Here is a 124,757-nt window from a genome sequence, read left to right as displayed (position 1 = left end):
TGGAAAACCTGCTTCATTTCTGAGTCAAAACTCAGTTTACATATTATCTCTTTTGTGCTGTCTTCTCTTTAGTGTTGTGATCACTTTCCTTTTTGCTTCCATTACACTTTTGCATACCTGATTGTTGCACTTGTTTACACAAAGTTGGATTTTTTACATATCTCGGGCTTCTTCTGGGCAACATTCCTTGGGGCCGGGACTACCTTTTCTTCATCTGTTGATGCAGCCTTAGCATGTTACTTGGCATGCAGTAGTTAATATAAAAATGAGATTTGAACAAATTTGAAAAGGTAGGTACATATGATTTATTATGACTTTCCAGACATTACAGGAAAAAACATTACTGTTGGTGCTGAATGTTCACTTCTACTGTAGTGAATGGTGGTGGTACTTGACTCCACTTATAATGTTTTACCCACTATTTTATGTATTTGTACCTGATATCTCTTCTTTATTTCCATCTATATATTTTTTGCTTATCCAAGTAAAGCAGGAATGAGGTTAGGGCTAGGCTACACTTGGCTGGAATAGTAAAGACATTGTGTGATTTTTGGTGAGAAAATCTTGACACATAAGAGGTCTACATCTTTCCTTTGAGGCATATGGAGACTCTGCCTCTAAAGAGTTTTATTAGCAACTAATCAAGATGTTTTTGCACAAGACTCCTGATTAGGTATTAGTAATACTAAGAGTGAATCAGAACTAAAGAAGTTTCTGATTTGTTTTACATTGTAAGTGTAGGTTATTATTTTTTAATGCTGGGGGTGATGGTGGTGGGGAGTGAGGGAATGGTCTTTTTCCCATCTTGATGTTTCAATCCTGTCAAGAGAGATCTTAGGGTAATTTCAGCCCTGCTTCTTTACTTACTCCACCCCAGGGTGATCAAGTGACTTATATAGGAAGCTTGAAAAGAATTAAGCGGGCATGTTTGTCTTAACTAACTCTGTTCTCTCCCTTGAGAGTGAGAGTTGGTATCTTCTGTTTCTGTCATCCTGTGTATTACTAGTTCAGTTATGGACTAGTAATTTCTGGGGTTCAGTTATGGGATCATTTCATTCAAACTGGAGTCGAAGCCAGGGTTAGATCAGTACCAGGAATATTTGGACTTCCATCTTCGCTCTTTCATCTTGTTTCTTAATTAACTCCATTCAGTTCAGTTCAGTCACTCAGTCGTGTCCGACTCTTTGCGACCCCATGAATCACAGCACGCCAGGCCTCCCTGTCCATCACCAACTCCCAGAGTTCACTCAAACTCATGTCCATCGAGTCGGTGATGCCATCCAGCCATCTCATTCTCTGTCGTCCCCGTCTCCTCCCACCCCCAATCCTTCCTAGCCTCAGACTCTTTTCCAGTGAGTCACCTCGTCGCATGAGGTGGCCAAAGAATTGGAGTTTCAGCTTTAGCATCAGTCCTTCCAATGAACACCCAGGATTGATCTCCACCTAGATGTCATTAAGGTGTTGTATCTGTTGTACTTGCACAAATGCATCATTTGGTGTGTTACCTGGAAACACTGAGAAATAAAAAGAAAGGAGCAGACTTTTTGGAGAGGAAAATGTCCACATGGGAATGTTTCGGTGCTTCCATGCAAGGTAGTCTTGTGCCTTGGTCTTTAATGTGTGGTGGGATGTTGGGACCTTTGGCTATTTGAAAATACTTAGGCTTCTGCAGTTAACTGCAGAAGTCGAGAAAAGGTTTAATGTGTGCTGTGTTAATTTCCGGTACCTGCTGTAACAAATCAGCATAAACTTGGAGGCTTAACATGATAAAAATGTACCATCCCACAGTTCTAGAGGTCAAAAGTCTGATTTCAAGGTGTCAGTAGGGCTGCACTCCCTAACGGCGTCTCCTGGTCTCTTGAGACGAGGTGCACTCCTTGTCTCTCTGAGCTTCCGTGGTTAGCAGCTTCCTGGGCTTGAGGCCCCATCACTCAGTCTCTGTTTTCACTCCCGGTGTATGTCTGTATTTTTCTTTCATCTGGTCCAAACTGCCCTCTGCCCTTCTTGTTTAATAAGAACAATTGTCATCATATTAAGAACCCATCTGATTAATACAGGATGGGAATCCCATCTCAAGATCCTTAATGAAACTTGCAAAGACCTTTTTTCCAAGTGAGGTAACAGTAGAATTAGAACATGAATATATCCTTTCGGGGGTCATCATCAACCCACTACACCAACAATAAGACTCTGCAGTTGGCTGCAGTTTATTGCATGAGAGAGTGGCTGTTTCTGTCAAGCCACTTAAGTAAAGGTCTGGCATAAAGAAAAGGGGCCCTAGGGAATTGCAGGTGGCTGAGCGAATGCCTGGAGCAGAATGAATAGGGCGCCTGGAGGGTCTGTAGTATACAGAGAACTTTACCCGGCTCTTAACTTTGGGGTGGGCAGAAGTTTACAGGGCAGGAAATACTCAGGCAGCTGCTCACCTTGGCTTACTCTTCAGGTAGTTTTTTCCCAAGCAGGCTTGACTGAGACAAAGACGTAGTTGTAAGGAAAGTATATGTTACAGAACTTCTCAGCATTGACACGTACGGTTACCATAGGCTCAAGTTAATCCCTTTACATGTGGATCCAAGCTGACATGGAATTTGTCAGTTACCGTGGAAAAAGAACTGTTCTCTAAAAGGCAGGCTTCTTTGGTCTATGCAGTTCCATAGCCAGAGGCAGTGAAAATGGCTATCGTGCCATAGGACCATAGAATCTACACATCATAACTGGAGGTAAAATGTTACTGGATAGAACCCATAATCAGGTCAGTACTGCAGGGTGAACAAGACCATCAGAGAGGAAGGATAGCTCAAGAGTCTATGTGTGATAGGTGCTCAGGGCTGTGCACTGCACACGGCAAATTCATAGCGACCAATCAACCTTAGGCCAGAAAAGTCCTCCTGGTTCTAAGTTTGCAGGTCAGGAATTTCAGATAAATGGCACAGACTGATGGACATCCTAGTGAGGCTAAAATCAAAGAGACTTTATCTTTCTTTCCAATGCCATTGAGTTTCTGCTATGTTCTTTGATAATTTCTGTACTGGATTCTGGGAATGAAAATGTGCCCAGTTTCATTATTCTGGGAGTGGGGACTGGCTTGCTTTTGAGATTTTTTAAATTGTGGGCATAATAAACTGATAGAACAGCCAAGATCCTGAGAGACCAGGCCAATGTCAGTGACAGAAATCCAAGCTGTAGATATGGAAGGATCCCTCAGGCCACTGAGACACTGAAAGCCCTACCACTGAGAATGAATTAAAACATACATTTGGGAGGATTATTTCTGGACATTTAAGGACTTCAGATTTTTTACCTAGCATAACAAGGAAACTTGATTTAAGAAAAAAAGTGAGGTCTTCAACTTTGTTTTTCTTTCTCAAGATTGCTTTGGTTATTGAAGGTTCTGTGTGGTTACATATACATTTTAGACTAATTTCTTCTATTTCTGAAAGAATAGGGGATTTTGATAGGTATTGCATTAAAATGTAGATAGCTTTGTGTAATATGGACATGTTAACATATTAAGTCTTCCAATTCGTAAACATGGGATATCGTTCCATTTATGTCTTCCTTAATTTCTTTCAATAACATTTTGTAGTTTTCAGTGTGCAAGTCTTTCATGTCTTTAGTTAAGTTTTTCCATATTTTATTATTTTTGATACTCTTGTAAATGAAATTGTTCTCCTGATTTCTTTTTTAGATTGTTAATTGTTAGTGTACAGAAGTACAAGTAATATGTGTATTCTGGTTTTGTATTCTGCAAATGAACTGCTAAGTTTATTAGTTTTACTAGATATTTTTGTGAAATCTTTAGCATTTTCTGCATGTTTTTTCAGTATGTTCACTTTCAGCCGAAGTGTATCCTTAATTCTAGCTGATATTTTCACTTCCATCTTAGGTTTTCATCTTTTAAAAAATTATTTTCCCATTAATTTTTTAATTTGTATAATCATATTTATATTTTGGCTGTTCTGCGTCTTCATTGCTGGGCACGCTTTTCTCTCGTTGTGGCACAGAAGTTACTCTGTCCGCAGTGCGTGGGCTTGTTGTGGAGCACGAGCTCGAGGGCGTGTGGGCTTCAGTCGTTGTGCTGTGTGGGCTCAGTTGTTGTGGCTCAGGGGCTTAGCTGCTTCGTGGCGTGTGGGATCTTCCCAGACAGGAATCAAACCCAGGTCCCCTGCACTGGCAGGCAGAGTCTTTCCCACCGAGCCACCAGAGAAGCCCCTTAGCCTCTCACCTTCATTCTCAGTGTATTCAGGCTGAGTTGGGGATCTCTCTTGCTCCTCTTCCCTGTACCTGACCATGCCTAGAATAGGAGGTGCCTCTACGAACCTGTGTTGATTTATTTTAAATGACATAAGTGCATGGATATGTTCATTTCCCTCTGGAAAAGGGGGTTCCATTCCATAAGATTCGAACATCAAGTCTTTAAACTTCACTGAACCCATAGATTAATAAATAGTTGCATAATTATCCTCCTCTCGGAGAGTCGGACACGACTGAGCCACTGAACTGAACTGATACCACTCTAAGATAATCATATCGAAGTATGGTTATTAATTAATTGCAAAGAAATAATAGGCAAAGAGAGAGAAATTGCTTCTCAAAAGAAATTCTTCCACCAAAGTAAAGACTAAAGGTCAAAAAGTCAAGTTAATGTGGTATTTGTGACTATTCTAAGTGATACAGAACTCTGACAAGAAATACTGCAGTGCTGATTGCTAGTATCATCTTTTCACTCTCCATTACAGTTGTTTATATTATTCTCATGAGGTTTGACTTCAGTTACCAAGATTTTTATAATCGTCAAATTATAAAAACAAAAACCAAAATATCTTGAAATGCCAATACAAAGAAAAATGAGTCAGAACATGAAACATGTTTTAGACAAGTTGACAACGTATATTCTTTGGTCATTTCTTTTTGAGACAAGTTCCATCTTATTCACACCCACATGTACAATACACTGAATAAAATACAACCAGTCACCCTATGGTGATGAAAAACAAAAGACAGGATGGTTCTAGAAATTTCTTCTGTTTATTCCTAGTATCTCATTGTATCTGGCAAAATAAGCATGTTGAAATGTTCTCCGAATTTTTGTGTTTTATAATAATTTGCTTATTTATCTTAATGTAAATATTAAAAATCTTGAAATATTTTAACAGTTGGCATAAGATTTCCCCCACCTATTTTCTCTAATGTTCCCTTTGCCTCCTATAATGATCTTTTAGGATAGCCTGCATATACCACTCACATACTCCCCAGACTCTACAGCCCCATACATGTGCAAAAATAGCTTCTAGGGATGGATTCGAATACATTGGATTGAATTAGGAAGGCTACAGAATACATAGTTTTTCATCTCAATATTTCAAAAATACCTTTGGAAATTTTGCACTCAAGTTTGAGTGCAAATTTCATCGACTTCCAAGTGCATTTCAGGTATACTTAGGTATGTCCAATAAAATGGTGGGCTCTATTACTGGGGGACTATTTAAATGAGCAAGCGAAACGATATCAGCAAAAGGATATATTATAACCAAAAGGCAGATATCATGGGTCAATCAAGCAATCCCAGAAACATATCCACACATATAGGACAGTTAACTTACAAAGCCAGTTTAGAAGAGAAAGGATAATCTTCTTGACAAATGGTGCTGAAAACATAGTACCTGGGTAATATCCATAGATATCCATATGCAAGACTATGAGTTTTGATCCCTACCTCACACCATATAAAGAATTAACTAAAAATAGATCAAAACATAAATCTGTTAAACTTGGACAAAATCTGTTTGACCTTGGTTAAGCAAAGTTTCCTAGAGATGACACCAAAAACAAGATCCATAAAAAAAAAAAAGTGATAAATTAAGTTTCATCTTTGAAAGACATTATTAATCAAAGAAAAGCTGCAGATTGGAAGAAAACATTTTCAAATTATAAATTTGAAAAAACTTATATCTGTAACACAAATAGAACTCAAAACTCAGTGACTAGAAAATTTAAAACAAAATGAGCAAAAATATTTAAAAAGAGATCTTGCCAAGAAGATGTATGGGTGTCAAACAAGTACATGAAGTTGCTCAATGTAATCAGTTATTAGCTAAAAGAAAAAGCCACAGGACATAGCACTGCACACCTGGTATACGTGCAGTGGCGTGCACACCTGGTATGGCTAAAATTAGAGTCAAGCACACTGAGTACTGGGGAGGCAGTGTAAACATTGGGAGTGTTACACCCTGCTTGTTGCTGCCGTTGTTGTTCAGTCACTAAGTCATGTCCAACTCTTTGTAAACCCATGGACTGTAGCACGACAGGCTACTGTGTCCTCCGCTGTCTCCTGAAATTTGCTCAAATTCATGTCCGTTGAGCCAGTGATGCTGTCTAACCATCTCACTCTCTGCCTCCTTCTCCTTTTGCCCTTAGTCTTTCCCAGCATCACTGGGGGTGGTCTTGATCCCTGTCTCCTGTACAATGCTGCAAACCTCTGTCCATAGTTCTTCAGGCACTCTATCAGATCTAATCCCTTGACTCTGTTTGTCACTTCTACTGTATAATCATAAGGGATTTGATTTAGGTCATCCCTGAATGGTCTGGTGCTTTCCCCTATTTTCTTCAATTTGAGTCTGATTGTGGCAATAAGGAGTCCACGGTCTGAGCGACAGTCGGCTCCCGGTCTTGTTTGTGCTGACGGTATAGAACTTTTCCATCTTTGGCTGCAAAGAATATAATCAATCTGATTTCAGTATTGACCAGCTGGTAATGTCCATGTATAGAGTCCGGAGATGTCAGGTGAGCAGCAAACTAGAAGGGCCATTACTAGGTGACAGTCTCACCAATGGATTCAGGAAGGCTTTTTCAGCTTTGAGCTCAACACAGAAAGTGAAACACATTTGGGGATTGAATTATTTACCGTGCTTGTCCCTGCTGCTCCTGAGAGGCAACCTCCAGGGACAATATTGGGCCAGAAAGCAATGCAAAATAAAAGGAAGAGAGAGTTTCTGGACTCTACTCCATTTTTTAAAAATTATATTTATTTATTTAGCTTTGGCTGTGCTGGGTCTTCATTGCTGCATAGACTTTTGTCTAGTTGCCGCAAGCAGGGACTACGCTCTAGTGCGGGCTTCTCACTGTAGTGGCCTCTCTTGTTGTGGCTCCCACCTTCAAGAGCACAGGCTGAATAGTTGTGGCACATGGACTGAGTTGCTCCAAAGCAGATGAGATCTTCCTGAATCAGGGATCAAACCCATGTCACTGGCAGGTGGATTCCTTACCACTGAGCCACCAGGGAAACCCTCTATCCATTTTTGTATAACAGCTAAAGAGGATCTTCTGTGAAGACCAACCTGTATCAATGCTGCACTAGGAATCCAAAATCTTGGATACCTATGACTATTTAGAAAGTTTAAGTATATGTGAGAGCCCTTTGACTATCCTGATTCACTGTTCACTTTGTTGTAAATGTTGCTAACAAGAGACCATGAATGTTATTATTTTATCTATAAACATTTTTAATTAAAAATAATTTTGTTGTTTTTAATTAAAAATAATTTTATTCACTTTTAATCCCATTATAAATGTTTCTTTTTTAATTAGTTTTTACTGGAGTATAGTTGATATACAATATTGTGTTAGCTTTTGTAAAGTGGATCTGTGATACATAGACATATATCCACTTATAGAAAAAGAAGTATAAACAATAACACGACATTCTTTTACAAATTCACATACAGTTTGCTTGGCCTTCCAAGAGAATACTGGAAATATTTTCTTGAAAGTCATGCCAGAGCCATTTTAGCTACTCTTTGTTTCCTATTATTTTTCAGATAACATGACAAAATTTAGTGAGTTTGGATTGAATCAGAGGATTAGCAACTGAACAACAACAACAAATTAAGATTTTAAATTCCCTGTACCTAAAGAGGAAAACTGAAATTGCATTACCAGATGAAATGCACAACAAGGCAGAAACAGAATGACTTCAGTATTGAGGGCGTGAGGAGAAGGGGACGACAGAGGATGAGATAGTTGGAGGGCATCATCAACTCAATGAATATGAGTTTGAGAAAATTCCAGGAGATAGTGAAGGACAGGAAAGCCTGGCATGATACAGTCCATGGTCGCAAACAGTCAAACACAACTGAGTGACTGAACAACAAAAACTTCAAAATGATAAACTTAAAACAAGTGAGCAAACTGGTTCTCAAATAAAAAGGAGTCTGTTCTTTAATAGGATTTGAAGGAAAGATAATATCCTCAGACATGGGATCATGTTTCATTCCATAGGAAGGAGACCGGATGCCAGAAATGGAAGGTTTTCAGTGTCATCCAAGTCCACTCAGAGGCCCCTCGTCCAGGGTTCAGCATCCCGATCTGTTTTGGTTACTGTCATTGTTCAGTCACTAACTCAGGTCTGACTTTTTGTGACCCCATGGACTGTAGCAAACCAGAGTCCTCTGTCCTCCACTCTCTCCCAGAGCTTGCTCAAATTCATGTCCATTGAATTGGTGATGCTCTCTAACCATCTCTCATCCTCTGCTGCCCCCTTCTCCTTCTGCCTTCAATCTTTCCTAGCATCAGGGTCTTTTCCAAATGAGCTGGCTCTTTGTATCAGGTGGTCAAAACATCAGAGCTTCAGCTTCAGTATCAGTCCTTCCAATGAATATTTAGGGTTGATTTCCTTTAGGATTGACTGGTTTGATCTCCCTGCAGTCCAAGGGACTCTCAAGTCTTCTCCAGTACCACAATTCAAAAGCTTCAGTTATTTGGCACTCGGCCTTCTTTACGGTCCATCTCTCACATCTGTACATAACTACATGATACATTACTGATCCTATGTATATAATAGAAAACCTAGGCTTCTCAGGTGGCTCAGTGGTAAAGAATCTACCTGCCAACACAGGAGACGCAGGAGATGTGTGTTCAATCCCTAGGTCAGGAAGATCCTTTGAAGTAGGAAATGGCAACCCGCTCCTATATTCTTGCCTGGAAAATTCCATAGACAGAAGAGCCTGGTGGGCTACAGTCCATGGGGTCACAAAGAATTGGACATGATTAAGTAACTGAGCATGCACACACAAACGAGAACTTCTATACAGCTCAAGGAACTCTACTCGGTGCTTTCTGGTGACCTAAACAGGAAGGAAATCCTGTTAAGAGGGGATATTTGTACATGTAGAGTTGATTCACTTTGTTGTACAGTAGAAACTAACACAACATTGCAAAGCAACTATACTCCAATAAAAATTTTTCATAAAAGAAAAACAAAATTAAAAAAAAAAAGACAAAAATAAAACATCTGGCACAGAAGATTAATTCAACCACTGTCCTGGATATGATCCTAAAGTAACCTTTCATTTGGCTCCTCCTCCGCCCTGGCACAGTGTGGGAGCAGTTCTGCCTCCCCAGGAGCCTGGTGGGATGTATGCATATAATGTCATCTAATCTAGGACAAGGGCACCAGGAATATATAACGGGAAAAAGATAGTCTCTTCAATGAAAGGAAAAGGAAAGTTAAGTCGCACAGTCGTGTTCGACTCTTTGCGACCCCATGGACTGCAGCCTCCCAGGCTCCTCCATCCATGGGATTTTCCAGGCAAGAGTATTCTTCGATGAATGGGGTTGAAAAACTGAATACCCACATGCAAAAAACTGAACTGGATTCTTTTATTATTCCATGTATAAAAATCAACTTGAAATGGATTTATATATATCAATTCAGATCAGTTCAGTTGCACAGTCATGTCCAATTCTTTGAGACCCCATGGACTGCAGCACGCCAGGCCTCCCTGTCCATCACCAACTCCTGATGATGCCATCCAACCATCCCATCCTCTGTCATCTCCTTCTCCTCCTGTCTTCAATCTTTCCCAGCACCAGGGTCTTTTCAAATGAGTCAGCTCTTCGCATTAGGTGGCCAAAGTATTGAAGTTTCAGCTTCAACATCAGTCCTTCCAATGAACATTCAGGACTGATTTCCTTTAGGATGGACTGGTTGGATCTCCTTGCAGTCCAAGGGACTCTCAAGAGTCTCCTCCAATACCATAGTTCAAAAGCATCAATTTTTCGGAGCTCAGCTTTCTTTATGGTCCAACTCTCACATCCATACATGACTACTGGAAAAATCAAAGCCTTAACTAGATGGACCTTTGTTGACAAAGTAGTGTCTCTGCTTTTTAATATGCTGTCTAGGCTGGTCACATATATATATACACATATGACCTGATATTCCTGAAACTGTAAAACATAGAAGATGACATGGGAAATAAGTTCCTTGGCATTGGTCTGCCAGTGCTGTACAAAGCAGCAAAAGCAAAAATAAACAAGTGGGACTACATCTAAAATAAAAGCTTCTGTACTGTGATGAAAAATTAACAAAATGAAAAGGAAGCCTATGTGATAGAAGAAAATATTTGCCAACCATATACCTGATAATATCTAAAATATAAAAGGAACTCATGTGACTCAAGAAAAAAAGTAACAAATTTTAAATAGATATTTATAGATGTATTTCCAAGAAAGGTATAAAAATGGTCAACTGATACATAAAAAGGTGCTCGACATCACTAATAATCAGGGAAAACACAAACCAAAACCAAGAAATATCATCTCACACCTATTAGAACAGCTATCATCAAAAAGACAAAAGATAACAAGTGTTTGGAAGGATGTGGAGAAAAAAGAATCCCTGTGCACTATTAGTGGAATGCAAAGTGGTACAGCCACTATGGAAAACAGTGTGGAGGTTCCTCAAAAAATTAAAAATACAGCTATCATATGATCCAGCAGCCCCACTTCTGAGTATATATTCAAAGAAAATGAAATCATTATCTCCAAGAGATATCTGAACCTCCACGTTCATTGCAGCAATTTTGACAATAGCCAAGAATGGAAACATCTAATTGTCCATCTACATACCAAGGGATAAAGAAGATATGATATATATATATATATGGTAGAATATCATTCAGCCATGAGAAAGAAAGAAGTCTAGCCATTTGTAGCATCACAGATGGACCTTGAGGGTATTGTGCTTTGTGAAGTAAGTCAAAGACAAATACTGCATTATATCACTTCCATTTAAAATCTTAAAAAGTTAAACTCAAGAATCTAATGTACATCATAGTGATTATTGTCAACAATTTGAATTATATACTTAAATTTGCTGATAGAGAAGATCTTCAATGTTCTGGCCACCAAAGAAAAACAGTAATTATGTGAGTGGATGGAGGTGTTAGCTAATGTTATGGAGGTAATCATTTTGCAGTTTATAAGTGTATCAAATTAATACACTGTATATTAAAAAGCAGAGACATTACTTTGCCAACAAAGGTCCATCTAGTTAAGGCTCTGGTTTTTCCAGTGGTCACGTATGGATGTGAGAGTTGGACTATAAAGAAATCTGAGCACCGAAAAATTGATGCTTTTGAACTGTGGTGTTGGAGAAGACTCTTCAGAGTCCCTTGGACTGCAAGGACATCCAACCAGTCCATCCTAAAGGAGATTAGCCCTGGGTATTCATTGGAAGGACTGATGCTAAAGCTGAAACTCCAATACTTTGGCCACCTCATGCGAAGGGCTGACTCATTTGAAAAGACCCTGATGCTGGGAAAGATTAAGGGCAGGAGGAGAAGCGACAACAGAGGATGAGATGGTTGGATGGCATCACTGACTCGATGGACATGGGTTTGGGTGGACTTCGGGAGTTGGTGATGGACAGGGAGGCCTGGTGTGCTGCAGTTCATGGGGTCGCAAGGAGTTGGACACGGCTGAGTGACTGAACTGACTGACACCTTAAACTCATACATTGTAATATGTCAATTATATCTCAATAAATCTGAAAAAGAATTTAAAGAGTACGTGCATGCTAAGTTGTTTTGGTAGTGTCCAACTCTTTGCAACCCTATGGACTGTAGCCTGCCAGGTTCCTCTATCCATGGGATTCTCTAGGCAAGAAAACAGGAGTGGGTTGCCATGCCCTCATCCAGGGGGGTCTTCCCTGGAGGGAACCCACATTCGTGGGATCGAACCCACGTCTCTTATGTCTCCTTCATTGGCAGGTGGGTTCTTTACCATTATCACCACCTGGGAAGCCCTTAAAGAGTACAGTGAAGTACAGAAGTGCATAAAGATGAAATAGAGACAATAGAACTGGGTGCTAGAAAGTGGTCATCTCTCCAGTTTATGCTACTCCAGCACACTGCCCTCACTGCTCTTCCTCTGACATGCTAAATGTACTCCTTTTCTTCTTCCTGGCATTAGCTGTTTCTTCTGTCTGAAAACTCTCTCAATCTCCTCTTGGATTTTTCCCACATTTTTTTCAAGCTTCTGCTCAAATGTTAAGTTCTCTGATAGGCTTTCTTTTAAACCATATTTAAAATTACAAGTCCTACCCCGCAGGGGTTAATAGTCAACCCACCTGTTGCTCTGGCTAAGCCATGAGAAACTCACCATGGGAAAAGAATAAAAGCTAAATATAGCAATACAGCATAACCCAAATAAAAGTACATTGGGTTGATTAGTTGGGGTCGTCATACCCCGCTAAGCTAAGGAAAAACATAGTGTGGAACTTGGAACGCTGGGTCAGCGCAAGTTCAGAACACTGCTTGTGCACACACTAAGATGTTTTCCTAAGGTATATGCGGGTCTATGACCTCCAGCTAGGTGATAACCCTTGTACAAGAAAATAACAAAGATAGCTTAAAGTAATCAATAAACGGGAAACGTGACTGGGGATACAGGAGAATGACATCGTTGTAACACAACAGATACTTTCTGCTTGCCAAGACACTAAATAAAAGTGATGAGGCCCCAAAGTGCCCCCCAGTCCCATCTTTAAAACTTTAATTCTGTCTCTAGTTTCTTTTTCCCAAACTGCGCGTGGACCACTTTTAATCCCTACCTGTTGTGCTTGCCTCAGCACTACTCCATTTATAATCCGTCCCACTTCCATGTTTCATTTTTCTTGAATGAAAAGAAAAAGTTAATATTTCAGTTATTCACTTACTGATTTTGTTTAGTTTCTGTTGCTCCCCAAGCTCAATTGAATTGTTGTAGGTAGGCAGGAAATTTTTTTTCTGTTTTTAAAAACAGGCTGTATCCTTACTGCCTGTTCAGCACTTAATAAACAATTGCTTACTTGAATAACCCTATACCAGTCTTAGCCCTGAAAATGCAACTTTGCAATGACTATTATAAAATAGCAGCTGAAATGTCTCTAAACAAAAAATTTGAGAATATTAGTGAGGAAAATTTGTTTTTCTCTTTCTTCAAAAGAGAAAGAGAGTCAAATGGTACATCTTTTTATTGTAACTATTACAGCAAACACTGCTATTATTTAATTATTCCCCAGGAAACTTTTGCAAAACCTGATTAGTGGAAGCTCAAGAGAAGATAAGAACTTACTCCGCAAGTGCGCTATTCCTCAAGGAACAGCAGGACTTGGATTTCATTGTAAATAAAGACAATTCAAAACCCATCTTATCTGCTGAACAAATACTTTCAAAATATCAGGGCATGGCTCCCAAATCTCAAAAGGCCATGATGCAAGGAAATGAATTTAGACAACACCTTCATCTGGGCTTTCATCTAAATATGACCCTTGAGGCTGGGGAGGAAAAACTCTTTTAAAATTCACTCTTTGCTTCTCATGACAGGTTACAAACTGGATCGGCCATCTCATCAGAAGTCCCTCACATGCTATGGGAATATTTTATTTCCCCTCTCTGACTTTTCTTCTTGGCACACATCCAAGGAGTGAGTTAAAGTTTTGCATGCCCTATTTCAAATGCTGAGATTTTTGCATACATGGATTTGCTGACAAGTGTTTACTTCTTGTTCTAAATGTAAATATCTGACTACAATAAAATTCAGACAGAGAATTTTAAAATATCAACTTTCTATTATTTTCCTGAGCTTTGGGAAATACACCTAATTTTCTGATTCCTTTAAAATACTAATGGGTATTGTTTACAGAGAGACTTGGGGATTTTATTTTTAAAATGTATAACGGTAAATTACTGGAAGTGGATTTATTACCAATATTATAATGAATTTTGTTTTTTGTTCAGTAGAAATAATATGACAAATCTCTGATTCCACTCTGATATCACAGCTCTCCAACCCACATATTGCCCTCAAGCTCACTAATTTTGTGTATCTTCCTTAAGTGATAAAACACCATTCAGCATCTGTATGCTTCCTGTTTCTTGCATTTGTAGGATATCCTTTGGATTGTGACTTTATACAGTTAGTATTCCCAAGAAATACTGTAACAGGAGACCCAAACAGGGTGAGTATTGACATTGATTTGACTTGCCACTGTTAGGGTGCCATTGCACTGCAGGCTCAGTCACTCAGTCATCTCTGAGTCTTTGCAATACAATAGACTGTAGCCCACCAGGCTCCTCTGTCCTTGGGATTTTCCAGGTGAGAATACTGGAGTGGGTTGGCATTTCCTCCTGCTAGAGATCTTCTCAACCTAGGGATTGAACACACATCTCTTGTGTCTCCTGCATTGCAGACAGATTCCTTACTGCTGAGCCATCGGGGAAGTCCTTGTTAGTAAAAATGAGGAATTTCAATATCATCAAACAGGGTTTCAAGGTATCAAGACACACATTGCAATATAAAAGACAAAAATTAAATGAGTTTTAAAAATTCAGTCAAATGAGTTATGAAGCTACCACTATGATGTGTGTTAGCTGAGCTTTTTCTTCAATAAAAGCAGCAGAATAATTTGTGGACATCTAAGGGTAATTTTGAAGCTTATTCATATGAATTGCCTCTTAATGTTATGATTTTTCTCTTTTTCCTGCGTATTTTTATTCACTGTATGTGTGTAAGTACAATTTATATGTTCTTAAGTGAAAGGCCCTCTCATTTATAGTGACAAGCCAAGATTCACTAGCTCCATAGCTTGAGTTTCTAGACAAGATGACATTTATTCTCTCTCAGCTACTGTACAAAAGCTTCAATTGAGAAAAATCATACAATTATTCATGATAAAAATCTTAAATAATCTTCTTTTACAAATCTTGCTTCACAATTGCAATAGATCAAAGAAGACTGTCTTTGATGACAAAATACACACACACACACAGAAGCACTTGTGTGCCCCCTGATATAATGTGATTGCTATGAGAAACAAACAGATTGGCTACCAGCTTGCATTCAGACCTGATAAAATCTATATAGCCCCATGAGCAATGAGAATACATAAATAGCAGTGCTTTCACTTTAGGTTCCAAATATGATAGCCAACAGTAGGCTTCTAAGAAAGCAAGACATGAAGCTTTGATTCGATAATTACAAACTAGGGGAAGAGGGGAGCAAGAATGGTTAAGAAAGATATTCCATGTCTCAAGATTGTCTCAATAGAAGATGCCTAGAATGAGTATAAAAATGTTTCAGAGGTTATGCATAAAAAAGAGAAAACGAGACCAAACATAGAAAGCAGCTATGAAAATAATGGAAATGCCATGCACACAAATCAAAATCTTTTCTCTATGTCACAACTATTTTGCAGCAAAATGGGCCAAGTCTAGTCACATTCAACAGGGCAGTCACTCCGAGTAGTTGCTCTCCTTAAGGTCCATCAGTCACTCTGAGTCGTTGCTCTCCTTAAGGTCCGTTGCCCCAAGTGGCATATCTAGTTCTCAAGTTCACTAGAGAGTATATCAAAATTTTCAGTATTCAGGTGCCAAAGGTTAGGGCTCTTCTCGTGCTGTGGAGCTGAATCCAACAGGCCGGACAGAGAAAACACATTTCTTATACGCCAAACGTGTTTAGTACAGTCATATAATATACCACCTGTGCTGGTACCAGAGAGGCCCTTTTCATCATTACTTAACAATATCATAAACAAGCACAAAAAGAAATATTCCCTGTATTCTTTCTTTGTTATCTCAGTGAGATAGAACCTTCTGAAATTTCATTTGCTATTATTATCAATATCACTAATTACAAAAAATTAGTTTTACATAATATTTTAGAAATTCCACATATGCTGGTTTGTGTGTACTATTCTTTTTTATGGTAAAACACACAGAAAGTTAAGTGACTTACTCTGAATTACAAATTTTACACTTAAGTGTTATCCAATATCCCAATCTAGTTTAATGATTGTGCCAAACCATGTTCTTATTTATATGATTATTTGCATCCTATCAAAATGAAGGGCTTCCCTGGTGGCTCAGTGGTAAAGAATCCACCTGCCAATGGAGGAAGAACCCCTGGAAAAGGAAATGACAACCCATTCCGGTATTCTTGTCTGGGAAATCCCATGGACAGAGGAGCCTGGTGGGCTACAGTCCATGAGGTAGCAAAAAAGTCAGACATGACTACGTGATTAAACAACATCATCAAATGAAATCATACTCTTGGGCAATAGGTTATGATGATCACCATTTGGGTGCTTTAAAATAAAACTCATTGTTTATTACTTAATCTACCCAAACTGGTAACGAAACTAGGATTTTTCAGGAAGAATCAGTATACTGTGTTAAAGTTAAGTAACTTCTGTCATCCCATGTCTTCCAGACCAATGAATATGTCCAGCAGAGAAACCACCCACTTTGTTATCCACTTAATCCTCCTGGGCTGGGCTTTCCCTCAAGCCCAGAAATGCAGCTCCTCTACTTCGGGCTCTTTTCAGTAGCCTATATCCCGACCCTGATGTGGAACACAGATGTGCGGTGGGATCAGCGCCTTCACACGCCCATGTACATCTTCTTGGGGAATTTCTCTTTCCTGGAAATATGTTATGTCACCACAACCGTCCCTAATATGTTGGCCAACTTTCTATCCTCAAGCAAGTCCATCTCCTTCGTGAGCTGTTTTGCACAGTCCTACTTGTTCTCTTTTGGGTGTGACGAGGGCTTCTACCTTTGCATCATGGCCTTTGACAGGTATCTTGCCATCTGCCATCCTCTGCATTACCCACGCATCATGACTAAAGAGCTCTACACTGCCATCATCATCTTTGGGTGATCCTGTGGGTTCATTCTCTTCCTAACCCCTGTTGTTCTCATTTCACAGTTGCCCTTTTGCAACCCAAATATCATCGACCACTTTATGTGTGATCCTGTCCCATTGATGATGCTGTCCTGTTCTGAAGACAGCACCACACAACTCATGTACTCTACTTTCAATGCTGCTTTCATGACTGGCACCTTTCTCTTCCTCCTTTGCTTCTATGTGCTGGTGATTCTGGCTGTGGTAAGGATGCCCTCAGAAGCCAGCAAACGCAAGGCTTTCTCCACTGGTGCTTCTCATCTGGCTGTGGTAATTCTGTTTTTTGGCTCTGTTATGGTGATATATGTTAGTCCTGGATCAGGACACCCAGTGAAAGTGCAAAAAATTGTGACCTTATTTTATTCTGTAATAACACCCCTCTGCAATCCTCTAATTTATAGCCTCAGGAACAGTGAGATGAAGGCTGCTCTAAGGAAAGTCTTTTGGGCTGAAATATCTGTTCTTAAAACATAAATCAGAAGTCATAGTGAACTAAGTTGCAACACAAGCTATCTGAATAAGACACGAACAGGATGGTTTTCTAGAAAATTTAATAATAATTTTGGTTAAGGAACTATTACAATAAAGCCTACTATTATCATAAAAGTCACCCACTACATGATGGATTAGTCTTTTTTTTTTTTTTTGCTGATTATCAGTGATCTTTATTATCAGTGAATATGTTCAAAATCAGGAGTTTGAGGTTGTTCAAAAAAAAAAAAAAAAAGAACTATTACAAATTTAGGAGAACCAGGTAATGACAAACTCAAAAACAAACAAATAAAACCTAGTTGCTCATAAGGAACCCTGTTTTATAATCTTAAAAATTATCTCACTAGAGCCACTCCAGTACTCTTGCCTAGAAAATCCCATGGATAGAGGAGCCTGGTAGGCTGCAGTCCATGGGGTCGCTAAGGGTCGGACACGACTGAGCGACTTCACTTTCACTTTCACACATTGGAGAAGGAAATGGCAACCCACTCCAGTGTTCTTGCCTGGAGAATCCCAGGGCCGGGTGGGCTTCCGTCTATGGGGTCACACAGAGTCGGATACGACTGAAGTGATTCAGCAGCAGCAGCAGAGACATACAGATAGAATACTATAGGATGTTATTACACGTGGATGGCCATAACATTATAAACTGTCATTTTTAACCCTTGGTTATTTTTTTATCTGTTGATAAACTTAACTACAAAACATCTTTAAAAATATGGTTCTTGAATGATGGTATATACAGCAGGTTAGTAACAACCAACATTCTAAAAAATGTCAAAGAGCTTTCAAATGAACACAATTTCAGTATCACTTTTCATATATTTAAGTTATATCCATTCTAGGACTAGAAACAGCATTCTTTGATGGTGGCTCACTATAAGATATTGTATTGGAAATATGTAGATTAAGCAACTGCTTCTTATGATATGCATCATTTTCCTGGTTGGCGTGTTCATCCAGAGATTTCCTTACACAGTTCTTTAGTTCATCGATTCCTTCTCCAGTAACTGCAGAGATGGGGATGATGTGTTGGAATTCCACAGTCCTCTCTGGAATCATGTGTTTTTCAAATAAATGCAAAAATTCTTTAGGATTCTGGAGTTGGTTCATCAGTACATGGAACTTATCCTGTGCATCTGGCAAGTCCATTTTATTTACTGCTAAGAGTGCAGATTTTGTCTGAAGTTCCTCTTTGTACAACTCTAACTCTTTTGAAAGCAGTATTATGGTTTCAAAAGCAGTTCTGTAATGAGTTTGGGAAGAAAGCTGAAATCCAGAAATATCAACAACAAAAAGCAGTTGTTTAGTTCTTTCTATATGCTTGAGGAATTTGTGGCCCATTCCTTTGTTCATATGTGCTCCTTCTATTAAACCAGGAAGATCAGCTACTGATATCTGTTTGAGATCACTATACATAATTTTTCCGAGTTCAGGCTTTATTGTTGTAAATGCATAATCTGCAATTGTAGGTTTTGCATAAGAAATCTTACTTAGCAAAGAGGATTTTCCAGCATTTGGGAATCTATAACGTTACCACTGTCATCAGTTACTGAAACACCCACAGGGACAGGAATTTCACAGTCTTTCCCTTTGGAGCCTTTCAGTGCACTAACTCGACTGTTTGCTCCTTCTCCAGCCACAAACCGTTTCTGAGGATATTTATCCTTAAGTTGTTTTAAAGTCATTTTGTTATGGGCTACAATCCAGACGTCACCACCTTTTCCACCTTCTCCACCTAAACGAGGGTAGCCCATTCCACCACTTCCTCCCTTGGTGAAGAGTCTCAGGTTATCAATGAAGTTTCCATACTTTCTGAACAGCATGCAACTGCAGCGCACCATGCCTGCAAAGCGGATTAGTCATTTTTAAGAAATAAAATTGTCTTAAGAAAATTGAACTTGTCATCATAACCAAGCTTCTAAAAGGAAGTATAAATCTGCTTTGTGTTTCAGAATTGAAGCAACATATAAGGATTCAAGAGGATTCATAAACTTGTTTTGGTATTTACACTGCAACATCTTCTCCACTGGTAGCCACAGAATGTAAGGATTACCGTATGAAAAAAGTACAGCCGTACAGGTGTGATCTTTTTACTCTCTTCCAAAGAATAATTCCTGTTTCTACTCTAAGGATCGTAAAGAAACAAACAGCCTTAGGTGCATATTAAGTAGTAAGTCAGAAAGTACTCAAAATAAGAATTAGGAACTTAGTGGCTCGTGTTTATTCAATAAAGTTAAGATATATGCTAAATGTAAAGGGCATTAGTCAGGACTTCTCTCTTTGCTGCAAATCCAGTGTCAATTGACATGCTGTAGGACCATATTTTATTTCAGTATTTTTGCCATGTGACATATTAAGTATTATCTAAAATGTGTCTAAAGATCTTTTTAAAATATATAGTTACAAATGTTGGTTTGTTTATGCATTTTATTTTCACCACTAGCACGTATTTTTTAAAGATGATTCTAAGAATATAACAGAGAAATAAAGTGTAATTTAGGGAGCCACATTTATAGCCTTCAGAAAATCATCTATTCCACAAAGTGAAGTACAACTGTAATTGGACTTCCTTTAAGAAAGAACCAAGAATCTGAGGTTGTCTGGACAAGGACGGTCAGAATTTCTGGGGGTTCTATAGCAAGATTTTTCTGTCCTATTTCACAAAGTGGACTGAATGGGTGAACAATTGCCTGGACAAATTATCTACCTAAGTAAAAATGCTTAATTAAGAACATCATCCAAAATATCTTTAACATAAGATGCTGTTTCCCTGATTATTTTAACTATTATTTCCTTCTGGGTGCTTATGGTTTGCTCACCCTACAGTCATCTAGCTTTCTTAAAGCAGATAGGGAAAAGAGATGAGAATGTGTAGTGAATAAAATGTACTGTTGCTTCCAAAGGTGTGTGGTTTCTGCATTTGTAACCGATTTTGCGATAATAATTAACTAGGCTTTTTGCATCTCACACTTTACGTATCAGAAACACCTCGTAATTCAGGCTGCTGACACTTAAAATGGAATGAAATTAATTAAAACGAAATAAAATTCAAGTTTTTTAGTAACTTTTGCTTAATTCAGGACTTTATGAATTAAGGATATAGTGAAATCTAAACTTCAAATTTGTCTAGTTTATTTTAGGAGATTATTTACAAGGATACAAGCAAAGTCTATCTACTCAATAAACAATCTCTTGTTTTACCACTTCCCTCAGATACTTCCCTCAATCTCACCATCTGGACCAGTCTCACCATTTGGACATTCATTCCAAATCATAAAGTAAATTCTTACCTCCTCTCATACAGAGGTCAGCCTTGCAGGCTACTTCCTTTATTTCAATTACATGTCCTACTATTTCTAAGAATTTATCAGTGCTGATCCTGAGCTAAACCACTTATGTAAACTATCTCCAAATTTACCAACATGCTTTTCTAGGAATAATCCATGTGAAGTTAATAGGAAAGGAGAAAAACTGTCTGCTCAGCTTTTTTAAGTGCCATTCTTAAATAAAGCAAGTAAAGGGTTACACCAAAGTAAGCAAATTCATGAAGTCTTCAAAACATTGTAAGTATTATAAATCTCCAAAAATCATGTACTGAAATGGAATTTTATCCAATTTTGACAAAATAACTTTATTTTCTCCCAAATCACCTGATGGAACTGTTATCACACTGAGTAATTTGAGAACAGTCACTTCATTTATTATATACATATAATATGCATTTATTTTATACATATAACAACCTTCTGGAGCAAGTTATTACCAACACTATGTTAAAAAATTAGAAAATTAACAGTTTTAGTGAGGTTCAGGAATTTCCCAAATATCACACTAGTAAATGGTAATGGAGCCAGATGTTTATTGTAGCAGATACTTTTGGTAAGCTTCTTTTTCAGCTACAGTTGTACTGAATAGTTCTACATGAATTTTAACTCATACTGGGAGAAATATCAATAACCTCAGATATGCACATGACACTACCCTTATGGCAGAAAGTGAAGAGGAACTCAAAAGCCTCTTGATGAAAGTGAAAGAGGAGAGTGAAAAGGTTGGCTTGAAGCTCAACATTCAGAAAATAAAGATCGTGGCATCTGGTCCCATCACTTCATGGGAAATAGATGGGAAAACGGTGGAAACAGTGTCAGACTTTATTTTTGGGGGCTCCAAAATCACTGTAGATGCTGACTGCAGCCATGAAATTAAAAGACGCTTACTCCTTGGAAGGAAAGTTATGACCAACCTAGATAGCATATTACAAAGCAGAGACATTCCTTTGCCAACAAAGGTCCGTCTAGTCAAGGCTATGGTTTTTCCCATGGTCATGTATGGATGTGAGAATTGGACTGTGAAGAAAGCTGATCGCCGAAGAATTGATGTTTTTGAACTGTGGTGTTGGAGAAGACTCTTGAGAGTCCCTTGGACTGCAAGGAGATCCAACCAGTCCATTCTAAAGGAGATCAATCCTGGGTGTTCATTGGAAGGACTGATGCTAAAGTTGAAACTGCAATACTTTGGCCACCTCATGCGATGAGTTGACTCACCGGAAAAGACCCTGATGCTGGGAAAGGTTGGGGGCGGGAGGAAGGAGAAGGGGACGACAGAGAATGAGATGGCTGGATGGCATCACCGACTCTGTGGACATGAGTTTGAGTGAACTCCGGGAGTTGGTGATGGACAGAGAGGCCTGGTGTGCTGTGATTCATGGGGTCGCAAAGAGTCGGACACGACTGAGCGACTGAACTGAACTGAATTGAACTGAACAATGTCCCACTTCAAAACCACCACATATCTTTCAAATTTCTGCCTCAGAGTGTCTCAGAAGTCACTAGAGCCAGCCACTTGATGGCAAGTTGATTACACTAACCCCTTCCTTTATGGAGAAGGGGTTTATCCTTCTGAAATTTATCCTTTCTGAAATTGCTACAAGTACTGGAGACTGGTTGTGTTTCCCTGTTGATAATTGCACACATTTTCTGTTCACAAAATCAGACATCTTTCAATTCTACATCATATATGTTATCAATATGTAATCTCAAGATGTGAATATATTCCTAAGCATAAAACCAAAGTATAAACCATTAAGAGAAAGAGTGCATATGTGACTACATAAAAAATAGCTTTGGTTCAAAAAATTGCTATGCACATGTATTGAATAGGTAAAACATCAAAAATGGAAAATATAAATATGTTATAAGAAATTATTTTAAATCAAGAAAAATGAACACATGATTAGAAAAATGTTATATATATAAATGAAAAGGAAAAAAAGGCAAAATGATAAAAAACACTTCTTAGACTCAACCAAATTACTAATTAAATAAATACACATTAAAATAATGACACATTACTTTAAAATATTCATAATGTTAATTTTTAGACAGAATTATAATAAGCTGTATGTGTGTGTGTGTTTCACATGTGAGGAAAATGAGCATTCTCACTATCTGCTGGTTAGACTAAGTTAGGGCAACACTTTTAGAAAGCAATCTAGCAATATGGCAAAGAAAAGTCTTAAAATTATATATACATTTTGATCAGCTAATACACTTATACTAATTCACTGTAAGAGAACATCATCACAGAATAGTTTGTAATAGAAAAAACTTGCAAAGCAATCTAAATGTCCAACAAGAGAGAACTACTTATATTACGCTGTAACCATAAAATGATTATGTTCCTCAGTTCAGTTCAGTCACTCAGTGGTGTCCGACTCTTTGCGATCCCATACATCACAGCACGCCAGGCCTCCCTGTCCATCACCAACTCCCGGAGTTTACCTAAACTCATGTCCATCAACTGGTTAAATCAATCAGCATTTGGGAAGAAACCAAGAGGAGAAAAAGAAAATCACAAAACAGTGCTCTAAAGACAATATGAAGTGGGTGGAACAGTGGAGGGAGTGAGGAAAGATATGGGTGTAACGCACTTTTTACATAATTGGAGTCTCTCCGAGCCAGTGCCAGGTGCCTGCTTTCAAGCCTATTAAAATTCTATTTCTGCCCAACTTCTTCTGAGTCAGGGATTCCACCTCTTGTCTGAGATTAGCAGTCATATCAAAGTTGCATGGGAGACTCTCAAAAGACCAGAAAATTCTCAGAATTAGTTAAATTCGCTTTCATTTGAAAATTCATTATTTAATGTACAGGACATGTTTGGCGAGAACAAATGAAGCAGAATGGTGAAATTAAGCACTACCTATATCATCTCCAACAGTTTGGATATCATCGATCTAAAGTCAAGTATAAAGTGACAAGTATATGTATTCGGCCACTTCTCTCTTCTGCCCAAATTCACAAGGAACACAGCAACAGTAAGAGTCCTAATGTATGGCCTGGGGAAGGCTGTGCCAAGAGAGGGACCTGGTATCCTGGGCCATATTGCCCAAAGCTGAACCTGGTTCAACACAGTCCTTGGGGCTTAGCTGCCTACCTTCCACAATATCCTGCCTGAAACAAAAAGAGTGCCTGGGAAGGTCCAATTTGCCCGGAACCAGGATGGCTTTCTTTCTTGAGGCAATTGACCTATCTGAGAGGATTGGTTTCTGAGGTGTTTCTGGAGTTAAAAAGGGAAAGAACTGATTTGGAAGGTTACATGCTAATGAAATACTGACAATATACATTATCAGTAACAAAATGTTTGAAAAGGTTAGACAGTCATCATCAAAGCAACAAAGAATGAAAAGAAGTTTTTATAAGCAAGTCACTGAGGGAGGAGTTTAAAGATGAGTCTCCAAACACAATGTGAGAGTATAAGTGATTCTATGACTTGCAGATACATCACTGGTGCTTCCAATGGAAAATCCTTCTAAGTCATTACTAGAAGAAGCAACAGGAAGCAGGGCTACAGTAAAAGGACCTGGTCACTATTAACTCAGAATTATCTTCCCCCCAGGTTGCTTTCTGCTGGAACTAGTGAACATCAAACAGAGTGAGTGGGCTACTTCCAATATTGCTGCCTTTGTCAGCTTGGATTAGAGACTTTCTGCCTGGTTTTGGACACCTGGTATCTCTGTGCTAAAATAACTAAAGCTTGGAGAAGAAAGATGGAGTCTAGCACAAGAAATAGAGAGTCGAACAGAAGTAACATCTGAATCTGGTCTGACCCCTACCTTGCTGGGAGGCACTGCAAGCTCATACTCAGTTGTGTTCAACTCTTTGCGACCCTATGGATTATAGCCTGCTAGGCTCCTCTGTCCATGGGAGTTTTCAGGCAGGAACAGTATTACCGAGAATTCAAATGCACCTCATTGTCAAGACTACTCTGTGTCTGCTTACACAGCAAAGAATAAAAAAGAATTAAAGTTCTGTCCTTGAATGGGATTTTTGCTGGAACTTTTGCCAAAGTAGCTCATTACCTTGAAAGCTGCTTATGGGCAATAACTATTTTAAACAAATCTTTGTTCACAATAGCAATCATTTTTCAGACAAATTTGTTGTATCAAAGATAAAATAAGATATTAAGCCATAAACCAGATTCTGAACAGCCTTCTCAAATATAGTGTTTGAAGTAAAACTACTTAAGGAAGCCAAGAAGCCAAAATAACAAGATTAATAGAATTTTCCCAGAGGGATAGAAAGACATTACAATGACCAGGAAAGAATAACAGGTAGAAGCCATGGGAAGATTAGATATAACTTTTCACTCCAGTCACCCTATATGTAGAAAAGATAAACCAAGTTGAGTTAGAGCCAAATATAAACTCTTACCCTCTGTGGGCTTCTGTTCAATCATTTTAAAAGGATAAGACAGTATTCAAAAGAGTTTAATGAGATTTACAAGTATTTGATAGGACTTCCCACATGGCTCAGTGGTAAAGAATCTGCCTGCAATGCAGGAGACCCAGGTTCAATCCCTGGGTTGGGAAGATAACCTGGAGGAGGAAAGGACAACCCACTCCAGTATTCTTGCCTGGGGAATTCCATGGATAGAGGAACCCAGCCAGGTACAGTCCATGGGGTCACAAAGAGTCGGACATGACTTATAACTGAGCATGCACACATATATAATAGATAACACATATGAAATCTGCTGGCATAGTAATCAGCAAATAGCAGGTACTATCACCTAAACACAATAAAAACCGGGTAGAGTGTTTATATCCATTGAGACAGGAGAAGATAATTGGAAAACATAAGAAGACATAAAATCCTTGTGGTTGAGGGTATGATAGGAGGCTCTGAACAAGTGAGACCCTAGGTTTTCTTATTCTCATGAGGATTGAAAGCCACTGTACAATTTCACTGGGAATCAGTTCCTGCCACCAAAAGTCTACTCAGGGAATGCAGACCAACTTTTAACACTGCTGTACAGACTGATAAAGATAGGCAGGGAGGTTACCTTTTTAGTGGGTCATAGGGAAGAGACTTGGGCTTCCTCAGTGGCTCAGTGGTAAAGAATCTGCCTGCCAATGCAGGAGATGCAAGATACAAGTTCGATCCCTGGGTCAGAAAGATTCCCTGGAAGAGGATATAGCAACCCACTCCAGTATTCTTGCTGGGAAAATCCCACAGACAGAGGAGACTGGTGGGCTACAGTGCACAGGATCATAAAGAGTCAGACAACTGGGCAACCGAGCATGCTCCCACAGGAAGATACTCAGGATCTGGGAATTTGTTAAAGTGAACTTTCAATGTCATTTGCAGAAACACATATGCGAACAGGGGAGCTCTGGGAGCCTTAAAGCAACTGGTGATATCCAATATGGAGCTGGTTTTAAATCCAGAGCCTGTCTGTGGGTGTCAGGTGAGCAGCAAATTAGAGGGGCCATTACTAGGTGACAGTCTCACCGATGGATTCAGGAAGGCCTTTTCAGCTTTGAGCACGACACTGAAAGTAAAACACACTTGGGGATTGAATGATGCCCTCTGATTGTCCCTGCTGCTCCTGAGGGATGGCCTCTAGGGACAGTATGTGGCCAGAAAGGTATACATAGTAAAACGGAGAGTTTCTTGGCATTTTATTCTTTTTTTGCAGTTAAAGAGAATCCTTTGTGAGGCTCAAAGTGTGGCAGAGTGTCACCAGGACCCCCAAATTCTTCATCTAGGATCTTTAAGAGGGCACAGTGGTAGCCCCTCAACTGCCTGCTGCAATGTCCACTGTGTGTATTATTGCTACAGAAAGAGGGCTGTGAACGGTCCTTTGGATTTTTATTTATAAATATATTTCATATGATAAACAAGGTAATATATCAACTGATATATAACTTTTTACAAAATCTTTATTATTCCTGGTAGAATCACATCTGTCCAGCATACAATTGTTCAAAAATCCCATCAGGAAATTTTGAGCTGACACTTCTCTGTTTGGCATTATTTTCCAGGTAAAGAAATGATAGAAGCTAATGAGCTTCATATCACTTCAAAGGAGATAAAACTTTTGTAAGTAATCGATATTTATTTTCATTAAGTGTAATTAAGACTGAAGAATTCCTGTATTTGCAGTGAAAGGAAAAATCAACATATAGTCTCAGGTAGAGTCCACAGTGACCCAAGGCAGGGAGAGAAGGGCCCTGGGTGAATTGAACTTAGAACAGTGAGGCAGGAACAGAGGAGTTTTTAATCAGGAAAGGAAGGAAGACATTCATGAGAGTACCAAGTTGTATTACAGATAAAAATCTGAAAGAAAATTTGTTGTTTCTTTCTCTTTCTTTCTGATGACATTTTCCTTTTTCTTACTTTGAATTCTGATTAACGTCTGCTCATTCAAGAGCCTATGTTAAAACACCAAAGACTCCTCCTCAAATACTCTTATCCTTACCTTAATTTTGAGGTGGGTTTACACTGATTCTGACCGTGAGTGAAGGGGGATTTCCCATTAAAATATAACACCCCTGCAACCCACCTTCATTCCACTATTTTTCTTTCTTTATCAAGTTTCTTTGCCCTGTTTACACACAATCTTACCCACCACAGTCAGTTCAACTCTATATTTACCCACCATAGCCAGTTCAACTGTATAAGTAAAATTATGGTCACAGTAAAAAGTGTGATGGCTCTTACTACACATATTTTAGCTAAATATCCAATATTGAAAATTTAGGTTGTCTACTTCTGATTTAAAGCATCATATCATCCCTTCCAATCACTGAATTTCCAGTCAAAGTTTTCTCCAATGAGCCCATCACCTGGGATGTATAGCTTATAGTTCATTTCAACTCATCCATCTGTTGGTCTTTCTGAATGAACACAAAACTCTTTTTATACTTGATCTCCCTTTGGCATTTGATGGAAGCTGCTAGTTTGGAAGATACCCGCCTCACCATCTTAGTGATGTATCTGATGTATCCTATAGAGAGAGACAGTGAGAAATATGTAAATAATCTTTTCCTATAGTATATAGCCTCAATCACTAACACAGCTTTCCTGAGGCTAGTCCTCCACATGCACAAGTGGAAATTTGATATAGGCAAGTGGCAGATGAACAAATTGAATAAAACACAATAAGGAAACACAGCTAATACATACATAGCTGACATCTGTGTAGGGGAAAAAGTTGGATTTTAGAATCAACGTGCTCAGAGTGACAGTAAAATTCAGCGCTACATTTAGAAATGTGAAGGTGTTTTTTCTTAAGGCTCTAGAACTGGAAAGCAGAGGGAGGAGAATTTATTGAGATAATGAATGTTAAGTGATGGTCACAATAAATGCTTCATACATAACAGCGGGTGCTCTTTGCTCACTACCTTAGACGTCAAATTTTTAAAAAATGTTCAGAAATTGGTTCAAGTCAGAGGGCTTCCCTGATAGCTCAGTTGGTAAAGAATCCGCCTGCAATGCAGGAGACCCCAGTTCGATTCCTGGGTCTGTAAGATCCATTGGGGAAGGGATAGGCTACCCACTCCAGTATTCTTGCGCTTTCCTTTTGGCTCAGCTGGTAAAGAATCCGACTGCAATGCCAGAAACCTGGGTTCAATCCCTGGGTTGGGAAGATCCCCTGGAAAAGGGAAAGGCTACCCGTTCCAGTATTCTGGCCTGGAGAATTCCATGGATGTACAGTCCATGGCGTCACAAAGAGTTGGACACGACTGAGTGACTTTCACTTTCATAAAAGTGCCAAAAATTAGGACGCAGGGCAGGTCAAAGATGGTGATTTCCAGCTTTTGTTAGTAGCCTTGCTAAAACTCTTCTTTATCATAAATCAGAATTTGGGTCAAGGAGGAAAAGCTGTAGTACATGCACAATATACTTTTGCAGCCATCTAAGCAAAGAGACAAGTTTTCTCCATCTGCCTCTTGCTGTTTTTCTATTTGAGAGCCAGGATCTCCTAATTAAAGAAGAGAAGCCAACGAAGGTCCTTTTTTCTCTGTATCAGTTTAGCTGTTGGCTCAGCAAGTAGAAGTTAAATACCAGCTCTAAGAAACTAATAGGTACTGTCTAAAATGGAATTTGTGGCAATGTCTTCAGCACCCTGCTTCCGTTAACAGAGCCATCCAGGACAGATAGCCTGAGAAAATGTTAACTGACAACATAGTAAGGTACTCTTTTTGTACTGACCTAATTCAACTTCATAGTAATTTATTATTTTTTTACAACATGACAAGCTTTAATATTTTTTCATTCATCTTTTACCTCTTATTCATATAAAATGATTCTCTTTGTCTTATTGAAGACAAGCCTTGAATTCCACTTTTCTGCTATGAATATTGCCAGGCCATTTTTTTTTAATTGAAATAAAATAGACTTGCAATATTATATTAGTTTTAGGTGTACAGGATCATGATTCAGTATTTTCATACACTACAAAATGATCACCACAATAACTCTAGTTATCATGTGTTACCATATTAATTTGAACTTTGATTTTTCTTAGAATTTTCCAAAATTCTAAATAAAATTTTCTTTGCAATGAGGAGAAAAGAAATTACATGGATGTATGAGGGTGTATCTTATGGAACTTTACATCAAGGAAGAATTAAGGTAAATGCAAACATAGAAAACAATCTGGACTCCATGTTATATGATGTCAGTGAAATTTGTACTCTGAAAAAAATGGAGACTGTTACAGTGGGCGCTGTGGGAGCATATAGTAACATATTGGCTGGGGTTCTCAGAAATCTGCTCTCACTGGACTAAGCTAGATCATTGGGAAATGAGTTAAAATCAGAACCATATGGAGCCCTTTCACAAAAGTGCATTAAAGGAATAAACAGAAGTCAGAAAATTAAAAAATGACTTTTCAAGAGAAAGAAATGGCTAATCTAATGATCATTCCCTTCATAGATCAGAAGAATGCACCTCTCAGAAGCCAGTGATATCTCTGGGTCTGTGAGTGAGTTCATTCTCCTGGGCTTCCCCTGCCGCAGGGAGATCCAGATCCTCCTCTCTGTCATATTCTCCCTCATCTACCTCCTGACCCTCCTTGGGAACGCAGCCATCATCTGTGCTGTGTGGTCAAGCCGGAAGCTCCATACACCCATGTACATCCTCCTGGCTAACTTCTCCTTCCTGGAGATCTGCTATGTCAGTTCTGATGTGCCCAAAATGTTGGCCAACATCATCTCCCAGACCAAGAGCATCTCCTATGCTGGCTGCCTGCTCCAGTTCTACTTCTTCTTCTCCATGTGTGCAGCTGAGGGCTACTTTCTATCTGCGATGTCCTTTGATCGGTTCCTTGCCATCTGTCGACCTCTGCATTACCCCACCATCATGACCTATCAACTCTGTGCCCGATTAGTGGTTTTCTGCTGGGCAGGTGGCTTTTTATCAATACTGATGCCTGCAGTTCTTATGTCCCGGGTGCCTTTCTGTGGCCTTAATGTCATTGACCATTTTTTCTGTGACCTGGGACCATTGCTGGCACTGTCCTATGCCCCCGTTCCAAAAACTACTCTAACTTGTGCCACTGTAAGCTCGCTTATCATTTTCATCAGTTTCCTCTACATTCTTGGGTCCTATACCTTAGTTTTGCGAGCTGTACTTCGGGTCCCAGCTGGCTCAGGCAGGAACAAAGCTATTTCTACACGTGCCTCCCATTTCTTGGTGGTTTCCTTGTTCTGTGGCTCAGTTATGGTGATGTACGTGAGTCCAGGCTCCAGGAGCCATCCTGGGACACAGAAATTTGTGACCCTGTTTTACTGCATGGCAACCCCACTCTTTAATCCTCTGATCTACAGCCTCCGGAACAAAGATATGAAAGATGCATTGAGGAAAGTCCTCTGTGCCTCAGAATTTTCTAAAAATACAGAGAAACGATATACATTTTTACATTATTATTCTCTCAAGATTTCAGAATTTCTCTCATTTAAAAAAATTCTTTTCTGGGCATGTCTGAGTATTTGACTTCTTAATCTCATGAAAGTATGATTCATTACACACACCAAAAAACTCTCATCCTATCTCAAAATAAAATACCCACAGTTCCAAAGGTCTATTGCAGCAAAGTTTCATGGAGTTTTTATTCACCAATGTATTAATATAAATTGATGTTTTAAAGATTTTTTTTGTAGTCCTAAAACTAATATAATCAAGTTGGTATATATAAAACTAAGACTCATACTTCCAACTTGTGTCTTGGATTTTATCCTAATACTGTTTTATGCACTTTAAATTTATCAACTATTTTGCTTTTCCAATTATAAGGTTGTCTATAATTGAGAAATAGCACCAACTTACTATGCTCACAAAAAAAGCCAATCAATTTATAAGATCAAGGACTCAATATCTGTCACTGAAACAGTAGTGTTTTCCACTTGTGTTTTCCTTACTACCTAAAACTGATGAGCTACACACAGTATGTAGCAAATTAAAATAGGAATTTATACGGTTTCTTCTTAAGGAATATTCTTGGTCCAACTTTGAAGAGAGTACAAAGGCAAGCACACATTTACATGTGCCAAATCATTAAGTATTCTTACTCAAAACTGCGTTTCTGCACCTTCCAAGCTTTAAGTAGAGGAACATTTACTGTTAACAGAAAAGAAGCATGAGAAACCAGAAAACAGACTCTGCCAATTAAATATAAGCTACTTCCAGGCAGTCAGCACTTGATATAAATTTTTCGGCTTGACCTGATCATCCGCTTGTACTCTGAATTGTTCATATCTTATTTTTTTAATTAAAAATTGATTGAGGCAACATTGGTTTATAACATTATGTAAGTTTCATGTGTTCAACAATATGTATCATATTTTAAACTGTAGCACAAAACTTCTTTTTCTGGGGGAGGCGTTGGTTTGTAAATTTTCTTCTATATAGTGAAGAAAAAGCTTATGATTTGACCGACAATGTGCAATCCAAACCAGACCTCAATTTGTTTTCTGTTTTTATGTAGAAAACAGGGTTCTTACTTGCACACAACAAGTAAAGAGGGCTTTAAAGCCCTCTTCCAAGTTATTCTGACTTTGGGGAATATTTTCTGTAATAGAATATGCTAAGTAGTGAGGCTGCTGGATCACCGTAAAATCAGAGGAGAATTCCAGGCACCAACCAATCCAGAAGGGTTTAGTTTCTTTTTGCTCTCTGCAGATTACTGAGACTGCACCTTTCTACGGCAAATCTACTATGATGTAATTATAACAGGTTTCTTACTTGCTTACAACAGAAGCTGACTTTGGCTGATTAAGCATGACAATGGGGAAGATTTATTGATGGGATATAAGGAATGTCACAGAATCAGTGAAAGTGAAAGACTCACAGATGAAGCGCAGAATCAAAGATGAATGTGCAAACCATCCTGTGGAACTGGTCTGAGGAGAAATCGCTATCCCTACAGCCATGCCTACTGCCATGAGCCGCCAGATGGCACAGTGTTGCCTATACTGAATCTGCCTCAGATGCTAAAGAATCCTCCTGGAGTGCACTAAAATCCTGCCAATTCTGCACTAGGAATTTGTCTTTCCTGCAATAAGTGTGCTAACTGCTTCAGTGCTATTTTTTTCCCCAATATTTCAATATTGTTATCCCCTACCATCCCATTTCTCCTTCCTGCGTCACTATTTTGACCCAAAATCTGATGTAGTTGTACCTGCTTGGTGCAACCAAGAGTACATCTCTCTTCTATAGCTGCCTCAGAGGCTGGGAGAGTTAATACCTAGAAATAAAAACTCCAGTTATACAAAGATACAAAGAGCTCCAAGTCTCTACTGAGATACTAGGCAACAAAAGCAAAAGAAAAATACCAACTATAACTACACATTCATTTCAACTCCCCTATGATATGCCTGGGTTATGTTCTCTTTAGAAGTTCCGTAACTTAGGATTTAGCTAAATAATCCACCGATGTAACAGCATGGAAGTCACAGCAGGATGAGTAAGAGGAAAGAAACTTCACTGTGAGTAGTTGAGGGCTTGTCTATCTCACAATGAGTGCTGTTAGAACTTAATATGAAGTTTATAAGTTATTACTACACTCTGGAGTTCTGAGAGACGGAAGTTCAACTAAAGGGGAGGAAACTGTCCATCATCTGAGAAAGTCTCTATTAACTGCAGTGAGATTTAAGGCTGCCCCCAAGCCTTTCTTAAAACTGGCAAGGAAGGGATAAAGCAGATTCTTCATTTACTCTTTCACTTTGAGTCAAAAAGTTTTAGCCTGAAGGTTAGTGGGCCACAATCAACTAAATAGTTAAGATCTTCCCTTACATCTAGGTTTTCATGATGTCTGAAAAAGATATTCAATATGAAATTAAATATATTTGGTTTTGCCCTAAATGTTAGATACATAAATTTTTCAATAACCAGGGCTTATTTAGCTACATTGGAATGAATTATATTTCATTTTCTCTACATTTCAAAAACTTACATACACAAAATAAAACTTATACAAATGATATATTTTATAGTCAACATTTTTCATCATAAAAAGAAAAACAGAACAAAATAATGAAAATCCTCACAGTTCCACACCTCTACACACCTACTTCTCTCCACAGGATGTGTTTAGTTTGGTGGGTATATATCCAGATATTTTCGGTGCATTTACACATAAAATATTGGTTTTGAAAGAGTATATAAATTGGAATATTCATTGGAAGGACTGAAGCTGAAGCTGAAACTCCAATACTTTGGCCACCTGATGCGAAGAGCCAACTTATTGGGAAAGTCCCCGATGCTGGGAAAGATTGAAGGCAGGAAAAGGGGGTGACAAAGGATGAGATGGTTGGATGGCATCACTGACTCAATGGACATGACTGAGCAAGCTCTGGGAGTTGGTGGTGGACAGGGAAGACTGGCATGCTGTAGTCTATGGGGTCGCAAAGAGTCGGACATGACTGAGAGACTGAACAGCAAGAACAGTAAATTGGATTGTACCTGAGTATTGTCCACAAATTACTGACTTTCACCTAAAAGCGATTTTCACCTAAAAAGCGATTTTCACCTAAAAAGCGATGTCTGAGGGAGGACTTCCATGCAGCTCTTGCAGGGTCTTCTGTCAGTTTGGAACAAATTAGGGCAATGAAGCTGAAGACACAGTTCTTCAGGAAAGACTTTCTCCAAGGAGGTGGTACACGGATGTGTGAGAGAACTCCTTCCAGAATACAGTGGACTCAGTGGGGGGTTTTGCCACCAAAATTGGGATTTAAAATAGGAAAACCAGTGAAATAAGAGGACAATTATTCCTTCTAAGCAAAGAAACTGTATTCTGAAAAATGACAATTCACTTACTTGTTTAACCTCAGCAACTTTTGGGCTCCTTAATTAGACCTCAGTTTTCTCTATGTATACATACACTGTCAAGTACAACAGCCATAACCCACATGTGGCTATTGACCACTTGAAATGTAACTAATCCTAATGCAGAATGTAATAATTGTAAAATCACACACCAATTTTGAAGACTTAGTATAATAAAAGAATGTAAATGTTTCATTAACAATGTTTAAATTGATTATAAATTTAAATGATACTCTTTGGGATAAACTGAGTTAAAATATATTATCAAAATTAATTTCACCTATTTCTTTCAATCATTGTTTATGTGGCTAATAAATATTAAAAACTACATATGTGTTGTTTGTGGTTCACCTTGTGTCTCAGCACTGGTTCAGACAGATCTCAAAGAATCTAACAGCTTAAAATGCCATTCATGTTGATTATGTTGCCATTTCATTATGTTGATACTTCTTAGGTTTTTACCTCCACTTGCAACTTCAACTCATACTTCTGGACTTGCATATAAAATTGTCTACTTATAAATCTCCACTTGGATATTTATTCATCCATTTTTAAGTGTCTATTTCTATATTTTATTTAGTGAAACTAGTCATGGTCTTGACAGTATGAGAAATTCTGTTTAATGTACGTAATTCTTATATAGGTTGGTCTTATTCTGTCATGACACAACAAAGCAGATTCCTCTGGTATATATAAATACGTACATAAATCTTTACATTTTAATTCCAGGTTTTCCCATGGAAGCATCACCTTCACTGAAAATTCGGACACTGCTAATTAAATCTAACTTTTGTGTATGTGCCGTGCTCAGTCACTTCAGTTGTGTCCGAGTCTTTATGGCCCCATGGACCGTAACCTGCCAGGCTTCTCTGTACATGGGCTTCTCTCAGCATGAATACTGAAGTTGGTTGTCATGTCCTACTGCAGGGAATCTTCCCAAATCAGGACTGAACCCGCGTTTCTTGTGTCTTCTGCGTTGCAGGCAGATTCTTTACTGCTGAGCCAGCAGAAAAGCCCAACTTTCGTGTAAGAGAACAGTTTAAATATGAGACGTATAATGTAAAAATCATGGGCAAGATTTCTACTTATTAAATAGGGCAGTGGCCAGAAATTGTTCGCTCTTTTTTTGAGATAAGTTGTCAAGCTTGTCAATTCTACCTTCTTCTTAATAACAGGAAAGATTATTTATGTTACAAGGATATATTTTCCTGCATTCTCAAAGTACTCCACTCACTCATCCTCTCCCAAGGTGATGTCTTTACTCTTATTTGTATTTGCGAGAAAATCACGAAAGAGAAAGAATATCAGGAACCTAAACAGATATTAAAACCTGAGAATGCTCAATTTCCTTACATAAAATGGCATCGTATTTGCATGTAACCTAAGCACATCCTGTGTACTTTAACCCATCTCTGCGCTGCTGCTAAGTCACTTCAGTCGTGTCCGACTCTGTGTGACCCCGTAGTCGGAAGCCCACCAGGCTCCCCTGTCCCTGAGATTCTCCAGGCAAGAACACTGGAGTGGGTTGCCATTTCCTTTTCCAATGCATCTCTAGGTTATTTATAATACCTAATACAATGTAAACGTTATGTAAGTAGTTATAAACACAATGTATATGTCATGAAAAGAGTTGCTTGTGCACAACAAATTCAAGTTTTTCTTTTTGGAAATTTCTGGCATTTTTTTTTTTTTTTTAGTATTTTTGATCCTTAGTTCCTTGAATCCACAGATTCAGAAACTACAAATACAGAGGGCTGACTGTATTTATATATTCCCTGGGTTAAGATGGTTAAATTAGAGGTGCCTTTTGAAAAACAACACTCACAGAAAATTAGAACTAGATTCCTTGTTGATTGTTAACATTTTTTTCAGAACTTTCTCACCAAAATGAAAAACATTTATATTTTATATTAAAATCTCTTTAATAATCAGACATATTTAAGTCATATATTATATTCTACTGGTCTACACTTATTCTTGGTAAACACCACACTATTTCATTTTGTGAGATCCAAGAAGGGGACATATGTATACATATAGCTGATGCACTTCCCTATACAGCAGAAACTAACACAACATTGTAACAAAATTATACTTCAATTTCAAAAAAGTAAATGTTAAGACTTTCAGTTCAAGCTATAGCTCAGTGGCAATGGCAGCCCACTCCAGTACTCTTGCCTGGAAAACCCCATGGATGGAGCAGCCTGGTGGGCTGCAGTCCATGGGGTCGCTACGAGTCGGACACGACTAAGCGACTTCACTTTCACTTTTCACTTTCATGCATTGGTGAAGGAAATGGCAACCCACTCCAGTGTTCTTGCCTGGAGAATCCCAGGAATGGGGGAGCCTGGTGGGCTGCCGTCTATGGGGTCGCACAGAGTCGGACACGACTGAAGTGACTTAGCAGCAGCATAGCTCAGTGGAGCCATTGACAAATAGTATTCAGTTCCGTTCAGTTCGGTTCAGTCGCTCAGTCGTGTCCGACTCTCTGCGACCCCATGAATCACAGCACGCCAGGCCTCCCTGTCCATCACCAACTCCCGGAGTTCACTCAAACTCATGTCCATCGAGTCGGTGACAAGTAAGTATGACTAGAGCTAATCTAAAAGATTAAAACGTTAGGATTAGACATCTAACTTGAAATGCATCTTCATGCAAAAATATCCAGCAGGAGTTTTCTGATGTTTGATTAAGTTTGAAATCAAAGTTAGTGCTGAAGCTATTCCATAACAAAATTTTAGCCTAAGGTTTCCTCATGAAGTGCAATATTGTAAATTAAGTTCCTATTTTAGAAAACAAGAAATTAGTAGAAAATACCTCTGAGGGACTCAGAGAAGTTTGTAGAGAACTACATGAAAATAAGTGCACAGCAAAGACAGAAATATAGATCAATGGAACAAAATAGAAAGCCCGGAGATAAATCCACACACCTACGGACACCTTTTCTTTGACAAAGGAGGCAAGAATATCCAAAGGAGAAAAGACAATCTCTTTACCAAGTGCTGCTGGGAAAACTGGTCAACCACTTATATAAGAATGAAACTAGAACACTTTCTAACACCATACACAAAAATAAACTCAAAATGGATTTAAAGATCCAAATGTAAGACCAGAAACCATAAAACTCTAGAGGAAAACATAGGCAAAACACTCTCTACGTAAATCATAGCAGGATCCTCAATGATCCACCTCCCAGAGTAATGGAAATAAAAGCAAAAATAAACAAATAGGACCTAATTAGACTTAAAAGCTTTTGCACAATGAAAGAAGCTATAAGCAAGGTGAAAAGACAGCCTTCAGAATGGGAGAAAATAATAGCAAACGAAGCAACGGACAAAGAATTAATCTCAAAAACATACAAGCAACTCCCACAGCTCAATTCCAGAAAAATAAGCGACCCAATCAAAAAGTGGGCCAAAGAACGAAACAGACATTTCTCCAAAGAAGACATACAGATGGCTAACAAATACATGAAAAGATGCTCACCATCACTCATTATCAGAGAAATGCAAATCAAAACCACCATGAGGTACCATCTCATGCCGGTCAGAATGGCTGCTATCAAAAAGTCTACAAACAATAAATGGTGGAGAGGGTGCAGAGAAAAAGGAACCCTCTTACACCGTTGGTGGGAATGCAAACTCGTACAGCCACTATGGAGCACAGTGTGGAGATTCCTTAAAAAACTGGAAATAGAACTCCCATACAACCCAGCAATCCCACTGCTGGGCATACACACTGAGGAACCCAAAATTGAAAAAGACTCGTGTACCCCAATGTTCATCACAGAACTGTTTACAATATCCAACCTAGACGTCCATCAGCAGACAAATGGATAAGAAAGCTGTGGTACATATACATAATGGAATATTACTCAGCTATTAAAAAGAATGCATTTGAATCAGTTCTAATGAGGTCAATGAAACTGGAGCCTATTATACAGAGTGAAGTAAGTCAGAAAAAAAAAAACACCAATAAAGTCTATCACCACATATTTATGGAATTTAGAAAGATGGTTATGATAACCCTATATGCAAGACAGCAAAAGAGATGTAAAGAAGACTTTTAGACTCTGTGGGAGAAGGCGATGGTGGGAGGATTTGAGAGAATAGCATGAAACATGTGTATTATCATATGTGAAATAGATCTCTAGTCCAGGTTCGATGCATGGGACAGGGTGCTCAGGGCTGGTACACTGGAATGGCCCTGAGGGATGGGATGGGGAGGGAGGTGGGAGGGGGTTCAGGATGGGGAACACATGTACACCCATGTCTGATTCTCATGAATGTATGGCAAAAACCACCACAATATTGGAATTAACCTCCAATTAAAATAAATTAAAAAAAATAATAAGTGCACTGTGCGCTGGTTTGTAGTGATCTGACAAAGTCTACACCTCTGGCTTACACTGAATATGAACTGATCTTCACGTATCTGCATATGGAAGACAAGGACCTGCCTCCTAAAGTGACAGTATTGGCAAAATGTGGAGAGTCGATCAAGACAACATAATCTTACTGAGGACCCTTGTTGGTGCCCAAAACAATACTTAAAATAATGGGATACACAAAAGAAATTCTGCTAAATTTTCTCTGATATTGAGCATTTTGTTTAAAAATCTGGTAATCTGGTTATCTGAAGGATTACTAGCTAAATATTCATATGATTGCAATACTTTAGCATTTGCTATGCCCTAAAAAATCGAACTGGCTTTGATGAAGGCAGAATTTGAGGATGTTGAGATAAGTCAGCAAAATGTAATGTATACCAAAAGAGAACTATGTGAAAATCTTATTAAACTGTTCAAAACAACTAAATCTAAGGTACAAACATATCTGGACCATGAATAATAACTTCCTAGGAGTTAAATCATGGGTCTAATGGACTTTTCAAAGCCATCTTCCCAATGTATGGAAATAAAATGAAAGGAAAAAAACATAATCTCATTCATCTCATGATCTTGCATCCTCCTAAACATGAATTATGCATTATGTTAAATTCAACTTTTGGAGCCTTTAAAGATTTCCTTCAGTAAAACACTCAAAAGATTTTTTAGTGCTTCTTCCATATCTTTGTTCCGGAAGCTGTAGATCAGGGGATTAAAGAAAGGGGTTGCCAAAGCATAGAACAAGGTCACAAATTTCTGTATCCCTGGATATTCGCCAGAACCTGGGCTAACATACATCACCATGACTGAGCCATAGAAGAGGGATACCACAGCAAGGTGGGAGGCACAAGTAGAGAAAGCCTTCTGCCTTCCTGAGCCTGAGGACATCTGTAGCACCACACTAAGGACACAAAAGTAAGTGCCAAGAATGTACTGGAAGGTGAGCAGGATGATTAGAGAGCTCATGATACCACAAATCAGCCTAATTCCAGATACTGGAGCACAGGACAGTGCCAGCAAAGGTGCCAGATCACAGAGAAAATGGTCAACAGTGTTTGGACCACAGAAGGGCATTTGAGATATTAGAATCAAAGGGGTCAATAACCAGACAAAGCCACCTGCCCAGCAGAAGACCACTAAAAACACACACAAGCGGTGGGTCATAGTGATAGGATAATGCAAAGGTCTACAGATGGCAAGAAATCGATCAAAAGACATCACTGACAGAAATAAACACTCAGCCGCACACATGGAGAAGAAGAAGTAGAACTGGAGCAGGCAGCCAGCGTAGGAGATGCTCTTGGTCTGGGAGATGATGTTGGCCAACATTTTGGGCACATCGGAACTGACATAACAGATATCCAGGAAGGAGAAGTTAGCCAGGAGGATGTACATGGGTGTATGGAGCTTCCGGCTTGACCACACAGCACAGATGATGGCTGCGTTCCCCAGGAGGATCAGAAAATAGATGATGGGGAAGAGCACAGAGAGGAGGATCTGGATGTCTCTGAGGCAGGGGAAGCCCAGGAGAATGAACTCACTCACAGACCCAGAGGTATTAGTCTCCAAGGTCCTCATTCGTCGGACCTGTGGAAGTGACAAGAGACGATGAGAATCACAGAAATATCTATATTTTTTCCAATTTTTGGTGAAGAGAAATGTTTCTTTTCCATAAACATATGGGGTTTTTTATATTGCTATTTTCCCTCTGGAAAAGTGAGTTTTTCTTTCCTCTTTTTCTCCTTCCTTCCTTGTTTATTCAACAAATATTTATTTTGCACATACTATTGCCAGACACTGTTTTAGGAAATAGGGAAAGAATGAACAAAAAAGCAGAGTCCCTACTCTTCGGAAGCTATGTCAGACATCTTTTGCTCAAAACAACTTCAAACAATACATTAGGGGCTCTAGAATTTCTATACAGAGGGAGTTTGAATCTGATTAGAAGAGATCTAAGGGAATTTCCAGGTGGCTCAGTGGGTAAAGAATCCTCCTGTCAACGCAGAAGACGCAGGAGACGCGCATCCAATCCCTGGGTCGGGAAGATCCCCTGAAGGAGGAAATGGCAACCTATTCCAGTATTCTTGCCTGAAAAATCCTATGGTCAGAGGAGCCTGGCAGGCTATAATCCATGAGGTCACAAAGAGTCGCACACAACTGAGCATGCAAGCACTACAATGACAAGGGTATTTACCTTGGAATCTCATTTGCAAGGAAACTGTTTTTGCTTAGACTGTGTGTTTATTTGTGGCAACGTCATGGGGAGCTAATATGGAATATGGACTGGATGTTAGCAGCCCTCCACCTATGTTGTAGTGCTGCTGCTGACATAGTTAACAGTGTAATGGGACATAAGAAAATTTTCGTGGTTCTGTTGAAGAGGAAAAGTTGAAATTTTACATAACCTCCTATTCCTTCTGCATCTGTAACTCAGCTTCCTCCTTGCAAACTCTGGATCATGTAGGTCTCAGAAAGTGGAGACTCACAATACTAGGAACTGGAGCTTATCTCACTCACCCTGGTCCTGCTTTTTGCAATCGCCCAGCCCCCTCAAACCCACAAACCCTCTTAATCATGCCTGTTCATGTATAAAAGCTCTGAAACCCCATTTTTGGGGCTCAGAGCTTGGCGTGTTAACTCCTCTGGGCCCACCGCCATAATAAACCTGAGTTCTCCAACTCTCCGAATATGGTGCTTGGTTTCTCGAGTACTGGTTTCTGCACCATTTCTGGAGGCCTCAGCAAGATTCCAACCACAAGGGCCCCTTGAGCCACAGGACTGGTGGTTCCACTGGGCTGGAGCAAAGGAACCCCGAGACTAACAAGGAGGCATGCCACCTGACAGTATTCCAGGTTCTCTTTCGGACCGGTGTTCCGACTCTCCGGATGGCCAAGCCCTGACTGGATTCATTGGAGGGACGGACCAGCTCACCAGGAATGGCCACAGGATCAAGTAAGGCCCCGGTAATGTCCCCATGAACTGGGATCCTACCCCAATGGGTAAAAGAGGAGACTGATCACCTCCTTGGTCCTACCCCAACGGGTAAAAGAGGATACTGATCACCTCGTTGGAGCTCCCAGGAAGGGAGCAACAGTTAAGGAAACCTGGGGACTCAGGAGAAGGGAGGCATTGTGACAACCGCTCAATGATTGTGAGTGCGTGATTGCTGATTGAACAGAGTGAGAGAAATTTTTCTTTTTGGAAACTGCAAAACCAATTCTTTTTGCATATGCAATTAAAAACAACTAGCTTGTTAAAAGGCCTGCCTAGGAAAAAGCCTGAAGTTAACACTTTCCATGTCCTTGAAATACACAGCCAACTTTGCCTGAGACTTCAGCCTTGGACAAATTAGAACTTCAAGCAAAGAAAAAAAAGCGGTCAAAGAAATATTTTAAATCTCAAACAGAAAACAATAAGATCTCTGTCTGTCTGAATTTATGTATATCTCAGTGTATTTTTTTCTGAGAGTATTGTTGAAGTTGTAAGTGAGTTCTGATTTAATTGGCCTAAAGAAAAGTAAGCACTTACAAATCAAACAATTCTAAATATAAGAAAAATTAACCTAAATAAATTTCAGATTCACATGAACTGGGAAGTATTCAATATTAAATATCTAGTATTAACATTTGTTTGCTAATATAATAAGGAAAGTAGGATATATGTTTTTAATAAAGACAGCATAAAAAATAAAATTATATTTTATAAAGGGAAGAGAAAGTAGGTCTGACTTAACAGGTGGCTGTTACAGAAAGTGATTAAAAAGTTTGTGGAAAGTGGACCCTGAAAAAAAGTTTTGTGCGTGGTTAGGACTAACTTTAAAATAAATTTCATTAAGTTTACCTAAATGAGTTTAAAGTAAGGTGGTACAAAATTTGAATTCGGCCTTTCTCTCTGTTAAGGGGACAAACTTTCTTCAGATGTTAAACTGATTTAATAGTAGATTCAAGTTTCTTTATCTCTTAATTGATCTGTTCTATATTTACCTTTGAAATCTTTTGTTACTTTTGGATAAGTAAATAACTATTATTTCACAGTGACTTATATGATCATACCTGACTGAGTGTTATAAACCCTTTTGACATTTATTGGCAAAGCTTCCTAAATAACTTGACTTCCAGCTAACTTTGGGGTGCTTCAGAGGGCCCCTGAGACATCCCAGAGAGCTATTAAGCAACCTGGGTTCACTGGACATGTCCGATTGCATGAGAAGTACTGCTGAAGGGGTGATAAAGCTTTTTAGGTTATACTGTATGGTTGATGTTGCTAATAAGATATCCTAAAATTATGTGAAATTCACCTAGATTTGATATGCCCTGATAAATATGGTCAATTATAATTCTAGTTATCATATTAAAGTGTTACAACCAGGTTTCTTTGTCAATTGCAATAGAGTCAGATTTTAAACATTCCTTCTATGGTTTTACTCTCATGCTTTTAGAAGAATACTGCTTGTTCTTCAAAATTTATGGGAAAGACTTTCTAAGATTAAGCAGATAAATAAATTTTGTTATTAACAATAAGCTGGTACCAGACTGGAATTTGGTCTTCTCTCTGTTTAGAGAACAAAGTTTTCTTAGAATGCTCCTTTACAGGTTATGAATTTCTTTGCTTTTAAGTGATTTACATTTGTTTTCAAAATCTTTTTCTTACTTTAGTAAAGTAAATAAACATATTTAAGATTATGCTACTTGTAGACAAAGCTCATTCTGCTTCTACAGAAAAAAAAAAAAAAAAACCCTCAGATTTTGTTAGATTTTGCTATCTTGATGTCCTTAAAACATGGCAATAGTCTGTTCCTAAATCAGGAAATTAAAAATGGTTAAACAACAACTAAAAGTCAAACAACCAGGGCTATGGGAATCCTACGCGGCCATGTGGCTTTTCCCGGCTCCCTGACAGACCTCATTTTTATCTGATGGGTTAAAGCCTTTCCTGACTACAGTGTTAATGGCCTCACAATGAGTTCTCCAAAAAAAAGAAAAAATTACGTTTCAGTTTTGTTAATTAAGGTCTGTGCTGACTAAGACACTTCTGAGATAGTTCCTTGTTATGTTATATTGCTTAAAAGCTTAATTAAGGACTCTAAGATTGTTTCTAAAGCTTATCTCGGTAACCAATCTTTAGATAAAGGTCAGATGCTTCATGATGTACAACCAGGAGATTAACATTCGGATATAATCATTTAACTGAGTCAGATGACCTGGGGTATATGAGGCTATACACAATGAAAGTTCTTGACTTAAATTCTTGCTTGTGACTTTACTAATAACTGGTAGCTATATTATTGTCTATGTAGCTTGCTTCAGAAGATTATTTCTTGTTACCAAATGTGTGACTGAGCCTGTGATAAAATGCTGATATGCAGTTCCATATGAGATCAATATTGTAACAATGTAGCTCTAGATATGAGAAGAAACAAGAGGAAATATTTTCCTGGACCAAGAGGCTAGTAAGACAGGTATGGTCCACAGGCTTTTGCCACTTACAAGGCCTGGTCTAGTGACAACACACTGAGTGGGCTGTCAATGGAATCTTTGCTCGACCTGGGAATGAGCCTTCCCAGCACTGCAGGACACAATGACCATGAAATGCCCCCAAAACCTGGTCAAATATGTGGCTATGAAGGGGTCCTGCTGACTGAAAGTTGGCCCTTGCCAGTTGCCTCCACAAAGATTAAATCATGACCATTACAAGATGCTGACCTTCAGCACCACCTTGACAGTTCAGGGTGGAGATGCAAAAATAAGGCATTCTGTGCTCTGGGGGTAAAATAAAAAAACAAGCTTTCAGATTATCAGGTGTTTTCAGGTAAAGATTTTTATGAGTACAAATTCTTGCATCTTCTCATACCTAGAGAAACACTAATTTCATGAATCAGTGTCTGGACCTGGTTCTCCTGGCTAGCCCCTCAGCAGCTTTCCTACATCTATTAATCTTTGGGTCATATATCTTTAACTTTCTTGTTAAGTTTGTTTTTCCAAGTAGTAGTGCAACAAGAATATCCCCCGGCCAACACCAAGACAAGGCTAGAACAAGCTGCCTTATCATTCTGTGCACTCTCATCTCCCTCCGTAAATGCACCCCTAGGTCCTCATGCTATTCTCCTTTTGAGATCTTATATGGGAGACCACCCCCAGTAATAAACAACTCAAGGAAGACCATCAGCAACTAGCTGAACTGAGGTGTCCTGATACCTCCAGGCCCTGGAAAAGTCTTCTCCATATCGCCGGAGAAAGCTTAGAAAGGACACCCATTCCTTTGGGCAATTGGGTTCATTCTATCAGCCAGGATATGAGGTATGGGTTAAAGATTAGGACAAAAAAAAAAAAACAAACAAACACTTCAGCCAGTTTGAAAAGGCCCTCACACGGTTCTCCTGGCAACCACTACTGCTGTTAAAGTTATAGGTGTCATCCCTTGGATCCACCACACCAGAGTCAAGAAGGCAACTACTTCCTGTGATGAGGACACCTGGAAAGCATTCAGCACCCCCAAAACCGCCTCAAGGTCCGGTTCCAAAGACAACGGCCCTCACCCACGAAGGACACTGAGCCCTGCTCTGGTCACTCCGGAATCTGACGAGTCAATGCACGGCAGGAGCTTGAGCATTCTTCAGCCTTGCTCCAGCCACACTCCAGCAGCTGGCGGGTCAATGCAGGAAAGAAGCTTGAGGATCCAGCTAGCAAAATATCAATGGATTTTCATTGTCAACCCTAGCCTCTATCCCTAATTGGTATTATTGCTGTGCTCTTCATTACAGGACCAACTAGACTCCTTGGCTGAGGTGGTTTTACAGGATAGGAGAGGGCTAGACCTACTGACAGTTGAAAAGGGAGGACTATTCCTCTTTTTGAATGAAGAATGCTGCTTTTATGAAAACCAATCAGAAATAGGGACATCGCCCAACAGCTAAGGGAACAAATCACAAACAGGAGAGAGAAACGAGCTAATTCCTGGGGTAATTGGAACAATATTTGGAGCTGGGCATCGTGGCTTCTCCCTTTAACAGGTCCTCTTTTCATGCTGTTTGTGGCACTCTGGTTTGGCCCTTGTATTCTCAATGATATTACCCAGTTCATAACCCCTCAAATTGAATGCATAAAGTTACAAATGCTAAGAGCTCAATATAGCCCCCTAAATGACTGGGAGCTCTGAATGTCCTACCAAAACATGAGATGATGCTTTCTGCAATGAGTGATAGAAGCATCAAGAGAGGGAATGAAGAAGAAAAGTTAAAATTTTACATAACCTCCTGCTTCTTCTGCCTCTGTAACTCAGCTTGCTCCTTGCAAAGTCTGGATCACTTAGGTCTCAGAAAGTGGGGACTCACAATACTAGAAACTGGCTCTTATCTCATTCACCCCTGTACTGTTTTTTGCAATCGCCCAGCCCCCACAAGCCTGCAAATCAACTTAATCAGGCCTGTCCGTGTATAAAAATTCTGCAACCCCTTTGTTTGGGGCTCAGAGCCTGAAGTGTTAACTTCTCTGGGCCCACCGGCATAATAAATGTGAGTTCTCCAACTCCCCGAGTGTGGTGCTTATTTTCTCGAGTACTGGTTTCTGAATCATGTGAGACATGACGATTATATTCAGTTGAAAAGAAAGAAAGAAAGAAAGTCTTTTGAGAGGGTGATGGACCTTGGAAAAACACACATTTCCATGATCAGTGATGGAGGCAGAATATCAATAGCATATAATATGAAAAGATTTGAATACAAGAAATTATGTTCACAGAACAATCCAAGAGTGGAAGTTAGAATATCTGTAAAGATATAGTCAGATATTAGGTACAAAGATAGGGCCTCAAAGCAGAGGACTCACTGCCAGTCTGACTCGTTTGGGCTTAATTTGCTAGTCAGTGGAAATCTGGAGCTGCTCTAGTAGAACAGTAAAGTGATCAAGAGTTTATGGAAGCTGCATTCACAAGACAATTCACCAGACAATTACAGGCTGATGAAATCAACAAGAAATTATTAGAAAGCTGTTTTGATAACTCAAGGAGAACGGGTGAAGAACCGGACCATGGGTAATAAATGTGCAAAAAGATACCAGGGTTGGTTTCAAGAGATGGGCAGTGGTAGAAACCTAATCTCCTGGTCTTTAAAATAAGCAGAGGTAATTAAATATTGCTCAAGGAGCACAGGAGGAAGACAGAAAAGAGAGATCTTACTTTTCATTTTCCACAGTAATATTCTTTAGCTGTCTTCTGATTGTCCTTCACCTGGGATGCCTCGGAGCAAACAGCCACCCTCAGCACAATAGACACATGCTCAGAGCCCTTCAGTTCCCATAGACCAACACACTGAACAGACACTCCTGTTTTTGTCTTTGGGTATGTCTCAGAGGGCTTTCCTGGTGGCTTAGACTGTAAAGAATCCTACTTGATTCCCCAGTCCCATTTTCTTTTGACTCTTTTGAATCTCCATATTTCATTAAGTAAATTAGCTTCTACTTACAAAGTTTTCTTCTCTCACAAGCCACACAAAATGGGTGTTGATTTGCTATGTTGTCATCCGTGTGAAAGAGAACAGAAGACAAGAGACTCATCTACATTATTGCCCAAGTCTTCAAGAAAAAAGTTTCCATTTTCCTGTCTGCTAAAAATACAGTTCTTTTGAAGACAACTTGTAAAACACAAAATGACAATTTGACAAAAAAATTGTTAATTCCACGTCTATTAAGATTTTTGTAATAGGAACAGTATTTGTAAATGAAAGCAATCATGAAAATTTATGCTTTCTCATGTTAATATACAAAATAAAATGGACATCAAGACATAGGAAATAAGTGACTGTTCCATATGCCCATATACATTTATCCTCATGCTTCCCAGGAGTCCAAGGTGTCAACTCCTTTGTAAAACATCTTCAGGTACCTTTCTTCACAAAGATTCCTTTCAGGTTTTACTCAGAGAGTAGAATATACCACAAATCTCTCTGCTTCTCATTATTTATTCCTTCCAGACTCTGAAGCCTGTCTCTGGAGATCTCAACCCCAGGAGCAATGGAAGCAATTAATAAGCATCATACAGACTCAAGAACGTTTCATCTTCAGTGATGATCAAACTGGAGATAAAAACCCCATGCGTGTGCACACGCTTATATGTAGACTCACGTGCAAACACACGTACGTGCAAACACACACACACACAAGTGTTCTAGGCTCACACATTATTGCCCCCTCAAGAGCTGTGTCTCCTAACTTTATAAATTACTTCTTAGCTAACAAAGGTTTTTGACATGATATGTACCATTACCTTCAACCTTTGTTAGACCTAGAGTTTCCCATTCTTGTGGTCCAAATGCAATTTAAAGATCTCATCCACTAAATCCAAAATGAGCCTGTTAAGTATTAAAACAGGAAAAAGGAGTCCAGAAGGGTGGTGGCTAAAAGACAAAGAAGGGAAAGGCCCCCAAACAAAGGAAGGTCCAAGGACCAGAGTGAGGACCTCAGGGAAAACAAACAGCACTCCTGGCTAGCTCAATCTACATAGGGCAGACCCAGGGGGAGGAGAAAAACATATAAAAAGAGGAGCCAAAGGACTGGGGGTCTCTCTCTTTCTCTTCAGTCTTTTGGGTCGGCATTCCATCACAGCTCGAGGATGTATTTTCCTTTATTTTCTAAATAAAACTGAGCTGTAACACTGATCTGTCCAAGAGCTGTGACACGGTCTATCCGAGGGCTGTAATGTTGGTCCATCACTTCAAATTTTTGTTGTGATGAGACAGAACTGAGGAAATCACACACACACACACAAGCCTATCCCACAGAGCTGTCTCTATTCCTTACAAAACTCCTTATTTCCACATATAGGTCAAACAAGATAGGTATTGGTCAACCAAGAAGTTGAGACATTAATTGTATCAGTTCAGTTCAGTTCAGTCGCTCAGTCCTGTCCATAACTGCAACAAATCCATTTTCTCTTCTTCAACTCAACAGTTTTTTTCAAAGCCTTCCTTGCAGCATAGGTGTGCATACTTGTTATGATGTATTTAAAGCTGATGTGCAATACTTCAGGCCTTACCCATACAAAATCCTTGACGATCTCTGATGTGATTGAGCATGTTGACCCAAGAAACTGAGTTTTGAAGATGGCAAAGCCCAAGATGGAAAAACCTAAGTTCCAGAATCATCACATGAAGAACAGTCTCCTGTGGAGTAGGAATACCTGTTTGGGATTTAAATGAGTAGTAAATAAACATCTTTCAAGCGACCCACTACAAAAGAACTTTGTTTGGAGAACCAAAATGTAACTGACTGAATCAAATATTTATATTTTGATAAATATATAAAGAAATCAATCCATGGTTGACTATGTGAAATGAAAATATCTCCTGCCATGTTAATAAACAAGAAATGTCACAGCCTATTTCTTCAAAATGTGAATCTGACCTCAAAATGTGAATCAGTTCAGTCGCTCAGTTGTGTCTGACTCTTTGTGACTCCGTGGACTGCAGCACGCCAGGCCTCCCTGTGAATAAGGACTCCTAAAATTGTAATCCAGAAAATGCTGCCACCCTTACAATGATTGCTGAGGTGCGGGTAGGGGTGCTGGGGGGCAGGGGAAATGCAAGAAGCAAGTTGAACCAGGAAGCAGGATTGGCCTGGGATAGCTGAGGTGCATATGAAAGGAATGAATTCAGTGAGCCCAGAGGCTTGCCTCTTCCCATACATAGAATGCTTTCAAACTGCCTGCTCCCTTTGTTCCCCTCCTGCCTGTCTCCTGAGCTCTGAGTCCTAAACATTCCCACCAAATAAAATAACTGTCTCCTTTCAGGTTGTGGCTATATTTTTTAAGCCGACAACTGTATCATAGTGTATATATGTACAGAATAATTCCATCCAACTTTCTAATTTACCATAACAGGGAGAAATTAAGGAAACTGTATATGAAAAACAAATCCAGAAAAACAAAAATTTTGAGTCATACAGTGAATATATTTTAAATTTTGGTCACATTGCCCTCCAAAAAGTTCCAGGACTTTCTTCATTAACGTTACCTTTCCCTCTGTTCTTAGCACCAAAGCTGTGTACTGTGCTGCTAGCCTGTTTCTTCAAACCAGACTTTATAAATAAGTGTAGCAACACTATTTCATGCCTCCAGTGTGATGATCTATGTCGACGTCAACTGAGAGAACATGAACATACCCTTAAGTCTATCTTTTCCTCTAAGGTGACCCAATGGCTACCATTCAAACATTCTAGATCCTCAAGAACACAGAGCTAGTGATCCCCCCAAATAAAGACCTGGGGAACTGTATTAACTATTCACAAGCCATTATAGAACCAAGGCAATTCTCATGCTAATTCAATGTGCACGCATTGGGGGTATATGATCCTTCAGAACTCATTGGATCTGTTACTAACTTGACTCTGTAACACTCTGAGACATCAGCAGTATTTTTAAGGGGAATTGTGAAATTCTCAGAAGATTGAGATAATGAAATTAATTTGAATTCATCTTCTCCTTAAAGTTAACCTGATAGCTTATGACATACTTGGTGAGAGAAGAAGCTGTTTTTTGGCATTAAACAGAATAATACCTAAACTTAAAGATGCCAGATTTTCTAAAATGCAAATCTTGTCATCTCTTTTGCTTTCTATCCCTATATATTTCCTTCCCACCTATGGGATCAAGTTCAACATCTTTAGCATATCTAACTTCCTGCATGTTTAAGTTCATCTCCTTTCAGGAGCCCCACACTCACTGTGTAATTCAGTTATATATTAGGAATGTTCTATATGCTTCTTTTACTGTTTGTAACATTACCAACCACCATCATTCCCTGACTTCTATCTAGAAAACTTCCAACTCATCATTCAAAACTCAGCTGAAACATCAGCTTCTCTGTGAGCACTTTTCTGGCACTTCCCACCTACACCCCCAAACCTGTACTCTTAGTCCAACACTGCTCTGTGCTCTGGCACCTTATGCATTCCTCTCTCTCAACAATTTTTTTTTTAAATTGAATTGTTAACACATCTGTGGCCCCACAAGTCAAGAGTTCCTCCAGAACACCTATGCATCTCAATGTCAAATGTACTACTTAGAACACTTAGACCTCTTAGTTCTTTGTATAAAAAGGCATATCCTCTGGTCTATATACCACCATCAGCAAGACTAAAGAGGAGGCCGTAAACTCTTGCATCTCCTAATAAGTTAGCCTCTTCTCCCTCCCTACCAACCCCTTTCTACAACCATCACTGTGGGAAACATCAATACAATTCCACTGTGCTATTTTTCTCAAAGTGGCCCTGACCTGACTTTACTGGCAGCCCTCCTTGTCTCTTTTGCCACTTCAAGGTTTTTATTCCTCTCTCTTCTCTAAAAGTTATGTTTTGAATTTCAGCCTCCCTTCAGAGGAAGAGGACAAAGAGGAAGGGAGAGTAAAGAAAACACAATAAGTCATTTATCTAAAGTTACTTATGAAAGCTCCTAACCTCCTAATCTTAACTTACCACACTTCCACCCACTTTCATTACAAAGGAGGATGCAGGAAGCCAAGAGCTACACTGTCTAATATGGTAACCACTAGCTATATGTGGCTACTGAGCACCCGAAATGTGAATCCAAGCTGAAACATGCTGTTAATGTATATAAAATTCACCCCAGTTTGCAGGATGAAAAAAAATGAATGCAAGATATCTGGTTAATAATTTTATATTGACTACATGTTGAAATGATGTTTTAGGCTGGTAGATTATTAAAATGAAATTTACTATTTCTTTTTAATGTGGTAACTAGAAAAATGTACCTTATGCATGTTGTTTGCGTGTGTGGCCCACCTATTTCTATTGGACAGCTCTGCTTTAGCCTTACGTGTCCTGAGAATAGAAACAGAGGAGGCGCTCTCTTCCTCCTTGAACTCATACACATCAAAACTGTGGCTGACAGTGGAGGAGGGTGAATCCAGTTGGCTCAGGTAGGAAGTATTTCTGAGATTCAACACAGGCTCTGCCTGGGATACCTGAAGAGTGGGTAACACTGGGCAGCCTCAGAGAAAATTCTTTCAGGTGTCAAGAGTTTGCACATCTCAGGTGGACTTGACCTTACATACCTATCTCAGATGCAAAATTATTCCTTTCTTTAAAGTTATTCCTGGTCAGTTAGTACAGTGTCTAACAATTATGTGCACAAAGGGTGAAAGAAATTCCTGAGGCGGAAATCTACATTTGGAAGAAGGGGAGAGACTTCCTTGCTCTGTCCTCCAAGGTGCCCTTTTGGTTTACTCTTTGATGACAAAAGGGCACCTTGAAGGACAAAGCACAATTAGAGTTGGGGAGTGGAGATGTAGTCATGATTTCAAGGGAAATATCCTACCCTTTGGGCTTCCCAGGTGAAACTAGTGGTAAAGAACCCTCCTGCCAATGCAGGAGACATAAAAGAAATGGGTTCAATCCCTGGATCAGGAAGATCCCGTGGAGGAGGGCATGGTAACCCACTCCAGTATTTTCGCCTGGAGAATCCCATGGACAGAGGAGATGGGTAGGCTATACAGTTCATAGGGTTGCAAACAGTTGGACATGCCTGAAGAAACTTAGCATGTTTGCATGCATCCTACCCTTAGTAGCTTTTTCTACTGAGAAAAAGTTGTAACAGCAACATCATGGAAGAAAATAAAGACAAGGTTGCAGCTGCAGAGACTGCCAGAAAAAGCATACAGTGGAAGTGTGAATCAATAATAATAAAATACAGAAAAATTGACACTGGTAGTATGCCTTGCATTTTTAAGTTATTTTTAACTATGGTAAGATACACATAATGTGACACATTACAATTAATTTTTTTAGTGTACAGTTCTGTGGCATTAAATACATTCACATTGTTGAGCAACAATTACCACCATTCAATCTATAACTTTTTTCTTCCAAAACTGAAACTCTAGATTCATTAAACAACAATTCCCCATTTCCTTACCCCAAGCTGGTGGTGACCACTATTCTAGTTTCTGTCTCTATCAGTTTGACTACTCCAGGAAACTTCTATAAATGGAGTCATACAGCATTTGTCGTTTTGTGATTGGTCTATCCATGTTTCTGCATGTTTCAGAATTTCCACTCTTTATTAGGTTGAATAAATATCACACTGTATGTATATCACATTTTTTTCATTCATTCATCCATTGATGAGCATTTGAGTTGCTTTCATCTTTTGATCATACTTTGGTATGATCAAACACTTTACAGATATTTTTAAATGATCTTTCATTTGGTCCATATTGGCTCTTAATCGCTTCAGTCATGTCCAAGACTGTGCAACTCTATGGACTGTAGCCTGCTAGGCTCCTCTCTCCATGGGATTCTCCAGCAAGTATACTGTAGTGAGTTGCCATTTTCTTCTCTAGGGGATCTTCCCAACCCAGGGACTGAACCTTTGTCTCTCACATATCCTGCACTGGCAGGCAGGTTCTTTACCACTAGTGCCACCTGGGTAGCCATTGATCCACATAAAACCCCCCAAAAATATTCTTTTAAAAATTTGGAGTGAAAGCTTCTTGCTGAGGCAGAACCAGAAGACAGTCCTCATCAATTTTGTCCAACAGATAATTATTATTATTTTCATAAGACAAGGAAATGTAGGGGAGTATGCCAAAAAATTCTCCTCTTGATTTGCACTTACGCAGATTTCTTTTGAAGTTCAAAACTTGTTTTAAATAGGCACTTTTTCTTTATATAAAATAAAAGAATTATAATTTAAAAGATAAGAACCATAAAATTCATAGAAGAAAACACAGGCAGAACACTCTTACCATAAATCATAAAAGCATCTTTTTGGGATCTGTGACTTACAGCAAAGGAAACAAAAGCAAAAATAAATAAATAGGACCTAATAAAACATAAAACTTTTGTATAGCAAAGGAAACCATTGACAAAAGATAAACACAACCTACTGTATGGTAGAAAATATTTGCAAATGATATGACCAACAAAGCAATTAAAATCCAAAATATATAAACAGCTCATACAACTCAATTTCAAAAAACATCAACCTGATTAAAAATGGACAGAAGACGTGAATAGTCATTTTTCCAAGATGATATCTAGGTGGCCAACAAGTAGATGAAAAGGTACTCAGCACCACTAATCATCAGAGAAAGGCAAATCAAAAAAACAAATGAGACATCTTTTCATACTTAACAACATGGCCACCATCAAAAAGTCTAGAAACAAAAATGTTGGCAAACATATAGACAAAAAGAACGTTTGTATGCTGGTGGTGGGACTGTAAATTGGTGCAACCAATTTGGAAAACACTTTGACAAAAAGTAGAACTACCATCAGTTCAGTCGCTCAGTCCTGTCCGACTCTGCGGCCCCATGAATGGCAGCACGCCAGGCCTCCCTGTCCATCACCAACTCCCGGAGTTCACTCAAACTCAGGTCCATTGAATTGGTGATGCCATCCAGCCATCTCATTCTCTGTCGTCCCCTTCTCCTCCTGCCCCCAATCCCTCCCAGCATCACAGTCTTTTCCAGTGAGTCAACTCTTCCCATGAGGTGGCCAAAGTATTGGAGTTTCAGCTTTAGCATCAGTCATTCCAACGAACACCCAGGACTGATCTCCTTGAGAATGGACTGGTTGGATCTCCTTGCAGTCCAAGGGACTCCCAAGAGTCTTCTCCAACACCACAGTCCAAAAGCATCAATTCTTTGGCAATCAGCTTTCTTCACAGTCCAACTCTCACATCCATACATGACCACTGGAAAAACCATAGCCTTGACTAGACGGACCTTGGTTGGCAAAGTAATGTCTCTGCTTTTTAATATGCTGTCTAGGTTGGTCATAACTTTCCTTCCAAGGAGTAAGCGTCTTTTAATTTCATGGCTGCAATCAGCATCCGTAGTGATTTTGGAGCCCCAAAAAATAAAGTCTGACACTGTTTTGCCATCTATTTCCCATGAAGTGATGGGACCAGATGCCATGATCTCAGTTTTCTGAATGTTGAGCTTTAAGCCAACTTTTTCACTCTCCTCTTTCAACAATTCCATTCCTTGGTATATATTTGATGAAAAAGAAAATGTTAATTAAAAAAGATATACGCAACCCAATGTTCATAGCAGCATTTTTTCAGTAGCCAAAATGTGGAAGCAACCTTAGTGTCTATCAACAGATGAATGGATAAAGAAGATGAATATTCTATGTATGCTACTGCTGCTGCTAAGTCGCTTCAGTCGTGTCCGACTCTGTGCAACCCCACAGACAGCAACCCACCAGGCTTCCCCGTCCCTGGGATTCTCCATGCAAGAACACTGAATATACATATACCTAAAATGTGTGCATGCTGCGTGTTCAATCAATCATGTCTGACTCTTTGCAACCCTATGGACTGTAGCCCACCAAGTTCCTCTGTCTGTAGGATTCTCCAGTCAAGAATATTGGAGTGGGTTGCCATTTCCTCCTCCAAGGGATTTTCCCAACCCAGGCACTCAGCCTGCATCCCCTACTTCTCCTGCATTGCCAGGAAGATCCTTTAGCACTGAGCCACCTGGGATTCCTTAATGGAATATTACTTAACCATAAAAAATAATGAAATCCTGCCATTTGCTACAACATTGATGGACTGGAGGGTATTATGCTCAGTCTAATAAGTCAGACAGAGAGAGACAAATACTGTATGTTATCACCTATATGTGGAATCTAAAAACAAGCAAATGAATATAACAAAACAGAAACAGACTCACAGATACAGAGAACAAACTAGTGGTTACCAGTAGAGAGAGAAGGAAGGGCAGACAGGCACAACAGGAGATTAAGAGATACCAACAATTATGTATTAAATAAGCTTCAAAGACATATTGCACAACGTAGGCAACTATAGTTGCTATTTTACAATAACTTTAAATTGAGCATTATCTATAAAAATATTGAATTACTGCTTTGTGTAGCTAAAATAATATAAAACTGCATATCAACTATACTTTAATAATAAAAATAATAATTTTTTAAGTTTGGGAAAAAAGAAACTGCTGAAACTCATACTTGGCAACAATAAATAAGGATAAATTTTGGTACAATTTTTATTGATAATAATATATTACCAACATTATAATAAAATATTTATTGAGTGCCAAGCACTGTTACAAATGTTTTCATATATTAACTCACTCAATCTCAAACACTCTTTAATGGGGATATGATTTAACTTCGTCTTCTCCAGTTAAAATTAGGAAAACAGATAAATAACTAGTCACTCAATCAGTAAATAATAGAAAAGACTTTGAATTTTAAGAAATTCTCCTCTGGAAATATTTATTTTAGATCTAGTAACATTTATTACTTTTAAGTATAGTTTTCCTTGACTCTTTACAACAGTCCTAAAAAGTTAGGACTGTTTAGCTCACCAAAGTGTCCCATTCAGGAGTTATTTCTAAAGTTTACCCATAATTTTCTTCAGAGCAACCTTCATCTCCTCATTCCTGACGCTGCAGATCAGAGGATTTAAAAGTGGAGTTGCACTTGAGCACAACATGGTCAGGAACTTCTGCAGCCCCGGCTGACCGGCTCCCCTGGGCTTACACACAGCATTGAGACTGAGCCGTGAGAAGGAACACAGCTGTCAGGTGGGAGGTGCGTGTGGAGAAGCTCTTCTCCCATGTGAGCCTTTGGGGACCTGAGCCACAGCTCGAAGTCCCAGAGTGCAGGACACAAGAGTGCGGAACCAAGTGACGAATGTGATCCCAGCACTGAAAGTGCTGCAAGTCAGAGCTGTCCTGGGGACAGGGACACATGATATGGCCAGCATCGCCCCAAGATCACAGAGGGAGTGATCAATGACATTTGAACCACAGAACGGAACTTGGGAGATAAGAGCAGCAGGTGTAACTAACCATAAGAATCCACCCACCCAGGAAGCAGACACAAGGGTTCCACAGACTTTCCTGCTCATTATGGTTGGGTAGTGCAATGGACGGCAGATGGCAACATATCTGTCAAATGCCATAAGGGCCAGGAAGAAGAGTTCTGTGGCACAAAGAGAGAGGAAGATGTGGAACTGTAGGATACAGCCATGATAGGAGATGGTCTTGGTCTTGGATAGGAAGTTGAACAACATGCTGGGCACATTGGAATGGATGTAGCAGATCTCCAGGAATGAGAAGTTGGCCAATAAAATATACATGGGAGTGTGGCGTTGCTGGTCCCACCACACAGCACAGATAATAGCACTGCTGCCCAACAAGGTCAAGAGGTAGATGATGGAGAATAAAACAAAAAGGAGAATCTCTATTTCTTGGCTACACAAGAAACCCAGCAGGATGAATTCATGAAAGGTAGCAGTGACACTCTTGTTATGCAAAACATGCATTTTCCTCTAACCTGTAATGTGCACAGACATAAACAGAAGTGCATGTTAAGGGTCTGTTTTATTCAGTTTTTCATGCCTCAATTTCTCATTGGAAGTAAGTGGCATTATAAGTAGAGAATAAACTGGAATATCAGTATTTAGTCAATATGAATAATTTTTCTCAAAATAACATTGATATAAAACAGAATAGCACCACTGATAATATTACTTAAATATTACTTCACTTTAAATAGTTCTTCTAGAACATTTTCTTCCAATTTTAGCCTGTAAGAAAAATAGAGATAGAAATGAATCATTAAACACCTTAACTGGCCACCTTTGTTTAACTCAAGTAGCACTAATAAGCTTCAGAAATGTAGTCATTAAATGTCACTGCTACCATTAAGCTGGACGTGGATTATCTATCGTTTTGATAATCACTACAAGGTCCATAAGCTCTCCTCCCTATTTAACTAAAATACTATAGACTCTTGGTAAATCAAATAAATACACTAATTTATTTATGCTTCCATTTTTAAAAAACTTACATTCCCAATTGATTATGTGAAAAATACACCTTGCTTTAAAAATTACTGTTATGTTATATAAGTACGGACTTCCATGATAGCTCAGTTGTTAACAAATCTGCCTGTAATGCAGGAGACCCCGGTTCAATTCCTGGATCAGGAAGATCCTCTGGAGAAGGTTTAGGCTATCCACTCCAGTATTCTGGCCTGGAGAGTTCCATGGACTACAGTCCATGGGGTCACAAAGAGTCGGACACGACTGAGCAACTTTCACTTTCACTTATATGGGTATAATAGCCAGAGAAGTTTGAACCTAGAGGTTTTTCAGAAGCTATGAATTGACAACAAAGAAAGCAAAATATGGAGGTTACACTACTAAGTTAGAGGCTGTGCTGTGCTTAATCGGTCAGTCATGTCCAACTCTTTGCAACCCCATGGACTGCAGCCTAACAGGCTCCTCTGTCCTTAGGGATTCTCCAGGCAAGAACACTGGAGGGGATTGCCATGCCCTCCTCCAGGGGATCTTCCCAACCCAGGGATTGAACCCAGGTCTCCTGCATTGCACTGTTTCTTTACCGACTGAGCCACCAGGGAAGCACAGGGATATAAAATGAAAGAGAGTTCATAAATAACCGGAGGTTAATTCAACAATTCCCAGTTTAAATTAAGGAATATAGCATGTGCTTTAAAATATTTAAATTGTTTTAATTTAATTCCAATTATCCTCTGTGGAGTGCCCTTCATTCACATTTGCTATGCACTTTCAGTTCCATTTGCAAAGTTTGCTAGTCTACTATTTTTAAAAATCATATCATATACTTTAGCTTTTAGTTAGAATAGATTTTCAATCCACTTATTTTTCTTTCCTTATTAATTTATACTATTTCCCCTCAATTTTCATTTTAAATATATAGGGTTTAGTTTAAAAATAATAATAATAAATAAAGGAAGGGCTCAACATTTTAATGCTTCCGAAGTGCAAAGTCAAAGTGACTGTTTAAGAAGGCAATGTAAGTTGTATCACAGTTTAATTTTAAAAAAAGAATAAAGAATCAGAATTCAAGAGGGCTATAATGAAGTCCTGGATCTTTCAAAAACAGTATTTATAACCTGGGACAAGTGACTCTCTCTTTCTCTCTCTCTGCTTCAATATCTGCATCTGCAAAATCAGAGTAATATCTAGGTTGCTTCCATGTATTATTGTAAATAGTGTTGCGATGAACACTGGGGTACATATGTCTTTTTCAGTTGCGGTTTCCTCAGAGTATATGCTCAGTGGTGGGACTGTTGGGTCTTACGGTAGTTATTTTTATTCCTAGTTATTTAAAGAATCTCCATACTATTCTCCATGTATCAAATTACATTCCCATTAACAATGCAAGAGAGTTCCCTTTTCTTCACACTCTCTCCAGGATTTAATGTTTGTAGATTTTTTGAAATGGCAACCCACTCCAGTGTTCTTGCCTGGAGAGTCCCAGGGACGGGGGAGCCTGGTGGGCTTCCGTCTATGGGGTCACACAGAGTCGGACACGACTGAAGTGACTTAGCAGCAGCAGCAGCAGCAGCAGCAGCAGATTTTTTGATGATGGTCAATCTGACTGCGGTTAGGTGATACCTCATTGTAGTTTTCATGTGCATTTCTCTATTAATAAGTGATGTTGAACATCTTTTCATATGTGTATTAGCCATCTGTATATCTTCTTTGGAGAAATGTCTGTTTAGGTCTTCTGCTCACTTTTTGATTGGGTTGTTTGTTTTTCTGGTATTGAACTGCATGAGCTGCTTTGTATATTTTGGAGGTTAATCCTACATATACAATGGACTATTCAGTTCAGTCACTCAGTTGTTTCCGACTCTTTGTGACCCCATGAATTATAGCATGCCAGGCCTCCCTGTCCATCACCAACTCCCGGAGTTCACTTAAACTCACGTCCATCAAGTTGGTGATGCCATCCAGCCATCTCCTCTCTGTCGTCCCCTTCTCCTCCTGCCCCCAATCCCTCCCAGCATCAGAGTCTTTTCCAGTGAGTCAGCTCTTCCCATGAGGTGGTCAAAGTATTGGAGCTTCAGCTTCAGCATCAGTCATTCCAATGAACACCCAGGACTGATCTCCTTTAGAATGGACTGGTTGGATCTCCTTGCAGTCCAAGGGACTCCCAAGAGTCTTCTCCAACACCACAGTCCAAAAGCATCAATTCTTCGGCAATCAGCTTTCTTCACAGTCCAACTCTCACATCCATACATGACCACCAGAAAAACCAAGGCCTTGACTAGATGGACATTGGTTGGCAAAGTAATGTCTCTGCTTTTTAATATGCTATCTAGGTTGGTCATAACTCTCCTTCCAGGAATAAGCGTCTTTTAATTTCATGGCTGCAGTCAGCATCTACAGTGATTTTGGAGCCCAAAAAAATAAAGTCTGACACTGTTTCCACTGTTTTGCCATCTATTTCCCATGAAGTGATGGGACCAGATGCCATGATCTAAGTTTTCTGAATGTTGAGCTTTAAGCCAACTTTTTCACTCTCCTCTTTCACTTTCATCAAGAGGCTTTTGAGTTCCTCTTCACTTTCTGCCATAAGGGTGGTGTCATCTGCCTATCTGAGGTTATTAATATTCCTCCCAGAAAACTTGATTCCAGCTTGTGCTTCTTCCAGCCCAGCGTTCCTCATGATGTACTCTGCAAATAAGTTAAATAAGCAAGGTGACAATATACATCCTTGACGTACTCCTTTTCCTATGTGGAACCAGTCTGTTGTTCCATGGTCAATTCTAACCGTTGCTTCCTGACCTGCATACAGGTTTCTCAAGAGGCAGGTCAGGTGGTCGGGTACTCCTATCTCTTTCAGAATTTTCCACAGTTTGTTGTGATCCACACAGTCAAAGGCTTTGGCATAATCAATGAAGCAGAAATAGATGTTTTTCTGGAACTCTCTTGCTTTTTCCATGATCCAGCGGATGTTGGCAATTTGATCTCTGCTGCCTCTGCCTTTTCTAAAACCAGCTTGAACATCACGTGAACGTGACGTTCACGGTTCACGTATTGCTGAAGCCTGGCTTGGAGAATTTTGAGCATGACTTTACTAGCATGTGAGATGAGTGAAACTGTGCGGTAGTTTGAGCACTCTTTGGCATTGCCTTTCTTTGGGATTGGAATGAAGACTGACCTTTTCCAGTCCTGTGGCCACTGCTGAGTTTTCCAAATTTGCTGGCATATTGAGTGCAGCACTTTCACAGCATCATCTTTCAGGTGTTGAAATAGCTCAACTGGAATTCCATCACCTCCACTAGCTTTGTTCATAGTGATGCTCTCTAAGGCCCACTTGACTTCACATTCCAAGATGTCTGGCTCTAGGTCAGTGATCACACCATCGTGATTATGGTCGTGAATATCTTTTTTGTACAGTTCTTCTGTGTATTCTTGCCACCTCTTCTTAATATCTTCTGCTTCTGTTAGGTCCATACCATTTCTGTCCTTTATCGAACCCATCTTGGCATGAAATGTTCCCTTGGTATCTCTAATTTTCTTGAAGAGATCTCTTGTCTTTCCTATTCTGTTGTTTTCCTCTAATTCTTTGCATTGATCACTGAGGAAGGCTTTCTTATCTCTCCTTGCTATTCTTTGGAACTCTGCATTCAGATGCCTATCTTTCCTTTTCTCCTTTGCTTTTCGCTTCTCTTCTTTTCACAGCTATTTGTAAGACCTCCTCAGACAGCCATTTTGCCTTTTTGCATTTCTTTTCCATGGGGATGGTCTTGGTCCCTGTCTCCTGTACAATGTCACGAACCTCCGTCCATAGTTCACCAGGCACTCTATCTATCAGATCTAGTCCCTTAAATCTATTTCTCACTTCCACTGTATAATCATAAGGGATTTGATTGAGGTCATATCTGAATGGTCTAGTGGTTTTCCCTATTTTCTTCAATTTAAGTCTGAATTTGGCAATAAGGAGTTCATGATCTGAGCCATAGTCAGCTCCTGGTCTTGCTTTTACTAACTGTATAGAGCTTCTCCATCTTTGGGTGCAGAGAATATAATCAATCTGATTTCGGTGTTGACCATCTGGTGATGTCCATGTGTAGAGTCTTCTCTTGTGTTGTTGAAAGAGGGTGTTTGCTATGACCAGTGCGTTCTCTTGGCAAAACTCTATTAGCCTTTGCCCTGCTTCATTCCACGCTCCAAGGCCAAATTAGCCTGTTACTCCAGGTGTTTCTTGACTTCCTACTTTTGCATTCCAGTCCCCTACAATGACGCGATGCCGGCTCTGAGCGTGCAGACAATGGACTATTCAGTTCAGTTCAGTTTGGTTCAGTCACTCAGTTGTGTCCGACTCTTAATCACAGCACACCAGGCCTCCCTGTCCATCACCAACTCCCGGAGTTCACTCAAACTCATGTCCATCGAGTCGGTGATGCCATCCAGCCATCTCATTCTCTGTTGTCGCCTCTCCTCCTGCCCCCAATCCCTCCCAGCATCAGAGTCTTTTCCAGTAAGTCAACTCTTCGCATGAGGTGGCCAAAGTATTACTTAGCCATAAATTGCATTTGAGAAAATTCTAATGAAGTGGGTGAACCTAGAGCCTATTATACAGAGTGAAGTAAATCATAAAGCAAATATCATATATTGATGGATGTATATGGAATTAGAAAGATGGTACTGATGAACCTATTTTCAGGGCAGCAATGGAGACACAGACATAGAGAACAGACTTATGAACACAACGGGTGAAGGAGACGGTAGGACAAATTGAGAGAGTAGCACTGAAACATGCACATTACCATATGTATAATAGATAGCCAGTGGGAATTTGTTGTATGACACAGGGAGCTCAAACCTGGTGCTCTGTGACAACCTAGAGGGGGTGGGATGGGGTGGTAGGTGGGAGGAAATTTCAGGAGGGAGGGGACATATGTCCCCTATGGCTGATTCATGTTGATATATGGGAGAAACTAGCACAATATTGAAAATTTATCCTCCAAGTAAAAATAAATAAATTTTTAAAAATCAGAGTAACAATATCTACCATGGAAATTAATGAAACATTAAATGTAACATATTCTTAAAGCACCTAGCCTAGAGTAAATAAATGTTTAGTGTGAGCTCCACTTATTGCCCTAGTTATCATAAGCAAAACATGAGCCCATTGATCTGATTCTTCCTTTAAAAGTATCTGTTTGAACCTAAAATATAGCTTCCATACACATTCTTATCTCTGAGTATTCAATCTAACAAATTATATGAGTTCAATGCACTTCTATGGTGTTAACTTATAATGGAAAAAATGTCTTAAAATCCCATCATATATAACTCAGAATGAATCTCTCAAAAATATACTCGAATTCCCAAATAGCGCATGAAATTTGCTCACTGAAATAATCACTTTAATAATTCCTTACCTTTTGAATTAAACCCCTTTTGATAATTATCTATACAATGCTTCTGTTTCTCTGATCCGCAACCTATTGGTCATTATTCTTCTTTTAGTACCTTCCACAAAGCGGTTCAGCTACAGATTTGTTAAACAGACATTTATGGGTTGCTTGAAAAAAACCACTATGAGGAAAATTTCCATTTTAGTTAAAGTTTAGAAGTCCAGGCATAACTTTATCCTTTACTGCCTTGTATATGTTAAAGCTAGGAGAGTAGAACTGGAGTTGCATCCCTTTAGTCTGGATTGATAAAGCTTTTTTCACCCAGAGAACAGCTTCAAATTATCCAGGTTTTTAAAATATTTGATAGTTAAAGAAAGACAGAGTATTCAGGAATTCTGTTCCCTCCTCTGCCTGCTATAGGATTCTTCCTTCATTCCCTCTTGTCTTCCCTCCCTTTCCCAATCTAGAATGAGTAAGAGCTAGTAACATGGACCACCCTCCTCTCCTCCAACCCGAACCTTTTCATCTTTTTCAGCATTCACTTGAATGAGCACTTTTAATAAAGGTGACGATAGACAGGACATGGTGCTACAATAATACAATACTGATCACTGAGGTGATTGTGGCCTGGATATGATTACAAGTAAAAACAGCAAGGTGATTTGGAAAGGGTGGGAAGCACTTGGAATGATGGAAAGAATTTGGAGGGGATCTATGGCATAGAAAGTAATCATGTGGAAATTCTACTACTAGGAGAATAATTATACAATCAGAGGAGATATTAAATAATGAGATCTTTCAAGGAGTTATTCACAATGCAAATGACTAAAACTGGTTTAGGAATTTTTAAGACAATAAAACCTGAAGTCTGAGACATTTGAAAAATTTTTCCATAGTGGATTTCCCTGTATGTTAGGATTATTTCAAAGAGAAATGCTCATTTTCACGGTAATTTTATCAAAGAAAAAAAACCCTAGGGCCTTGCCCCATCTGGCCACCTTGCACTGATAAAATACCACGCACTGAAATTCTCAATTAACTGACCACCTCAAGACATCTATTCATTCATTTAATACATAAATAATATCAATCTGTTGTGTGGAAGACAGAATAAAAGGAGGGATTCATTCACACTCACTCTGATGAGGTATGTCCAACCTCCACTAGAATTCAAGGGTCCTGTCTGCAGAAGAAGGCATACATTCCTAGCATTCAATCACTTCTGGCTTTGACAGGATTATTATTTAAGGAAAATCCATCTCTTTTTTCTCCCCTCCCCTTAATGTGTTTTCTTTCTCCTGAGGACCCACACAAAAGAAACACTGGGAGATGTCCTGATTGCCCTCTAGGATACACAAAAATTTTTTTTAATGAGTCTTGAAAAGAAAGCAATTTGGATGCACAATCTCTGACTTACTGGAAGTATATTCCTGTGACATCTCAGACTTGTTGAGGAATATTCTGATCCTAAAAAAGCTTCACTTTATCCATAGTAAAGTTCTTCTGAGAACAACTGCTCTAGATGAGAATGGATACAGTTTGGTCAGATCAATTTCCCTGTGAGCATCACAAACTTGAAAGTAACTTGTTTTTTAACTGTTATCACAACAGATAAATGATAAATACATGAACAATGGAAAGGGGTCACATATTCCATAACCAGCACCCCTTCTTCTTTCTTCCTTTTTCTGATCTTTTGGTGACTGGCATCTGGTTGTTGATTTTTAGGGTAAAAGAATATCATGGTACCACAGCTGTTCAATTATTTTTGGCTTCTTAATAAAGACTGATGTATCAATATAAGATAATGATGAAGGAAATTGAAGAAGGCACAAGTAAATGGAAAAATATTCCATGGGTCCATGTTCATGGATCAGAAGTAATATTGTTGAAATGTTCATACTCACCAAAGCAATCTATTCAACCAAGGCATGTGTGCTCAGTCATGTCTGACTCTTTGCAGCCCCATAGACCATAGGCTCCTCTGTCCATGGGATCATCCAGACAAGAATACTGGAATGGGTTGCCATTGCCTTCTCCAGGGGATCTTCCTGACACAGAGATCAAACCTGCATCTTCTGTTTCTTCTGCTTTGGCAGGTAGGTTCTTTACCACTGAGCCACTTGGGAGGCCAATTTGCAGACTCAATGAAATCTCTCAAAATTCCAATGGTACTTTTCACAGAAATAGAAAAATCAATTCTAAAACTTGTATGGAACCACAAAAGGCACCAAAGCAATCTTAAGAAGGAAGAACACTGCTGGAGGCATCAAACTTCCTGATTTGAAACTATATTGCAAAGCTATAGTAATCAAAAGAGTATAATATTGGCATTAAAAACAAACACATTGACCAACAGAACAGCATGGAGAATCCAGAAATAAATCCATGAGTGAGTGAGTGAGTGAGTGAAGTCACTCAGTTGTGTCCAACTCTTTGCAACCCCATGGACTGTAGCCCACCAGGCTCCTCCATCCATGGGATTCTCCAGGTAAGAATACTGGAGTGGGTTGCCATTTAATATTTGACAAGGGAGTCAAGAATGCTCAGTGGAAAAAAGGCAATCTCTTCAACAAAAATTTGAGAAAATTGGATAGTCACATATAAAAGAATGAAACTAGACCCCTATCCTACACTTATCACAAAGATTAACTAAAAATGGATTGAATATTTAAACATAAGTCCTGAAGCCATAAAAACCCTAGAAGAAAACACAAGCTTCTTGACATGGATCTTGGCAATGACTTTTCAGCTATGACACCTAAAGTATAAGCAACAAAATCAAAGACAAACATGAGGTATGATATCAGACTTAAAAGTTTCTGCACAACAAAAGTAGCAATCAACAAAATGAAAAGACAACCTATGGAATGGGAAAAAATATTTGCAAACCATGTATCTGATAGTGAGTGAAAGTTGCTCAGTCGTGTCCAATTCTTTGCGACCCGATGGACTATACAGTCCATGGAATTCTCCAGGCCAGAATACTGGATTGGGTAGCATTTCCCTTCTCCAGGGGATCTTCCCAACCCAGGTCTTCTGCAATGCGGATGGATTCTTTACCAGCTGAGCCACACGGAAGCCCAAGAATACTGGAGTGGATAGCCTATCCCTTCTCCAGCAGATCTTGCTGACCCAGAAATTGAACTGGGGTCTCCATAAGGGGTTAATATCCAAAATGTATAAAGAACTCATGAACTCAAGAGGAAAAAACAAACAATCCAATTAAAAACTGGACAAAGAAGCTGAATAGGCATTTTCCCAAAGATTTATGAATGGCCAACAGGTACATGAAAAGTTACTCAAAATCACTAATCATAGAGAAATATAAATCAAAACCACAATGAGATATCACCTCACACCTGTTAGAATGGCTAGCATCAAAAAAGACAAGAGATAACAATTGCTTATCAAGGATGTAGAAAAAGGGACCTTTGTCCACTCTTGGTAAGAGTGTAAATTGGTATGCCATTATGGAAAACAGTATGAAGGTTACTCAAAAAGTTAAAAATAGAACTACCATCTAATCTAGCAAGTCTACTTCTGAGAATATATCTAATCTAACAAGTCTACTTCTGAGAATTAAATATATATATATTTGACATTGTAATTTTCCTTTAAGTAGTCTACTCTAGGGACATGTTCTAATATTAAACAAAAATTTAAGCCCAGTGATTTTTATTGCATTATTTTAAGACCAGAACATTTTAAATAGCCTAAAAACCCTAGGGAAATGATATTAAAACAACACTCAGTGTTATGCAGCTTTAATAGTATTTAAGAGAGTTTTAGTTACATGGAAAAATGCAGGCTATAAATGTAAGCAGAATACTAAGTGCTGTATGACCTCATATGTATAAATTTTTACAACAAAAAAGACCAGAGGGAATAAGCCAAGTTTTAACTTGAATTATCTGTGCTTGAAAAAATTGTGAGTAATTTTTTAGCTCCCTGAATTTCTCTGACTCTTCCAAATTTTTGTTTAAACACAAGTTACCTTGATAATCAGAATTTTAAAAAATTGCAACAGTGATACCCAGCACACAGGGTGTTGTAAGGATTAAATAAAATGAGTTAAATATAAGAATTTGTCACAGTATCTAGCATAAGATATCAATAGCAATTGTTTCCCATCTTTGACAGGTAAAGATGGAAGGTAAATAGTTTACTATTTAAGAACTCAGGCTTCACTCTCAGAGAGAACTGAATTCAGATATTGTCATCCCCATTTATTAAATGTTACAAATTATTTAATTAACATAAGCTTCAATAGCTTCCCTATAAGTAAAAATAATAGTACATCTAACCTATCAGATTGGGAAGGGATTAAATGAAATTATTCATAAATTTACTCATCTTACTGCCTGACATGTAACAAGTCTTCAGTAAATATTAACTGCTATATTTGTATGCCAAAGTACAAGGGTAGCTACAGGCATGGATAGGCTTTTGAACCCATGTAATGAATTAAAAAATAAAAAAATAACTGTCCCTTTAATCAAAGAAGCTCAAAATTATATGGCAAATGCATAGCATCAACTGATAGAGTGGAATCATTGGTCCATTATGAGAAAAGGAGTATCAGATGTTTGAAACAACCTTAACAAAAGATGAGTCCCTGGGGTAATGACCATCCCAGCTGAGGGAATCTCAGCAAAGAGCCCCTTTAGGGAAACTGGCTTTGGCCCAGCAACAGTTTCACTGGGGACAAGTGGAAAATTCAAGCTTTCATTCTTACTACTGCTGGATGGGGAGCAGGGGAAACACATCTTTTTCAACTTCCAAAAAACAGAAAAATATTTCCCCAAATGCTCTGGAAGTGAAAGCACAAGGGAGAGAACTCTGAGATCCAAGGGAAATGAAGAGCAGAGGAAAGGCTTATCTGCAGACACTGTTTCCTATTCTAGTAAGTGCCTGAATCAATTCCTTCAACAAAGGGCATATTCATGAACATGGGACAGAGAAAAATATGTGTTATATTTTGACAGTGGAAATGTGAGTTGGAGAAAGTATCTTTCTACCTGTCTGGTTGAAAAAGAAACCATTACATTCAATTTTATCAACTGTAAAGGTGAAAGAAAAGAAAAATAAGTATATTGCCTTTATTTAATCCTGTCTAATATCATCATGATTTTTTTGACTTTTATTCTAAACTACAATATTCTCCTTAAAATTTTGAAGAAAATTAAAACCCAAAATGGAAAATGGTATCATTTTCCTGTTTTTTTTTTTTCTTTCTTTCTCAAGGAAGAAAAGTATTACCTGATTGAGGATAAGGTATGCTTCCTTCAAATGGGAAAAGACTAATAACACGAATTCTCTCCAGAAGCTAATGGCTATCATTTCTCATGATGTTGCATTTGATTTTTTTAAACTTAACTTCTAATCCGTGTCCTAGGTTTATGAAATGGCATTGGCCACTTAAAGTAAAATACAGCCTTTAGGATGCCCCGCTGGCAATCTTCCCTTTCTCCTCAACCTTGGCACAGAGACTTACTTCATTGACTTTAAACCCAAGTAGCGGAGAAGGCAATGGCAAGCCACTCCAGTACTGTTGCCTAGAAAATCCCATGGATGGAGGAGCCTGGTAGGCTGCAGTCCGTGGGGTCGCTAAGGGTCGGACACGACTGAGCGACTTCACTTTCACTTTCCACTTTCACACATTGGAGAAGGAAATGGCAACCCACTCCAGTGTTCTTGCCTGGAGAATCCCAGGGACGGGGGAGCCTGGTGGGCTTCCGTCTATGGGGTCACACAGAGTCGGACACGACTGAAGTGACTAGCAGCAGCAGCAGCAGCAAGAAAGTGAGAAATTATATCCTGCATGGTATAAGTCACATATGACATAAATAATGGGCTTCCTAGCAACTTGTAACATTCCAGAAATAGCAAAGGTCACAAAAATTGGTTAGGGTAAGTGGAAGATTCAGAAAAGTGCCTTCAAGAATAATAATTTTTAATGTTTGTCTTTTAAGTTTATAAAAGTAATGTATGTTATTTATAGAAATTTTAAGAAACACAGACATGTATAACTAAGAAAAGTATGCAACCTATCATCTGATCTTGAAAAACTTACCACTATTAATTTCATTTTTTCCAGAAATTTTTTACTTTTACTCAGTATTATTTACTTTTTCTAAAGAAGTATATATAAAGAACTACATAAACTCTTGCTACACAAAGAACTCTATAAAGTATGGAGGACTTTATAAATTTTTACTACTCAAAGAATTAACATTACCTTATTACTTATTAGAAATTTAGAATCCCAAACCCCGTCCACTCCTTCTGAGTCAGAATCTGTATTTTAACATGATTCCTAAAAATTCTTATGCACTGTATGAATTTTTTCTACACCTCTAATTCTTATTTAATGGGTATAAATGCTTTAAAAGCTCTGAGTATTTCTAAATTGCCAGCCAGAAAAAACATGTACAAGTTAATATACTCTCCAACAGTTTTTCTAAGTGTCATTTCATTGCACCTTTATCAACTCTGGTATCATGATTATTCATTTTTGTTAATCTGAAAAATCAAAATTATGTATTTCATATTTAAATTAGTGACCTTTATCTGGAAATGTGGAGTTATAGATTTAACTACCACAATTTACACTGAAACTTATATTAACTTAAAGTGCCTCTTAATTTTACTGAAAACAGTATTGCACCATGAATGAATATAAATATATGTTCCAAAACACCCCTTGCTTAGTATACAAGAATGCAGTAGACACTAAGCAAACTTGTATTGAATTTTTAAATTCTTTAGTTTAGTGATTAGCTTATAAAGCTAAATTTAGGAGCTAAGCCTGAAAAGACTGTAGCTGGCACACTCAGTTTATGCTAACAAAGTGGCAGTTGATAGAAAATGAACTAAGGTTCATGATGGATAGCAATCAAAAAGTTAATGCTATTATTCTAAAATGTTTTAATAAAAATATGTTAAGAAATATTTTCCTTTATTATCCACATACTGAAACTATATAAGACTGTATTGTAGACAGTTCTTAAATTTTCCAGCAACAAAAATCTCAGGTCATCTTGTCATCTTAGAAGTAATTCTAAGAAAAAAAGAAATGAAGAGAGAGACAGAGACAGAGAAACAAGTGAAATAAAGTGATTAAAAGCAAGGGATGTTTTTCTATGAGAAATTTAGTGAGCTTTTCACTGAAGCTCACTAAACAAGAACGTCTTTCCATACCAGCCTATAGCGCTGTGGTCTCCTTGTTTGCAAGTTTATGAGATGAAAGAAAAAGACTAGGCCATCTGCTGCCCTCTGGAGAGAAAACATTAAGGACAATCAATCTAAATTAGAATATGGACAGCTCTAAGGATTGATCTCCTTTCAAAAGAAAGAAGAAAAATGTATAAAAGAGAATTGACAAGAAAATAAAGTAAAATAGCACTTAATAATTTTAAATAAACTTATATTTTCAGACCTAAGCAAATTATATCCCTGGGTACAGAAAGAATTTACAGATGTGATTTCAAAATCACTATTGGTGTCTCTGAAGAATGCTAAAGAAAGGAAGAAAATGTTTTAAAAACTGAAACTGAACAAGGGCATCAGTTTTAAAAGCTACTTTTAAAATTTTAAATAAGCCCTTTGTTTATTAATGCCAGATTTGTTTATTATGCCAGAAAGTTTTTCAGATACAAAGTCATTTTCACCATTTTTGTGCTGTTTATCTGTTTTGAGCTTAGCCATCTATTCCCAATTGTTTAGAATAATATGTGTTAACCTAGAAAAAGTTTTAAGTTCTCTAAAAAAGCAATTTTTAATGTTCTACATATTCTAACCAAACACACAGGTGAAAATCATGAGAAATTTTATCAGATTCACAGGGAATAAAAATACAAATGGAAGTTAATATTTGAAAGTCTTAAGATCTCATTCAATGAAACACTTTGTGAAATTCAGTAATTAACCTCCCTCACTTCAAAAACTCAATAACACAACCACTAAATGGGGCCACTCTTGTTTTAAGTTCTGTGAATAAAACTTTAAGGACTTTCGTATAATAAAAATTCAATAGAAGTCAAAAGTATAAAGTTACTGCCCAAAAAAGCCAAAGAATTTAAGCCTGCATGAGTTCCTAGAGCAAAAGAGATTATAATACCATTGCGCTCTGTGTCAGCAACACAGTATGAGGGGTAGCCTCACGTTCTCTCCTTTAAGGCACTTAGTTGATAACACTCTTTTGTTCAGTAAATCTGTCAATTCTAGTTTTTTACAATTAAATTGCCCATGTCAAAATTTGTATATTAATTTAGCATTAGCCAGACACCCTTATGGGGAAGAAAATGGCGACCCACTCCAGTGTTCTTGCCTGGAGAATCCCATGGACGGGGGAGCCTCGTGGGCTGCAGTCCATGGGGTCGCAAGGAGTCAGACACGACTGAAGCGACTTAGCATGCATGCAGATACCCATCTGTACTGTCTAGACCAATGTTCTCCAAAGTTCAGTGCACCAGGCAACCCAATGAGAGATGCAGAAAGGAAATATCTGAAATTCTACTTTTATTTTAATTCTAAAAACACTTTTTTTTCAAAATCTTTACCAATATTTACTATATTTATTGACAGTGCTTTGTTGATAGTTTAAAAGCGAATAGTCATATATAGAGGAGTACACTCAACAACTGTATTGTTGGACTGCCCAATCAAAAATAGGAACTATTGATCTAGTCCCCTCCCTTATGCTCAGGAAAATATGCTCATCTCCTGGGGAGGAACCAGGAGACATAATTCTCTTTGTAAATGTAATTTCTGCTCCAATCCTCACAGAATGGACAGAAATGATGATGTCAAAGGTCAGAAATATTTCCCACGTTGTGAGTGAGTTCATCCTCTTGGGCTTTCCTTGCCGCTGGGAAATAGAGATCTTCCTCTTTTCCATATTCTTTATAACTTACATCATGACCCTCCTTGGAAATGTGGCAATCGTGTGCGCAGTGCGCTGGGACCACCGGCTCCACACCCCAATGTACTTCCTGCTGGCCAACTTCTCCTTCCTGGAGATCTGCTATGTCAACTCTGATGTGCCCAATATGCTGGCCAACTTCTTCTCCCAAACCAAAACCATCTCCTTTGCTCGGTGTCTCCTCCAGTTGTACTTCTTCTTCTCACTGGGCACAACAGAATGCTTATTTCTCTCCATCATGGCCTATGACCGTTTCCTGGCAATTTGCCGCCCTCTGCACTACCCCACCGTCATGACTACTAAGTTCTGTAGCAGCCTGGTCATCTTTTGCTGGGTGTACGGTTTCCTCTGGTTTCTGATCCCAGTGATACTTGTTACTCGGCTACCATTTTGTGGCCCAAATGTGATTGATGACTTTCTGTGTGACCTGGGTCCTCTGTTGGCCCTGGCTTCAGCATGTGTCCCAGTCCCAGGGACTGTTCTCATATGTGGTACCATGAGCTCCCTCCTTATCTTTGCCACCTTTTTCTACACTACTGGATCCTACACCCTGGTGCTGAGGGTTGTAATGCAGGTGCCTTCAGTGGCTGGCCGGAAGAAGGCCTTCTCCACCTGCTCTTCACACCTGGCTGTTGTGTTTCTGTTCTATAGTTCTGTCATGATGACATATGTGAGTCCAGGGTCAGGACAAGCAGAGGGCATGCAGAAGTTCACAACTTTGTTCTACTCAGTTTTGACCCCCTTTTTCAACCCCATGATCTATAGCCTCCGGAATAAAGAAATGAAAGATGCTCTGAAGAAAGTTGTAGGAGGTTCCTAAAACTGGGACTATGTAAATTAAAGTTGGAAAAATCATTGATCTCTGAAAAGGCTCACAATAATCACAACCACATGTAACACTTTCTATTGACATCTACCTCCAACCGAGCAGTGGTTCTCAACTAATTGACTCTGAAATAGGGGTATTAGGAGCAAGGCACGGGTATTTTGAAAAGTCCCACAGGATACTGTAATATACAGAAAGGGTTAAGAACCCTCAAATTTAGGAATTTCTAGACTCTTTAATGGGCTTCCCAGGCGGCTCAGGGGTAAAGAATTCACCTGCCAATGCAGGAGACATAGGTTCAGTCTCTGGATTCAGAAGATCCCCTGGAGAAGGAAATGGCAACCCACTCCATTTTTGTCTTGAAAATCCTATGGACAGAGGAGCATGGCTACAGTCCATAGAGTCACAAGAGTTGGACATGACTTAGTGTCTAAATAACAACAACAAAATTCCGTGATAACACAGAGTGAGACCACACATATACACACCCCTTTTCTTGTCAAAAGCCACTTTAGTGCAAATCTGTCAAACTGAATCACTCTTTTACAGGTGGCTGTCCAGTTTTACTCGCACCACTTGTTGAACAACCAGTTTTTTTATCCACTGTATAGTCTTGCCTCCTTTGTCATAGTTAATTGACCAAGGTGTGTGGGTTTATTTCTGGGCTTTCTATTCTGTTCCAATTAATCTATGTATCTATTCTTGTGCCAATAATATGCTGTTTTGACCACTGTAGCTTTGTAGTACATACTGAAGTCTGGGAGGGTTATACCTTTAATAAGACATGTTATAACCCAAATATAACAATCATTGCTTTGCCAAAAAAAAAAAAAAAAAAAGTTATAACCAGGATAGGTCAATCTCTTTTGAATGATTTGTACATGCTTTTATGAAGAGATTATTCATAGAAAAGGGGCTTCCCTCATAGCTCAGTCAGTAAAGAATCTGCCTGCAATGCAGGAGACTTGGGTTTGATTCCTGGGTTGGGAGGATCCCTTGGAGAAGGAGACGGGAACCCACTCCAGTATTCTTGCCTAGAGAATCCCATGGACAGAGGAGTCTGGCAGACTACAGTCCATGGTGTCAAAGAGTCAGACATGACTTAATGACTAAACCAACAACAAAATAAATGCATAGGAAAAAAAAATATGAAAAAGTATTCTGGCATTGTACTAGCCTTTGGAGTGATGCAGGTTAGCAATATTGCTTTCCTGTCCGCAGAGTACCATTTGTTTTTCCCCCATTTGTTTATTTTTGCTTTTATTTCTTCTGCCTTAAGAGATTGAGCCAGGAAAATACTGCTACAATTTACATCACCATTCTGCCTACGTTTTCTTCCTTGAGTTTTATGGTTTCCATTCTTACTTTTAGATTTTAAACCATTTTTAGTTTATTTTTGCATATTGTATGAGAGAATGTTCTAATCTCCCTCTTTTATAGGTGGCTTTCCAGGTTTCCCAGCACCACTTGTTAAACAGCCAATCCATTGTATACTCTTGCTTCCTTTGTCATAGGTTAATTGACAGTTGGTGTGCAAGTTCATTTTTGGGCTTTCTAGTCTGTTCTGTTAATCTATGTGTCTATTTTCTGCTGCCAATAATATGCCATTTTGATTACTGTAGCTTTGTAGTATAGACTGAAGTCTGGGAGGGTTATACTTCCAGGTTTGTTCTTTTCTCTCAAGATTGCTTTGGCGATTCAGGGTCTTTTGAAGCACCATATGAATTTTATAATTATTTGTTTTACTTCTATGAATAATGTCATGGGTATTTTGATAGAAGTTGCATTAAATCTGTAGATTGCTTTGGGTGGTATGACCATTTTAACCGTATCAATTCTTCCAATCCAAGAGCATGGGATATTTTTCCATTTATTTGTATTATCTTCAGTTTCCTTCACTAATGTTCTATAGTTTTCAGAGTATAGGCCTTTTATCTCCTTGATTAAATATATTCCTAGTGTTTCGGGGGAGTGTTGATGCAATTTTAAAAGGGATTGTTTTGTACTTTCTCATCCTGATAGTTCATTTTTAGTGTATATAAATTCAATGTATTTCTGTGTATTATATCCTGCAACCTTACAGAAATCATTTATCAGCTGTAAGTTTCTGGGTAGAGCCTTTAGGGTTATTTATGGAATATCACTTCATGGGAAATAGATGGGGAAACAGTGGAAACAGTGTCAGACTTTATTTTGGGGGGCTCCAAAATCACTGCAGATGCTGATTGCAGCCAGGAAATTAAAAGACGCTTATTCCTGGAGGGAGAGTTATGACCAACGTAGATAGCATATTAAAAAGCAGAGACATTACTTTGCCAACCAAGGTCCGTCTAGTCAAGGCTATGGTTTTTCCCGTGGTCATGTATGGATGTGAGAGTTGGACTGTGAAGAAAGCTGATCGCCGAAGAATTGATGCTTTTGAACTGTGGTGCTGGAGAAGACTCTTGAGAGTCCCTTGGACTGCAAGGAGATCCAATCAGTCCATTCTAAAGGAGATCAATCCTGGGTGTTCACTGGAATGACTGATGCTGAAGCTGAAGCTCCAATACTTTGGCCACCTCATGCGACGAGTTGACTCACTGGAAAAGAATCTGATGCTAGGAAGGATTGGGGGTGGGAGGAAACGGGGACGACAGAGAATAACATGGCTGGATGGCATCACCGACTCGATGGACATGAGCTTGAGTGAACTCCGGGAGTTGGTAATGGACAGGGAGGCCTGGCATGCTGTGATTCATGGGGTCGCAAAGAGTCGGACACGACTGAGCAACTGAACTGAACTGATGGAATATCATGTCATCTGCAAATAGTTACATTTTTATATCTTCCTTTCCAATTTAGATGTTTTATTTCTTTTCTTTTTTTAAAATTAATTTATTATTTTTAATTGGAGGCTAATTACTTTACAATATTGTTTTCTTTCTATTTCTTATCTTTTTACTGTAGCTAGGACTTCCAAAACTATTAAACAGAAGTGATGAAAGTGGGCATTCTTTTCTTTTCCTGAATTTAGCAGGAAGGCTCAGCTTTTCACCACTGGATATTATGTTAGCTGTGGGTTTTTCATAAATGACCTTTATTATGTTGAGATATATAGCCACTTTTATCAGAGTTTTATCATGAATAGATGCTGAATTTTGTCAATGTTTTTATGTGTCTTTTGAGAAGATCATGTGATTTTTATCTTTCCTTTTGTTAATGTGTTTTGTCACACTGACTGATTTGCATATGTTGAACCATCTCTGTAACCCTTTGTGAATAAACCCAACTTGACCATGGTGCATGAACCTTTTTACACATTGTTGCATTTGGTTTGATACTCTGATGAAAGACATTGAGTGGCTGATGTAACAAAACAAGACCCTTCAATATGCTGCTTATAAGAGACTCCATTCAGGGCCAAAGACACACACAGAGTGAAAGGGAAGGAATAAGAAAAATATTTCATGCAAATAGAAAAGAAGAGAAGGCAAGAGTAACAATACTTGTATTAGACAAAAACTTTAAAAGGAAGGCTACAACAAAAGACAAAGAAGATACCACTTGCAGCAACATGGATAGAGCTAGAAATGATCATACTAAGTGAAGAATTCAGAAAGAGAAAGACAAATACTATATGATATCCCTTATATGTGGAATCTAAAATACGGCAAAAATGAACTTGACAAAACAGAAAGGACTCACAGACATAGAGAATAGTCTTATATTTGTCAAGGAGGAAAGAGGTGAGGGAGGGAAGGACTTGGAATTAACAAATATAAGCTGTTATATAGAGAATGGATAAAAATAAGGTCTTACTGTATAACACAGAGAACTAGCTTCAATAGAAACCATAATGGGTAAACCATAATGGAAAAGAATATTTAAAAATCCTGTTTGTGTATAACTGAGTCACTCTGCTGTACAGCGGAGATTGGCACAACATGGTAAATCACCTACACATCAACTTTTAAAAGTTAAGTTTAAAAAAAATGTTAAAAAGAAAAGTATAATGATAAAGGGATCAATACAAGAAGAGGATAGTACACTTGCTAACATATACATACCCAATACAATAAGTCTAAATATACAAATCAAATACTAACAGACATAAAAGCAGAAATTGACAATAGTACAATAATAGTAACACCCCACTGACATCAATAGACAGATATTCCAGATAGAAAATCAATAAGGGGTCTTAAATGACACAATAGGCCAGTTGGACTTAATTAATGTCTGTAGGACAATACATCCCAAAACAGCAAAATGCACATTCTTTTCAAATGCACATGGAATATTCTTTAGTACAGATGACATACTAGGTTACAAAATAATCTTCAACAAATACAAGATAGGAATTTTATCAAGTTTTTCTTCTGACCACAGCAATATGAAACTAGAAATTGACGACAAGGAGAAAAATGGGAAAAGAACAAACACATGTAGCCTAAGCAAAACGCTACTAAAAATTGAATGGGATAATGATGAAATCAAAGAGGAAGTCAGAAAATACCTCAGGACAAGTCAAAATGGAAACACGACTTTCCAAAATTAATGGGCTATATCAAAAGCAGTTCTAAGAGGGAAGTTTATAGCAATATAGGCTTTCCTAAAGAAACAAGAAAAATATCAAGTAAACAATCTAAGCTACCACCTAAAAGAATTAGAAAAAGAAGAATATAAAGCCCAAAGTCAGCAGAATGAAGGGAATAATAAAGATCAGAGAGGAAATAAATAAAATAGTAAAATAGAAAATATCAATGAAATACAGAATTGGGTTTTTTGAAAAATATAAGCAAAATTTATAAAACTTTATCCAGGCTCACCAAGAAGAAAAAAGAGAGGCCCTAAATAAAATAAGAAATGAAGGAGGAGATATGACAACAAATGCCACAGAGAAACAAAAAAATCAAAAGATAATGCTGTGAACAGTTATATGCTAATGATTATAGACAACCTAGGAGAAATGGACAAATTTCTAGAAACATACAGCCTGACAAGACTGAGTGAAGAAGAAACAGACAATTTGAACAGACTGATCACAAGTTAAATTGAATTTGTTAAAAAAAACCCAAAAACTCCCAGCAAGCAACAATGAAAGACCAGAGGGATTCACTGGGGAATTCTACAAAATATTTAAAAAGAACTAATATCTATCCCTCCAAAAAAAAAAATCAAAGAGGAGCTAACATTCCAAAATTCATTCTATGAGGCCACCATTACCCTGACACCAAAGCCATATAGAAACACTACAAAAAAAAAAGAAAATTACAGGCCAATATTTTTGATGAATATAGATGGAGTTTGACTTTTAAAAGTACTTGAGCAGGCACACATAGAAGTTAAATATAAAAATAAAATGCTAACAGATATGAAAGAAATTGTTATTTCTTAAGCTTCTTGGATGTGTTGATTAATGTCATCATATTGGTGTGTATGATAGCTTACAGTGGACAGTTCCGTGATCTCTGAAGAAAAAGATTTAGCTTCAGGATCAGGGACCAGGCTTGATTACTCAAAGCTTTTGAGTGGCAGAAATTTTATTACAGTAAGAAAGGACACAGAAAACTTCTGACGTAGACATCAGTAGGGGGATGGAGAGAGCCCCAACTAGCTAGTCTTATCAAGGTCATATTTACCTTTACCTGATCCACTCCCACAACATACATCTTAAATTAACCAGATTAGAACGAACAGTAGAAAAAAAGCAAAAAAAAAAAAAAAAAGGAACTAACAGTAGAAAGGTCTTACCAGACACACTCCCACATAAGATAACAGGATTAGTTAGATGGTTCCTGCTAAGAAGGAGAAACATGTCCTCAAGTGAGATACATTGTTGTTATATAATCATTAGTACAGAATTTAGAGAAAAACTTAGGGCAGAAAGTGAAGAGGAACTAAAAAGACTCTTGATGAGAGTGAAAAAGTTGGCTTAAAGCTCAACATTCAGAAAACTGAGATCATGGCATCTGGTCCCATCACTTCATGGGAGATAGATGGGGAAACAGTGGAAACAGTGTCAGACTATTTTGGGGGGCTCCAAAATCACTGCGGATGCTGATTGCAGCCATGAAATTAAACGACGCTTACTCTTTGGAAGGAAAGTTATGACCAACCTAGATAGCATGGAGGAGCCTGGTAGGCTGCAGTCCGTGGGGTCGCTAAGGGTCGGACACGACTGAGCGACTTCACTTTCACTTTTCACTTTCACACACTGGAGAAGGAAATGGCAACCCACTCCAGTGTTCTTGCCTGGAGAATCCCAGGGAAGGGGGAGCCTGGTGGGCTTCCGTCTATGGGGTCACACAGAGTCGGACAAGACTGAAGTGACTTAGCAGCAGCAGCAGCAGATAGCATATTAAAAAGCAGAGACATTACTTTGCCAACCAAGGTCTGTCTAGTCAAGGCTATGGTTTTTCCAGTGGTCATGTATGGATGTGAGAGTTGGACTGTGAAGAAAGCTGAGCGCCTAAGAATTGATGCTTTTGAACTGTGGTATTGGAGAAGACTCTTGGGAGTCCCTAGGACTGCAAGGAGATCCAACCAGTCCATTCTAAAGGAGATCAGTCCTGGGTGTTCGTTGGAAGGACTGATGCTAAAGCTGAAACTCCAATACTTTGGCCACCTCATGTGAAGAGTTGACTCATTGGGAAAGACCCTGATGCTGGGAGGGACTGGGGGCAGGAAGAGAAGGGGAAGAGAGAGAATGAGATAGCTGGATGGCATCACCGACTCGATGGACATGAGTTTGAGTGAATTCTGGGAGTTGGTGATGGCCAGGGAGGCCTGGGGTGCTATGATTCATGGGGTTGCAAAGAGTCAGACACGACTGAGCGACTGAACTGAACTAGAGAAAAAAATACCCTTGAGCCATTAGCTCAGGGCTTAAAGAAAAAGCATTTTATGTGGCTAAAAGAAAGAATGTAGAAAAAAAAGTTTTCACTTTTCTCCTCCTTGAAAGCCCCAGACTCCATTCTCCTCCTCCAGGGCCCTAGACCCCTTCCTCCTTGAGGGCCCTGGACTCTTTATCAACCTACCTAAAAATTGACTCTCTCATGTATTCACCTATTACTTCTTCAAAGATTCTTTCACCATCTTTTTATCTCTTTTCTACTTCTTGAATTCCCATTATATGTTGGTATGCTTGATGGTGTCCTACAGCTTTCTTAAATTGATCATTTTTCTTCATTTCTTTGGCTTCTATTCTTCAGATTTGAGGAAGGAATTGACAACCCACTCCAGTATTCTTGCCCAGAGAATTCCATGGAGGGAGGAGCCTGGTAGGCTACAATCCACAGGGTCGCAAAGAGTCGAACACGACTGAGCTACTTCCCTTTCCCTTTCACTTCAGATTGGATCATCTTAATTAACCTATTTTCAAGTTTGCAGAATCTTGCTTCTACCAATTCAAATACAGGGTTGAACCCCTGTATTGAATTTTTATTTCAGTTACTGTACTTTTCAACAGTTTCCATCTGATATATTTTATAATTCACGTATCTTTCTTGATGTTTTCTATCTGGTGAAACATAATTCTCATAATTTTATTTAATTCTTTAGACAAGTTTCTTTAATTCTTTGAGCTTGTTTATAAAAGATCATTTAAATTATTTACCTAGTAAGACCCACATTTTGACTGATGTTTTTTCCTGTATATGGGCCGTATGATTTCTTTGTATGTCTTGCATGTGTCTCTCTTATTTAAAATGGGATGTTTTAAATAATATAAAGTGAAAACTCTGAACATCAAATTCCCCCCACTTCTCCAAGTTTTGTTGTGGTTATGGTTTTTGTTGCTTATGTTTCTGCTATTTATTTGACTTTTTTTTTTTTTTTTTACTAATTCTGTGAAATCTCTATCACCTGTTACGTGTAGTTACTGAAGTCTGCTTGGTTTGCTTAGTGGTCAGATCATGATTGTACAGGAGGGAGAACTTTACTATATATTTAGAGATATAGATATATTAAAGCTCAAGTGTTCCTCAACTCACTCCGATTAAATTCTGTGATTTCAGTTCAAATATCAGAAACATCACATTTCATCTTATGATAGTTAAAGAAATCCTTTGTTCCTAATCATAATTTTGTCAGATATTAATGTCAAAAAATTCTTTGTGCCCTCAAACACCAAACATTTTCAAAATTTATTTATTTATTTTAATTGGAGGCTAATTACTTTACAATATTATGGTGCTTTTTGCCATACATTCACAAGATTCAGCCATGGGTGTACATGTGTTCCATATCCTGAAACCCCCTCCCTCCTCCCTCTCTATCCCATCCCTCTGGGTCATCCCAGTGCACCAGCCCTGAGCACCCTGTCCCACGCATCAAACCTGGACTAGAGATCTATTTCACATATGATAATATACATGTTTCAATGCTATTCTCTCAAATCATCAAACCCTTCTCCCACAGAGTCCAACAGTCTGTTCTTTACAACTGTGTCTCTTTTGCTGTCTCGCATATAGGGTTATCATTACCATCTTTCTAAATTCCATATATATGCGCTAATATACTCTACTGGTGTTTTCCTTTCTGACTTACTTCACTCTGTAAAATAAGTTCCAGTTTCATCCACCTCATTAGAAATGATTCAAATGCATTCTTTTTAATAGCTGAATAATATTCCATTATGTATATGTACCACAGCTTTCTTATCCATTTGTCTGCAGATGGACATCTAGGTTGCTTCCATGTCCTAGCTATTGCACACAGTGCTGTGATGAACATTGGGGTACACGAGACTCTTTCAATTCTGGTTTCCTCGGTGTGTATGCCCAGCAGTGGGATTTCTGGGTTGTATGGGAGTTCTATTTCCAGTTTTTTAAGGAATCTCCACACTGTGCTCCATAGTGGCTATAAGAGTTTGCATTCTCACCAACAGTGTAAGAGGGTTCCTTTTTCTCCTCACCCTCTCCACCATTTGTTTGTAGACTTTTTGATAGCAGCCATTCTGACCAGCATGAGATGGTACCTCATTGTGGTTTTGATATGCATTTCTCTGATTATGAGTCATGTTGAGCATCTTTTCATGTGTTTTTTAGTCATCTGTATGAAGAAGCACAAGCTGGAATCAAGATTGCTGGGAGAAATATCAATAACCACAGATATGCAGATGACACCACCCTTATGGCAGAAAGTGAAGAGGAACTCAAAAGCCTCTTGATGAAAGTGAAAGAGGAGAGTGAAAAGATTGGCTTGAAACTCAACATTCAGAAAACAACGATCATGGCATCTGGTCCCATCACTTCATGGGATATAGACGGGGAAACAGTGGAAGCAGTGTCAGACTTTATTTTGGGGGGCTCCAAAATCACTGCAGATGCTGACTGCAGCCATGAAATTAAAAGACGCTTACTCTTTGGAAGGAAAGTTATGACCAACCTAGATAGCATATTAAAAAGCGGAGACATTCCTTTGCCAACAAAGGTCCGTCTAGTCAATGCTATGGTTTTTCCCGTGGTAATGTATGGATGTGAAAGTTGGACTGTGAAGAAAGCTGGTCGTCGAAGAACTGATGCTTTTGAACCGTGGTGCTGGAGAAGACTCTTGAGAGTCCCTTGGACTGCAAGGAGATCCAACCAGTCCATTCTAAAGGAGATCAATCCTGGGTGTTCATTGGAAGGACTGACGCTAAAGCTGAAACTCCAATACTTTGGCCACCTCATGCGACCAGTGGAGTTGACTCACTGGAAAAGACTCTGATGCTGGGAGAGATTGGGGGCGGGAGGAGAAGGGGACAACAGAGAATGAGATGGATGGATGGCATCATCGACTCGATGGACATGAGTTTGAGTGAACTCCGGGAGTTGGTGATGGACAGGGAGGCCTGGCGTGCTGTGATTCATGGGCCGCAAAGAGTCGGACATGACTGAGTGACTGAACTGAACTGAACTGATGTCTTCTTTGGAGAAATGTCTGTTTAGTTCTTTAGCCCATTTTTTGACTGGATCATTTATTTTTCGGGAATTGAGCTGTGGGAGTTGCTTGTATATTTTTGAGGTCAATTCTTTGTCAGTTGCTTCATTTGCTATTATTTTCTCCCATTCTGAAGGCTGTCTTTTCACCTTGATTAAAGTTTCCTTCGTTGTGCAAAAGCTTTTAAGTTTAATTAGGTCTCATTTGCTTATTTTTGCTTTTATTTCCATTACTCTGGGAGGTGGGTCATAGAGGATCCTGCTGTGATTTATGTTGGAGAGTGTTTTGCCTATGTTTTCCTCTAGGAGTTTTATAGTTTATGACCTACGTTTAGATCTTTAATCCATTTTGAGTTTATTTTTGTGTATGGTTTTAGAAAGTATTCTAGTTTCATTCTTTTACAAGTGGTTGACCAGTTTTCCCAGCACCACTTTTTAAAGAGATTGTCTTTTCTAGTCTTTGGGACTCTGTGGGAGAGGGTGAGGGTGGGATGGTTTGGGAGAATGGCATTGAAACATGTATATTATCATATGTGAAACAAATCGCCAGTTCAGGGTCGATGCATGTTACAGGATGCGCGGGGATGACCCAGAGGGAGGATAAGGGGAGGAGGGAGGTGGGAGAGGGGTTCGGGAGGGGGAGCTCACGTACACCCGGGGCGGATTCATGTCAATGTATGGCAAAACCAACCAATATAATATTATAAAATAATTAGCCTCCAATAAAAATAAAAATAAGAGATTGTCTTTTCTCCATTGGATATTCTTGCCTCCTTTCTAAAAGATAAGGTGTCCATAGATGCATGGATTTTATTTTTGTTCCATTGATCTATACTTCTGTCTTTGTGCCAGTACCATAGTGTCTTGATGACTATACCTTTGTACTATAGTCTGAAGTCAGGCAGGTTGATTCCTCCAATTCCATACTTGTTTCTAAAGATTGCTTTGGCTATTCTAGGTTTTTTGTATTTTCATACAAATTGTGAAATAATTTGTTCTAGTTCTGTGAAAAATATTGTTGGTAGTTTGATAGGGACTGCATTGAATTTATAGATTGCTTTGGGTATTATACTCATTTTCACTATATTGATTCTTCCAATCCATGAACATGGTATATTTCTCTATCTATTTGTGTCATCTTTGATTTCTTACATCAGTGTTTTAGAGTTTTCTATATATAGCTCTTTTGTTTCTTTAAGTGGATTCATTCCTAAGTATTTTATTCTTTTCATTGCAATGATGAATGGAATTGTTTCCTTAATTTCTCTTTCTGTTTTCTCATTGTTAGTGTATAGGAATGCAAGGGATTTCTGTGTGTTGATTTTATATCCCGCAACTTTACCATACTCGTTGATTAGCTGTAGTAATTTTCTGGTGGAGTCTTTAGGGTTTTCTATGTAGAGGATCATGTCATCTGCAAACAGTGAGAGATTTTTCTTTTCCAATCTAGATTCCTTTTATTTTTCTTCTCTGATTGCAAACATTTTAATAAATAAACCATTCTAAAAAACTTGATGACCAGGCATCCTCAGATATCAATTTTCATGATGGAAGAAGTGATGTTACCATTTAAAAGACAAAAACACTTCTACCTTACAGAAATGATGCTGAGAAAATGAGCAAGGTAAATTAATATCCCCCTCCCCAGAAAAACCTCTTTTTGTCAGTAAATGATATGTCAGTCAGTGAGTCAGTCAGTTCAGTCGCTCAGTCGTGTCTGACTCTTTGCGACCCCATGAATCACAGCACGCCAGGCCTCCCTGTCCATCACCAACTCCCAGAGTTCACTCAAATGATATGTAGTTATTAGTAATTTGTTAGCAAGAGTCCATCTCATTAGAGACTGTTCCAAACCAATATTAAAAATAAAAAGTAAATATCTGATCTAAATTCATACATACCTATATGCATATGCACACACATCCAAGTAATAAAAACAAAGGGGTTCAGAAGTTTAGGTCATCTTGAAAAGAAGCAAGGCAATTTCAACAGTCATGTCAACTTTTAGAGACATAGTTTAAAGGACTAGAAGGAGATGAATCTTCTAAAAGTTTGGCATTTCACCACTTGTACCACAGTTTCCTGGGCCCTGTTCACCAAGAAATGATATTTTACTTATTACTATCAGGCTAAAAGCACAGAGCTCAACCCAGAAGAGAGAGCCTTTTACCAAAGAATGAAATGAAATAATATTTTCTAGCCAGAGTGAATCCATAGGAAAAAGAAAGAACTATCATAAGGCAACTCTGATATTAACACATAAGAGAGTTCAAAACTTGCAGACAGACTCAAAAAATGAATAAAATTGAATGTAAAGGAATAAAAGATAAACAAAAACATCATACTTTAGCTAAACTGATGATGCTGAGTGTTTGCACCATCCCAAAGGTAACCAGACCAAAGGACAAAATAAACATCTGCTCTAAAAATAACATGAGATGATCATCCACTATTGGAGAAACAGGGTCCCAAAGGGCCAAAGAAGGACTCCCAATGGAAGGGAACATTTGGGGTATGATTAATAATCTTCCCTCATAAATACTCAGTTTTAGAATTCATAGGAGACTATATCCCTTAGGAGAAATAAAACATAGGCTTCAGATAAGTCTCTGTTTTTCAGCAAATATGCCAGGTTCTTTCCAAACCAGTATCAGTGTCTAGCAAGGTTAACGAGCTCTCTGGGCCGCTGGCTGCCAAACAAGCCATGCCCTCCATCTTACATGCCTTTTGCTGCAGCAGAAACAGAAGATAAGTCAGACCCTTGAGTTCTACAAGAAGACAGGTTCAGAAGAGGTAATATAAGACAACTCTTAGATGTTCATTTTAGCTCTGCCTTCTTTTGTGTGTCATGAAAGTAATAGAATCTCAGGTTTATAAATTAATTTAAGCAGATTCATCCCTGCAGATAAGAAGTCTGGGAATCAGAGAAATGAGGGAGATAAGAACAAGGTAAGAGCTTCAGTGTGTATAAATTCTGTTCTTATTAACCAGGAGTTAGTTGTACCCAGTCAAAACCAGGTCTTTGGGGGAACAAAGATGTTAGCAAAGTGACATCTGGAAATAACTGACAAAGCAGCTATGAGGAAGAGGGCAGGAAAAAAACAAAAACTTAAGCCTTCCCTATTTTTAGCTGTGTTTGGCTCTGCCACAGAGAAAATGATGGTCCACTGCCTCTTCAAGGAGGAAGAGCAAGGTGATGACTGAACAGTCCAAATTGCTGAGTTCACTCCCATATGGTTTACAAAGTCAATGGAATCCCCACCCACATCAGGACCAAATATTTCTTGCTGTTTTCTCTTTCCTCATGGTTACTTTGGCTTCTGGGTAACTCTCAGTTTCTCCTACAGAGGAATTATTCACAGCTTTGCTCTGCCATATATGATCTATTTACAGACTAAAGAGGAAACTTACAGTGAAGTGTGATACGAAAAACTTTTCCTCTTATCTGTTATGTCACTAATTGCAATCATCAAGATCATCCTTAAAGTTATAACATTATGTGATCTGGAAAGTATTACATTTTATCATGAATACGTGAATAAATATTCTCAGCTAGAATACTGTTATTGAAGGTTTCTAGGTTTGTATTCTGCACTTATATTTTCCTGAATAAGTATCCTCACTCAATCACGTCACTTGGGTCATTTTCATACAAATGATAACTGTCTCTCAATAACAGAAGTGATCCACAAAATAAATTAATAAATTAAGACCAAATGACTGGCAACAGAATCTCAGGTGATTTCAGTGGCTTTGTTTTTGCTTCTCTCACCATAGAAGTCACACAGTGTTCAAGACTAAGTCTCACTCAGAGTCAGAGAAAGAAGCTTTAACAAAGATGATTAATCAATTTACCAAAACAACTCTAACCTTCCACATCTGTAATTGGATGGGGACAAGAGGAGAGAGTAGAATTCCTCTGATTTCTATCAGAGGAATCCATGTCCAGAGGGCACTTAAGACTCCCATCACTGTCCTTGGTTCCTAGAGGTCTCTGTTTATGGGTATCTGATATTTATGATCCTCTGCATCTAAACATAAACTAGAAGAATAGCAAGTTTTCTAAGAATCATGACATCTCGTGCAAAAATCTCAAAAGTCTGTGATATATCAGATCTTCTATAGTTTTTCTGATTTCAACCTAAACCAAGATTTTACAGAAGTATTAAAACAGCAAGTAAAAGGACTATTATGTAGATGTCTAGACTTTCCATATTTTTGTGAGTTAAAAAACCATTCTGAACACTGAAGAAACAATGGCACATGACATTTCTTGTCTGGGTTTTCAGAACACCTTAGGAGGCTGACATTTATAATTCTAACATTGATCCAGAATAAAAGTGAAATGCACAGAATGTCATTGCATTGTTTGTTACATTTCTCCTCCTCTTGTGATGCCTACCTAGTATTATGACTCTAATTCCAAATAAACACAGAATTGAAATTCTATGTCTAATATTAAGGGTTTACATATCTTATTCTATAGATACAAATATAAAATACCTATTTATATTTGCAAGTACTGTCATTAATCTTCTCCAAACTGCTTTTTTGGAGTTTTGCTGGGTCTAAGAAAATACTGAAAGAGGAATGAGAAAGTCCAAAATTCAAAGCTTTTTCATATCTAGCATTCTGAAGTTTGACCGTCTTCAGCAGCGTATTTACATTATTAATACAGTAATAGAATCTGAGGGACTTACAGATCTCTGAAAGGATATATTCCTGAAGATTAGAGAGTAAGGTCATCTCTGTGGCTGTCATTTTTTCCTCTCCACCTCTTAGGAAGCCATGAATGTGTCAGGAGTCAGCACAGTGACTGAATTCATACTCCTGAGCTTTCCCTGCTCTAGAGGCTCGAGTCCTCCTCTCTGTGCTCTTCTCTGCGTCCTACATCCTGACACTGATGGGGAATGGGGCCATTGTCTTTGCAGTGAAGCTGGATCACAGACTCCACACTCCCATGTACACTCTGTTGGCCAACTTCTCGTTCCTGGAGATGTGTTACATCAACACCACTGTTCCCAATATGTTAAGGAACTTCCTGTCTGAGACCAAAACCATCTCTTTCACTGCCTGCTTCCTCCAGTTCTACTTCTTCTTCTCCATGGGCATTACTGAGACCTTCTTACCGCCCCTCATGGCTTTGATCGATACTTGGCCATCTGCCGACTTCTCCACTATCCTACCATCATGAGCAGCCATCTCTGCATGAACTTGGTGGGCCTCTGCTGGGTAACAGCCTTCCTCTGCTATCCAGTCCCTATCTATTTCATCACCCAACTCCCCTTTTGTGGCCCCAATACCATTGACCATTTTGTCTGTGACCCTGGTCCCCTTCTGGCCCTGTCCTGCATCCCTGCCCCTGGAATTGAGCTTTCCTGTTCTATATTGAGCTCTCTTATAATCTTTATCACCTTCTTTTTCATTCTTGTGTCTTACACCCTGGTTCTCAGAGCAGTGTTGCACGTCCCTTCAGCTGCTGGCAGACGTAAGGCCTTCTCCACTTGTGGTTCCCACCTGGCTGTGGTATCTCTGTTCTATGGAACCATCATGATGATGTACATCAGCCCAACCCCTGGAAATCCAGCTGGGATACAGAAGATTGTAACCTTGCTGTACTCATCAGTGACTCCACTTGTAAACCTGCTGATCTACAGCGGGAACAAGGACATGAAGACTGCCTTGAGAAAAATTCAGATGTTTACAAAAACTGGCCAAAGCAAACAAGAGCTCATGAGTGGACCAAGATCATAATATTTATTTTTTCCTTCATTCTGTTCTCCATAGTGGCTGAGCCAGTTTACATTCCCACCAACAGTGTACAAGGGTTTCCTTTTCTCCACACCCTCTCCAACATTTATTATCTGCAGAGATTTTTGATGATGACCATCAAAAAAATCTATTCCAACTTAAAAAGTAGATCTCTACTTACTGGCACCTAGAAATACAGACCCAAATTCATCTACTTCTGTCTAGACAATATGGACAATAGTACAACCAATTAAACCAGACCTTACCTTCAAAACAGGACTTGATAGACAGTAACTTGAATTAAATGACCTGAATCTGAACTTTAAACTCTTCTCCTCTCCTGACTGCCAGTAACTACTTCCCCTTTATCTGAGATCACTCTCCTCTATTGTGTGCATATTCTTACATTTGGTCTCTATCACAAATGAGCCAAAATTCTTATGTAATTAATATCCAAAAAATTAATAATGATCTTAAGTTATATGTTATAGTTATTTAGAGACCTCTTTAAAAGAATAGATTCCCAGGTTTTTCTCCAAATCCCCTAATTCAGAATATAAAATTAACCCCAGAAATTCCCATATTAATGTGATTCTGGTGTACCTAGATCAGCACCAGTTCACACACTGACCTTACAGAGCCACTATTTTAAAAAAAATACATGACATATAGTGAGGAATAAAAATCTTACAATAATTGGTTGGGAAAGTGAAACAAGTTATGGTGAGTAGTACAGGTGATTCAAACACTCATGACATCAGCAGTGGAAGCTTCTCCTGCCTCTATTCCCAAATTCTCCATTTATAGAATAAGAAATATATTACAGTCTTCTTACCTTTTCCTACCTGTGAAAAATAATTAAGATATCTAGAAATAGGCTCACATTTTAAAAGATTAGCATGTAGTGACAATATATCAATACTCTGGGGTTAGTTTTAAGAGGAGGAAGTTTGGGTTGAGCACGCAGCTCAAAATAGGTAAAAGCAGACAGAGAGTAAAAGCCAGTGAGTCTGAGATATGAGACAGGTGTATGTGATTTGGCTCAACTATTTGGTCATAAATAAATTAGTCAAGTTGTCCTCTGGGGTTGATGCATTTCATTCAGGCATTCAGTAAACATTTATCTCTATCTGAATGCAGAAGATCAAGTCCCTGCCTTTGTGAAGCTTACATTATAGTGAAGGGGATAGATAATAAGAAGCTGAACACATAGATCTCATTGCTTATAACTACTAATTCCAGTAGTTTGAAAAATTTGTAACTATATGTGGTAATTGATACTAACTACAATTAGACTCCTGAAATTAATGTTTTATTTCAATTATATATCTCAATAAAACAAAAGGAATAAATGAGAACTCTACTTTTAGTTTTTTAATTAACCTCCATATTGTTCTCCAGAGTAGCTGTACCAGTTTACATTCCCACCAACAGTGTAGAAGGGTTCCTTTTTCTCCAAACCCTCTCCAGCATTTATTGTTTATAGACTTTTTTGATGAGGATTATGATCTGTTGAGATGATGCCTCATTGTAGTTTTGATTTGAATTTCTCTAATAATTCGTGATGTTGAGCATCTTTCCATGTGCTTTTTGGCCATTTGTATGTCTTCTTTGGAAAAATATCTATTTACATCTCCTGTCCATTTTTTGATTGGGTTATTTGTTGGATTTTTTGTTGTAGTTGTTACTGAGCTACATGATTTGCTTGTATATTTTGGAGATAATCCCTTGCCAGCCACTTCATTTGCAAACATTTTCTCCCTTTCTGTGGGTTGTCTTTTTGTTTTGTTTATGGTTTGCTTTGTTGTACAGGAGCTTTTAAGTTTAATTAGGTCCCATATGTTTATTTTTATCTTCACTACTCTAGTAGGTAGATCAAAGTGATTTATGTCAGAGAACATTCTGCCTATATGTTCCTCTACAAGTTTTATAATAAAATAGAGCAGTGTTCTTGCCTGGAGAATCCCAGGGACGGGGGAGCCTGGTGGGCTGCTGTCTATGGGGTCGCACAGAGTCGGACACGACTGAAGCGACTTAGCAGCAGCAGCAGCAGCAACAGAGCTATCATATGATCCACCAACCCCACTCCTGGGCATATATCCAGAGAAAACCATAATTTGAAAAGATACATGAACCCCAATGTTCACTACAGAACTTTTACAATAGCCAGGACATGGAGCCACCTAAATGTACATTGATGGGTGAATGCATAAAGAAGATGTGGTACACATACACAATAGAATGTTACTCAACCATAAAAAAAAAAAGAAATCATGCCATTTGCAGCAACATAGATGTCCTCGAGTGAAGTCATACTGAGTGAAGTAAGTCAGACAAAGAAAGACAAATATCATAGGATATCACTTGTATGTGGAATTTTTTTTAATGGTACAAATGAACTTATTTACAAAACAGAAATAGAATTACAATCCTAGGATTACCAGAGAGGAAAGAGGGAAGGGATAAATTGAGAGATTGGGATTGACATATACACACTACAGTATATAAAATAGATACCTAATAAGTACTTACTGTACAGCACAGGGAACTCTACTCAGTACTAATTAATGACTTTATGGAAAAAGAGTCTAATAAAGAGTGGATATATGTATATGCATAACTGATTCACGGTGATGTACAGCAGAAAGTAACACAACATTGTAAATCAACTATGCTCCAACCAAAAAAAGATGCTATCCTTGAAACACCAAAAATAGGAATAAATGGGAGTATGAATACAGAAATTGTTGGGGTAGGATAGGGCACAGTTTAGATCTAAATGGTTAGAGAATGTCTTTGTTAGGAAGCGGTATTTCAAACTCAGATAATATATCATGCAAAGATCTAGGACAATAAACACCCATGTAAGTACAGGTAGAAGCTTGTGATTTTCAAAGAATAAGAAAAGTTGATTTTGCTACCTGGAAGGAAAATGACATAAGAGGCTGGAGTAGTGGGCAGCATCAAATCATTTAGAAACTTCTAGCCCACAATAAAAAGCTTTTATATGAACTCCTGGGGAAGGCTGCTCAATACAATATACTAAGAGGAAGGCTAAAAAAGCTCTCCTTAGAAAAATCCATGTCTTCATAAGCTCTTCTTATATTGAAACGACCTATTTACTTACATGTCTATTTATATGTTCCTTTATTATGCTACATTCCACTTTTTTCTTTAAGAATTTGAAGTATTAAAGTGCACTAAAAGAAAGAATAAGGAAAATATTAATTTAAAAAGGAAAAACAGGATGATGATTTGCGGATAATAGGATAAATGCTGACATTAAGTCAAGCCTGTAAAAGTGTTATGAGCTCCCTTTAAATAAAGTGGGAAATCATCAGAAAGGATCTTCAGTGTTGAAGTTTTTTCAAGTGTTGTTATGATTCTCTATGTTTCTTTGATTCAAAAAATGAAGTAGAGAATGGAGAAACATTATCTGTCATATGATTTTCACTAATTGTAAGAAGAAACAAATCTGTTTACAAGGAAAACTAAATTACTGACTCCTAGTTCTATAATTTCTTTCAAGATGATTCATATGAGGGAGAATGAGATACACTGAACAGTGGTTCCCCAAAATATCTGACGTATATACATATAGTTAAACACAGCTGCTTCTTATAGCATTTATTAATAAGATTCAAAGGCATTTTATAGAAATATAGCTCAGAGGAAGCAATTCTTTCCAGATCTAAGAACTGAGGTCCAAATATCTGCTTTCTGATAATCTATCTCCCTTAATCCAAAAGTCTGACCTTAACCTCACACTGGTCAGAGTGGCCACCATCAAAAAGTTTACAAACAATAAATGCTGGAGAAGTTGAGGAAAAAAGGAAGCCTCCTACACTGTTGATGAGAATCTAAATTGGTGCAGTCACTCTGGAGAACAGTATGGAAATTCCTTAAAAAAACTAAACATAGAGTTACCATATGATCCAGTGATCCCACTCCTGGGCATATATCTGGAGAAAATCCTAACTTGAAAAGATACATGCAGCCCAATAGTCATAGAAGCACTATTTACAACAGCCAAGACAATGGAAACAACTTAAATGTCCATTGACAGATGACTGGATAAAGATGTGATACATGTATACAACGGAATATTCAGTTCAGTTCAGTTCAGTCACCCAGTCGTGTCCGACTCTGCTATTCAGACATAAAAACAATGAAATAATACCATTCGCAGCAACATAGATGGATCTAGACGTCATCATACTAAGTAAGAAAGAGAAAGACAAATACCATTTATCATTTATATATGGAATCTAAAAGATTATACAATTGAACTTACCTCTAAAATATAAATAGCTTCACAGACATAGAAAACAAACTTATGGTTACCAAAGGGGTTACTGTACAACATAAAGAGCAATATTCAATATCTTATGATAACTTATAATGGAAAAAAATCTGAAAAAATGGAAAAATCTTATATATATATGTACATATATATACATGTATACATAACTGAATCACTTTGCTATACATCTAAAACTAATAGCAGTATTGTAAATCAATTACACTTCAATTAAAAAATAATCGATTATATGACTGGTGCTTTGGTTGACTGATTTGAGGGCGGATCTAAGGAAGTGATGGTCTGCTCCAGATTGTATGTTGTCTATGCAAGGGCCATTCTAAGACTAGGTATCTAGATAAGATTTTATCTATATAGAGGGCAGAGAAGAAGGAGATTAAAGCTGTAATTGGCTTTTTAAGTAGTAGACACTCATTTTAGCCAAGAGAGGAGGATATTTGGTATTTTATGACTGGCACAGTGACCTTTTTTTTATCCTTAGACAAAATTATAAAGTAGCTTTGTTTTGTTTCATGTATATGTCCAATAACAGAATAGCATGACCTAGCTGAGAGTGTCAGAACAGCTTGTAATAACTTTGAGGTCTAGTCAAATCATTTGTGGACATCTGGGGCTGCATTTATTGCCTTCAAGTTTTTTAAAGTCTTCATTGGCCACATGGTATGCACACTTAGGGGAGTTAGAGTTAGATATACTGGTTGATTAATTAATCAAGCAACCAGTTGATTTGTTAACATTTCATTCTATCTGTAAGAATTTTAAAGAAGGAAAAAGACATCATTTCAACCGCATAGAAAATAAAAACACTAAAATTAAGGAACATCCCAAGGGAAGTGAATAACAAGCATAGCGATGTCTCTTGACATTGTTTTCCTTTAGCATCAATAAATGGATCCTCAAGGATCAGGAAAAACAGGACTTGCTTCCTGGCAGTCTCTGCTTATAACCCCTCCATCCCTCAGCAAACATATTCAAGAATTTTTACCACAACCATTTCCAGCTCTTTCCTCCTCTCTGGTTATTGTTAAGAAGACTATCTCTTCTAAGAGAATAAAAAATAAACTTTTGAGAAGCTCCAGGTTAGAATTCCCTTTGCTGATCCAGGTAACAAGATTATGCAGTGTTTAGGAGAGCAAAAAATCATAATCTACTGGTTTTTACCCACAGCTCTCTTTGAATTATTACGGTCATATGCATACAACCAATATCACTTAAACTCTTACTGGTCAGGCAATAGTCAAAGTACTTCCACAGGAATTCATCTCATTCAGTTATCTTTGTAACAGTCCTTTAAAGAAGGCATAACTGTGTGCTTATAATAGCTGAGTATTAATTTCTTATGACAAATAAACAAATAATTCTAAATAATAAATAATAATTTAAATAATTCTAAATTCAATAATTTTTCTATCGTATACAGCTCCCTACCTGTCATCCTACTCTGGAAAATTATCCTTATTTTTAAGTGTCTTCCAGAAACAGATTATCCAATGTTACAGCCCCTCACTGAAACTGTACAAACTAAGGAAGTGAATTGAGTTGTCATGGTTGGGAAGATCTCCTGGAGAAGGAAATGGCAACCCACTCCAATATTCTTGCCTGGAAATTTCCATGGACAGAGGAGCCTGGCAGGGTGAGGTCCATGGGGTCGCAAAGAGTTGGGCATGACAGAGCAACTGAGCACACACACATGAAACATCTCTGGGTGGGTTCTAGAGAGAGAGCCAACAAATGGGTACCAAGGCTTCTACTGTCCTGAGTTTTGAGGGAAAATTAAAATATTGGTGAATGTCTTCCTTGTAATGTGTACGGCATGGCCTGGTTCATTCAGACATACTTTATCTCAGTTTTTCCAGGGTTGACTAATTTAACAAGTAAACGAAGAAAACAAGGCGATTGTTGTTAATTGCTGCTGCTAAGTCACTTCAGTCGTGTCCGACTCTGTGTGACCCCATAGACGGAAGCCCACCAGACTCCCCCGTCCCTGGGATTCTCCAGGCAAGAACACTGGAGTGGGTTGCCATTTCCTTCTCCAATGTGTGAAAGTGAAAAGTGAAAGTGAAGTCGCTCAGTCGTGTCCGACCCTTAGCGACCCCACGGACTGCAGCCTACCAGGCTGCTCCATCCATGGGATTTTCTAGGCAAGAGTACTGGAGTCAGTCCAAATGGCCAGGGTACAAATACACAGACATCACTCCACCCATTTTCACAGTACCCTCTGTAATTGATGCAGGGTGAGTTTATTGGTCTTTTGCTGTTTGTTTGGTTGATTGGTTTGGGGAATTTTTTTGACAGTTTCAGCTCAGACTTGAGGCAGGTAACATCATCGGTCTTCTGTACAGCGGAGCTCAGTAATGAAAAGTGAATAGTGATACAAGCTAATTAAATATGTTAGATTGAGCATAAAATGGTGATGGTAATTCCTGTTTTCTAGAACACCTTCCTGTTTTCTGTAACAGCTCTGTAAGACTTCTTGGCACAGAATTGCTGAGAGGGATAAGTTTTACTTAAAAGTGTAACATGATCAGTTTTTCCATTTTTCAAGGAGTACTTGGTTGCTGCTTAGAAAATGGAGGATAGAAGGGCAAAAGTAGAAGCAAGCTGTGTTAGAATGCTGCTGCAGAAGTCTAAGGAAGAAAGGATGGTAATTTGAACTTGAGAGACAGCAGTTAAGACAAAGGAGTGCATGATACAAGCCATACTTTAGAAACAGAAGAATCCTGCTAATGAATTGGATGTGAGGGGTAAAAGAAGAGATGTAACAATGAAATAGACTATACCCGAAAAAAGTTCTTCAACATTAACTACACTATTTAAAGTGCTGAAAATATTTGAGATGATAAAGTGATTAACACACATAAAAATAACCTTTTAGAAGGTTATTTCTTTAAATCATAAGGCTGAGCACAAGACTCAAAACTCATATAAGATAAAGATTGCTGTAAATTACATGCATTAAAATGGTCTCCTAAACCAAATTTGAAGACAGTTTTCTTTATAATTTCCGGAATACTTTCCCTTGAAAGTAAAAGATTTCTGATATAAGCTCCTACTCTGAAAAAAGCAATACTGCCAGGAAGACGACTACACAGTCTTATATGACAAAACTAAAAGAGAGAGGTCACTAAAATGCAGCATATAGCTCACTCCCTAGGCTCTGGTCAATAGAGACCTCACCATCAGAAAAGAATGTCGACAACTGGGGCTTTCACATGCTATCAGTTGCAGTGATAAATAGTGCAATAATGATGGAACACTGTTGAACTTATCTACTGAAGGTAAAGATACACATGCCCTTATGATCCAGCCTACAGAAATGCATGCATGTGTGAACCAGGAAAAGAGAACTGTATTCATAGTACCATTACTCCTAACAGCCCAAACTAGAAATAGCCAAAATAGTCATCTATAGTACGATGGTTTAATAAGTGATGGTTTATTCATAGAGTACAGCGGAGTGTAAATGGACCACTATAGATGATTGTAATAACATGAATGTAAAAAACCTTACTGTTGAACAAAAGAAGCCGTCCAAATACTACATATACTGTGATTTCAATTATGTAAAATAAAAAACAAGCAAAACTAAAAAAAAATGTTTCAGAATGCATACTTAGCTATTAAAATAAAGAAAAATAGGGAGGTGATTACCATTAGGAAAGGAGAGTGTTAACAATTGAAGGGGCTAAGAGGCAGAGGATAGTCATCCTTTTATTGGAATGGAGCATAAGAGGAGATTCTACGGTACAGGTGATCCTCTATTTCTCAACATCAGTGATAGTTACTGCAGAATTTTATATATAAAGATTTAAATGTTGAACATGTTTCCATATATTTCACAATAAGTAAATATCTCTATATATACTGATATTCATTAAATTGTGTTTTTATAATCCAACTGTTAAACTAGGACAGTAATTCAGGATTAGGCTAAAACAGTAACTATTGATACATAAATGTCTATTTCATTCCCCAGAGTGGCTTCAATTCATATCTGGGTTCTCACCTGTCTTTACAATTATTCAATAATGTGATTTTGTTTTCACAGCTCCCAGACTCATGAAAATCTACAACACCCCCAACACCTCCAGCACCATCACTGGCTTCATCCTCCTGGGCTTCCCTTGCCCCAGGGAGGGGCAGATTCTCCTCTTTGTGCTCTGCTCTGCTGTCTACCTCCTGACTCTCATGGGCAACGGTTCGATCATCTGTGCTGTGTGCTGGGATCAGAGACTCCACACCCCCATGTATATCCTGCTGGCCAACTTCTCCTTCCTGGAGATCTGGTATGTCACCTCCACTGTCCCCAACGTGTTGGCCAACTTCCTCTCTGACAACAAGCTCATCTCCTTCTCTGGGTGCTTTCTCCAGTTCTACTTTTTCTTCTCCTTGGGTTCTACAGAATGTTTTTTCTTGGCTATTATGGCATTTGATCGATACCTTGCCATCTGCTGCCCTCTACATTACTCCACTCTCATGACTGGACGTCTCTGCACCAATCTTGTGATCAGCTGCTGGGCACTTGGTTTCCTCTGGTTCCCAGTCCCCATCATCATCATCTCCCAAATGTCCTTCTGTGGGTCCAGGATCTTTGACCACTTCCTGTGTGACCCAGGTCCCTTGTTGGCCCTCACCTGCACTAGAGTCCCTGTAATAGAGTTAACTAGCTCTACCTTAAGTTCTCTCCTCTTATTTATCCCCTTTCTCTTCATCATGGTGTCCTATGCTCTGGTCCTACAAACTGTGCTGAAGGTCCCTTCAGCAGCTGGACGAAGAAAAGCTTTCTCCACCTGTGGGTCCCATCTGACTGTGGTTTCTCTTTTTTACGGATCAGTGATGGTCATGTATGTGAGCCCAACATCTGAACATGATGCTGGAATGCAGAAGATAGTGACTTTGTTTTATTCTGTAGTTATTCCACTCATTAATCCTGTAATATATAGTCTGAGAAACAAAGATATGAAACATGCTATGAAGAAATTATTAGGAACATAAAAGTAAGGGTCTTGATTTAAAATATTTGGGGGGACAGAAGCTGTTTTTAATTTCTTGGTTAAAAAGAAGACTAACTGACTTTAGGACCGTAAGCCATCTCAAAGATGTACTGCATATCCCCAGTTTTGCAAATGATAGAGCCATAGATTGAAAAACTGAGTTTAGTTTGCTGGGAGATATAATTAAATATAAATTTCCTGACAATCTAGAAAACCTCTCCACAGTGGTGGAAGAGAATAAAGCAGTTTTATTATTTATTATCTATGGGTGTGAGAGTGGGACCTTAAAGAAAGCTGAGAGTAGAAGAATTGATGCTTTTGAACTGTGGTGTTGGAGAAGACTCTTGAGAGTCCCTTGGACTGCAAAGAGATCAAACCAGTCAATCCTAAAGGAAATCAGTCCTGAATATTCATTGGCCGGACTGAAGCTCCAGTACTTTGGCCACCTGATGTGAAGAACTGACCCATTGAAAAAGACCCTGATGCTGAGAAAGATTGAAGGCAGGAGGAGAAGGGGACGACAGAGGATGAGATGGTTGAATGGCATCACTGACTCGATGGGCATGAGTTGGAGCAAGTTCAGGGAGTTGATGAGGAACAGGGAAGCCTGGCATGCTTCAGTCCCTGGGGTCACAAAGAGTCAGGCATGACTGAGCGACTGAACTGAACTCACTGATTATTGAATAAGCATTAAAGCTGGAGACTATGGGCATCTCAGGCAACCCACTGAGAAATGGCAAAGACTGAAAGAAATTTTATCCTTTTATAGTCAGGCAAATACAACCCATTACATACAGGTTCTCAAGATAAAAACTAATCCTCAAAAAGACTCAACCACTTTATCACACATAGTCAATTCATCCTAGATTCACCTGGTAATTGGACTGGCCATCTGTGTTTGCTAATTGGCTTCACACAAAGAAGAAAAGAGATTTCTATATAACAAGAGGTAGTTTTTTCAACTTCAAAATTAGGCCACCAATGTTATGCGCCTATCTTCCCACAGGAAATGGAAGATTGGGGCCTTTCTATCTTGATTATTACATTTCAGAGAGTCTTCCCAGGTCCTTGACAAAGACATTCCTAGGTCATAAATCTGGCAAGGGTGCTGAAAAACCTGTCAAAATTTAAAACTTTTAAATTTTACATTCATTTCAATGACAGAGAAACAAGTACAAGTTTTCTAAAGTAAGTGTTCTGAAAACAGGAAGAGGGGAAAGTTTCTTCCTTTATCTTCAGAATGGATACTTACGCCTCTTTTTTTTTTTTTTTTTTTTGTATTTGCTCTTACAAATTGTACAATCCTGGGGCAAAACTTGTCTCCTATTACTCTTCCAACACCAGCAAACTCTTTACTTTTCTGGTAGTGCTTTTATTTCTGTCTTCTAAAACATCTATCATGATAACATCAATTTTAATATTGTATATATCTTCAGGTCAATATGAAAAGTAGCATCAGCAAAATAAAGTCATAAATAAATGAAAAAAAGTAAATAACAAAGGAAAGGCTTTTAAATATCTAAAAAGACATTCTATTTTGTTCAGAATTAGAGAAGTACAAAGAAAGCTATAATAAATATATCTCTTTTCCCCACAAATTGACAAAGATCAAAAATAATGTTGAGAAAAACAGCAATCTCTTCCCTTACTGGTAGAGCATAAATTGGTACAATATCTATGGAGGACATTTTGCCAAAAAACTATCAGAATTTATTTTTTTAAATTTATTTATTTTAATTGAAGGCTAATTACTTTACAATATTGTATTGGTTTTGTCATACATTGACATGAATCTGCCCCGGGTGTACATACGTTCCCCATCTTGAACCCCCCTTCCACCTCCCTCCCCATCCCATCCCTCTGGTTCATCCCAGTACACCAGCCCCAAGCATCCTGTATCATGCATCGAACCTGGACTGGCGATTCATTTCACATACAATAATATACACGTTTCAATGCCATTCTCCCAAATCATTCCACCCTCGCCCTCTCCCACAAAAAAACTAGAAATAGAACTGCCATACAACCCAGCAATCGCACTCCTGGGCATACACACCGAGAAAATAACTATCAGAATTTAAAGGGCATACCCTCTGACTCAGCAATTCCACTCTTAGGTATTTATCTGAGGAGTATACTCACAAATAAGAAAAATGACATGTGTACAAGAATATTGACTACTGTTTCTAATAGTAAAAGATTGGAACAATCCAAATCCCATTAATTAAGGACTAATTAGATAAATTATTGTATATACGTAGGGTGGAATATACTATAAAACTGTTAAAAATGAAGATCTGTACATGTTGATATAAAAGTACCCTCAAAGTTAAAGAAAAAGTGAGATGAAAGAGATCTGTCTTGGGCCATCTTTCATATGAAGAAAGATTACATAAATATCTACATATTTATGTTCATAAACACATTGTGTATCTCTGAAAGAAGAAACTAAGAACAGTGATGCTTTTGAGAAACAGAACTGGGTATCTAGGGACAGGGAGAGAAGGAAACATTTTCTCTGTACATACAAGCCTTTGTATATTTTAAATTTTTCCATATGCATGTATTTCATTTAAACAATATTTATTATTATCATCTAAAAATAAAATTTGAAACTATTTTACTATGAAATTGGAACCAAAGTAACATTTTTTCATAATTCTGTGATTCTTTGAGAAACTAAAAAGAAGACTGTTTCTCAGAGGAAAATTAAAAAAAAAAAAAGAAACTGACAACCTCTTCATGTCATCTCACTAAAATTCTTTTGTTCAGCCAGAACAAAGTAAGAAATGTCTTCCTCTTCTGAGGACCTATGAGAGTAATAAACTATGAAAAAGTGAAAGCAGCTTTTTAAAAATAACTGTTGTATCATCTTCCTCCATAGTCACTTATTCACTAAAACAAACACATTCAATATGTTAGGCACTGAACTGGAAGGGACAAGCCATATACAGAAGCAAATAAGACACATTTCCTTCTCTTCTGGGGATCATGAACAAGTAGTTAATGAAGCAAGATGTTCTATAAACAAGGGAATTTTAAGTTGCTATGGGAGCAGATAAAGGAAGGCACGGATAAAAACCCATGAGTATGAAGGGGTAAGAAATCATGGCAAGTTCCGAAAAATGCATATAACCATTCCCAGACTACTATCTATTTACTAGTATACTACAATATACAGAATAGAAGTATTCCTCAAATAGATGTCCGTGTAGCATTTACCACCCATCATGACTTATAATTGGCCAAACCTATTAATATATTAATGAGCATCCTTAATCGAAATAAATACAATTTCAAGATGGAATATAATTCACAATTCATCAAACAGATATAGATAGAAAAATGGCTGATTCATGCTGATGTTTGGTAGAAACCAAAGCAGTACTATAAAGCAATTATCCTTTAATTAAAAATAAATAAATCCAAAAAAGGCCCCAAAAAAATACAAATAGAAATAAAGAAGCACATCATTGGGATAGAGGTATTAAAATATAAAACTCAATCTTCAGATGCCATCACAGTACAAATATTACTGATATTTATTATTAGTATTTGTTTCCAGGGAACCTGGAAGACCTACAAGACCATGTCACTTAGAAAGAAAATAACACTTGAGTGCTTAAGTAAATCAATGAGCCAAAAAAGACACATCAACCTACCTCAGATCTTTCATGAGAATGAAGTATTTCAGTGAGCGGCAGATGGCCAAGGGCTGATCATTTTCCATGACAAAGTAGAACTGTGCAGTTGTTCTGGGGGTAAAAAGTAGAACCAAGTGATGCAACTGGAATAGGAAATGGTCTTGGCTTTCAAAAGCAAATTGTCCTATATGTTGGACTTAAAAGTTGTGAAGTAATTTTAAAAGTCACGATAGCTACACTAGCTAACTCTCAACGTGCCTAAAATGAACTTCCACTTTAGCCATGCAAGTAATGTACAGCCTCAAGCATACCATTCATATCTTCATTTTATAGATGAGGAAACTAAAGCCTAGATTGAATAAGCAAGTTGCCCGAACAGTTAATGAGTGTTGGAACCAGCTATGACTCCAAAAACCATACTATAAAGTGTTATGCTATGGCATCTCTTAATGTTAGCTTATCACATGTGAGCTCCCGAGCTAAGCATTTTGTATACAATCTCTCTTTTAATCCTCATTACATGATATGAGCCATTACCATTTTACATGTTTTACAGAGTAGAAAACTAAGGCCTGGAGAGAATAGGTAACAATTTACCAGTAATACAGTTTAATAGTAACTAGAAAAGCAGGGATTCAATCAGGTTTCTCTGAGTCCAAACTCATATTCATCATCACCATTTATTTGTCATAGCAGACTTACATATATTGTTTAAAAGCAGGAAAAATTCTCCATGTGCCTCTAAAGCTGAAATAATATTCAACTATTATTGTTTGGGTAAATGGTTGATAAAAACTTAATGAATAAGTATAGCATACTATTGTAAATACAATATGACACACGTGCAGAAAAATTAAAATCTAGTCTTTAGAAAAAAATACAAAGGGAAGCATTTCAAAATATTTGAAATGGCAACGTTTGAGCAGTAATATGGAGGTTTGGGAGGTCTTTTTTTTTTTTTTTTTTCTATTTTGGGTTTTTTTTTCCCCAATTGTATGCTTTATTTTCAAATGTTTCAATACCAAGTACAGATAGTCCCCAACTTACTATTTAACCAGTTTTCAGCTTTACAGTTGTGAGAAAATAATACACATTTGGTAAAAACCATACTTTGAATTTTTATATTTTTCTGGCCTGTTGATAAGTAGTATGATACTCTCTCACAATGCTAGGTTCAGCTCTGAGCCACAGCTTCCAGTCAGTCACATGATCATGAGGGTAAACAACCTATACACTTATACCATTCAGTACCCATGCAGCCATTGTGTTTATCATTTTCTATACAGTACTCAATAAATCAACAATAATATTATGAAAATTCAGCAATTTTATGATGAAATAAGCTTTATGTCAGATGACTTTAGCCCAAAAGTAAGCTAATACATGTTCTGAGAACATTTAAGGTAAACTAGGCTAAACTGTGATATTCGGCAAGTTAGGTGTAATAAATGCATTTTTAAGGCTCAAGAGGGAGGAGATATATGAATAATTATGGTTGATTCGTGTTGTTGTACTGCAGAAACCAACACAACATTGTAAACCAATTTTCCTCCAATTAAAAAATTGAAAAATTTTAGAGCATTTATTTACTTATCATATTTGCAATTTTAAAGGTTTTATTAGGATGTAAACCTATTTCAGGTCAAGGAAGATATGTAATAGTATATAAAGAATACTTTGAATCTCCAGTAAGTTATTTTGTAAATAATGATAATGATAAATCTAGCTCAGTTTCCCAGTTTAAAAGAACTACTTTCACTGTTCGCTGATGACATGATCCTCTACACAGAAAACCCTAGAGACTCTACCAGAAAACTACTAGAGCTAATCAATGATTACAGTAATGTTGCAGGATATAAAATCAACACACAGAAATCCCTTGCATTCCTATACACTAATAATGAGAAAATAGAAAGAGAAATTAAGGAAACTGTTCCATTCACTGTTGCAACGAAAAGAATTAAATACTTAGGAATATATCTACCTAAGGAAACAAAAGACTTGTACATAGAAAACTATAAAACACTACTGAAAGCAATCAAAGAGGACACTAATAGATGGAGAAATATACCGTGTTCATGGATTGGAAGAATAAATATTGTAAAAATGAGTATACTACCCAAAGTAATTTATACATTCAATGCAATCCCTATCAAGCTACCAACGATATTTTTCACAGAACTAGAACAAATAATCTCACAATTTATATGGAAATACAAAAAACCTCGAATAGCCAAAGCAATCTTGAGGAAGAAAAATGGAACTGGGGGAATTAACCTGCTAGACTTCAGGCTCTACTACAAAGCCACAATCATCAAGACAGCATGGTACTGGCATAAAGTAGAAATATAGATCAATGGAACAAAATAGAAAGCCCAGAGATAAATCCACACACCTATGGACACCTCATCTTTGACAAAGGAGGCAAGAATATAAAATGGAGAAAAGACAGTCTCTTTAACAAGTGGTGCTGGGAAAACTGGTCAGCCACCTGTAAAAGAATGAAACTAGAACACTTCCTAACACCATACACAAAAATAAATTCAAAATGGATTAGAGAGCTAAATGTAAGACCAGAAACTATAAAACTCCTAGAGGAGAATGTAGGCAAAACACTCTCCGACATAAATCACAGCAGGATCCTCCAAGACCCACCTCCCAGAATATTGGAAATAAAAGAACTAGCATATCTTAAGGATGCTCATCTATATACAACCTCACTAACCATTTGTCCCTTATTTTTTCTAACAAAACTAATATTTGTAACTTCAAAATTTTCTTAATTTTCTGTATTTTCTTAATTTTCTCTGAATTAAATTAAGAGACAGCCACAAGGTACCCTGAGGGAATGGGAGCCGGAGTTAAAGATAGAAAAGTGAGCCCTTAGTATTGGACAGAAGGGAAGAGGTCCGTTAGCCCATCCAGCTTCTCATCAGTCAGTTTCACTGGTACCATGCAGAAGAGGGGAAGTTTCTCAACTTTGATATATCAACTGATAATGTATAAAGGAAGGTGAAATCATGCTAGCAACATTTCAAACTGAAGACTGTTATCAATCATATTGCATACTTTCTAGTTCTGAATTAATATCTCCCTACAGAGTTGGCCACAGTTTACATTTCACTACTATTTAAATTGATATTTCTCAAAAGTACAAATGAATTTCTAGAATAGAGTAAATAGGTCTGCAAAATTTAATACAAATCACAATTTACAACCCTGTTTATTTATAAATATGGATAGATGCATACTTAAGTATATATATAAACATATTTGAGAAGATATGGAAAATAATTCTAAAGAAATATCACAAAGTATAAACTGAAGAAGCTTTTGCATTTTACTTCAGTGATAGAGTCATACAAAATATGTTTTGGATACTAATGGGCCTTTATATCTAAGATATAGTTCATTTCCTATCCCAAGGTCAATGTTCTTTAGCGCTCCAAGTTCTTATCATTAATAATTGTATAAAATATCTGTGGCACTTTTTCGTATTTTTTCTTCTGAAATATTCATGTTAAATTCCCATGATAAATGAGGACAAGTTTTAATGTTCTTTGCATTTCTCTGTTTTTCCAATTTTCATATTCATTCACAATCCAGAGGAGTGGCACATACATAGTAAATATTCAGTGATGGATTTCTGGGAGTCATATATTCAGTCAGGCGTAAGCCACAAAAGATATGCAGCAAAAAGCAGAATAACCTTTACTTGCTAATATGTTACTACAGCTGAAATAACTCCCTAAAACCTTTCTCTATATTTTTGCAATTTTTCTTCTTTTTGTTATCTTCTTTTCAGTTCAGTTCAGTTCAGCTAAATCATAAGAAAAATTGTATTTTGTTTGCAGGTGTTTAAAAAGACTAACTGCTTCCAAATAAGACCTTGAGAACCAGGGGGGAAAAAAGGCATATTTGATAAATAAAAGTGAGCTGATTATTGGTATTGTTTTTTATTATCAAACAAAACTTCAGCTTTGCAGAAAAGTTGCAATAATAGTAAAGTACAAAATGTCTATATGCCCTTCATCCGGACTTCAAATCATTAAAATTTTACCACTATTTCTTACAGTCTCTCTGTGTCCTTTTACATCTATTACCCTCTCTCTGTCCATATGTCTGACTGTCTCTCTATATATACCTATTAAGTGTAAGCTGAAGACAACTTACCTAAATGATTTAGTGTGTATTTTCTAGAATTAAAAATATTTTCTCACATAACCTCGCATAATTATCAAAGTTAAGAAATCTATGCTGCTTTAATACCATTATGCAATATAAAGACCTTATTCTGTAATTTCCCAAATTATACTGCTCATATCTTTTATAGCAAAAGGTGAAGAGAGATTTTATTTTTCTGGCCCATGATCCAATCAAGTTTAGATACTGATCATTTTTTAAAATAAAATGAGCCTTTTTGTGTTAGTAAATTGGTGAAAACCTCGAAGATTTAAAACAGACTTTTAAAAGAAAACTCAATTCTTGGGAAAAAAATTTTTATTCAAAATTGAATTTTCTTATTTGAAACTGTAAGTAACTCTTTCTAAATGATAAATGCTTATCAGATTCAACACAAGATTTCTATTTTTTCTACAGAAAAAGGCCATGATAGTCTGGGGGAAAGAGGGATTGCACAGCTTCGTTACTCCCTAAAACCAGTCTCCTCTGTCTGATAGCAAGACAAGCACCTGTCCCCAGCACCCACAGTTGACAACAACTTATCAGAAGACCAAAGAACAAACTCCAGCAAGACGAACACCTTGGCTTGGGTTTTGTTTGACAGAATCTCCCCTGATCATATGAGAAGTATTCTGAACAGATTTGGTGAGTGACTGATGAACCTGTCGATTGAATCTCTGGCCATCTCTAAGAGACTAAAACTAAGGAAAAGATATTACTTCCTCCATCACTGGGGAAAATAAAAGCAATAATGAAGGCACCACTGTCTCCAGAGGAGATAGGAAGTGAACACGGGAAGAACTAGCATAGACCTGTCTCCTGGCACAATCCTTCTAGAGGCAGCAAATGATTCCTCAAGGAGGACAAGACAAGCTGTGCTTATCATCCATGGATCCTAAAGCACATACATTCACTGATCCCCATCCAACCTACTCTTCACACCTTCTCTCCCAGCTGCTTACTACAAAGACAACTGCTTCTACTCAGAAAAGTCTGTAAAAAACTGAGAAGCTTCAGTTGAGAATCCCTTTCTTACTTCAGGAAAGAAGGTAATTCAGTTTTTAGAAGAGAAAAATATTAAAATATAGATGGAGAATCTACATCTCTGGAGAAAAATGTCTCCTGTAACTCCACCACAATTTTACCCAAAACATCTAATATTTACCACATGTCAGATATTGAGAAGCTGCTTCCACCTTGTCAATTTATTATTCCATTCAATAGTTTTCATAACAACCCTCTGGGGAAGGTGTTATCATCTCCATCTGACATCTGAGGAAACTAAGAGTCAAAAAATAACTGGCTTATAGAATTTGCCACGACAATGCAATGTTTAGGTGTTGGAATTCAAATCCTGGGCTCTTGTATCCAAATTCAGTACAATTTCTAGCATAACATAATTGCCTGCCACTCATCAGTAGTGGATAAATACACTTTGCTTTGGGGCTTTTGAAAAAGTTTAAACAATAAGATATATATGTATATGTATATATATATACCCTATGTATATTGCTAGGCATTTTAAAACTATTCTTTCTGTAATCTTCAAAATGCCCTCTGTAGTTGTATTCACTTCACCTTATAGAAAAGGACACCAAACCATGGAGAGGTTAATACTTGGTCTAGCATCCACGGCTATAATGTGGTGGAGGTAGGATTCAGACTCAGGTGGTCCAGTTCTGGAAGCTGTGCTTCTGTATGGAGTAGCCTGTCCAGGCCAGCAAGGAAAGGACTGTGCTCACAGGGGAATCATCCAGGCTGGCTGCTGAGAGAAGTTAGTGAGGATACCAGGACTCCACTCCACTGTAGAAAACAAAACTCTATAGTTTTCAGGCTTGGAATATATTTCTTCCAAAATATGTTTTATGTATAGATATTAAGGAAGCTTTTATTCTCTTCATTATAATGCATACATTTTCCAAAATTTCAGTAATAACCAAACTTTATAATCAGAAACATAATTTTGAAAAAAAGCAATTAATAAAACAATTAAAACTATTTTGTGCCACAATTTTAATAAAACAATGAACCCAACAGACAAGGTTCTTGCCCTCATTTGGCTGGCAAAGATACACACATAAGAAACAAAAGAATTTCAGACTTTGATAGGAATTTACAAACAAAAGAATGACAGAGATACTTACATAAGGTGTTCAGAAGAACAGAATAATTAGGCTGGAAAGTGAAAAATGGGCTCCAGATACATTTCCAGGTGAATAGAACATTTAAAGCAAAGAACCCAGTCAGTAAAGAAGTTGTATATTCCAGGATACAAAGAAGGCCTGTGTAAATGAAGAAGGGGGAATAGGAAAAGACAGATCAGAAAAGGGAAAAGGGAAGAAAATGGTAAAATAGGTGGAAGCCAGATCATTCAGGGGCCCATGTATCATAAAAGGGAACTTGGATTTTATTCCAGGTTGAGTTGTGGGATGTTTTTGCATAAGGAAATTGCATGATCTTATTTACACTCTTAAAAGGTCAGTCTGTCTGCTGTGTAGAGAACTGATTGTATAGAAGCAAAGGCAGGAATCAGAGAAATCATTTGGGAGACCTTTGCAGTAATTTAGAGAAACAATATGGGTAACTTAAACTATTAGGGTGCTGGGGAAAGAGAGAAGCAGATGCATCAGGGCTCAAGGCATATTTTAGAAATAAACATAACTACAGCTGAACTGTGTACAAAGGATAGTAGAAAGAGAGATGTGCTATTAAAACATAATGAAAGTTTTAATTCAGCATTCACTTCAGCGAAGTGAATCAGCTATAGACATACATATATCCCTTTTTTTGGATTTCCTTCCCATTTAGGTCACCACAGAGCACTGAGTAGAGTCCCCTATGCTATACAGTAGGTTCTCATTAGTTACCTAGTTTATCCATAGAAGTGTAATCTCTCAGTTCATCCCAACTCCTCCTTCCCCTTCTCGGTATCCATACATTTGTTTTCTATGTCTGTATCTCTATTGCTGCTTTGTAAATAAGTTCATTGGTATCATTTTCCTAGATTTCACATAAAATTGATATAATATTTGTTTTTATCTTTATGATTTACTTCACTATGTGCAACAGTCTCTAGATCCATCCATGTATCTGCAAATGGTACAATTTTGCTACTTTTTATGGCTGAGTAATTTTCCATTGTACCACATCTTCTTTATCCATTCACCCATCAATGGACATTTAGGTTGCTTCCATGTCCTGGCTATTGTAAATAGTGCAGCAATGAACATTGAGGTGCAATGTATCTTTTTGAATTATGGTTTTCTCCTGATATATGCCCAAGAGAGGGATTGCTGGGTCATACGGTAGCCCTAATTTTGGTTTTTTAAGGAACTTCCATACTGTTCACGATAGTGATTATATCAATTTACATTCCCACTAACAGTGTAAGGGGGTTTCCTTTTCTCCACACCTTCTCCAGAATTTACTGTTTGTAGATTTTTTGATGATGATCATTCTGACTGGTGTAAGGGGATACCTCATTGTAGTTTTGATTTGCATTTCTGTAATAGTGAGCAATGTTGAGCATTTTTCAAGTGTTGGTTGGCCATATGCATGTCCTCTTTGGAGAAATTTCTGGTTAAGTCTTCTCCCATGTTTTGATTGGGTTGTATGTTTTTTGAAATTGAGCTGCATGAGCTGACAGATAAATTTACAAGCTGAGCAAAAGCATAGAGAAGCTGGAACACATAATGCAGTCATCTTCTCCCCTCCCAATCTCACTCTAGCTGAAGCCAGCAAGGCACTGAGGTAATGCACATTAAGATAGAAATGGACAGAATCATGGGAGTTCTTATTGAACACATGAGTGAGTACCCCTTGACCTGAGAACCAAGATTTTGACCGAGAAGAATGGGTTCCAAAGTGCTGTGCAAAGCACAGAGAATAGACAGAACTATTTCAACATGGTCATATTATTGATATATTAATTTTATTATTCAATAAATCTATTTAGATGGCCTCTTTCTTGGAGCTATTTTTTCAGGAAATTTTCCCCATCAAAGTTGACTGATTTACTTATGAAATTGTTAGCTAATGATACTAGAGAGAATGAATCAACAAGTTAGGTTGGAAGATAGCCAAATGTCAACTTTTAAATGGCATCAAAAGTCACACATATTTTCCTGCTTCAAAATCACATGATCCAACAAGGTACCTGCCTACAAGCAGCTACATTAGGTGACAACTCAAGGAGTACATAGGAAATGCAATTTTCCACTTATTATAAGGAAATTATAGAAACCCTTCTAAATGCAAGATCATGTACACCCCCAGTCATCACCATGACACTACTGTTTGACATAGCAATAACTTCAGCCTACCCTTAAGAAGCAGTTTGCCAAGAAGAACAATAACTCAATGTATTTAATTCAAAAGAATTACACATTGCATTCTCCTACTGGGATAAGCTACATGAGGTATGAGTTTTAATCTCTTGTGTTCATTGCTGTATCCCCAATATTTAAACGTAAACACTCAATTATAATGAATTAACAACAAGTAAATAAATCTCAGCTTCATGTTGGGACAAAGAAAATGAAGCTTCTCTGCTATTCCAGGGATATTCAGTAATTATGACCTTTCACAGCTCGCAGACTCATGAAAATATCCAACACCCCCAACACCTCCAGCACCATCACTGGCTTCATCCTCCTGGGCTTCCCTTGCCCCAGGGAGGGGCAGATTCTCCTCTTTGTGCTCTGCTCTGCTGTCTACCTCCTGACCCTCATGGGCAACGGTTCGATCATCTGTGCTGTGTGCTGCGATCAGAGACTCCACACCCCCATGGACATCCTGCTGGCCAACTTCTCCTTCCTGGAGATCTGGTATGTCACCTCCACTGTCCCCAACATGTTGGCCAACTTCTTCTCTGACAACAAGCTCATCTCCTTCTCTGGGTGCTTTCTCCAGTTCTACTTTTTCTTCTCCTTGGGTTCTACAGAATGTTTTTTCTTGGCTATTATGGCATTTGATCGATACCTTGCCGTCTGCTGGCCTCTACATTACTCCACTCTCATGACTGGACGTCTCTGCACCAATCCTGTGATCAGCTGCTGGGCACTTGGTTTCCTCTGGTTCCCCGTCCCCATCATCATCATCTCCCAAATGTCCTTCTGTGGGTCCAGGATCATTGACCACTTCCTGTGTGACCCAGGTCCTCTTCTAGCACTCACCTGTGCTAGAACCTCAGTAATGGAATTTTTGGGGCAGTCATAAGTTCTCTCCTCTTATTTATTCCTTTCTCTGCATCATGGGGTCCTATGCTCTGGTCTTGAGGGCTGTATTAAAGTCCCTTCAGCAGCTGGACAAGGGAAGCTTTCTCTACCTGTGGGTCTCATCTGGCTGTGGTCTCACTCTTCCATGGCTTAGTGATGGTCATGTATCTGAGCCCAACATCTGAGCATGATGCTGGAATACAGAAGCTTGTGACTCTGTTTTATTGAGTGGGAACCCCACTCATTAATCCTGTGATCTATAGTCTGAGGAACAAAGATACAAAATATGCCCTGCAGAAATTTCTGGAAATACAAAAATAAGAAACTTGGTCAAAAAACAAAAGGGGAAATCTTTGGGCAACTGGGCTATCTTTATACTTTTCCAGGTTAAAAAATCTTAAGTAAATAGTGAGTACCAACTCAATGTACATAAGTTGAGTAAACTCCAGGAGTTGGTGATAGACAGGGAGGCCTGGCATGCTGCAGTCCATGGGGTTGCAAAGAGTAGGACATGACTGAGTGACTGAACTGAACTGAACTGAACACTTTGAGAATTGTTCATCTTATTGTTGAACCTATTCATCATGGCTATTCGTACTTTTCCCAAAATTTTAGGAGAAAGGACTCAGAGACTTTATCCAACTCCCTCATTCTGCAGATCAAGAAGGTGAAGAATGGAAAATTTGAGTGATTTGCTCTGGTAATAACTTTAAAATGTTTAGAAAAATCTTTATACTTCTCATTGTACTCATAAAGAGAGAAATACATAATAAACTATAAGAAAATATTGAAGAGTTTGGCATTCTGGTGTACAACCATCAAATATTCTTTCATGTAAAAGGGGAAAGCATGCATTACTGATAAAAGTCTAAACTGGTATGCAACTTCTACTTAGGCCATTGCAAACAATTTCAGAAAATTTAAAATTCACATATCCATTATCCCAGCAATTGTACTCACTCTTAGATACACAATCTACACATATAATCATACATATGTGAAAAATGCATTTTTAGAACCCACTCAAATGCCTATTTATTGAGACATATTTCAATATGTATGACATTCATGCAATGGAATATGATGTAGCATTTCTTAAATGGGAGAATTTTAGATATACAGATACGGAACTACCTCCAACTTATATTTGTTATTAAGTGAATAAATGATGGATAGTATGTAAGTTATCATTTATTGATGAGATTATAAATTTGTCCTTGTGGTTTAAAAAAAGGAATATCTTTCATAGGATAAATAAGAAACCTAACCATGGTTGCATTTTGCAAGAGGATGTCTTGAAGAAGGAAGAAAGACTTATTTTCACTCTTTGGTATCTTTGAAACAAAATTTTATAGATAATAACGATAGCTCTACTGGTAAGTTTTCTGAGAACTGGAGCCTAAGAAACAGTCGCCCACAATTCCTGGGTTTCTTGGGGAATCTATGGCAAGGCACAGGCTGTTTCCAATGCAAACAAAGGAGCCGGGATCCAAAAACCTACAAACATCACTTCATTCAGACTTCTTGGTTCTGGAGAGAAAATATGGGAAATTATTTTGTTCTTTGAAGATGTTTTCCAATTTCAAAATTGGGAAAGGAGTACATCAAGGCTGTATATTGTCACCCTGCTTATATAACTTATGTGCAGAGTACATCATGCAAAATGCCAGGCTGGATGAAGCACAAGCTGAAATCAAGATTGCAGGGAGAAATATCAATAACCTCAGATATGAAGATGACACCACCCTTATGTCAGAAAGCTAAGAAGAACTAAAGAACCTCTTGATCAAAGTGAAAGGCAGCAGTGAAAAAGATTACTTAAAACTCAACATTCAGCAGAACAGGCCTTCAGATAGTTAGATCTTTTCAGAAAAAGGTTTTATGAGTTCCAATTCTTGCATCTTCTTATACCTAGAAAAACACTGACATCATTAATGGTGAAATCTGCTTTGGCTATTAAAATTTTTTTTTTTTACAATTAAAAGTCAAAATAGAGTAGCTATGGTTCAGACATCCTGGGAAATAACTATTTCCCAGATATCCTGAAAAATTATATTATGGGTGTGATTTCAGATTAGACGCTGTGACCTAATGTAGGTCACATTAGAACTTAATGCTCCTGTAATGCATTTTTGCTTCTGTACTTTGCTTGCTTCTCGTAAAACCAAAGTTACTCCATGTTAAGATAAGGTTGTTTTTAAGTAAAGATTTCTAAAATTGTTTTTGAAAAAAAAGAAAAAGAAAAAAAAAACCTCAACATTCAAAAAAAGAAGATCATGGCATCTGGTCCCATCACTTCATGGGAAATAGATGGGGAAACAATGGAAATTGTGACAGACTATTTTGGGGGACTCCAAAATCACTGCAGATGGTGCAGTCATGAAATTAAAAGACACTTGCTCCTTGTAAGAAAACCTATGACAAACCTAAACAGCATATTAGAAAGCAGAGACATTACTTCACCAACAAAGGTCCATCTAGTCAAGGCTATGGTTTTCCTAGTTGTCATGTATGGAAGTGAGAGTTGGACCATAAGGAAGGCTGAGCCAAAAAGAATTGATTCTTTTGAACTGTGGTGTTGGAGAAGACTCTTGAGAGTCCCTTGGACTGCAAGGAGATCCAACCATTCAATTCAAAAGGAAATCACTCCTGAATATTCACTGGAAGGACTGATGCTGCAGCTGAAGCTCCAATACTTTGGCCACCTGATGCGAAGAACTAACTCATTTAAAAAGACCCTGATGCTGGGAAAGATGGAAGGCGGGAGGAGAAGGGGATGACAGAGGATGAGATGGTTGGGTGGCATCACTGACTCAATGGACACGAGGCTGAGCAAGCTCCGGGAGATGCTGATGGACAGGAAATCTGGGCATGCTGCAGTCCGTGGGGTCGCAGAGTCAGACACAACTGAGCAACTGAACAACAGCTGAAGATGTGCGGGAGGAAGTAAAGTTTGTTAAAGTGTTTGTTAAAGTGTTCACCTAGTCCCACCAGGTGGCTCTAATGGTAAAGAGCCTGCCTGCCAATGTAGGAGACCTGGGAGACCTGGGTTCAATCCCTGGGTGTGGAAGATCCTCTGGAGGAGGGCATGGCAACTCACTCCAGTATTCTTGCCTGGAGAATCCCATGGACAAAGGAGCCTGTCCCTGGTGGGTACAGTTCACAGGGTCGCAAAGAGTCGGACACAACTGAAACGACTTAGCATGCATGTAAAGTGTTAATTGGTCTAGTTTCAGGGCTATTACATTTGCATTCCTTATTGTTCGCTAATTCATTAAAAGCATTTAGTGAATACTTGTAATACATCAAGTATATATCTAGGAAATAAATCAGATAAGTCAGTAAGTCACATTTCAGTCCCTCAAGGAGTTGACAGTGTAGGATGAGAAAAAATTAAAACTGTGAGACGTGCTATGACCAAAAGAGAGATTAGTTGTTACAGGAGTCAACTGGGGAACAGTATATGCAAACAATGGAAAGGTAAGTGGTGAGATAGCAGGAGAATGAAGTATTTCACACAGATAACTATAGCTCATGGACTACAGGGTAAAGGTAAAGCTCAGGTGTGTCCCTGATAGACATTCATAGAAAGGGTCTCTGAATCTCTTAAAGAAAACCTGTCTCATGGTTTACAGTTTACTGCTACTACAAGCAAAAGAAATCTGACTGCATTACATGACAAAATAATTATTTTATCATATAAAATATGATATAATAATGGTATATTATATGGTTTCCCTGAGGGTAGGAAGCAAGGAAGCTGAAAATTGCTTCAGCTCTTTGCACAGCAGCTTACATTCAACATTTTATCTCAAATGCATTTGTAACATAGTAATTGTTTGATAATAAATATCCTAATTCTCTTTCTTATTTACATAATACTTGTTTATTTTAAACATTTTTAATGTATTTTTTAACTGAAGGATAATTTCTTTACAGAATTTTCTTGTTTTCTGTGAAACCTTAACATGAATCAGTCATAGGTATACATATATCCTCTCCCCTTTGAAACTCCCTCCCATCTCCTGCCCCATCTCACCCCTCTAGGTTGACACAGAGCCCCTGTTTGAGTTTCCTGAGTCATTCAGCAAATTCCCATTGGCTATTTATTTTACTTACGGTAATGTAAGTTTCCATGTTACTCTTTCCATGCATCTCACCCTCTCCTCCCCTCTCCCCATGTTCATAAGCCTATTCTCTATGTCTGTTTCTCTACTGCTGCCCTGTAAACAAATTCTTCAGTACCATTTATTAGATTCTGTATATATGTGTTCAGTTCTCTTTATGGCTCACTTCAGTCTGCATCATAGGTTCTAAGTTCATCCACCTCATCAGAACTGACACATTTGAGTTCCTTTTTATGGCTGAGTAATATTCCATTGTATATATGTACCACAACTTCATCCATTCAACTGTCAGTGGACATCTAGGTTGTTTCCATGTTCTAGCTATCATAAATAGTGCTGCAATGAGCAGCACTGTTTACTACATATGGGATACATGTGTCTTTTCAATTTTGGTTTCCTTAGGGTATATGCCTAGGAGTAGGGTTGCTGGGTCATACGGTGGTTTCATTTCTAGTTTTTAGAGGAATCTCCATACTGTCTTCCACAGTGGTGGTATCAGTTTAAATTCCCACCAACAGTGCAAGAGCATTCCCTTTTCTCCACATCCTCTCCAGCACTTATGGCATTTTAAACATTTTTTAAATAGTAAAGTATAAATATATTTCAGTCACCTCAATTCCACTGTCCAGGGTTCCATATCATTACATTTTAGTTATTGATCTCTTTAGATGTATTTATGTGCATATGTATAATATAGACAGAGTATAAAATTTACATTAATGCATATGATTTACATACATATGATTGTAAACATACACACATATAATTTTACATATATGATCACAACAGACAAGCTGTCTCTCAGAACGCCATCTTCATTTTTTCTTAATTTTTAAAAATTAATTTATTTATTTTTATTGGAGGCTAATTACAATATTGTAGAGGTTTTTGCCATATATTGACATGGATCAGCCATGGGTGTACATGGGTGTACATGTACATGATCTTTTCCTCTCTTGTTACCTTTATTCTTTCCCTACTTCTGTCCACAATTACCTCACAACTAAATAATCAATATGAATAACCTAATGTGTATCCTTCCATATTAATCTTAATGCACATGCAATTGTATGCTTATACACACAATCACATGACTCTTTGTGACCCCCATGGACTGTAGCTTGCCAGGCTCCTCTGTCCATGGGGATTCTCCTGGCAAGAATACTGGAGTGGGTTGCCATGCCCTCCGCCAGGGTATCTTCCCAATCCAGGGATCCAACCCAGGTCTGCCACATTGCGTCCAGGTTCTTTACCATCTGAGCCACCAGGGAAGCCCTTATTCTAAACTACTTATACCTTTATCTTTATAAGATAGATTTCTAAGAATGTATTGATATTTTTGGATCAAAGATCAGTACACTTAATATTTAGATATTGTTAGATTGCTTTCACTCAAGGCTATGCACAATGACGTTTCCACTATAAGTACCCATTCACCCTTAGGAGCTAATAAAATTACCTTAAATTTTGCCAGTTTGGTGGGTTAAAACAGACAGTCCACTTCTTTTACTAGTGATAGTTGAGCATTTTTTTCCTTATGACATTGGCCAGTGGATTTTCTCTACTTTTTGCTTGTTAACATCTTTATCCATTTTTAATTTTTCATATTTTGCTCAAAAAAATATTTTACTTATTTTAGATATTAACACTTTACCTGTCAAATGCATTGCAAATATTTTTCTCTACCATTTCATTTTGTGCTTATAGTATCTTTACTAAAATTTTATTACACATACTGAATATTTTTCCTTGTACTAATAACTAGAGATTTATAAAGAATAAAAATAAGTCAGTTTGGATTGTCAAAAGAGGTTATTTTCCCATATAACAGAAAAAAGTGGCGTTAGCTACAAGGCTATCCAAAGACAATTCATGAGCTCTGATTAATTCTCATTCGATAAAGATCTGTAAGATCCAGATTATTGTTGAGTAGGTTAGAGATTACAGGGTTTGAGACTGATTTCACTACAGAATATACCAATATCATGATGTGTTTATTTTCTGCATTTTAACTGAACTCCTAGAAGTAGAACTCAAGGAATGAAATATGTAATTTATGACTGGAATGAGGGTACAGGACAGAACATCGGTGGGTCCATGTCACAAAGAAAGTGATAAATAATGTTAGGGAGAAATGAAAACTAAGCACATAAGGACATGAATGAGCAAACACAAGAATACTGGAATACGCAGAGCCACCCATGCTGGGATAGTGCAGCAGATGTTCAGGAACGAGTCATTAGCATAGAAAGAGAGAGTCAGTACCACTCAGTTGTGTGTAAGGAAATGAAGCAGAAGTGAGAAAAGAAGCCAGAGAAGGATAGAGTGTTGGATTGAATATTGATAAATATGTTGTGAACTGTGCAGGCAACACACAAGAATGCAGTCATTGCCCCAACAACTCATTGACTCAGGCTCAAAGAGCAATGGACCCAAACACCCATGATCTAGATTTGAATTCCAGTTTTGTCTTTTACTGGCTGTGCATTGTCAGAAAGTGATTAAAATCCTCTGAGCCTCAGCCCCCTCTATGTAAAAGGTAAAATTAAACCTAACATTTCTCAAATCCACAAGCTGTTCTAATTACTGTTAAATCCTAAACAATCAGCATTTATTTTTATAAAGATTATTCTATATTTTTGCTTAGGGAGGGAATGAAGGAGAAGTTACACCAGAGGGGTTTATGGGCAGTCTTTAACTCAAAATTCAACAAATCTAAAAAGAGAGTGTTTTACTTATTAAGCTCATTTACTCATTAAACTTATTTACTTATTAAGTTTATTTATAAATTAACTTCCTCTTAATCATTGGATGGAGATAAAGTGATAAACAAAAGATAGGACTATCAACAGGCAATCCAAAGCTTCCTCAAATAATTAAAACTACAAGTACCATATGATACAAGAATCCCTCTTCTGACTACTTATCCAAAGAAATTGAAATCAATACCTTGAAGAGACATCTGCACTACCGTGTTCATTGTAGCTCTATTCTCAATAGCTAAGATATGAAAACAACTTAAATGTCCATCAACAGATGTATGCATAAAGAAAAGATGTATAAATATATATTATGTATGTATGTTTGGAAGAAGGAAGGCTTCCCTGGTAGCTCAGCTGGTAAATAATCCACCTGCAATGCAGAAGACCCTGGTTCCATTCCTGGATCGGGAAGATCCCCTGCAGAAGGTATAAGCTACCCACTTCAGTATTCTTGGGCTGCCCTGGTGGCTCACACAGTAAAGAATCTGCCTGCAATGAGGGAGACCTGGATTCGATCCTTGGATTGGGAAGATCCCCTGGGGGAGAGCATGGCAACCCTCTCCAGTATTCTGGCTTGGAGAATCCCCATGGACAGAGGAGCCTGATGGGCTACAGTCCATGGGGTCACAAAGATTAGGATACTGAGCAACTAAGCACACAGCATGGGAAGTGGAAGTGAAAGTCTCTCAGTCATGTCCAACTCTTTGCCACATCATGGACCATACAGTTCATGAAATTTTCCAGGCCAGAATACTAGAGTGGGTAGCCTTTCCCTTCTCCAGGGGATCTTCCCAACCCAGGGATTGAACCCAGGTCTCCCACATTGCAGGCAGATTCCTTACCAGTTGAGCCACAAGGGAAGCCCACAGAGCATGGAAGAAGGCACAAAAAGAGGGGAGAAAGTGAGGCAGTGAGGAAGAAGAGAAAGAGGGACAGGGAGGGAGGAAGAGAACAAGAGGGGGAAGGAGGGAAACAGAGAAAGGGAAAGGGAAGGGGAAAGGGGAAAAAAGAATGAACAAAACGAGGAAAAGATTTACTCAAAGCAACCGTGTGTGTGTGTGCTCAGCAGTGTCCAACTCTTTGCAACCCCATGGAGTATAGCCCGCCAGGCTCCTCCAACCAACCATAATGGGATTTAAAACCAGAAAATGATGATGGGTAACCTGACACCAGACAGGAGTATGAAAAAAATAGTGGTATCATTCGGTAATTGTTTATAGTATTGAATTAACCAGTGGTACAGACATTCTAGGAAAATAGTCTATAACAACATGACTTGAAAGCTCTTCAGAAACCAAGTGGCTTGGCTACAGAATGAAGTAATCTCTACTGCACATGCTCTACAAGAAAATGGTTCTATACTTCAGACATCCGCCACTGAGTCATACAGCAATCTTTTGGGCTCTCTAAGAGAAGAGGCAACAGCATTATGCTCACAGGGGTGTGTTAATCAAGCTGTGTCTTCAGTGGAATACTATCTTCTGAAACTTCTCTTATAAGAAAGCTTATTGCTAATAACCAATTAAGAGAAAAAAATCAGTGACCTGTCACATGAATCCATTATTCCTTTACCTGGAAAATCTACGTGCATGCTCCATCTTCCACAGTAAAAAGGCCTGACTGCAGATAGGTGGTGTTTTGATGATAGTACTCTTTTTTTTTTAGATTAATTTTAGGATCTAATTTTTTTAATTGAGGCAACATTCATTTAACTTATAATCAGCCATCTTAAAGTATACAATTTAGTGGCATTTAGTGCATTCACAGTATGGTGCAGTCACCACTCTTCTGTAACTTCAAAGCTAGTTCATAACCCCAGGATAACACCTTATATCCTTTACAGTAAGTCACTTCCCATTCTCACCCCCCTACATTACCTGGCAGCCACTAATCTGCTCCCTGTCTCTATGGCTTTGCCTACTCTGGACGGCCCATATGCAGAAATCATACAACATGTGACTTTCTGTGACTGCCTTCCTTTACTAAGCATAAAGTTCTCAAAGTCGCCCAAGTTGTAGCGTATTTCAGTACATCATTCCTTTCTGCGACTGAGTTAAACATTTTTTTTATAACGATTAATCTGTTTGATGATAGTACTCTTAAAGGAACCATTATAACAAATAGCACCCACCTGACAATATCAATTTTTAAGCTGTTAAAAAGCTTAATGGGAAAAAATTTTAATTTGTTTGAAACTGGATACAAACTTGATTATCTAAAAGTGTCACAAATGGTGGCTAGATCAAATATACCAGCCCCTATGTCTTTATTGGTCTCCCCAAAAATAAATCCTGAGACAAAGATTCAAATGCAGAGTTCATTTAGGTAATGAAGGGAAGACTGATAGAGAAAAGTCAAATAAGGAAGAGAAGTCTTCCAACAAAGGGTAAATAGTCAAAGCAACTCCCATTGGGAGCAAATGTAGCTAATCCCTCTGGAGGATCCCACGGTAGGCAATTAGACATTCCAGACTTATCCAAATATTTTGCTAAAGGAGCTGGGATACTGAAACAACAATTCCAATCTGTCCATAGTTGAGGGTTTCAGGAAGTGTGGAGGTTATTAACTTCCAGCCTGGAAGAAAGAAAAATGGGCAGCCAAAGCAGGTTTCCCAGTTATGAAAAAACTCTCAGGAAAACAAATGTAGAAGCTTGCAATTGCACTGAAGTGGAAAGGAGGAGAAAATACAAAGGGAATATGGACTGGCAACCGATGAGCTCTGTTACAATGCACTAATACCACCTTCAAGAATTCTATGAGAAAATATTTTGAGCTGGGGGAAACAATGACAGGAGAGGCTACAAAAAAAGAAAAGGAAAGAAAGAAAGCAAAGAGAACATTTCATAAGTTATCTCCCTTCTGCATGATTAAGTTAATCTCCTGGGATCCTCACTCCACAGGGCTGAACTCTCCCACTGGTAGTCATCAATTCACAGTGTTTTTGTCTGCATTTCAGAGGGTAAAATTATTCACCCCACCGAAATATACAATATTCCACTGTGTGTCTAAGCAATTCAATCCAACTGTGACACAAGGACTTCTGTAAGAAATAGTGGGGAAATGATTAAAAATATAAAATATGGACCTACTCTTTAGCACAGGAAACTCTGCTCAATATCATGTGGCAGCCTGGATGGGAAGGGACTTTGGGGAAGAATGGATATGGGTAGATGCATAGCTTGATTTCTTTGCTGCTCATCTGAAACCATCACAACATTTTTAATCAGTTATACTTCAATATAATAAAAAAGTTATAAATATATATATATTTTAACTTTAACAACAAGGGTAACAATAGTTACAGCTGAATTGCAACGGTCCTTGTTTGTCAATTTCAAATCTCATGTTGTAAACAGAGGGAAACATCAAAGCAGTTCAAACAAGGAAGTTAAATGACCTGATAAGTCATTGACATGAAACTCCTTCACAAATGGGACAGAGGGACAAGAAATGGGTTGTGCTAAAATACCTGTACCTCTGTCAAGACCAGAAAATCTTAGATCCAACTCCCTGATGCAACCCTGAGTAGAGCTAAGGAATGTTCTGCTCTGGCTTCTCTTGGACCTAAGTTAACCATCAAGACACCTGCTTGAGACCAGTTTGAGACTCACAGGCCTCAACCACAAATGAGAAAGGGGAGATCTATAATACAAACAGGGAGGTCCTGGAAGGGGATTGATTCTTGGAGTAACTGCACAGCCCTCTATGACTGAAGTCACAGCATACCTCCAACCAATCTCTTCCTTCAGGGGAATCAGAGAAGACTTTGTTCCCAAAACCCACCTCAGGCGTGGGGTAGCTCCTAACGGCCGAACCTCTTTGCGGCGCAGACGCGAGAGACGCCGGCCCCGCCCCCGCAGCGCAGACGCGAGAGACGCCGGCCCCGCCCCGGCGCCTCAGACGCGAGAGACGCCGGCCCCGCCCCGGTGCCTCAGACGCGAGAGACGCCGGCCCCGCCCCGCCAGCGCATACGCGAGAGACGCCGGCCCCGCCCCCGCGGCACAGACGCGAGAGACGCCGGCCCCGCCCCGGTGCCTCAGACGCGAGAGACGCCGGCCGGGCTCGGCGGCGCAGACGCGAGAGACGCCGGCCCCGGCACAACCGACCACGCAAAGAAGGGCGGCCGTGAGGAGCTACCCCACACCTGAGGCCAGGGCCAGCGGCCGAGAGGAGCTGCCCCAGGTTCAATAGGCGGTGGCTGCGCGGGCGCAGGAGGGCCGAGAGGAGCTTCTCCATGTTTAAGGTCAGGAGGGGTGGCCTTGAGGAGCTACCCCTCATCAAAGGTAAGGTGCAGTGGCTGCGCTTTCTTGGAGCAGCTGTGAAGAGATATCCCACGCCCAAGGTAGCAGAAACCCAAATAAGACAGTAGGTATTGCGAGGGGGCATCAGAGGGCAGACACACGGAAATCATAATCACAGGAAACTAGTGGATCTGATAACATGGACCACAGCGGAATGGGGTCCACTGGAGAAGGGAATGGCAAGCCACTTCAGTATGCTTGCCTTGAGAACCCCATGAACAGTGTCAAAGGGCAAAATGATAGGATACTGAATGAGGAATTCCCCAGGTCGGTAGGTGCCCAGTATGCTACTGGAGATCAGTGGAGAAATAACTCTAGAAGGAATAAAGGGATGGAGTAAAAGCAAAACCAATACCCAGTTGTGGATGTGACAGGTGATAGAAGCAAGGTCTGGTGCTGTAAAGAGCAATATTGCATAGGAACCTGGAATGTTAGGTCCATGAATCAAGGCAAATTGGAAGTGGTCAAACAGGAGATGACAAGAGTGAACATAGACATTCTAGGAATCAGTGAATTAAAATGGACTGGAATGGGTGAATTTAACTCAGATGACCATTATATCTACTACTGTGGGCAGGAATCCCTTAGAAGAAATGGAGTAGCCATCATGGTCAACAAAAGAGTCCGAAATGCAGTTCTTGGATGCAATCTTAAAAACGACAGAATGATTTCTGTTCGTTTCCAAGGCAAACCATTCAATATTACAGTAATCCAGTCCTATGCCCCAACCAGTAATGCTGAAGAAGCCGAAGTTGAATGGTTCTATGAAGACCTACAAGACCTTTTAGAACCAACACCCAAAAAAGATGTCCTTTTCATTATAGGGGACTGGAATGCAAAAGTAGGAAGTCAAGAAACACCTGGAGTACAGGTAAATTTGGCCTTGGAGCACGGAATGAAGCAGGGCAAAGGCTAATAGAGTTTTGCCAAGAGAACGCACTGGTCATAGCAAACACCCTCTTCCAACAACACAAGAGAAGACTCTACACGTGGACATCACCGGATGGTCAACACCGAAATCAGATGGATTATATTCTTTGCAGCCAAAGATGGAGAAGCTCTACAGTTAGGAAAAACAAGACGAGGAGCTGGCTGTGGCTCAGATCATGAACTCCTTATTGCCAAATTCAGACTTAAATTGAAGAAAGTAGGGAAAACCACTAGACCATTCAGATATGACCTAAATCAAATCTCTTAGGATTATACAGTGGAAGTGAGAAATAGATTTAAGGGACTAGATCTGATTGATAGAGTGCCTGATGAACTCTGGACGGAGGTTCGTGACATTGTACAGGAGACAGGGACCAAGACCATCCCCATGGAAAAGAAATGCAAAAAGGCAAAATGGCTGTCTGAGGAGGCCTTACAAATAGCTGTGAAAAGAAGAGACGCGAAAAGCAAAGGAGAAAAGGAAAGATATAAGCATCTGAATGCAGAGTTGCAAAGAACAGCAAGGAGAGATAAGAAGGCCTTCCTCAGTGATCAGTGCAAGGAAATAGAGGAAAACAACAGAATAGGATAAACAAGAGATCTCTTCAAGAAAATTAGAGATTCCAAGGGAACATTTCATGCAAAGATGGGCTCGAAAAAGGACAGAAATGGTATGGACCTAACAGAAGCAGAAGATATTAAGAAGAGGTGGCAAGAATACACAGAACAACTGTACAAAAAAGATTTTCACGACCAAGATAGTCACGATAATGTGATCACTGACCTAGAGCCAGACATCTTAGAATGTGAAGTCAAGTGGGCCTTAGAAAGCATCACTACGAACAAAGCTAGTGGAGGTGATGGAATTCCAGTTGAGCTATTTCAAATCTTGAAATATGATGCTTGAAAGTGCTGCATTCGATATGCCAGCAAATTTGGAAAACTCAGCAGTGGCCACAGGACTGGAAAAGGTCAGTCTTCATTCCAATCCCAAAGAAAGGCAATGCCAAAGAATGCTCAAACTACCGCACAATTGCACTCATCTCACACGCTAGTAAAGCCATGCTCAAAATTCTCCAAGCCAGGCTTCAGCAATATGTGAACTGTGAACTCCCAGATGTTCAAGCAGATTTTAGAAAAGGCAGAGGCACCAGAGATCAAATTGCCAACATCTGCTGGATCATGGAGAAAGCAGGAGAATTCCAGAAAAACATCTATTTCTGCTTTATTGACTATGCCAAAGCCTTTGACTGTGTGGATCACAATAAACTGTGAAACATTCTTCAAGAGATGGGAATACCAGACCACCTGACCTGCCTCTTGAGAAACCTGTATGCAGGTCAGGAAGCAACAGTCAGAACTGTACATGTGATAAAACAGACTGGTTCCAAATAGGAAAAGGAGTATGTCAAGGCTGTATATTGTCACCTTGCTTATTTAACTTGTATGCAGAGTACATCATGAAGAACGCTGGGCTGGAAGAAGCACAAGCTGGAATCAAGATTGCTGGGAGAAATATCAATAACCTCAGATATGCAGATGACACTACCCTTACGGCAGAAAATGAAGAAGAACTCAAAAGCCTCTTGATGAAATTGAAAGAGGAGAGTGAAAAGTTTGGCTTGAAGCTCAACATTCAGAAAACAAAGATCATGGCATCTGGTCCCATCGCTTCATGGGAAATAGATGGAAAACCAGTGGAAACAGTGTCAGACTTTATTTTTTTGGGCTCCAAAATCACTGCTGATGCTGATTGCAGCCATGAAATTAAAAGACGCTTACTCCTTGGAAGGAAAGTTATGACCAACCTTGATAGTATATTAAGAAGCAGAGACGTTACTTTGCCAACAAAGGTCCATCTAGTCAAGGCTATTGTTTTTCCCGTGGTCATGTATGGATGTGAGAGTTGGACTGTGAAGAAAGCTGATCGCCAAAGAATTGATGCGTTTGATCTATGGTGTTGGAGAAGACTCTTGAGAGTCCCTTGTACTGCAATGAGATCCAACCAGTCCATTCTAAGGGAGATCAATCCTGGGTGTTCACTGGAAGGACTGATGCTAAAGCTGAAACTGCAATACTTTGGCCACCTCATGCGACGAGTTGATTCACTGGAAAAGACTCTGATGCTGGCAAAGGTTGGGGGCGGGAGGAGAAGGGGACGACCGAGAATGAGATGGCTGGATGGCATCACTGACTC

At 38.5% G+C, this 124,757-nt stretch overlaps 4 protein-coding genes and 4 pseudogenes across 11 annotated transcripts; 5 read left to right on the top strand and 3 right to left on the bottom strand.

Annotated features, from left to right (window-relative positions):
* The first annotated feature begins 16,519 nt into the window (after positions 1-16,519).
* Positions 16,520-17,478, top strand: LOC148776758 (olfactory receptor 11G2-like; annotated as a pseudogene).
* Positions 17,479-18,321: 843 nt separating this feature from the next.
* LOC148776757 (GTP-binding protein 10 pseudogene) lies at positions 18,322-19,340 on the bottom strand (annotated as a pseudogene).
* Positions 19,341-29,366: 10,026 nt separating this feature from the next.
* Positions 29,367-30,776, top strand: LOC148776756 (olfactory receptor 11H6-like). The gene is made up of 2 exons (XM_088840227.1): positions 29,367-29,414; positions 29,718-30,776. The coding sequence occupies exons 1-2, from the start codon at positions 29,367-29,369 to the stop codon at positions 30,774-30,776; spliced, it is 1,107 nt and encodes a 368-aa protein (XP_088696353.1).
* An 8,329-nt stretch (positions 30,777-39,105) lies between these two features.
* LOC148776755 (olfactory receptor 11G2-like) lies at positions 39,106-40,158 on the bottom strand. Its single transcript, XM_088840390.1, has one exon. The coding sequence runs from the start codon at positions 40,069-40,071 to the stop codon at positions 39,106-39,108; it is 966 nt and encodes a 321-aa protein (XP_088696516.1). The 5' UTR covers positions 40,072-40,158.
* A 955-nt stretch (positions 40,159-41,113) lies between these two features.
* Positions 41,114-97,399, top strand: LOC148776751 (olfactory receptor 11G2-like). Of its 8 annotated transcripts, none has more exons than XM_088840058.1 (3): positions 41,114-41,445; positions 64,642-64,777; positions 96,453-97,399. In XM_088840058.1, exons 2-3 carry the CDS (start codon positions 64,669-64,671, stop codon positions 97,397-97,399), a joined length of 1,056 nt encoding a protein of 351 aa, XP_088696184.1. In that variant the 5' UTR covers positions 41,114-41,445; positions 64,642-64,668. The 8 variants fall into 8 exon arrangements, 4 of the variants coding, with proteins under 4 accessions (XP_088696184.1, XP_088696185.1, XP_088696186.1 ...); XM_088840059.1 differs by having other exon boundaries at positions 41,114-41,456; XR_016038303.1 differs by lacking the exons at positions 64,642-64,777; positions 96,453-97,399 and adding an exon at positions 45,254-46,016.
* On the bottom strand, positions 55,864-56,799 carry LOC148776754 (olfactory receptor 11G2-like; annotated as a pseudogene).
* On the top strand, positions 71,480-72,425 carry LOC148776753 (olfactory receptor 11H6-like). Its single transcript, XM_088840388.1, has one exon. The coding sequence runs from the start codon at positions 71,480-71,482 to the stop codon at positions 72,422-72,424; it is 945 nt and encodes a 314-aa protein (XP_088696514.1). The 3' UTR covers position 72,425.
* Positions 87,121-88,137, top strand: LOC148776752 (olfactory receptor 11H6-like; annotated as a pseudogene).
* Positions 97,400-124,757: the final 27,358 nt, after the last annotated feature.

Source organism: Moschus berezovskii, chromosome 9, assembly GCF_049115385.1.
Source record: "Moschus berezovskii isolate FMDL1 chromosome 9, NW_MosBer_1.0, whole genome shotgun sequence".
In the NCBI taxonomy this organism is placed as follows: Eukaryota; Metazoa; Chordata; class Mammalia; order Artiodactyla; family Moschidae; genus Moschus; species Moschus berezovskii.
The sequence above is the reverse complement of the archived record's forward strand: the minus strand, read 5'-3'. Positions and strand labels throughout refer to the sequence as shown.

Coding starts and splice junctions, on each gene's coding strand:
- LOC148776756 (XM_088840227.1), top strand. CDS start 29,367: ATGTATGAGGGTGTATCTTATGGAACTTTACATCAAGGAAGAATTAAG. Junction 29,415..29,717: donor TACATCAAGGAAGAATTAAG/GTAAATGCAAAC, acceptor TTCCCTTCATAG/ATCAGAAGAATGCACCTCTC.
- LOC148776755 (XM_088840390.1), bottom strand. CDS start 40,071: ATGAGGACCTTGGAGACTAATACCTCTGGGTCTGTGAGTGAGTTCATT.
- LOC148776751 (XM_088840058.1), top strand. CDS start 64,669: ATGGGATCATCCAGACAAGAATACTGGAATGGGTTGCCATTGCCTTCT. Junction 64,778..96,452: donor TGTTTCTTCTGCTTTGGCAG/GTAGGTTCTTTA, acceptor TTGTTTTCACAG/CTCCCAGACTCATGAAAATC.
- LOC148776753 (XM_088840388.1), top strand. CDS start 71,480: ATGATGATGTCAAAGGTCAGAAATATTTCCCACGTTGTGAGTGAGTTC.